The following is a 138,949-nucleotide window of genomic DNA, read 5'->3' on the forward strand; positions in this document are numbered from 1 at the left end:
CCTCAAACAAAAGGTTTTGCAAGTCAAAAATGTTTTTTTGTATTGTATTTGATACTTCAGGCAATAGTAAACATCCTACATGATGTTGTCCAGTCAGGTCCTGTTTGTCCTGTTCATTGTACAGAAACGTTCTACTTTTCTCATATAGACATAGCCTGTACAGTATTTAAGATTTAGTTTTAGTTAGTTTAGTTTAGTGTGTACATACATATGTTTTCTTTTATTATTGCACTATGGTGGGGTCTGTATGAAACATTATTTCAATACACGGTTTACTGTGTAAACTGTTGTACTGACAACAAATCATGCTCTGCATTGGGAGTCCAATTCCTATCTCCTACCAAGACCCTGTCACTACACCATCAAGCAAGTGAACTTCACTTTAGGTATCCATAAATGAGCCATTGCATAGAGATTTATGAATTCTGAGTGTAATCATCACACTACAATCTGTAAATTGTGTACTTCATTCTGTATTGTGGACTATGAGAGACAAATGTATATCACATCCAGAAAAAAATCTCCCTTTATTCGGGCTGTACGTGAGAATTAGAAGACAAGCATCAGATAGTATACAAAAGGGTTTTATGCAAAGTTCATATGTCATGGTGATTCAGTGGGTCTCAGAAATGATTCCAGTGTTAAACCGCCCTGTATTTTTTTATGAGACATTTTGTTAGACACGATCCATCCCACAGAAAACTCCCTGGCCGCGCGTCCGTTACGGGTCCCGGAAGTCGCTTCCCCGCAGATCCTGCTCGGCCGGGAGCGCGCATGAGGGAGCGCGCATGAGGGTGCGCGCATGAGGGAGCGCGCATGAGGGAGCGCGCTTCTTCCCGGCGGATGAGCGTCGGCGGCGGTCAGTATGGGCAACACGGACTCCAAGCTGCGCTTCAGGAAGGCGGTGATCCAGCTGACCACCAGCACCCAGGTGGGACTCGGCGCGGGCGGAATATTTTACTTGTTCCTTTTTTTTATATTACTTTCCGTGACCAAACTGGAGCGGAAAAGTCGTCACGGTAATAACAGATGGAGTCGAAAAACTGCCGCTTTAAAGATTGCGACTGATTGCAAACGTGGAAAAAAAACATCCAAGTGTAAAGAATAAAACTTTTTTTAAAAATTTTAAATTTTGATTTTTTCCCCCCCTGGATTCCAATTTTCAATTTTTTGCCTATATAAAAACCTCCGAGTAAATAATAGTTAACGTTAAAACATGCGGATCAGTATGAGGAAATTAAAGTTATTCCGACCCGCGGCTCGTTTAACAGTAACAGGTGAATATAGTTTTTTTTTAAGGTGGACCCGCCCGGATTTGCGTTAAAACGTGATTCACTCGTCTTTACTTCCTAACAACTAACGCGATTTTTCTCATCGGTTCGTGCTGGAAAAGTCGCTGTCGTTTTTAATATGCAGTGTTTGTGACACTTGTTTTAACTTATTTTTTAATGTATCGTTTTTTTAACTTAACCTGTGAGGGCGTTTAAGGTGGACCGGAGAGTTCAGTCAAAGTGGCCTCCTTTAGTAGTAATTAGTAGTAGAATAATTAAATTCAGATATGTTCACACTGAGTACCTGTTTTTTTTTAATGGCATTATATATAATTGTCCATGACTATTCTTTTTAAAATCATAAAAAATGTGATGAATATAGTTATTATGAATAGAAATTTCTGTAGCAGTGGATGTCCAGTTGTATAAGCGACAATCTAAAAAATATCATAATGCAAGGACAGTTGAGCATGGTCCTCTGGAGTGATGCAGCGCCATGGCCCTCGAGTGTTTCTAGGGTGGTCAGACCTACAGACCGGCTCTGACTGTGGGTAACGTGACCAATGCCTGTGTCCAGCCGGTGGAGGCCACCGACGACGCGTTCTGGGACCAGTTCTGGGCTGACACCGCCACCAGCATCCAGGACGTGTTCACTCTGGTGCCAGCGGCCGAGATCAGAGCCGTCCGAGAGGAGTCACCGTCAAATCTGGCAACACTCTGTTACAAGGTGCTCTTTACTAAATCTATAAGTGTTCATTATAATATAAATAAAAAATATCAGTCTTTGACCTAGCTTGAATTGTGTGAATACAGAGGACTGGTCTGCTGGTCTGTTGTCTCTGCGTTTTAATGTTTGTTAAAGCAGCCGGAATGTAATTAGTTGTAACGTACGTGTGTGTGTGTGTGTGTGTGTTGCCTGAAGGCTGTAATAACAGAGATCGTATTTTTCTGCAGTTCCTTTATCGCTGTGCAAGTCGCCTGCAGTGACCATTAACGTCAGTTTCACTTTGTACGGTGATGGTGTCCATATGGGCGCCCGGTTAAATATACAGTGTTGCGGTGGCTTGAGGTGCAAAATTCTGCTTCACCACTTCGTCTTTCATCTCACCTAAACCACCAAAATCCAGCACCTGCTGATCTTACAATCATTGAAATGTACTGACATCTGATATGGGCAGGTTCGACATTACCAAAGATCATATCATATATATATATATATATATATATATATATCATAAGGTGTTGCATTGATGATCCAGATCTGTAGTTAGAACCTAAATGTTCTGAGTGTGTGTTTGCAGGCGGTAGAGAAATTGGTTCAGGGCGCAGAATCCGGTTGCCCCTCGGAGAAGGAGAAGCAGATTGCGCTGAACTGCTGTCGGCTCCTCTCGCGCATCCTGCCCTACATTTTCGAGGACCCCGACTGGCGGGGGTTCTTCTGGTCCACGGTGCCCGGGGCCGGACGACATGAAGTGAGTGATTTAGACGCTGCTCGGCCTTGGTTCCTAGGCGGCCGAATGAGCTTTCTCTGTTCGAACAGCTGAGTCGGTTAAAATCTTCAAAAACAAGATAAAAACTTTCCTTTTTAAAAAGCCTCATATATATATATACATATATATATGTGTGTGTGTGTGTGTGAGTGATATTTATATAAAAACAATGATTGATTTATTAGGCTAGGAGTATTTACAGCTCACTCACCAGTGAACCAAATGTGGGATTACAATTGACTTTTTAATGCACTTATGTAAGTCTGTCAAATACTATACATGTAAATATGCAAATGATCCTTTTTTTCCCCATATATAGTCTGCCTTAAAAGATTGGAACGCTGTGAATCGGGCGTCACATTTTTTTAATTAAGACTGAACTAGCGTTTTTTTTTCTCCCCATATGCTTTGTACCGGAACTCTATATTGGATTAAACCGCAGGTCGTTTACTATGCCAGGCAGTTCACTTGTGTGTACAAATGAGGATTATTCCATGTTTCTCTCTCGCTGCTGGCTCATTAGAGGCCATTCCCTGTTCACCGTGATTAAAATATTGTATTTAGCGTACAGAGATGGGTTGGAGCGAAGATGCATGGCCGGCTGGGAGTTATGTAATCCTGACAGTAGGCGAGGGCTCATCCCGCCCTCTGGAGATAAGTGGTTGGATGGCAGCCACACTCCACTTTCTTCAACCGCCGCTTAATATTAATTTCTTTTAGCAGTGTGGGTAACAGGGCTGGACTGGGTTCATAAAAAAAAAAAAAAACGCTGCCAAATTCCCATCCGAGTGGAATTTCCACCATTCCGGCCCGGTCCGTAAGCTCCGAGCCAGGTGGTCACCGGGGACTTGATTTAGTTCTGAATCCAGGCAGCTGATTCACTGATTCGAGTGGCTCTGCTGCCCTTTTCCACCAACCCTCCAGTTATCAGACCTCCAGTGGAACTCCGGGGTTGAAACACTGCGGATATTGTGTGGAAGTATCGAATGTCCGGTAATTGAAGTGGCCCAGCCTGGTGAGTGCTGGTCTAGTGGGAATCTGGGAATTTTACTCTCCTTGGGCCTGTATGTCATCGGCTCCCACACAGACATCTGAAGTGAAACTGAATACAAATTGACTGAATGTAGTTTATATATACACACACACACACACACACACACACACACACACAGAGAGAGAGTTAATACATGAGCTCTTGAACAGTAATTAATAATAAATTGAATTGACACTGAAAATTATGTTAACTCTGGAAAAATATGATGCAAAAAATAAAACAAATTGACTATGGCTAGAAATAGAATTTTTGCATGTTTCTCTTCCACAGAGAGCGTTAGAAGTCACGTTTTTGGGACTTATCCTGAGTCTGAGCTTGTCAACAACACCTCAATTATGCTCATTAAATTGCAGTTAAATTGAAATAGAATAAAACTGCAACCTTCCACGACTAGTTATAATTTCCCCATTTTATTTAATTTTTTTGGTGCAGAATGAAGAAGGGGGTGGTGGTGGTGGTGGTGATGATGATGATGATGATTCTCGGCCCCTCGCGGAGTCACTCCTGCTGGCCATCGCCGACCTGCTGTTCTGCCCAGACTTCACCGTCCAGAGCCACAAGAAGTCCGGCCCGGTGAGAACTTTTATTTCGTTTAAAGTTCTGAAAACTTGGGGGGAAAAAAAAAAAAAAAAAAAGAACTATCAGTGGTTAATGAGTGACTTACGCCTGTAAGGGTGGGGCGTGGCCCCCTGTCCTGTTTGTGAAGGGGAGGGTGTGCACCACTTATCCACTCTGCAAACACGCACACTGCCCTGCAACACACTATGTCCAATACAGAGCAGTTGTGTGTTATTTGGATGGTGGAGCTGGTTTTGCTCCAGCCGGCCATACGTGTGTTTGTGTTTGGCAGGCTGTTGAGCTGAAAATGGCCGACCCCTGGCGTTGCTAAGATACTCGTCGGGAATCTAATATGTACAGGCACTCCTCCCTCGTCACCTCTCCTGCTTATTCTTCCTCTCTGGTTCTCCGCTGTGTGATTTTACTGCAGAATGTTGCCAGATACTCTGACATTCATAGCCTATTGTTATTGCAGTACGATCTACAGCTTGGAAATTGTCATACTGTCCTAAAGGCTAATCTTAGTGCATTAATAGTTTTGATATTTTCATTGTTCATTTTTTTTCAAATTGCTTTGTTTAAATGTGAATAAAGCAGAAATTGTGGTAAATATGAGATTATGATATTCAAAGCAGAATGTCTAAGAGTTATGGGCTTAAATGTGTAACCACAGGGCCCTTAGTGCTTAAGTGAGTGTAACAAGTATGGCTTTTATTCCTGTCCTCCTTCCTGTGGTACTTCTCATTCCACGTGCTGAAAAATGTTTACTGGGCTCATTGTTCCATACAATTTTACAGGCAAATCATGTGTTTTGGGAAATATTTAGAAAATCTAGAAAAATTAAGTGTTTATTTCTCCATTCTGTCTAGAAACCTGTCCTAATGAAGTATATAATAATATTAATTTGACCTTTCCATTTGAAAGTGAGATGGAAAGGTCAACGCTTGGTAATGACATTTCATTTTGATTTCTATGCAATATGAAATATATATTGTTCTCACAGACTATGAGATATAGGCTGTGTAGTACTGTATTGTAAAGTAAAAAAGATTGAAAGGTTTATTTATAGTACGTTCCTAGTAGTTTTGGGTCAGCTTGAGCTCCACATGTGCCGTCTGCAGCCGGGTTCATCCGTTACTGAGTAACTGAACGTGGGACTCAGCTTCTAAGTACAAGTGTTTAGTGATATGATGGGAATGGTGCTTAGAGAAGAGCTATTTTAAGATGAGTGCATGTCTGGTGAAAATATAGAACAGTCGTCCTCTAACCAGGCTCTACAGTCTATGTCAAGTTAAAATCAAAGTAAATCTGAGCTTTATACAGTCCAGTATACAGAAAGACGAGACTCCAGATACAGCAATAAATGAACCATATAGGACACGGTCACGAGAGCGAACAGCAGTGGGCTGAGAACGTAGCCCTGAGGAACTCCTGTGCTCAGTCGGATGGTGCTGGAGGTGTTGTCGCAGATTTGGATGGACTGAGGCCTGTCTGCCTGGAATCCAGAAACAGACAGAGGTGCTCAGTTGAGGGTGCCAAACCTCAGCCACCATGAGCCTGGCTGAGACCGAACCAGAGCCAGAAGACTTGGCTGATGTACTAATACTCCATCTAATGTATGTAATGTATTAAATGGAAAAAAATATATATTACACAATACCAGTCAAAAGTTTGGACGCACCTACTCTGTGGTGTTTGTGGAGACTAAGATGGCGCCTTTGTTTGCTATCGTAGTCATCAAAAGCCGCTTGATTAGATGCTCATTAACATGAGTGAAGGATAAAGTGTTCAGCATAATAAACCTTCAGGACTGTTGGAGACTGTCCCCGTTGTCCAACTTAAGGGGGTGGAGAGACGCAAATCTTCAACTTTTTTTTTTTTTCCCCATGTGTGTTATTTCATAGTCTGCATCTTCAGTTTTATTCTATAATATAAAAAGCGAGTAGGTGTGTCCAACCTTTTGACTGGTAGTGTATATAATGATTGTTTTCAGGTTTGATTTCTGCCCTTCATCCCCAACCAAGTGAAGAAATGAAGATACCTTTGAGAAGTTAGACATTTTATGTATGGTGACTAATCATAGGAAATATAAATTTTAGATCATGGTTAATTACATGATATTCTCTTACAGGACAGCGCAGAGGACATGCAGTCGCTGGACAGCTGTGAATACATCTGGGAGGCCGGTGTGGGTTTCGCCCAGTCCCCACCTCTCAACTACGTGCACGATATCAACCGGTGGGTTATCGTGAAGCAGAGACATCAGCCTGTCCTGTCCAAGAAAGCCTTTTGTCTCGAACAACTGTGTTTCCTCGATGCAGGAATGAGGAACGGGTTCTTGCACCTCCGCGCTTGACACCTGATAGACCTGGGAGGGAAGGGGGGGGGGCTTTTCAACATTTACTTTTAATTCTACCTGCTGCATATTTCCTCATTTGCCCTCTCCGTTTACCCCTGGCAGCATGGAGCTGCTGAAATTGCTTCTCACGTGCTTCTCCGAGGCCATGTACCTCGCCCCATCCTCAGACAAAAACATCCTCAACCCCTGGGTGACCTTTTTCTGTTCCACAGACAACCGGTAAGGTTCAAACACACACACACACACACACACACACAAAGCCTCTTCCATTGCTTGGGCATATCTTGACTGTAGGTAATATTCTAATATTCTGTCTAGTCATCATGATGATCAACATACAACCTTGAATAAAGCTCTCGAAAACTATTTAGACGTGTATAATTTAGTATATTATTACTGAACATTGTGCATGATTAGTTTAGTTGGATATTGTGGAAACCTCCTTGTGTGGAACAGGCACGCGTTACCTCTGTTCACCTCGCTGCTGAACGTGGTGTGTGCTTACGACCCGGTGGGCTACGGGATTCCCTACAACCACCTGCTCTTCTCGGACCACCGGGAGCAGCTGGTGGAGCAGGCGGCGCAGGTGCTCATAGTCACCCTGGACCACGATGGTGGCGTCGCCACGGCAACCGCAGAGCTGGACTCCACCGTGGAGGAGCAGGAGGTGCGACGGAACTATACATGCATCTCAGCGTGTGTGTGTGTGTGTGTGTGTGTGTGTGTGTGTGTAATTATTATTTTTTTTATTTGATGCAGACATCAGGTCCTGACAACCTGTTTGTGAATTACCTGTCTAGGATCCACAGAGAAGAGGTGAGAACTGGGAATGCACAATTCCACACACAGAAATACTGCAAGATACCTTCAGATATCGTTCATTAAGAACTTTTGCTTGAAATGTTTCGTTTAGAAGAAACGTGTAATTATTACTCTACTTAAGAATTTCTGACTGTAGTAGTAATGGTTGTGCTTTAACAACATTTTAAAACCCTTGGCAAGTCTTTGAATGTTGAAAAAGTTGAGAGATGGATGGGGGGAAAAAATCCCTGGAAGCAGGGAGCTCCGGTTTATTTTCCCACCCTCTTATTTCTGTGCCCTGATGTCACCGTCGTAGGATTTCCACTTCGTCCTGAAGGGTCTGGCCAGGCTTCTGTCCAACCCGCTGGTTCAGACCTACCTGCCCAACTCCTCCAAGAGGATCCAGTTCCACCAGGAGCTGCTAGTGCTCTTCTGGAAGCTTTGTGACTTCAACAAGGTACTGAACGCGGCCTAGATGTTGGCTCAAGATGAACAAACTGATTTGTGTGATGATCTGACATTTGGGTATTGTGATGAGATTAGAAACATTAGTGGCTTTAATTTTACTAAGCGGGCCCTCTGTACCACGATGATCCACAAGATCTTCATTTCTCCTTGTCCCACGTTCTTTGTAATTGTGTTTGCATCATCTGGCGAGGGGTGGTGTTGATGCTGCCTGAGATGTTGCGAGCTGGGTTGAGGCACCATCACCATCATTACCATTAACCTGGAAGACAGGATGGGTTGGTCTTGTGAACGGTTTAGAGACAGGATGTTGTTCTGACACCACTCCACCAGGTGCACCACAAGTTATAGTACAAGGTGTAGTTTTTGGGTGGCCTTGCATAGAATGAGCAGGTAATGGTCCAAACTGTTCCAAACTGTCCTCTGGACCACATGTCAACTGAGGTGGATAGTCATTCCAAGCCCCACCTCGCGGTTTCCGAGGAAAATGAACCCCACGGTGAAACTGTAGACACGATCCAGATGTTCCTCAGCAACACCATTCAGGCGTCTGATCATCGGGGCAGTGGTGGACTAACGGTTAAGCATACGGCCCCGTAATCAGAAGGTTGTCTGTTCGAATCCCGATCCGCCGAGGCGCCACTGAGCCGGTCATGGCTGCCCACTGCTCACTCAGGGTGATGGGTTAAATGCAGAGGACAAATTTCACTGTGTGCACTGTGTGATGTGCTGCTGTGTATCACAAGTGACAATCACTTTTCAGAAATTCCTCTTCTACGTGCTGAAGAGCAGTGATGTTCTGGACATTCTGGTGCCCATCCTGTACTACCTGAACGATGCTCGTGCTGACCAGTGTGAGTAGGGTGTGTGTGTATGAGGTGAATTTTATGAATTATTCTTTGCCATGTGAATGTGCGTTTATTTTGTGTGTGCGTGTGTGTGGTGGTTCACAGCCCGCGTGGGTCTCATGCACATCGGGGTCTTCATTCTTCTGCTGCTGAGCGGAGAGAGAAACTTTGGGGTGCGCCTGAACAAGCCCTACGCCCTGCGGGTGCCCATGGACGTTCCGGTGTTCACCGGCACCCACGCCGACCTGCTCATCGTGGTGAGTACAGCATCCATGGCGATGGGGGCGTTCACCGACAATACGGAGTTTCCAGGTTATGCCTCTGTGACCTACAGATTTTCCACAAGATCATCACAGGTGGACACCAGCGCCTGCAGCCGCTGTTCGACTGCCTGCTGACCGTCATAGTGAACGGTGAGCGTCGTCGCCCCCTGCTGGATCTGGCCGCATCCCGCACTGCATCCTGCTCCTCTGCGGTGTAAATGCGGGGCCTCGTGCCACCACAAGGAGTCTGTAACTGTCCCTCTGACCCTGGCATGTTCTGATGAATGAATGAATGGTTCTGAAGGAGTATTTTACCTTTTCGGAGATGTGACGGTGAGCTTTTCGCGTACACAGTTTCCCCCTACCTGAAGAGTCTTTCCATGGTGGCAGCCAGCAAACTGCTCCACCTGCTGGAGGCCTTCTCCACCACCTGGTTCCTCTTCTCTGCTGTCCAGAACCACCACCTGGTCTTCTTTTTGCTGGAGGTCTTCAACAACATCATCCAGTATCAGTTTGATGGTGAGATGGATCACTTGATAATGATCATTTAATCACTGAGTCATCTGCTTGGTACTTTTAAGGGAACTTTGGCAACTACAGACCTAAGAAATAAATTTTTTTAGTATAGTAAAAAATTAGGCATTAGGCATATGATGATTTTGTTCATTTTTGTTAATTTCTACCTGGTACATAATAAAAAAAATATTTTTTTAAATCCCTGGACTCACAAATGTTTACTTAAAACATGCGTTTTAAATGAATTTAAGATATTATTTAAGATGCCTGCTGATCAAGCGCTCCGGTTTCTCTGAGCAGGGAACTTCAACCTGGTCTACTCCATCATCCGCAAGCGCAACGTCTTCCACCAGCTGGCCAACCTGCCCTCCGACCCCTTCTCCATACAGAAGGCCCTGCAGAGGAAGAAAAAATCTCCCAGTGCCGTTTCCCGCACCAGCTCCCAGGAAGGCGTGTCAATGGAGGGCTCGCGACCGGCCATCCCCGCCGAGCCTGGCACGCTGAAGACCAGTCTGGCCGCCACTCCAGGTAACCGGGGCTTCATCCCCTGGGAGATCAGAGTGAACGGTTTTTCTAAAGCAGCACTCGTTGACTTGGCTGTACCTTAAGAAAATCCTAATTTAGAATTGTCTGTGCTTTGGATTAAAAATCCTTGCCATGCTGTTGGTCAGGTATTGAGAATTTGACTGAGAAGTCCCAGGTGTCTGAAGACGGTACCATGGTTGCCCTGCAGGAGGCGCACCCTTCCCAGCCACCGCCAGACCACAGCGCTATAGCCGGAGCCAGCGACACAGAGTCCAACAGCGGCCGGGACAACGACGTTAGTCCCAAATGAACCATGAGACTGAAGTGAATTCATTCCGATGTGTTCATGTTGTGGTTTTTTCGTCAATAGGACGTGTTCTACACCGAGACTCGCAGGACGCGTCTGTCCAGTGCATCGTCTGCTGCATGCTGGAGCCCCACGTCAGAATGGGTAAGCGCATTTTATAAATTACATGAATAAAATATGTGGGTTTTTTTTTGTTTTTTTTTAATTAAATCCTCAGTTGGCCTTTTAATGAGTACTGTCTGGAATAATCATTTTTGAAGACCGCAAGGGGGCGCTATAAAACCCGAAGCCCTTCAATAGCACAATGCCACTATATCATCTGGACAATTCTTTTATATTTTGTTCCGATTGCTGATGCGGGATCGATTGATCCCAAGCCTGCATTTTAACACATGGCATAAATAGAAATGAATGGAACTGTCCTGTGTTCTCTCAGGTCCTCTCCTGGAAGAGTAAACTCCCCCTTCAGACCATAATGAGGCTCCTGCAGGTACTGGTGCCGCAGGTGGAGAAGATCTGCATAGACAAGTGAGTCGCACATCAGATATCTGTTCTGCAGCCACAGAATTAAAATTTCTTAGTGAGATTGTTTTTTTTTTTTTAATTATTGGGATGACAAGAAACAGTATTAATCAAATAAAATTCTGTATTGTAATCTGAATAAACCTTTTTCCTACACTTAACCAGCTGATTTGTGTGTTCCAGCTGAATGGTTATCGTTGCACTGACCTATGGACTTTTATTTTTATTTTTTTCTGACCCAGAGGCCTGACTGATGAATCAGAGATTCTGAAATTCCTTCAGCATGGCACCCTGGTGGGTCTGCTGCCCGTTCCCCACCCCATCCTCATCCGCAAGTACCAGGCCAGCGCCGGAACCGGCATGTGGTTCCGCACGTACATGTGGGGTGTCGTTTACCTTCGGTACGTGGGTTCTTTTTTCCGGTTTATTCTAAATGGAAGTGCGGTCATTGCGAATTGGTACCATCTGGATCCAGAGGGAACCAACATTCCCATTTCTATGAATTTTCTGTAAACTTGCTTACTTAGTTCTATCCTATTTCTCTCGTTTTGACAGTAACGTGGATCCTCCTATCTGGTACGACACAGACGTTAAACTTTTTGAGATCCAGAGGATCTAGGAGGACCGGCTGAAGTGGAAAGAAATGGGACATTTAGCTGGTAGCTCCCAAATCTGCTGCTTGGACCGTCCATCATTGGAGGAACTGCTCTGGGGCATTATAAGGGCGTGTTAATAATCAGTCCCTCCATAGTTTCTTACTGTGTTGCACTGTAGCTTCTGTTATTTCGTCACTGATGAAATTAGCCATTGACTTCACCTGCAGTTTGCTATTTTTTTTTTTTTATTAATATTTTAATTTCTGTGGGTGGATGTCAACTTTAACAAACTCAATGAAAGAAATTGTACAAAAAAAGTCATCAAAAATGTATCTGTTTCAAACAAATATATATTTCTCCTTAAACTGGTGTGGTTTTTATTAAATCATTTAGATTCCATGAGTCTCAGTAAGATTCAAAGATGCTTTATTTTGAAACATTTCTTTTTGCTGTAGATTTCTAAAATGACCCATCTGAGTGGTAGAAAGGTATAAAACGTCTTTGTTGACCATCTCGGAACCACCGGTCTGGTCGAGTGGCCCGGTTCAGGTACTAATGAGCAGCTCCATCAAAGCGCTCACCGAGTGCATCCTGTAGAAGACCCCCAGCGGCTGGCCAAGGTTCACCAGCACAAACCATGCCGTGAAGCCGAAAAACTGCTTCCCAATTCCGTTTTCAAACTGGGGGTGGACTCCGAAAGCCGGGATGACCCAGAGCTGGAGAACACAAAGTATGTTAGAAGATAGATGTACATTTCAAAATACTTTCCTGCCATTATATTACCATTCATCTCATTTTTTTGTTCCAGACCAGAGTGTGGCTACTTAACATGGTCTGCTAGTCTAAATGAGGCCTTGGCTAATTAAAATGGGCCGTATTTCATCCAGATAAACTGTATTTGCACTAAAGAATGGATCTGCTAAGTGATCTGGGCCAAACGTGGCCAGTCTGAACCGCTCAACAGGTTCAGCGAATCTAGATAGGCTTGTTCCATATCCCGTCCACCTGTACGTACCATGACATTGGACAAAATGAGAATGCAGCAGATTTCTTTGATTGCCTTCTGTATCCACTGCTGTTTGTCTTGTGCCTTCGGTCCACCAGTGGGCGATGGAGTTGGTGGGATTTTGTCCAGCAAAGAGTGGCCTCCTGCCCTTTCCATCACTTTAGTGTCTTCTGTTTCTACGGTGTCCTCCTTTATCTTCTTCTTCTGCATTTAAATTTTATTTTTTGAGATAATTAACCTCATAGCAGTTCAACATGTCTCCCCAGAATAGATAATCTGGTCAACCAAATAGCAACTGTGTGTGTGTATACATATAAGCTATTGGAAAGACATACCTTGAAGATGACGTTCCAGTCTCTCCTCTTGCCCCGGGCGAGGCTGGGATGTCGGTGGAGGCCCTCGATGATGAAGATGTTCTGAAAGACGAGCTCCACCAGGCTCAGCAGGGAGTAGGACAGGTCCAGGCTCGCCAGCTTGTCGCTGGTTCCCACAGCCAGTGCGGCCACCAGCGAGAAGTAGGAGAGGGAGAGCTGGCCCAGGGCCGCGCCCACCAGGAGGAGCACGTCCAGGCTCCGAGTGGGGTTGTTGCCGCCCTTAAGGGCCCTCCTCTCCAGTTTGTATAACAGCACACCGGCCAGCGAGCAGAGGGTCATGATGGGAACCACTGCCAGGTGGTACCCATAGAACAGGTTGAAAGCGATCTCCCGATTTTCCCACTGACTCACCCAAACCTGGTAGAGAATGAAGATGGTGATGCCCACACCCAGGATCAGGAAGCCAAACAGGGGCCCGAAATAGATCCTGGTGTTGCAGATGTATCTCAGGATCATCTTGGTGGGGTGGGACTCAGACTGGTGGGACCCAGGCTCTATGTGCCTGCCCACGTTCTTCCACATTATGTAGAGCATGCATCCAGCCATGAGGTAGTACTCGATGTTGAAGGGGTAGAGAACCTCGTAGCCCTTGCGGAACAGGAGGCAGGCAGTGTACTCGCCACACTGGCACAGCGTTGAATTTGTGGGTTCTGCAATTCAGTTTAAAGATGAACTGCTGTTAGACACTGGAGTTATTATCATAGAGCACATGGGTCAAACTCGCGGGGTCACTTGTGTGACCCACTGGCGGTGCGTGGGCTGCGGATCCCATAATGCAGTGCACACTTTGCGGACAAACTGAGCGCACTACGCAGGAGTTAGCACGGTGCTTTGGTGACATTAAAAAAAAATTTAATTAAATTGAGCAGCTTCACAACCCATTTGCCGTGGGAGCTGCTCCTGTACAGATTTAGCTGCGGTTTAAAAATCACATTCTGCAAGGCCACTGAAGCGCTGCATTATGGGATCTGTAGATAGAGACCCAGGGGCCCCAGAACGGTTATTTTCTGAAGCGGGTTCCAGAATGAATTTCTTTTTCTCTGCGTATCCATGAGGACGGCAGTGTTTTTTTTTTCTTTTTTTGGTGAAAACGCGGAGCCCAACCTCTAACCTGCCCTATAACCCCAAATGCCTCCTACATACAACAGAACCTCACAAAGCTGGAGAAAAGCAGCATTTAAAAACGACGTGTGGACGACAGCAGTGGGGACAATGAGGACTAAGTCAAAGTCTGAGCCAGAAGCCAGTTGCAGACGGAATGTGACGTCCGGTGCTCAGAGGCAAAAGTAGGTGTGGTTAACACAATGATATGATGAAATGAATAAGCTCTGGATAATCGACCTCTCCTGACTTTGTCCACGGCGTGCCGCTTGCATTGTTTTGCCGTGTGATAACGCACCCTGATTATCTAAACTAATTCTAAATGACTGGCCACGGGGATTTTGGTTAGCTGCTGCTTGCGCCACACTAGAAAAGTTACTTCATAACTTTCAGAACTTTCTGCCGCACGCAATGCGCAGTGGCAGACCCGGAATTCAGGTTGACAGCACGTGAAATCACGCATTACGAGTGAAAATATCATTACTGACAATTCAAAAAGTGAAGTGAAAGTGTGACACAGCACAGCGTCCAGAGCACACGGTGAAATGTTGTCTCTGCATTAAACCCGTCCCCTGAGGGAGCAGTGGGCAGCGTATGAAAAATGTCTTTTTAAGTCTTTCGTGATCACACAGGCTTTGTAACCATTGGTTACCGCAAGAGATTTAGCAAACATTTGCATTAGCGCATTAGTTCCAACAATTTTGGGCGTCCGTCGTAAATCGACGTTGCCTCAACTATACATTTGCTGCATGCAAGTTCTCACGAGTTCTGATACCTTTGTAAGAGGTAAAGCTCTGTGTTCCATACCTGCCTCAGGGCTCTCTGTGTCCTCAGGCTGCGTATCGTTGTCCTGGGTCCCTACGACGCCCTTCTCGATCTCTATCTGCATGTGGATGGTGTCCTCGGTGACCGTGTTCAGCCACAGCAGCAGGTTTGCGCTGAGAATGACCATCAGGCCTGCCCTAAGAACAGGAAATAACAAGGAACATGCTCGGAACTGCGTGATTGGTTTGGTCGTTATATATTATTAAGAAAGTATAGCTTGATGTATTTGTGGTTCATGGTGGATTTATGTTCTTACAGCACAAATGTCTGCTAGGATTGTCTCAAACATAGTGATGGCGACAACCAGGATTCGAACATCCAACAGCGTACAGTAGTGGATTAGTGGGTTATACACTGAAAGTCCCAGGTTCGAACCCCACTTACTACCATCGTGTCCCTGAGCAAGACACTTAACCCCAAGTGTCCCCAGAGGGGCCGTCCCTGTAACGACTGCGTGTAATTTGCTCTAGATAAGGAGCGTAAATGTAATAAAGACGCGCAGGCACCTGGTGAGGATCTTGTGCTTGTGGATACAGTCCTTGGAATGGGCCCACAGTAAATACGTCTGGAGGAAAAACGCAGAAGGGCAAGTGAGTGGGAAGGGGGGTCCCCTCGAAACGCGGCAATCCCAGGACCCAACTAGATGCAACCAGCACTTACTTGAAGAGCCAGAAAAGGAGCTTCGAAGAGGGGAAAGAGGACTTTGGCCACGGGGTAACACTCCCTCATGATCATGTAGTAGGCGATTTTAAACGCGTGCAGAAGGAGGCTGAACCCGGCGAAGATGATCAGAACCACTGAAACAGCATGGAAATATTTTCAATCTGTTTTCTATCCGGATTTGCACTTTTTATATCAATTTGTTAAATATTTACAAGAATGATATCTGATATCTACTACAAAAGACTGTCGCAGATTTGTTTAAATATGATTATTGACCAAAAAAAAAAACCAAATCGTTTTGCATTTCGATCATATAGTTTGTTGAAATAACCATTTTAAACAGGAGCTCCATGGCAGCTTCTGAGTCTTCTGATGGGCCGGTCGGCTCTGGTTTCTGCTTGGACCTACATTTAAGGTCACTGGCCTTGGACCAGATTGGCAAACAGAAGCACTGCTCGCCACGTTTCACTCTTTTCAGAATGAGCAAGTCTCGCCCTAGCGCTGCCTGAGGTCAAAGAGGATTCATCGTGGACCATCTAACAGAGCCCAGTGACTGAAGGTGTCATGGTTCCCTCCGTAGAACATCGACACGGAACTGTGGAACGATTTCCCATGGGTTTTCGATTCATTACCGGTGACCGTGATTCCTCCTGCGTGGTGGTCAGTGTGAGGCGAGAGCCCAGGAAGTTTCCTGGCCCAGAACAGGTACCAGACCATCCAGGCCACCCCGAGGGCCATCAGCGTCAGCACGTAGACCAGCGGCTCCTGGTGCCTCAGGCCGTCGGGGTGAAAGGCGTCTCCGGCCACCAGGGCGGCGCCCAGCAGCACCGCGTTCAGCCCCAGCAGGCCAGAGAGAAGCCGCCGGCCGCCGGGGACCCAGGCGAGAGCAGGTTCCGGATCCGTGTGCTCCGTGGCAAAGCCTCCGCCGGTTTCTACATCAGCATCAGGCGACGTGTGCATTCTTCTGCTTTTTCGGTTCGAAGCGTCCTGCTCACTCGCCTGGCTCCTCTCTCATCTCCGTCGCTCTGACCCTGCAACCAGAACGTTAAGAATCCGGAGAGGACAAAAGGGGCGTGTGACCGTCGAGGCATGGCTGCAGGTTAAAACACAGCCAGTGTGTGTGACGTGTCGGGAGGGCGGGTGAGATATGAGACCAGAACTTCACAAAAAGACCCAAACGTGGAGCAGATGGCCCAGCGTAGTTTCATACATCCTACGCTCTCATGTGGTTAAAACCAGTTTTGATTTGATTTTTTTTAAGGGGGGGGGGGGGGGTGTTTGTGAAGGTTCTCATTGTCTGGCGAAGCGACAACTTTGTCGGCTGTGTGTTTGTTCAGTGTCTGGTTGCGGCACCAGTCACGAACACTGATAACCGTATTCCGACTGCTCCCAGTGAAGAAAGAAGGCAGCCTCTTCTCTTTCGTAACCCGAGCAAACTACACCTGACAAATGGAGGACAAGCACAAGCGAGCTTTCAGCGCCATTCATCAGGCCGAATACCCTGTCGCCACACAAAGCGTGCATTAAATAAGCAACGGTCACAGCGGAGGCGTTGGCACCGGCGACGTCTTGTGCAAATTTCATATTGTGTCATAAAGAGCGAATTACTCAGCATTCATGGTCAGTTGCTATTACGCCGTTTCAGTTCCACATCAAAAGGTCAAGTCGCTTCAGGTTTATTTAAGAAAAAAAACAAATACTCACTGTACTCTGATAACTTATTGTGTCAAAACCATGAATGAACACATGTGGAGTTATGGATTTAACAAAAAAAGGTGAAATAACTGAGAACATGTTTTATATTCTAGTTTCTTTGCTCTGATTACTGCTTTGCACACTCTTGGCATTCTCTCGATGAGCTTCAGGAGGTCGTCACCTGAAATGGTTTTCCAAAAGTCTTGAAGGAGTTCCCAGAGGTGTTTAGCACTTGTTGGGGTCCAGCTCACCCCAAACCATCTGGATTGGGTTCAGGTCCGGTGACTGTGGAGGCCAGGTCTCCACTTTTTGTTAAGTACATAACTCCACATGTGTTCATTCATAGTTTTGATGCCTTCAGTGAGAATCTACCAACGTAAATGGTCATGAAAATAAAGAAAACACATTGAATGAGAAGGTGTGTCCAAACTTTTGGCCTGTACTGTATATCAAATTAAGCAACAATTGTGTAAAATGAAGTACATATTTAAAAGGAACAGACAAAATAGACTAGCTCTTCTGTATTAAAAAATCTTAGAATACAAGATAGATATAATTCCCTTATAGATAGATTTAAAACGCCTATAGCTTTTATTGCAGAAAATGACAAAACTTGTCAGGAGAACATAAAATTATTGCCACTTTCGGTTTTTAATAGTTATTATTTGTGTGTTTTTATAGAGTTTCACTACTGCCTAAAACTTTTACACAGTACTGTGCATTTGTGGCGAAGTTTAGCCTCCAAAACCCAAAATTTTAACACGAACGAATAGTACACGGGGAGTGGGCGTGGCCACGCGCAGAATCCCCGCCCCCAGGCGGGGGCGCTCCGCCCACGCTCGTCTCCGTAGCAACGCGCCACGGCTCCGTCTGCCCAGCGCGCGCTCCGCACGCTGACCGGCTCGTCGCCGACGCCATGAACGACCGGTGCCACCGCGCGGCCAGGGACGGCCACCTGGAGCTGCTGCGCCGGGCGACGCGCAAGGAGCTGAACGCGCCGGACGAGGACGGCATGACGCCGACGCTGTGGGCCGCCTACCACGGCAACCTGGAGGCGCTGCGCCTGGTCGTGGGACGCGGGTGAGTGGGTGTCTCTCCTTCTCGGAGCCCGAGTTCCCAATCGAGCGTGGTGGAAAGTCGCGACATGGCAAAGAAAAGAGGGAAGAATTTCGTAATTTTCGTAAAGTTTGCACGGGTTGTTTTGTTGTAATTATTACAGTCAGACGGCCAACTAGACAAAGATTTAAAAAAAAATGTCTTGTGCGTTATGTTTCTACGTCATAACGTGGCGTGTATGACGTCAGAGTATTCCGTGTTTTTACTACGTGTTGGATCCTGTCCTTGTAGGCCAGTTGTTATTTTTTTACTACAAATTTTTCCACAACCCATTAGCAACATAAAAAAAAATGTAGTTAAAAATGCTACTTCCTTATTGCTGCAAATAAGCCATAAGTGTACCTGATGCCAGGCTTGTTGGGATATAAGCAGATATAATCTTGTTCTCCAGTTATGAAAGCCCTGCCCTCCCCACGGCCACTGTGCACAAGCATGGCTGCTGCCTTGTACGCTTAGCAATTGCTTTTTCTAATGTGTGTGTGTGTGTGTGTGTGTGTGTGTGTGTGTGTGCGCGAATAGGTCCATTTGATATGCGTAAGAGGCCGGTGTGTATACACTGATTGCATTTATTCCAGAAAGCTGGAACAGAACCAAAACATTGTTATCGAAACCTAGATCCGTGAATGGCCCCGTTCGTTGCATTAGGCTTAGACTAAATGAAACCGTATATTATGGAGTAATTGCTCCCTTCGATGGGGTGTTGTCTACGATCCTAATTAGTAGCCGGCTTTTGATGGTCCGGCGGCGGTATTACATTAGCGCAGACCCTGATACACAATAGCCCCTTTTTTCATGAAGAGATTGAATAAGGAACAGGAACAATGCCACAGAAACCGGTTTTAACGTAAGGTTAGAGCCTGCTGTGAGTTTGTGCATGTACACAGCATGCACGTGTGTGTGTGTGTGTGTTCAATTAACCTGCAGTTCAACCGCAGCAGAATGGATATTAAACAGCACCCTAGGGACTCCGGGAGGGAATATGGGGGTGACAGCTTTATTAAGCCACTCAATCTGGTCAATCGAGCCCATCAGCTTTCAGCATGAGAGGAGACGCACCGTAACTGTTGTCAAGGGAAAAGGTCACAGTAATGTATCCAGACACGGTGACATCCCCCTACCGCGCCGCCTGTGCGGATGTAGTTCGTTTTTCAAAATCTACTGCAACGGGGTCAAAGGTTGCGCTGAATATGAGCATCGTGCACCGTCAGTTAGCATGTTTTACACGAACACCGTCAACACAACATGGCAGTGGTGCCATATTAAGTGAAACACTGCAGCACAGCACACGGTGACACAACAAATTGTGTCCTCTGCTTTTAACCATCACCCGGGGTGGTAGTTGCCTGGTGGATAACATACTCGCCTATGAACCAGAAGACCCAGGTTCAAATCCCACTTACTACCATTGTGTCCCTGAGCAAGACACTTAGCCCTAAGTTGCTCCAGGGAGACTGTCCCTGTAAATACTGATTGTAAGTCGCTCTGGATAAGGGCGTCTGATAAATGCTGTAAATGTAAATAACCCTTGGTGAGCAGTGGCAGCCATGACAGGCGCCCGGGGAGAAGTGTGTGGGGACGGTGCCTATCCGTGACGGAGCCACGGCAACCTTCTGATTACGGGGCCGCTTCCTTATCCGTATTACAATATTGAACCATGAACCAGGGTGCTTGTACTGGCTGAAGTGATCCCGATCGTCCACTCTAGTCTTCTCACCATTCTTTTCCTTCCCTTCGCTGTCAGCCTCGTGCTCGGTGGGAGACGGAGGGAGAAGGTGTTAAGCCGTGCAGCGGTGGCCACACGTCTGTGAATGTGGCCCCGGGTGGGTTAGTTGAATTATGCATAAACACTGCTGTAATGTTTCGCATCAATTATTGATGCCATCAAAGCTGGACCCTTGAGGGGCTTGTCCCAATCAAACAAATCTCATTTTCAAGCCTAAAACAATTTTTTTTTTCCCAATTCCACTCCATTTTTTGTGTTCTTCATGTGCAATACGTGGAAACGCCGCACTTTACTTGCTAAGTGTGTACTAATAAGTAGATAATATGAGGTATGTTCCCATGCATACTTAATGACCACGAAGACCTGTGAGCAGCGATCCAGCACAGGCTTTCGCTGCCGCTCTTTGTTGGTCCTCGCTCGCAGAAAGCCCATTGGACGGCGTTGCGATGACCTCACGCGGAGCGCGCGCGAAACGTAAAACGAGAACGCGAGTCGGCGCTGCGTTGGGTTACATGCCACAGTTCAACACCTCCCACGGGGGACCCCAGTACTGATCTGGGTGGGCAAGCTTTGTGCAGAAGCGTTGCAGATGTTTAGACCCACCACACCTGACCTAGTTTGAGAATCAAGACCTAGTTTGAGAAACTGATGTTTGAAGTGAAGTGATTGTCACAGCAGCACAGCACACGGCTCACACAGTGAAATTTGTCCTCTGCATTTAACCCATCACCCTGAGTGACAGGTGCCCGGGGAGCAGTGTGTGGAGACGGTGCTTTGCTCACTGGCACCTCAGTGGCACCTTGGCGGATCGGGATTCGAACCAGCAACCTTCTGAATATGGGACCACTTCCTTAACCGCTAGGCCACCACTGCCCCCGCTAGGCCACCACTAATTTTACGGCATTTATCAGACGCCCTTATCCAGAGCGCCTTATAATCAGTAGTGACAGGGACAGTCCCCCCTTGGAGACACTCAGGTTTAAGTGTCTTGCTCAGGGACACAATGGTAGCAAGTGGGGTTTGAACCTGGGTCTTCTGTGTTACCCACTAGGCTACTACCACCCTCCGTAGGAACCTGCTGGTGTGTTGACTCTGACTCTGCCAGTGTGGAGACTCTATGGTCAGTGAGGAACACAAATCCAGGACTAAGGTTTCATCCATCCTTCTTTTCCCTCTAACCTCTTCAGGGGCGACCCAGACAGATGTGACATCTGGGGGAACACGCCGCTGCACTTGGCTGCTGCCAATGGCCACCTCAACTGCCTCTCCTTCCTGGTGTCCTTTGGTGCCAACGTGTGGTGCCTGGACAACGACTACCACACCCCTCTGGACATGGCTGCCACCCGGAGCCACATGGACTGCGTCCGCTATCTGGACTCCACAGCTGCCAAGCAGATCATGCTCAACCCCAAGGTGGTGAGCAAGCTGAAGGACCGGGCGTTCCGCGCCGCCGAGTGTCGCATCAAAGACTGCGCCAAGCTGCAAAAGAAACACCACCAGCGCATGGAGAGGAAGTTCCTCAGAGACTCGGCTGCCGCCTCGGCCATCGACACCTCTGACACCGTCAGCTTCTCCAGCTACACCAGCAGCACGCTCAGCCGAAAGATTCCCCAGTTTAACACGATCAACTCCAGCATCACTTACTCACAGGTATGTCGAGTGTAGAGAACGTCGAACCATGTCACATGACTTGCCGTATTTGACCCTGTGCCACATCTCTCAAAAGGTTACAGGCCACGAAACTGTACCACGTCAAAGTCACTGAGCATCGTCACATGACCCTAAAGTGAAAAAGTGAAAGTGCACTGATTGTCATTGTGACAATCACAGCAGCACAGCACACAGTGCCGCAAACGAAATGTGTCCTCTGCTTTTAACCATCACCCTTGGTGAGCAGTGGGCGGCCATGACAGGCGCCTGGGGAGCAGTGTGTGGGGACGGTGCCTTGCTCAGTGGCACCTCGGCGGATCGGGATTTGAACCAGCAACCTTCTGATTGCTTTTTTTTTTTTTTTTCATTAGTGAAATGATTGTCATTGTGATACACAGCACAGCACATGGTGACACGGTGAAATGTGTCCTCTGCTTTTAACCATCACCCTTAGTGAGCAGTGGGCAGCCATGACAGGCGCCCAGGGAGCAGTGTGTGGGGACTGTGCTTTGCTCAGTGGCACCTTGGGCCACAAAGTTAAAATGACAATCACTTCACTAATGGAAAAAAATAAATCAGAAGGTGATCAGAAGGTTGCCGGTTCAAATCCCGATCCGCCAAGGTGCCACTTCCTTAACCGCTAGGCCACCAGTGCCCTAAAGACCTACTGCTTTCAGTCCAACTAAGTTTGCAGACCCAGGGTGAGGGCTAACTGATGTCTTCTTTCTTTGTAGGCCACTATCCACTCCACGGCGAAGGGGAAGACCAAGATCCAGAAGAAGCTGGAGAAGAAAAAGCAGGGTGACGGCACCTTCAAGATCTACGAGGACGGTCGCAAGAGCGTGCGCTCCTTGTCAGGCCTGCAACTGGGCAACGACATCATGTTCATGAAGCAAGGCACCTACGTTAACCCCCGAGAGCGCTCCTCGCGCCTCAACATCCGCAACGTGTTCCGCGGTGTCGACGAACCAGATGATGACGCGACCGACACCATCTCGCGAGCCCTCAGCGACCCCGGCCTCCACGAGGCCGCCTATTCGGAGAGCAGCGCTGACTCGGGAAGAGACTCGTTGTTCATGCGACCGGGACTGGGAACGATGGTGTTCCGTCGCAACTACGCAAGCGGCGGACATTTTGGGCCCGGAGGCCGGGATGAGGGCAGTGTAGTGGGTAGTGAGCCGGTCGGACGCGCCCCCAACGTCCGTCTGCGTGGTCGCTTGCCCCGAAGGTCACCGAGCCTGGATGAGGACAGTATTGGGAGCGCGTTATCCCTCCAGGAGCTACCATGGGAGGAGGGAGACCTGGGCTTGGACGAGGAAGATGAGGAGGAACCCGAAACGGTGTCTCTGGAGGTGTTCCTGGCCTCCCTGGACCTCACTGAGTTCATCGCCATCTTCAGGATGGAGAAAATCGACCTGGAGGCTCTGCTCCTCTGTTCTGAGCAGGACTTGACCAGCATACACATACCGCTTGGGCCCCGCAAGAAGCTCTTAGAGGCCTGCAAGAGACGATTGGACACCCTGGATGAGCCGGAAGCTTTAAGGGACACGGAGCTGTGAGAGCCTGTTCACAACGGAGCCCCTTTTTTAACGCGTGAAGAGGGACATCTAGTGGGCAAACGTTGAACTGCTTTAGATCATTCACCATCTGGGACGGTGACCTGAAAAACAAAAACTTTTTAGCGATCAATCGGTGACAAATGTATGTAGTTGATTGTGCCCAGAGGAGGGAGAATTTTGATTAGCTTCAGATTATATTGCACGCCCTGCCGTAACCCTTGACCCCCTGATCCAGATTGCGTCAACGAAAATAAAGAACACGCTGCACTGGGTTACGGTTCCTGGATCTGTTATACAAACACAAACACACACACACACACAGTCCCTCGGAGCCCCCCTCATGAAAGCCCGCGTTGAATGAACAGATGGACAAGGGTTAGTGGCCTCGACCCCCGTGACCCCTTCCGCACATCCAAACACACAGATACGCACATAAACGCACCAAACACCGCCACCTCCAGTGTACAAGTGCCTCGCGGGCCTTTTCTTACGCCGCCTTATCTGCCCATCTGCAGGGGAACCTGTGATGCGAGGGCTTTATTTGCACTGCACTGCTTTTCCTGCCGCTAAGAACCGTCTTGTCTGTTTCTGTCGTTATTTCTGTACGTGTTTATTCGTTTTTGCCAGTGTTCAGTGTACGACTTCCTTCAGTAAGTACTGTGTATTTGTATTTTTTCAGGGGAAGACTTCAAATGCCAACGTTTTATTTATTTAAAACATTTTTGCTCAAGCGAATAAAGTTGTTTGAAATATTCCAGTGCTTCTGGTCAATTTCATGCACATTCTGCTCAGTGTGTTGAGTTTTGAATCTATACACCACATTTAATCAGGTTTAACTAGAGTGTACCTGCTAGGAGCACGAATTCCCCCAGTAAACTGATGCAAAGCGCGAGAGCGAAGGGAGGGAATGTGTGTGTGTGTGTGTGTGTGTGTGTGGGAGTGGGTGAATAATTGATTCTCTAGCTACTGTGAGTACGTTGTGTGGATGTTGCAGGGTGTGTGTGTATTTGTAGAAATGGTGATGGTATAGCAGTGTGTGTGTATGTATGTGTGTGTGTGTGTGGGAGTGGGTGAATAATTGATTCTCTAGCTACTGTGAGTACGTGTGTGGATTTTGCAGGGTGTGTGTGTATTTGTAGAAATGGTGATGGTATAGCAGTGTGTGTGTGTGTGTGTGTGTGTGTGTGTGGGAGTGGGTGAATAATTGATTCTCTAGCTACTGTGAGTACGTGTGTGGATGTTGCAGGGTGTGTGTGTATTTGTAGAAATGGTGATGGTATAGCAGTGTGTGTGTGTAAGTTGGTGAATAATTGATTCTCTAGCTACTGTGAGTACGTTGTGTGGATGTTGCAGGGTGTGTGTGTATTTGTAGAAATGGTGATGGTATAGCAGTGTGTGTGTGTGTGTGGGAGTGGGTGAATAATTGATTCTCTAGCTACTGTGAGTACGTGTGTGGATGTTGCAGGGTGTGTGTGTATTTGTAGAAATGGTGATGGTATAGCAGTGTGTGTGTGTGTGTGTGTGTGTTTTACTACTGGAGATGCTGTGCAGAGGTCGTCTGTGCCCCATGTATTACCGTGGGAATGGTGGAGAAGATGAGTGAGGGAGGCGGGACAGCAGAGGAGTGAGAGAAGGAACAAGAGAGACGGGAGGAGGGAGGGGGGATGGGAGTGAAAAGGGGCAGGCCTTTCTCCGGAGTGCAGCCAGCAGCCAATCGGCTCGCTGCGTGTCTGCCATGCAGAGTTAAGCTCCTGCTCTTTGTGTGTAAAGTACAATGCCGCACCGGCCCTGACTCTCCTGCTCCCAACATGCAGAACGTTCCGGACGAGTGGAGGTCCTCCCGGGACGGTCCGGGATCGGACAACGGTCCTCAGGCCTGGGACGGACGGCCCAGGGGTTCCTCAGTGGATGCCAGCCCAGGGGAGGGACGGGGGAAGGGGGCCGAGGCGGACCGGGAGTCCCTGATGATGGAGCTGACCCGGCTGGTGCAGAAGACGGTGAAGGAGAGCAGCTGGTGGGACAGGAGGGGCGTGGACTGCAGCATCCTGGCTGCAGCGTTCCTTTCTCTCCCCGCAGGTTAGACCATTAAACCTCCCACAAAAACAAAAATTTGTGATGGATGTGCACAGCAGATAAGAAATTCGTCTTCTTATACCTCAAAACGTGCATCTTGCGCATCTGGCAATTTCGAAGGGTCTAGAGCTGAGAATCCGTAAAGCCTAGCTCTGTGTTCGGTTTTCATGACCCCCCTAACCCCGTGGAGGTCAGTGCTTTGTGACAGAAGTGCTGCGTTAATGCTTCCCACGCGGGTGTGCGGAGTTCGTGGTCGGTTCGTTACAGTTGGACCTTCGTCTCCGTCCGCATCATTAAGGCCCTGGCTCTGCGGAGCGTTGGTTTTACGTCCTTCCGGACGCCGCGTCCCCCGTAACTTTAACGTCCCGAGCCGCAGACCGGGACAGACTCGCATTCACCTTCCTGCCTGGCATCTTGGGTAAATGGAGGAGGAGGAGGAGGTCGGTTCTACCTGGCTGCCACCCCCCACCCTTTTCTCCAGGCCATTACGCATTCTGGACCACACCGCTCTGTTGCGGTGGTTGGCATGATGACCGGCCGGCTTGAAGTGTCCTCCTGTCAGGGCCGTGTGTGTGCGAGCGCTGGATCCAGTTTCCTTCCTCCACCTGAACCCCTCGAGTCACCTTTCAGCCGTGACACCAGACCGGATCGAGGACTGGGCACGTAACTGCGGGCCAAATAAAAACTTAGAAATGTCAGCGGATAAATATTTTACTGTATTGATATTATGGTCAAATGATTATAGAACGGAGACAATGTTATTTTGAAAGGAATCAGGGGCTGTAACCAACCAACCAATCAGAGAGCAGCCCGACTGAAGAAGCCCTCTTGGTCGCGATGTTGCTTCACCGCGCTCTCCCCACCGCTCAGAGCCTGAGGAGAAAAGATAATATTTATTCATAAAAGCGAGGGGGTGGCCTGGACGCTTCCATTTCATGCTGTCAGATGGGCGTGCATCAATACGCATCCCTGGATGGACATGGCGAGAACAAAATCATTTCCGTATTTAGCTGGCGTGTGACTTTCTCCATCGCTTCTCATGAGGAAGACGCACCTGTGGAGGTTCCTGGTGGAACGTACAGTACTGAATGGAACCTTTGCCAAGGACAACACTCGTCTCCTCTGCGAGAATTATATTCCCTGAAAGTTCTTCACCCAAGCTTTCTTACTCTAGTTACAGCGGGAAAGGTACTAACACGGTATATTAAATTATATATAATATTACGTACCACATTTGAGAGAAGCTGAAATGGGGACTTCAGACCTCAATGCACCGTTCGAGGGAGGCAGAACCTAAACTAATAGTACTTTAGATTCATCAGGGTTACTTTTTGTTAGTTGAAGAGCATGCTGTGTTCCATCTATTTGTTTTGGATCTACTCTGCAATTGACTTGATCCAAGATACCGCTGTTTGAGTCTTATAAAAACTGGGTTGGAAGTTCTTGCAGAGTTCCAAAGTAAATGTAATATATTGAAGCTTATGGTGACCGTACCTGTTCACACCATGCTTGGTACAATTAAAGCACAGCCAAATGGACATATTGGACCAGTGAAAGATGGAGTAAAGGCACTCACTCTCTCTCTCTCTCTCTCTCTCTCTCTCTCTCTCTCTCTCTCTCTCTCTCTCTCTCTCTCTCTCCCCAGCCTTCTTGTTGCTCGGCTCATCGCAGATACTGCTCTTTGGCATGGGGATGCTGATCATGGGCGTGGCTCACGCCATCATCACCGTTAAAGGAACCCACCTGGCCAGCCACGGAGCACTGAGCGAGTCGCAGGCTTGGGGGGAGTTCCTGGCCGTCTTCTTCATCGAGGTGAGAAAGAAGCCTCACCAACGTGCAGCATTTACTGGGCCACTGCAACGCATGGTCACAAATGACATGACATTCCCCAGACTTTAAAAGGGTACCCTAGCATGAAAATGTAACATTAATACGAATTGCCCTAGCCTGGATATGGTCCTGGGGCAGGGGTGGGCAAACTACGGCCCGCGGGCCACATCCGCAAATAGGCCCGTTTAATCCGGCCCGCCATAGATTGTCATGAATTGCCCATAATTGTAACTGCATTAGCTTTCCAGTAATGCCTGGCGTAACACAGCAGGTTCATGATGCGCAACAGAACGGCTTTTTAATAATAAATAATAATCTGTTCTGAACACTCCCTCAACTTCGTTTTTAAAAACGCACTTTAATGTATTCTAATGATCTCAGTCCATATGCGTTTTTCAACAAGTCAAGTTGAACTGTCAGGATTCAGTCAGTAACGTAGAAGGTCTGACCACACAGATCTCCTACGCTGCCAATGATGCCCCCGTCTGCTATGATACCCCTGTTTTTAAGTGGCTGCCTGAACAAAGGGACACACTTGTTTTGTCCTCCTTAACGTTTAGTCAATATCAAGAAAAATTATCGGCTTATCGTTTTAGCACTTAAAATCTTTGCCGACGTTGACTAGGTGGCACATATTTATTATGCGATGGAAAGATGCTGTATTTCATACATGCATTTTCATTCCTTTGTACTACTGGATATAAAAAAAACAGATCAAATAATTAAACACGCACACTTCAAACCCACAAAATGCACATATCTCAAACATTTTATTCCTGTGTGATCATGAAGTACAAACAGATGATTACTTGACCTTGACCTTTCTACATTACTGATTGTGTAATAATGAACACTGTAATGCACTTTATGTTTAGGTCTGATATGAATGCATATGTGCTGGCCCGTCTGTCAAATATTAAAGTCAGTGTGGCTCCGGAGCTAAAAAGTTTGCCCACACCTGCACTGGGCCACTACCACCCATACACGACCTAAATAAAAGCATATTCATGTCAGGGGACCTTTAAAAGACTTTGCAGGGTCAGCACTATGTACAAAAACATTCATACGGCCGTAAAGGAACAAACATTTTCAGGCTTTAAATGGCTGTAGTATGAAGCACAAATGTACAAAACTGCTCCTCTGTCCAGAATTGCATTGGGGCCCACACACTCACTGCTCGTGATGGGTTAAAAGCAGAGGACACATTTCAGGGTGTGCGGCACTGCTGTGCTGCAGTGCATCACAATGACAACCCCCCCGTAGCTCTGGACACTGCCAGTGAGACTATGGCTTCAATTTGGGTCTTTTTTGTTTGGCAATAAGTTACTAAATTAGGGATCCTGCCTCCATAGCCTGAACAACACGGTGTAAACGTCCTCACCGACAATGAAGGCAAGTCAAAGACGGATCCTTGAGAACCATTTCATTTACATTACATTTACAGCATTTATCAGACGCCCTTATCCAGAGCGACTTACAATCAGTAGTTAGCAACTTAGGGTCAAGTGTCTTGCTCAGGGACACAATGGTAGTAAGTGGGCTTTGAACCTGGGTCTTCTGGTTCATAGGCGAGTGTGTTACCTACTAGGCTACTACCACCCTATTTCAAGGGTGAAGTGTTAACAAAACCCAAGAACAACAGCTAACAATTTCAGAAGACAATCCTACGCACACAAGGAGGGGACCCCAATATGTTTAATACGTATTTTGACTTTATAATCATACATTATTATGGCCAATTTTGTCCTGCATTTCTTCTTTAAGTTTCAACGTGCTACACAATCGAACTTGCCTCTCGACCCAGCCCACCGTTGACAAAGTGATATATCATACGTACACAATTATAAACACGCCACCCACAAACCCAAATCCATCATCAAAATAAACTCTTCGGTGAAATCACTTTGTTTTTATGACTGTTTGTGAAGACCCATGATAAGCCAGTCTTTCAAGGGAAGTTCGGTTCACTGTCCTTTTATCGCTCTCGAGGCATTGGCTTCTGTTTGCGTCCCTTATCTCCACGCTGTCAAGTGACTGTTCAATAAAAAAAAAAAAAAACTCTGGTGTCCTCGGGCCTGTCAGGACATGTGTATTCATCTTACTTTTAAATGTCTAGATTGACTATTAGCTAAAGATGGTGAATCACGATTCTGTCGTTGTGATGCTACTCAAAAATCAAGTCATCATTTACATTTATTGCATTTATTATTGCAACTTATAATCAGTAGTTACAGGGACAGCCCCCCCTGGAGTCACTCAGGGTAAAGTGTCTTGCTCAGGGACACAATGATAGTAAGTGCCGTTTGAACCTGGGACTTCTGGTTCATAGGCGAGTGTGTTACTTACTACTAGCCCACTACTAAAAGGGACACATTTGCTCATGAGGAAGTACCTGCACTTTCTTTGTATGTTCTCAGGTGTGTGGTTCCTTCACGGCACAAGTTGGTGTCCAGGCCCACGTCAAGATGCATCACGCCCACACTAACGTGATTGGCCTGGGAGACTCCAGCACCTGGAAGATCCCTTTCCTCCCACGGACCATCTACCTGTTCATAGCACCACTGGCCGTGCCAATCATCACACCTTTGGTGGCTTTAGGTAGCTATATACATATTAATCGGGGGTCAGGCCATTAAAATTTGGCCCAAATAGGTAAGAAACTTTACAAATGTACAGTCATCAGTAGAATCTCAGTTGTAATGGCTTATCTGTATTTGGTGTTCTATAAGGAAGCACCACTTGATAGAGCTGCCTGATTACAAAGATGCAAATGAGACAAGTGTCACGTGACCAATGTTACTTTGCATACGATCACCACAGAAAGCATTTGAAAGAGTAATATTTGAACTAATAAAAAAGTATGCATATTTGAATCCAAATTTCAGCTAATTTGAATGAAATAATGCCTCAAAATATACTGTTAATATATCGAACTATTCTCTGTGATGCACAGGGCATTTTGATAACACTTAATAACAAGTTACTTTATCCCCTAGTGGTCAGAACTATGAACAAGTGTGACATGTTGTAGTACTTGTCGTGCCGTACTACTGGGTACTTCAATAGAAAGTTATGACAAAAGCCACAAGCACGGGACACAGAAAAGTAGTCTCACTTGTTAAAACCAACTTCCCCAATAAAGTTCTGGGAACTCTACAAGCATTCAGACAAAACTACTCCACCAAATATTTCAATGCACAACACTTCAATAAAACAATGTGGTTATGCATGGGACAACAATGATTTTACAATTGATTTTTTTTTTTTTTTTCGTTTTCCAGACAATCGCCCGACTATTAATATAAAATTCACTTAAAAACGTGATTTGTTGTTCTGTTCAAAACATAAATTTACATCAAACACAGAAATAATGTTAATAGTAGTGCTGCTGATGTATTTAACATTAATAATAAAGATGCTAATGGATGGGTGCATTTGTGTCCATCAGGGCAGCTGAGGTGTCTGTCGGTGGGACAGGCCTTGCGCACAGTGCTGATGGTGACCCTGGGGCTTTACGCTCAGTACTGGCTGCTTCTGCACGTCTCTGGTTTCCAGTCTCCTCATAGTGCCCTGCTCTGCATGCTGGCATGCAGGGCCATGTTCTCTGTGCCCTACATCCATGTCAACATCTTTCAGGTGAGCCTGGCGTCGCTTAGCACATTTTAAGAACAAAACTATCAAGAAATACAGTGGGTACGGAAAATATTCAGACCCCCTCACTCTTTGTTATATTGTAGCAATTTGCTAAAATCATTTAAGTTCATTTATTCCTTATTAATGTACACATAGCACCACATATTGACAGAAAAACACTGAATTGTTGACATTTTGGCTGATTTATTAACAAAGAAAAACTGAACTATCATTTGCTCATTTGGGTTTAAGTCAGGGCTCTGACTTGTCGTGAATCCACTCCTCCATTTTTTTTTTAGCTGTGTGCTTAGGGTCATTGTCTTGTTGGAAGGTAAAACTTCGGCCCAATCTGAGGTTCTGTGCACTCTGGAGAAGGTTTTCGTCCAGGATATCCCTGTACTTGGCCACATTCATCTCTCCTTCATTCCAACCAGTAGTCCTGTCCCTGCAGCTGCAAAACACCCCCACGGCATGATGCTGCCACCACCGTGCTTTACTGTTGGGACTGTATTGGACAGGTGATAAACAGTGCCTGGTTTCCACTTAGAATGAAGGCCAAAAAGTTCTCTCTTGCTCTCATCAGACCAGAGAATCTTATTTCTCATCATCTTGGAGTCCTTTTTGTTTTTTTTTTAAAGCAAACTCCATGTGGGCTTTCATGTGTCTTGCACTGAGGAAGTGATGGTTGACTTTCTACAACTTTCTTCCATCTCCCAACTGCAACTCTGGAGATCTTTTGGTTCTTCTTTACCTCTCTCACAAAGGCTCTATTACTCAATAGCTCAGTCTGGCTGGATGGCCAGTTTTGGTCGTCCCAAACGCCTTCCATTTAAGGATTATGGAGGCCACTGTGTTCTTAGGAAGCCTAACTGCGGCAGAGCTTGTAACATTGGCCCGATCTGTGCAATTCTGACAATTCTGTCTCTGAGCTCTTCAGCTGGTTCTTTTGACCTCATCATTCTCGTTTGCTCTGACATGCATTGTGAGCTGTAAGGTCTTATATAGACAGGGGTGCTGCTGGTGTGAATACTTAGGACCATGTGACAGTTCACGTGATTTTTTGTTAATAAATTTGCAAAAATGTCAACAAGTGTGTGTTTTTCAATCTGGGGTGCTGTGTGAACATTAATGAGGAAAAAAAGAACTTGATTTTCGCAATATAACAAAGAGTGAAAAATTTAAGGGGGTTTGAATACTTTCTGTAACCACTGTACGTTCTCCAAAAATGGATAATAAAAGTACGTTGCATTCCATTGGCGTTCTAACCATGGATTAAAGTTCTCCGTCGCTACGACTAATTTCTGTCAAGTGAGCGCACTGAAGGCCTTCACATACTGAATGAGTCCAGCAGTTTAATTCAACCATATCATCTTACATTTACATTTACAGCATTTATCAGATGCCCTTATCCTGCTTTTTTTATTTTTTATTTTAACCCATGCATGCAGTACATGCCACCCCTCGTGACTCAGTACAGAGTCTGCTGATTTCTCTTTTTTTTGGCGGGGGGGGGATTACATTTTCAATAAACCATTGTTCCCCCAGACCTTCATACGGTCAGCACAGAGAGTTCAGTTAACACAGAACCACAGAAAAAGAGTTTTCCCACATGGAGACTTCAGACTGTAATCTATTGTACATTGTGCTGATCCTGTGAAGTATGTTGACCCCTTTTGAAGTCCAGGGTATGTGAACGTGGCCGCGTTTTAATCCGAGGCCATAAAAATGTCAGCCATAGGAAATGTGTGCCTTTGATGTAGGTTGAGATGGTGCATTGTTCTTGTGGCCATACGTGTGTGAGTCGGTGCGTGCGTGTCTTCTCTTTGTTGACAGTCCCTGCACCTCACCCCTCCCCAGGCAATCCCAATGCAGAGCTATTTAGTTACCGTGGCAACGGGCCAACTGCCCAGTCATGCTGCAATCTGACCTGGCTGCTCTTTTTCTCACTTTGAACCTGAGGGATTTCGCCGGCAGTCAGAAGTGCGGACGGACTTTCATCTACAAACATATGTTCTTTCGTTTTGAGAAAAACTGTTTTTAATGATCATTCCTCGCTCTGTTCTTCACAGCACATAGGCCTGCCAATGTTCTCGCCAAACTGTCGGCCCAAGCGGATCTACCAGATGACTCATGGCGTCCTGAACCTTCCCCGCAACCTGCTTCTGGACTGGACGTTTGGCCACTCGCTCATCAACTGCCACGTTGAGCACCACCTCTTCCCATTCCTCTCCGATAACATGTGCCTGAAGGTGAAGCGACGATTTGAAACTTGTGTCTGTCACGATGGTCACCATCGTGGATTAGGTGGTAATAGTGATTTCAACCAATCGGTTAGGTGGGCCAGCAATACATATATATTGCACATCGTTTTGGGGTGCCTGCCGGATTTCTTCACACTTCGAACTTTCACCACCAGTCAAAAGTTTGGACACCCCTACTCTGTGGCAGCTATGAAGGCTATTTTGAAGAATATATTACAAGAGATTTGTTATATTTGTTCAGGAGAAAGTGAAGTACAGGGTGAGCCATTTATATGGATACACCTTAATAAAATGGGAATGGTTGGTGACATTAACGTCCTGTTTGTGGCACATTAGTATATGTGAGAGGGCAAACTTTTCAAGATGGGTGGTGACCATAGTGGCCATTTTGAAGTCAGCCAACTTTTGTTTTTTTCAATAGGAAGAGGGTCATGTGACATCAAATTTATTGGTAAATTCACAAGATGTGCTTGGTTTTAACGTAACTTTATTCTTTCATGAGTTATTTACAAGTTTCTGACCACTTATAAAATATGTTCAATAAACAATAAAGCTGACTTTGACTTGACTTTGATGTCACCAACCATTTCCATTTTATTAAGGTGTATCCATATAAATGGCCCACCCTGTAGTTTGTTGAATCAGTTTTTTCAGTCACCTCTTTTTACCTTCATGGCTGCTTTGTTAACTATCGTCTAGGGCTGCAACTAACGATTATTTTAATAATCGATTAATCTGTCGATTCTTTTTTTTATTAATCGTAGAATCGGATAAAAAACAAAAAAACAGAAAAGCATTCATTTCCAACCCTTTATTCAAAAACAGAATCAAAATCTTTAGAAAGTGCACAAACATGTTGCTCCTTGAGCTGTTATAATAATAATAAAATAAAAATGGACTAACACAAAAAACATACACATGCTTTACATCTGCCAAATATAGACTTTTTTTTTAAATTAAGTGCCACCTGAGCTGCCAGAACGATAAATCATTTATAAAAAAATAAAGAACTATACAAAATCAGAAAATTTAACAGGATTTGTTTGAATGTCAGAGCTTGTTCTCTACACTACACTGCAGGTGCATACTCGCAGACGCACATTTACAGCATTTACCAGACGCCCTTATCCAGAGCGACTTACAATCAGTAGTTACAGGGACAGTCCCTCCCTGGAGCAACTCAGGGTTAAGTGTCTTGCTCAGGGACACAATGGTAGTAAGTGGGATTAGAACCCGGGTCTTCTGGTTCATAGGCGAGTGTGTTACCCACTGGGCTACTACCACAGTCACCCTCACAAGTGTGTGTTACCCACTGGGTTACTACCACCCGCACACACTCACAAACTCTCACACATACACACACACACACACTCTATCTCTCTCTCTCTCTCAAGCTCACTTGAAGCTTATTCATTAAATTATTACCATCAATGTAGTAAGTGCAAGGTTCATTTATACACCATATTTAAACACATCTTAAGATGACCAGTGCGTAGTGCTATAAAATAACTTTAAAATTAAATTAAAAAGTACAACACACACAAATATATTTGTCAATAATAACCTATATGGGACTAAGCACAGAATATACACTGCAAAAAATGCTTTTCTAAACTTTTCCTGTTTTCAGTCCAAATATCTAAAAAATCTTAAATCAAGATACATTCACTAGACACATGAAATAGCATAAGAAATGCTGTCTTGTTTTCTGAAAAAACATCTCAAAATTAAGTGATTGCTTAAAACAAGCAAAATTATCTGCCAATGGGGTAAGAAAACTAATCTTAATGAGATATAATCTCAAACAGAAGTTTTAAGCATCACTTAATTTTCTCATGGAATTTTTCTTGTCTAGTAATCTTGATTTAAGATTTTTTAGATATTTGGACTGGAAACGAGACAAAATTACTAGGTAAGAAAAGTTTTTTTTGCAGTGTATCTATACACAACAACAGATTGAAAAATGAATGGTCCAAAAACGGCTAGTGAATAAAAACACGTCTTTAGTCTTTTAATGCAAAGTAACTATAGCACCCCTGCTTTACTACTGTTATTAACGAGCTAACGCTAACTTGTCATGCCTGTCAAGCTGGATAACTAGTAAACACCAGCACCAGGGACATTACGTTCCTCACTTCAAAACGGAACAAAAGTAGGATTCTGTAGAGACTTCCCCTGCTGCTGAACTCCCTTCTTCCTCCTCATCAAACACGCGTTTCAGGTGCTGGATCTTTGCCGTGGTGCTCCCGTGCCGTGCCGCTATTTCACGCAGATTTCTCTGCCTCCGCCATGTACCTGTCCTCTACCTCCGCTCGTTTTTTTTTATTTTTGCTCCGCGCTGTCTATGAGGCGCCAAACTCTGCTTGCATCTGTGCGTGAGAGAGACCGAGTGTGTTCACTCCGCTCCGCGCTCAAATAAAGTTTTTTTTTTTTTTTTTAATAATCAAATGTATCCACGTCACGCGACACAACGAATCGATTAGGAAATTCGTTGCCAACTCTTTTAGTAATCGATTTTTATCGATTCGTTGTTGCAGCCCTAATATCGTCGTCATCAAAATTTCTAGGGGCAGTGGTGGCCTCTAAGGGCAGTGGTGGCCTAGCGGTTAAGGAAGCGGCCCCGTAATCAGAAGGTTGCCGGTTCGAATCCCGAGCCACCAAGGTGCCACTGAGGTGCCACTGAGCAAAGCACCGTCCCCACACACTGCTCCCCGGGCGCTGGTCATGGCTGCCCACTGCTCACTCAGGGTGATGGGTTAAATGCAGAGGACAAATTTCACTGTGTGCACCGTGTGCTGTGCTGCTGTATATCACATGTGACAATCACTTCACTTAAAAAGCCGCTTCACGAGATGCTCATTAACATGAGTGAATGATAAGAAAGTGTTCAGCATAATAAACCTTCAGGACTGTTGGAAACCGTCCCAAATGTGCAACTTAAGGTGGTGGAGACAAGCTGAGAGTGTGAAATGCTGCCTTCACAGCAAAAGCTCCCTGATTTGGAGAGTCGCAAATCTTCACCTTTTTGCCCATTTTTTTGGTTCGTTTATTATATAACCCCATGTCCTCAGTTTTGTTCTATAATGTAAAAAAAAATGCAAGACCCATAAATGAGAAGGTGTCAAAACTTTGGACTGGTATGTGGGTTCAGTACAGTGACCACTAGGTTGCCGCCACCATATCATTACCCATAATCCCAAGATAACCCTAATGCTGAGGCCTAATTAGGCCGAATTTCAGTCCACGGTGCCCTAATGAATGTTTAATAGTTGTTTAAGGACATGGGGTCTTCTGGGTACAGCGTTTGATTCGTGTTTGTGGCATTTAACTGCAGTGTAGTTATTATTTATAACAGTCAATGTAGTAATATTCGCAGTTAATATTCTCACTTGATGAGTGTCTGACTCCATCGTAAGTAATAATGTTTGGAATAAAATGTGTAAAATAGTTACGTTGGCCTACGCTAAGTGGGGCAGTGGTGGCCTAGTGGTGGGGCAGTGGTGGCCTAGTGGTTAAGGAAGCGGCCCCGTAATCAGAAGGTTGCTGGTTCGAATCTCGATCTGCCAAGTTACCACCGTCCCCACACACTGCTCCCCGGGCGCCTGTCATGGCTGCCCACTGCTCACTCAGGGTGATGGGTTAAATGCAGAGGACAAATTTCACTGTGTGCACTGTGTGCTGTTCTGCAGTGTGTGGGGACGGTGCTTTGCTGTGTATCACGTGTGACAATCACTTCACTTTCACTTAATGTTTTTAATGCTGGTTTTCCTGGTGAGACATTAAATTAGTATTACACTCATTAATATGGTTATTGATATCTGAGCTGGAAAACCCATGGCCCTGTGATTCTTGTCTTTATGCAGGTGAAGCCCATTGTCTCCAAATATCTAAAGGAGAAGCAGCTCCCATATCAGGAGGACAGATACTTGTCCCGTCTCAGCCTGTTCTTCCACAAATACCAGGAGCTCATGGTGTTCGCTCCTCCCATCACCGAGCTCGTAGGAGTGCAGTAAACACGTCAGTTCGGGACGGCGTTCCAGCAACGAAGCACAAAGACTTGTCCCGGTTAAGAAGACGGAGACCGGGCCGTGGATGACGGTCACCACCAGAGGGCCTTGGCCCATGCCTAACCCAAGGCTACTCTGGAACAATAAAACCAAACAATAAAATATATATATATATATATTCGATGCATCACAAAACAAGACGTGTTGGTTGCACACGGACCACACTGAGCGGTAGCATCATGCTTTACTAACACACGGGCCGTGATCTATGCAATGGCACCATTTCATGGGATGCTAGCTTTAGCTGATTTAGCTGCTTAATGAGACCTGACTGGACAAAGAGAGTCACGATTGAGACCGATCTATTCTGAGAGCAGATGTCGCTGTGGCGATGATCGGTGATGATTATGAGGGGCTTTTTTTTTGTGCACTAATTTAACGGTTTTGCATGTTACTTGCGTTCAGACTGTTGCTAACGATGATCTTATTTCAGACGTAAATGATTTCTGAATAACTTGAACACGCCGTCCGAAACGTATTTCAAATCTGACCGTGAGTTCATTACAAACAGATTACAGGTACGATGATTGTTTAGCACATGACACTGTGTAATATGATTTTTTTTTTTTTTATATTTAATAAGGCTAAAGGAATCACATTCATGTCATAGCACTGTGAACTGCTGTAACTTTGATTAAACCTAGATATGTCTTTTTGACAACCCTGAAGTGAGCCGCTAAATTATTTTATTTGGCGATGGTAAGTTGGGGGACTGGTTCAAACATGTGGTGGCCTAAGGATGCAGATTAAGTCACTGAGGTGCCACTGAGCAATGTAACACCCCCACACACTGCTCCCCGGGCGCCTTTCGTGGCTGCCCACTGCTCACCAAGGTGATGGGTTAAATGCAGAGGACACATTTCGTCGTGCGCATCTCAATGACTAAAACAATCGCTTTTGCTTTTTCACCTACAATGGATCACGTGATGCCTGCTGTTGTGCAAATCAACCACAGAACTGAAGCTTTTGCTACAGTCACACCAAAATTAGGCATCAAAATTCAATCATTCGTCACACTGAAAGATGTCAGAAGCAGTTGGCCAAAAAAGGCCTTTTGGATTGTCCATGAGACCCAGGGGTTTTGGAAGAACCCTGTGCTCTGAATGTCTGTACTGGACCAAAGTCATAGAGCAGAGAGACATTTATGACTCTCCGAAATTCTCCACAGTAAAGATTTTCTTATATTCTGATTTGATTTTGCCAACTGTCCTTTATGTTGCACATACAGTACAGGCCAAAAGTCTGGACACACCTTCTCATTCATTGTGTTTTCTTTATTTTCATGACCATTTACGTTGGTAGATTCTCACTGAAGGCATCAAAACTATGAATGAACACATGTGGAGTTATGTACTTAACAAAAAGTGGAGACCTGGCCTCCACAGTCACCGGACCTCAACCCAATCGAGATGGTTTGGGGATGGTTTCTCTAAATGGGTCCTAAATCACTTAATTACATGCAATATCTTAGGTGCAACAGTTTTCATGTGCAATATTACTACTATACTACTTCTCATGATTTAATATTGCTTAATTATTGCTGATTGGTGCAATAACTTATTCCAAAAGTACCATTTGTATCACTGGTATTTCACTCAGATGTGTTACTTATAGACAGATATTATACCAAGCATTTCTGTATGTAGCATAGTCTATTTATACTGTGGGTGTTTATTTAGACTTATTACATTTTATATTGTTGTGCTTCGGTTTGAGCCTAGACTCCTTCTGCTGGTAGGTGCACACTTCATTCAAGTTCCAGCGGCTGCTGCAGGAACCCCAACTTGCAGTGCTCGGTTTGGCCTGCGGGTGGCAACATTGTTTGAGTTTCTTTCATTTCTAACGTGGTTTGGAACCCTCGGGTTCTCCTTGCTGATGTTGGCGCAGAAATCCACCAGCTCTCGTGCTGCTCATCTAACAAACGGTCTCTTCTTTTGCACTACGCAACTTCAGAAGCCTGGTTGGAGGTAGAAAAGATCTCGTGCAAGGTCACTTTCCTTCTGGTTTGCATGAAGGGTATTTGAAAGGTAAATCATGAGTAGAGAGTGAGCATACGACACCGCCATGACCTCGGTGTTTATCGGTAGAAGCTGGCTTTATCTTCAAAAGGACTGGCTGTGGTCGGGCCCCGCCCTTTTACCTTTTCCCTTGTTCGGCTTGGGCACAGAACAAGGGAAGGGCGTGTGGGAGGAAGGCCGTCAGTGGCGAATAGGAGGGGTCATATGACAGCATAAATAACTCGTCTTGACTCGTTCCTACTCGAGCTGTGAAGAGAGACGGAGGCAGCGGAGAAACCGGAAGGGAAAAAGACTCGGTAAAAGGCATGGCTGACACCCAGACTGTCCCACTGCGTCCAGGCAGCCTGAAGTCCGACTGTCCTCAGAGGCATGAGAAGATCGATGGCAAGACCAGGACGAAGTCAGAGTCCAGAGTGCGCTTTAATGGGGTGGCAGGTAAAGAGGAGACCCCCATGATGGAGCACAAGGTAGCGTGGGAGAGCACGCCGGTTCCAGAGCAGAAGGCCCAGGACGCCAAGCCAGCAGCGGACCCTAAAGTTCAACCGGGCCTGAAAGAGCCTCAAGAGCCCCAGAAAGCCCAAGAGGACGTTAAAAAGGAGAGTGACCCACAATCTCCTGAGGAGGAGAAAGTAAAGGAGCTCCCAGTGGAGGAACCTCTGGGTCCGGACGACGTGGTGTGCGACTCCTGCATCGAGAGCCCCAGAAGGGCCGCCAAATCCTGCCTCACCTGCATGGTCTCGTACTGCGGGTCCCACCTCAGGCCCCATCGGGAGAACCCCAAATTCCAGAACCACCGGCTGGTGGAGCCGCTCAAGGACCTGGAGAAGCGGACGTGCGAGAGCCACAAGTGGCCCCTGGAGCTGTACTGCGGCGCCGACGCCTGCTGCGTGTGCCAGGACTGCCTGAAGGAGGACCACCGCGGGCACAGCGCGGTCCCCGTCACAGAGGCCCGGAGTAAGATCGAGGTGGGCCACGCCCTCGCAGAGCACGGCACAGGACGTAGAACAAATCTAATCGCCTAGACGGAATTCTGTTTGTAAGACGCATTTAGTGCAGACATGCAATTAACATCACAATTGGAGTGTCATCAAAGTGTAGATTATACTTTTATGACATGTTTAATAGCCTATTGTTGTCAATAGGCTATTAAACAGTGGGGCACCCGGGGGGCAGCGGCGGGGGCAGCGGCGGCCTAGCGGTTAAGGAAGCGGCCCCGTACTCAGAAGGTTGCCGGGTGCCTGTCATGGCTGCCCACTGCTCAGTCAGGGTGATGGGTTAAATGCAGAGGACAAATTTCACTGTGTGCACCGTGTGCTGTGCATCACAATGACAATCACTTCACTTCAACTATACACTTAAGTGTTATATAGCGTAATATAGAATAATATTGTAGTAATTTTCTTCATCAGCACCCTCTTATCATCACTCAAAGCTCTGACTTCTGGGAAGTGCTAATGTGCAACGTACAACGTTCCAAAATTATTTATTCGAACTATTCACGCCAACTATTGGTGGCAGTGGTGGCCTAGCGGTTAAGGGGGCGGGTGTGTTTTATTCTGGAAAGCACAGTCACTCCAAATAAAAGGCACATCAGTCCATAGCTCTGCTTTGGAGACATTAAAATGTCCTTTTTGTGTCCAAATGTCCATATCTGAATGCCCCTGGAGCCAAGAGCACTTGGCTTTAACCAAAAAGGCCCCTTCAGCGCTGGCTTTTCCCAGATTAACCAAGGTTGCTACGTGAGGCCGGAAGAAACATGGAAAGACCGCCACACATGCAGCATAATGTAGTATCTGTTCATTTCTAATATCGGTTCATTTACAGCATTTACCAGACGCCCTTATCCAGAGCGACTTACAATCAGTAGTTACAGGGACTGTTCCCCCCTGGAGACGCTCAGGGTTAAGTGTCTTGCTCAGGGACACGATGGTAGTAAGTGGGATTTGAACCTGGGTCTTCTGGTTTATAGGCGAGTGTGTTGACCACTAGGCTACTAGTATAACATAGTGCTTATAGTCCCAGTCAAAAGTTCAGCCAGACCTATGTAGATCATGAAGAATCAAGACATTTCTACCTTCACAGCGTTTTTTTGTCACCATCAGAAGTAGGATCAAATTCAAATGTTATTTGTCACATACATAGTCATACACGGTATGATATGCAGTGAAACGTTTTTTGCGACTACTTCAGACCACAGTATTGCAAATGTTGCAAGTAAACAATGAACCAATATGCAAATATTGCAAACATGACCAAATATTACACTTTTACGTCTTTAACATAAAATTTGTGTAACAGGTAGGGTGAAGGTGTGCAAATGAGTTAAAGACAATGTTTAAAGAAAAGAGAAGTGAGATGGTGAGTGAGATAGTGAGAAGTGAGATAGTGAGATGCTCATCAACGTGAGGCTTTTCGAGAGGGAAGCCCGGAGTATGAAATGCTGTCATCACAGCATAATATTGCTGCTTTCAGGAGGACAAAATGTGGAACGTTTCACATTTGTTTAACACTTAACCACACGTGCGTGAGTCAGTGTAGAAATAGTCCAAAAAATAAATGGGTAGATGCATCCAAATCTTTGACAGGTTATATGTAGAATCCAGTGAAAGTCATAAATGAAATAATATCCCTTTAAGGTTGTCGGGATATTTTTTGACGGCAGGTTGAAACACCTGAAACGCGGTTAAAAATTGTCCCGCTATCACACTAAAGCCCAGACAGCAGGTTACCTGCAAAGGAGCCGCAGCCTGAAACCGGTACGACAGGCCCGCCCACCCGGATAGCGTTTCACAGTGCGCTTATAGGAACGTGTTCAAACTAGAAGAATGGGACGATTCTCTACGTGACGCACGGGACATTTTGAAAACACAGGTTACTTTATCCCCATAACTAGAGGTCAGAAATATGAACAAGTGTGACATGTATAGTACAGGCCAAAAGTTTGGACACACCTTCTCATTCAGTGTGTTTTCTTTATTTTCATGACCATTTACGTTGGAAGATTCTCACTGAAGGCTGCATCATAATGTGATCATTCATAGTTTTGGTGCCTTCAGTGAGAATCTACCAACGTAAATGGTCATGAAAGTAAAGAAAACACATTGAATGAGAAGGTGTGTCCAAACTTTTGGCCTGTTCTGTATATAGCACTCATCATGCCTTCAATATAAAGTTATGACAAAAGTCATACAAGCAGTCTCGATGCATGCCAAAACTTGCCACGCGATGCACGGGACACATAAAATTAGTCTCACTTGTTAAAACCAACTTCCACAATAAAATGCTGTGAACTCTACAAGCATTCAGACAAAACAATTGGACCAAATATTTCAATGTACAATGGGCGTCAAAACCGTGCAACACTTCAATAAACCAATGCAAAACTAATACATGACCAAGATGGTGTGATGCGCGGGACAAACAGTGTCACTGGTCTAAAAGTTTAACATATGATGGCCGGGACTAACAGTTACACTGTGGTCCATTGTATGAATATCTTAATTAAGCTTGATGCACTCTTAAATAGAACATATAAAAACTGAACTTTGAATGTCTGGCATAAGATAAGAATTTGCCTTAAACTTCATTGAAATTAGTAAAAATATTACGTTCAGTTTTTTTTTTTTAAATACATTAAAATTATCGATGCTCCACATTATCTGAGCACCCGTCTTAAATTCTAGAGCAAGAAAAGGGGAAATATTACAGGAGTTTTGGTTTCATTTCCCAGAGAATGGTCCTCTGGCGCGTGCTGTGTGGCTGTCGTGTGGATTTTGGGTCGCGTTACTCATGCAAGTCCTGGGTAAACATCCCTCGGGGGAACAAACTCGAAAACAGGGGATTTTGGCTTCGGGTGCGCCGCCCAGACTTGCCTTCGGAATGCACAGACCTACATTTTGGTGCCATGTCTGCACCGGGAGAAAAGAACTCCTAATATGGCAAATCAGAAAGCACCGACCGACCGCAGGTTCCGTTTTAAGGGCTTACCGCTCAACAGGTGCCGAGATTTCAGGTTTCTACAGACAAGACTGAACAGCTGCTGTGGTTTTTTTTTTTTTTTTTTTACAGAAGGAGCTGCGGGAGAAGCAGGCGGAGATGGCCAGGACCACGTCGGCGGCAGAAAACGCCATCGGCAAACTTCAGGCCAACACGGTCACCATCGAGGTACGATGGGGCAATGGTCCAAGAAGCAGTCCAAAAAAAGGACATTAAAATGAGACCAATGTCCAACACACAAACGGCAGAATGTTGCAGCACACCAAGCAGCGAGTTCTAAGTGACTTTCAGGCCGTAACTTTAATGAATAAGGGTGGAGGTTTTTTGTGGGCCTACACGTTCTTAGCTCCCATATCGGCAACATATCTAAATCCAAGATCTCTTCTTCAAATACTGAGGTCAGTAATGGCCAAACAGCAGAGTTTATGCACAGATAATGAACTTTTCACGAATGAATGAACGAATTGAAAGAACGTGACCTCAGTGGTAGCTACAGACATGCATTTGAATATAATGCCATTTCTTTCCCTCACCAAAGCCATTCTCCCTGTTAACATTTTATATACATACACGACTCACCAGGGTGGACCAGAGATGGGCAGTAACGCGTTACATTTACTCCGTTACATGTACCATTTTTTTGTTGTTTGAGAGTAGTTATTTAAAAGAAACGTCTTACTCCGTCTCGCTGGTGTTTATTTGCGCTGAAAAGCTGTACTTCTGCTACGTTACGAAGTAACTCACTCACTCACTACGCAGGGGTCACTTCGGAGTGCACATGGGAAACACTCTTGGTGACGTCACCGGTCACGTGAACGCGTGGAATAGGGGGAGGAGCCTCTACGAATGCCGCCTACCCGCAAGGAACCGGCTTGAACGCCGTGTCGCATTTGTCATTATACTTAACGATTTAACAGATTTAGAACTTTATTAATACATAAAAATAGCAACAATAAAAGGGTAAAAGTAATAGTTAAATAATTTTTGCCCAATTAAAGTTTAATTGTCCAGTTGTGAGTAATTGTCTTTGCTCCTCTGTCCTTCTGTTCTCCCTCTCGCACACCCCATGTGAAAGTTGATCAGGTTGATGAGGTGCATTTTTTAAGTGTGTTGCTTCTGGACCAGCGTCCTGCCACTGAACAGGCTCCTCTGGTTGTTTATGACAGCGTGCAGTAGGGGCCTGAAATTGCCCATAATGTCCAGCAGCTTGTTCAGAGTCCCCGTCTCTTCCAGCTTCATGCCGAACACAGAGCCGGTCCTCCTGATCAGCTTTTCTAGCCTGGACGAGTCCTTTTTTGCTCTGCTGCTTTTATCATTTGGATAAAAGGAAGATGCGTCGACGTCCAGGCTTCCAGGAGTTGAATTTCCAGGGCCTTGAATTTCACAAGTTGAATTTGAGCACTCTGAACAGAATTACTTTTTTGGCATTGAAAAATTAACACTGACATTATTTACTGAGAAATTGTAGAATAAAAATATTCAGAGACATTGTATCAAATACCATTTCAATTAAAAAAAAACATTCTATATCAAGATGCATGATGGTCTATATGACAGGCTACAACAGGCTTTGGCCTGTTGACTTTAGTAATGGTTATTAATGTGCGCTCTACTCTAATTCAGGTATCAAATTTTATCTGTATTTTTTATGCCAGTTGTTACAATTAATTATAAAGTCTTTATAATTATATTTATAGCATTAATTTCCTCAGCACTGCCTACTACTGGTCTTGACACACCTTGTAAATAATGTTCAGCACTTAAGTGCTTTAAGTGCCTGTGGCAAAGTAGGTAAATGGGCAACTATTTGGCAATTCCCTTGCTCAAAATAACCCATTGAATGAAACTGGCTGTAAACGTGAAATATTAAAAGAAAATGTCCATAACTCCACGGTCCTGCTTTCAGCGCCTTACAAATGAAATATGAAGGTTATATATTCAGTTAAGGACATTTAGAAATGTCCTTACGTCCCAGAATAACAGCAACGCCCTTTATTTGTTTGTAACGTTGTAATGCGAGGTTGTGTAATACATTGTTGTTCCTCCTCTGATCCAACGCCTTATAATCGTCTGCCACATGCAGGTGAGTAGTGTGGAATTCAACTTGCATGAATTTTTCACATTTTCCGCAGCGGCGTCTCAAGGGTGGTATGTAATCGTTGCGGACGTGCCGTTGTCGCCACTTCGTCGGTGATTTATCACTTGACTAGCGTTTCTTTCCGTGACAAAATTCTCTGAGTCGTCCTCGTGAACCAGTTGTGGGACGGCAGGTTGCTTCATCAACCCAAGCCATTAGGAGGGTTTAACGGCCCTACCCTGTCACCTCCGGTCAAGCCCCCGCCTGGTATTTCCGAATCATCACAGCCCATCCCCTCAGACGAGGCTTGTCTGCGATGTCACGGCCCATTGTGTTACCTAAATGTCATCAGTGTGGAACTGGAAGTGCCAAACTGGGAAGAGGTCATTGAGTCACTGTATCAGGACAGGAAGAAACATTGTTCTAGAAGCTCTTACTAGGAGGTCAGATGGTGAAATGCGATGAAAACAAAACTTCATTCCCATCAACAGACCGATTAGTTTACTTCCTGAGAGTCCTTGTCACCCCTCTTTCTCATTGTATCCTTCCTTGCCCACCATTAGACTTCCGTAAAGGATGTCCAGGCTGTGATAGAGGAGCAGTTTACTAAGCTGCGGTCGGCGGTGGAGAAAACGAAGAAGGAGGTCACCGAGATCCTGGAGGGGGAGCAGAAACAGGCCTTGAAGCAGGCAGAGGGCATCCAGGTGCACCTGAAGCAGCGGTGTACCGACCTGAAGAAGATGCAGACACAGGTGGAGAAGCTATCCAAGATGCAGAACGATGTGGACTTCCTACAGGTAACCTCTCCATATTTGCATAACAATTGATCTCCTCTCTTGACAAGCACTTACTCTGCACTTCCTTACTTGTTCTCCATTCTCAACTTTGAACACTGTTTTGAACCCCTTGTGGCCGCCATCTGATGATCTAACTTTGTGGTGTCCAGAATTATTCTGAATGGAAGAAGGAGAAGCCAGACGTTTCCCTGCCTGGGGTCTACATAGGCTTGATGGACCGCCTGAACAAGTTCAGCCGTGTCATTACCGAGTCCACCCAGGAGATGTGTGACCACCTGCTCTCCACCAACTACAAGCTCAAGGAGACGTGCAGGAGTGGTAAGCTGCAGCCATTGAAGGCCTTCTTCTGCCATTCTCAATTCAAGACTCCTTCGTTATTATTGCATGGCTGCTTCCGGATGAATTTGTCAAATCTTTTCTGTAGGACGGGTGAATGTTTTCAGCTAGGACGGGTCCAAGATCTCACATCAGCAAATCATGGGTGGCCATGCCAGATGGATTTTCCTGTTTCCTATGCGGATAGAGACATGTGCTGATGCCTTTTGTTCTACGAACAGCTTAAAAAAGTCCTGAAAAAAAAGAGATTACAGTGAAGTGAAGTGTGAAGTGCTGCTCTATTAACATTGCAAGCCATGCTAATGCGGGGCGAACACCGTACACGCGCAGAGTTTATTGGCTCTTTTTGGAAATCATTGGTTCTTCATCAAGGCAGAAACACAATTGGGCTTGCAGCATAATAGCAAGTTACTGACAGTAGTTGAAGGGCAATAAAATGGTAAACGGGATAGAACGTGTGTGTTTGAACTTGCCATTCAAAGCTCATATTGTACAGGGCCGGGTTCCAGAATAACTCATTTCGTGAAATCACAGCCTCGAAGCCTGGCGGCATTCATTGGGATCCCAAGCGTTTACAATGAGCTCAAGATACATCACTCATAAATGGTATATAAAAAAAAAACGTCTTTGCTGCCAGGATTAATTAAACATTTTGGCCAAGTTGCCCAGACAGATTTAGAGTAATCCTGGATGAAAAAGCTTGTGGAATGTAGTCCAGAACATGTTTTAATTGCAGAGTTTTTTTTTTTTTTTTTTTTTACAGATAAAGTTGGCATAAAAACCACAGTCCATGCTATTGCTTCAGCCAAACACATTGCATCCATGCCAGACCCAAAGACCAGAGAAGACTTCCTGAAATGTGAGTAAGGAGCTTTTAGGAGCAACTGCACCTCTGTAAGAGAAATGGCTCCATTGCCATCCCTTCTATGGAAATTGGAGCCAACGTGTGTGCAGAAGACTTAGCATTTTAATATGAATTTTTGAGGGGAAGCAAAAACGCTTTGCTCATACTATACGGTTTTCAGTCTGAATTTGAGGTCGCCAAAGGTTGCCAACCAACGTCCTTGACCAAAGTCATATTGGCAACTGCAAACAGGTATCTAGCAGGCTTAATATCACCGGTGAGCCTCGCCCAATGAGAGCTCAGGACGCAGGAGGATGGACAGATGCAGACGCACTGTCCACGTGCACCAATCCGTTTCTTGACCAATATGTTGGATGGTAGTAGCCTAGTGGGTAACACACTCGCCTATGAACCACAAACCCCACTTACTACCATTGTGTCCCTGAGCAAGACACTTAACCCTATGTTTCTCCAGGGGGTAAGACTGTCCCTGTAAATGCTGATTTTAAGTTGCTCTGGATAAGGGCGTCTGATAAATGCTGTAAATGTAAAAGTAAATCTTTCTTTTTGCACGGTTTTCAGAACAATCTTTGAGCATCACCGCATCCAGCCACTAGGAGCACTAGACCTGCGGCGGTTTCGTGTATCATAGACATTTACATTTACAGCATTTATCAGACGCCCTTATCCAGAGTGACTTACAATCAGTATTTACAGGGACAGTCCCCCCCTGGAGCAACTCAGGGTTAAGTGTCTTGTTCAGGGACACAATGGTAGTAAGTGGGATTTGAACCCGGGTTCATAGGCGAGTGTGTTACCCACTAGGCTACTAGCGCCCACAACGTGCTGTCCGTGCTTGTAGAATTCCTGAACTGAGCCCTTGCATGTGCCTTGCAGACGCCACGTCCCTGAGCTTAGACGGAAACACCGCCCATAAGTTCCTGCGTCTGACGGAGGACAACCGGAAGGCGACCAACACCACGCCCTGGCAGCACAGTTACCCGGACGTGCCTGAGCGTTTTGAGCACTGGCGGCAAGTGCTGGCGATGGAGAGCTTCTACCTGGGCCGCCACTATTTTGAGGTGGACCTGAGCGGAGATGGAACCCACGTGGGAGTGACGTACAAGAGCATCGACCGGAAAGGCTCAGAGAGCAACAGCTGCATCACCGGCAACAACTTCTCCTGGTGCCTGCAGTGGAACGGGCGCCACTTCTCCACCTGGCACAGCGACGTGGAGACGCCGCTGAAGGTCGACAAGGCCACGCGGGTGGGCGTGTACGTAGACTTCGACTGCGGGCGGCTGGCGTTCTACGCCGCCGGCGAAAGCATGCCGCTGATTCACGAGTACAAGGCAGACTTCCTGGAGCCGGTCTACCCTGCCTTCTGGCTGTCCAAGAAGGAGAATGTGGCCGTGCTGGTGGCCCCGGGGGACGCCCTGCCGCTCAAAAGCCCCTCTCCACCACTGTCACCGCCAACCAAGCCTGCTGCTCCACCCTCTCTGCCATAATAACCATTTCATGTTCTCATTTTACACAGAAAGGTCAAATATATGGCAAAAAAAAATAAACCAGCACGCTTAAATAATAGTAATATATTTTTGTGCTATTTATTTTTTTTCTTTTATTAATCACTGTTGTGCATCACGGACTGCCTGTGGTGTAAGGTGGTTTTGCTCAAGTTTCCTAAAGACCAAAACTCTTTCATACTTTTACTTTCAAATGCACATGCATGTACTGTGACCAGTAAACTTAAAAAAAAAAAACCTCTACTTCTTTATTTGCTTGTCTTTGGTTTTGACGGACTAATTCTAAATGAGTGGCGCCCTCTTGTGCACATGACGCGCAAAGACGGTGTGTTGCAATCTAGGCCAGAAACTTTAATTTGCGAATAAGAAGCGTCTGTCCCTGATTAAACACAGACACAGAAACATTCTTTATATGAAGGTAAGAGCCAGACTATTAAACTTTGCGTAGGGAGCTGAAATTGAAAAGACACACAAAAAAAACAGAAATTTTGTCTGGTTTAAAAAGTTCTGCGTGCTTAAACAAAATTAATAAACCACAATGAAAAATGGTCCGAGCTGGAAACGACCACCGCCTTCCGTTGCCGAACGTGACCAGGAAACGTGCGCGTCGCGTCATCGCGTCACGTCAGTGACGTCAGTCAGCTGCGCCGAACGCGGAAGTTCGCCTCCGAGATGATGCGAGTGGTAAGAGTTCATGTCCGTGCTCCTCGCGTTCAAAACACAATGTTTACAACATTCCACGACACGTGTTGTCACGGATTGACCTCGGAAACCGAGAGAAATATATAAAAAAATAGTTTTTACCGTTTTAGATCGGCCGCTGAGCCGATCTGGCTGTGTTGTTTACGTTGTTTTGTGTCGTTTTTTCAGTCCCCAGCGCTGTGTCAGTTCGATAAAAAGCGTGAACTCGTCCCGCACATTTAAAATAATTTTAATCCCCCCCCAGGACTCGAACGACGACGACGTGTCCTTGTTCGACGCCGAGGAAGATGCGTCCGCAAGGAAGTCGAGGATTAAGTAAGGTCGCATGTGGACGCAGTCTGCAGTCTTACTGTCACTGTGGGATGAAATGTAATCGCGCGGCGTGAATGACCCTCCAGGCACCCGGTCGCGTCCTTCTTCCACCTCTTCTTCCGTGTGAGCGCCGTCCTGGTCTACCTGCTGTGCGAGTGGCTGAGCAGCAGCTTCATCGCCGGCATGGTCGCGATCATCCTCCTGCTCTCGTGCGACTTCTGGACCGTCAAGGTTGGTGGCGGTTTTGACATCTGCCATTCTCGTGGAGTTTGAAACGGTCATTTTCCAGGCCTTGAAAAGTTTTGGAACACGAAATAAATGTGAAAAGTTCTGTCAAGGTGCCGCTGAGCAAAGCACCGTCCCCATACGCTGCTCCCCGGACGCCTGTCATATTTTTTACAGCATTTATCAGACGCCCTTATCTAGAGCGACTTACAACCAGTAGTTACAAGGACAGTCTCCCTGGAGCAACTTAGGGTTAAGTGTCTTGCTCAGGGACACAATGGTAGTAAGGGGGATTCAAACCCGGGTCTTCTGGTTCATAGGCGAGTGTGTTACCCACTAGGCTACTTCCACCCTTTTGCCTACTGCTCATGGATTAAAAGCAGAGGACACATTTCGTTCTGTCACCTTGTCCTCTGCTGCAGTGTTTCAAAATCACTTCACTTTCACTTACTGGTTTCTGAACTGAGAAAGCCTTTGTTTTCTGTTCTATATCTTTGTCTATTTGGTCACATCTCAGAAGAAGAGCTTTGGTGTGTTGTATGTGTGATGCCGTTTCTTTTTTTCTGGCACTCAGAATATAACTGGACGTTTGATGGTGGGTCTGCGATGGTGGAACCAGGTGGATGATGATGGAAAGAGCCAATGGGTGTTTGAGTCCAGAAAGGTGTGAGAACCAAATTCAGTTCAGAATTTTACAGTATGCCTCTTTATTTGAACCAAAGTACAAATGTTTAAAGTTCAAAATATGTTTTTTTACTGTCTGTAATTTGTAGGTATCTATCTGTGTGTGAGTGTGTGTGTATATACATCACACGCATACATATAAATGTATTTTTTGGGTGTTGATTTTCATATCAGGGTAGAGGGAGAAACCCTCCTTCTAACTCTGAGTCACGGATCTTCTGGCTGGGCCTGATTATATGTCCCATCATCTGGGTCATCCTTGCTTTCAGTACACTCATCAGCTTCAAGATCAAATGGCTTGTAAGTTTACAGAGAGGCCACTAAAGTAGAAAACGTTATAATTATGTTATACATCATACATCGCAGTAATATTGTGTTTGTAGTTACTTTGAGTGGTGTTATGATCATGTTATATGTGATTTACATACATTTTATAATGCTTAATTTGAACCAATGTTTTGCACAGCTTTGAGGCCAAACTGTGGATGACCATGTTATTCCCCTCCAGGCTGTGGTGCTGATGGGAGTGGTGCTACAGGGCGCTAACCTGTACGGTTACGTACGATGCAAAGTGGGGAGTCGGACCAGCCTCAAGAACATGGCCACCAGCTACTTAGGCCAACAGTTCCTCAAGCAGGTGTGGATCGCAACAGGTTTTATTTCTAACAGGGGAATGTTGAACAACCGCAGGGCTGCTTTGTATTTAACTGATGCCGTCTGAATTTTATGTGTTTACTTGCAGACTTTGTCAAACCAAGGAGACTCCTAGAGAAGATTGGTCACGTTTTTGAGAGCCTGCATTTTTTTTTAATGCTCACAGATGGGTTTCTTCTGTGTGATAGTGTTATGTGTAATTATCTTTTGGCATTGTGGTAGGGGATTTTGCTGAGAATATCATGTATGTAACTGGTCATGGCACGTTTTCAGTGTTAAATAGACTTTCCACCTGATAATCCCAGTTAATATATCAATTGAAAATTATGATATAAAGTGTTTTTCTATTTAAAACCCAAGTCATACCAAATAACATTTTGTATTTGTCCCTGAGTGTGTGGGGTGTTAGTGTTGAACTATTATTAACTTTTTTTTAATAAAGAGCAACATTGTAAAACTATGTAGGCATGTTTTTTTTTAATCAAGGACTTTATTACTTTTTTAATAAAGCCACACCGTTTAGCAGGTCAGACAAACGCATTCGAGGCGGCTTTAGAATGAATGAAGCCTTTGATTGGCTTGCAGTTGTTCACGTGATGTAAGCCGAATAGGAGTCCCCTCTGAGCGAAAAAAAGGCATTTTAATATTTGTCGCGTTTCTCAAGTGCTAAAATAATCTAAATATACTGACAAGAAATAAAAAAAGAACGAATCGTTTGTTTCAGTTCATTCCAAAACGCAAGCATTTATAATTAAAATGCATATTCGACGTTGTGTTAATTCGTATATTTTATTTGTCGCTATTTTTAATTGCAAGAGGAGGGATTTATCTCTTGTGCAGATGGTATTGCAGGTCGGAATGCTATGTTTTTCTGCCTCTTTTAAGGCACTGGCTGAAATAAATATTCAAACTTTTACGCCACCCGCCGTCACCGGAAGCGGAAGTGCCCTCGGATCAGCTGACGGATGGCTTCTTGCTGTTCGCTGAAGGCAGAGTTGATTCCCACCGATGATTCTCATTCCCGGGATGATTCCCACCGAGGACGCGTCGGCGAGGAAGAGGGAGATCGAGGAGAAGTTGAAGCAGGTCGGTATAATAAAACATGATGGGTGTGAGGGACGCTGCATTTTACGGCCCACGATCGCTTCGACCTCTCCGTATATATATATTTATATATACACAACAGGCCATATTTAAAATGCTTTATATGTACATACATATATCTATATATAAAACGCATGCATAATATGACATGTTTGTTATTTGCTTCATTGAACCGATTTATTGCATTTTGCGTGTGCAATATACAACGCGGCCACGCCTATAATGATCGTGCTTCTGAATTATGCTGATGATTTCATCAGAATTTTTCGTCACGATGTCTGTGCTGTGGTTTTAGAGACGGGCACGCTAACCTTTTTCAATGTCTTCGATGACACACAAAAAAAGCGATTAAATGCCGAATGCGCTGCTATAAACCCTTCGGTGTTTCCTGCACAAGGATTTTGATTTTCTTTTCGATGCAGGAGCAGGAAACGCTGTCCTTCATACGGGAGAACTTGGAGAAGAGTGACCAGCTCACAAAGGGAATGGTGTGTAGTTGAACATAATAAATTGAGATTGGGTTTGAGCCGTCGCTCAGGCCGCCGCTCGTCCCGCAGGTCTCCATCCTGTCCTCGTTCGAGAGACGGCTGATGCAGCTGGAGAACTCCATCATCCCCGTGCACAAGCAGACGGAGAACCTGCAGCGGCTGCAGGAGAACGTAGACAAGACCCTGTTCAACCTGGACCACGTCATCAGCTACTACCACGTTGCCAAGGACACGGACAAGATCATCAGGGAGGGGTAAAGGAGCGAGCTCATTATTGTTGCACCGTTATTCATGCAACCGGTAGGTTGATTGGACAAGCAGCTAAAAGTCCCCTATTATGAAGATATCACTTTAACATTAATACGAGTTCCCCTGGCCTGTCTGTAGTCCTGCAGTGGCCAGAAATGGCGATAGGTGTATAGAGTGCTTTGGCCATTCTGCTCCACCGTTCAGAGTCTGGAATTTGTCGCCTTGTGTCTTCATATGGGGAAATTTTACTCTACTTCCTGTCTGCGCATTTAGCTGGTAAATGGTGTTGATGACGTCATTTCTGCAAATGCTTGCTGAACTTATAGGCCGCTTTCCTCTGCGTCCCGCCTCTCTCCTCCTCGTCCCACCATTTATAGCTACTGACATCGAAACGGGAAATCTCGTTGTGGGACTGGATCAAAGTGGCTGTAATTCTGCACCAAGGCTGAATTTCGGAAAGAGAACGATATAAAAGCAAAAATAATAGGGGACCCTTGATGACTTGTTCATTGGTTACTTTGTATCACAGCATGATTTTATATAATCCTACATCTTGGTTGGCTTGCATGGTGGTAAATGGAGATTTTTGTGTGTTTCCCTGTGATACGTCTCCTGATGATTATTGTGGGTTTCAGGCCAGCGGGAAGACTGGACGAATACCTCGCCTGCATTGCAAAGATCCAGAAGGCCGTGGAGTACTTCCAGGACAACAACCCTGACAGTCCCGAGCTCAACACTGTGGTAATTCTTCCACTCTGGCCTCTTCCTTTTAATTCTTCTGGCATGTTCCTCTGATCTGAGACCTCTGTTTGCTCTGCTCTGTTCAGAAAGCTCGTTTCGAGAAGGGGAAGGAGCTGCTGGAGGGGGAGTTCCGCAACCTGCTCACCCGCTACAGTAAGCCCGTGCCCCCCATCCTCATCCTGGACGCCATCGGGGTGGACGAGGAGCTGGAGGTCCAGGAGGAGGTGACCCTGGAGCACCTACCCGAGGCCGTGCTGCAGGACATCATCGTCATCTCTGGCTGGCTGGTGGAGTACGGACGCAATCAGGGTAAAACTGATTCTCTCTTACGTTTGAGTGAGTGAAAGTGAAGTGATTGTCAGTTGTTATACAAAGCAGCACATCACATGGTGCACACAGTGAAATTTGTACTCTGTATTTAACCCATCACCCTGAATGAGGGATCGGGATTCGAACCGGGACTCAGCGGATCGGGATTCGAACCGGCAACCTTCTGATTACGGGGCCGCTTCGTTAACCGCCAGGCCACCACTGCCCCCGATGGATGATCAGATGACATTTAATGGCACCTTTAATGGTCTCAGTGGAGTTTTTTTTCATCCTCCAGACTTCATGAACGTCTACTACCAGATTCGTTCCAGCCAGCTGGATCGCTCCATAAAGGGTTTGAAGGAGCACTTTCGCAAGAACAGCGCCAACTCCGGCATCCTCTACTCCCCGGCGGTTCAGAGCAAACGCAAGGACACGCCTACCAAGAAGGTCCCCAAAAGACCAGGTCAGTGCTGAAGTGTGCATCGCTGTCCTTGCTGTGGTCTTCCCTGCCGTTCTCTGTGTGGTACAGCCAAATTGATTTGATGTGACCTGATCTGTGAGTGTAAGTGTGTGTGTGTGTGTGTGTGTGTGTGTGTGTGTGTGTGTTTTCAGTTTGGCTATGAATTGAAAGGAAAAAATCCAGTCATTTCTGGGACCTTTACAGTGCAGTTTAGACATCAATTCTGGAAGTAATTAATTCTAAGTAATTGCCAATATGTTGTCCATGGAGTCCATCTCTAAAAAACAAAAAAAAAAGAAATGGAATTCTAAAATCAGCGGAAGTTTCTGAATCATTTTCAGTCATTTTGACTGTACGTTTTACAAAGTTATTTGTTTTTAATCACAAAATTGCAGCACTTTTGCAGCACAGATACTATTTTCCAACGTGCACTTAAGATCCGGACTACCAAGACACGTCACGTCCCCCTCGCTCTTGGTCTGAATTCCCACGATTCAACTCTTCTCTGACCCTGAACTAACGTTCCTCTCCCCTGTTGCTCGATTCCCGTGTGCGGTAACTGTGAGCGTGGCCGTCTACGTCCCAGGTAAACCCCCCCACGGCATCATTCCTTCAGACAAAATAATAAATCACTTGCTAAAAACTGTAATGCTACTATATATTTTTTCAGAAGGCCGATGAAACGTGCATAAATAATGATGACCGTTTCATTCTGCGTTCAACATGGCAGAATTTGCAATGTTTTTTTTTTTTTTTTGCAAAACCATGAGTCCGCATTATAAAACATGAGCATTATTAAGGTCGTTCTTTGAAGGCTGGCATTCGCTTGGAGCTCATTTCATGAGGCTGGCTCTGAGCCGGCCTCAGGGCAAGAGTGGTGTCAGGAGCTCATTAAGTAGGGCAGGAAATTCTCCTTATTGGTAAAACAGCTTGGGTGCCCTTTGCCTCAGGGTGATGTCTCGCGCTAAACCTTTTTTTTTTTTTTTTTAAATTCTGTACTAAATGTATTTTTTAGCTACGTTTCTTAAGCTGCGAGGTTGTTCTCACTTGCTTAATAAATGTGTCACACATGCTTACTCACTAACCAGACTGAACCAGCCATGTCCTGCTTGATGTGTCTTAGTGAATTTTGTAGTCGCAGGATGAAAATGTATCATGTTCCAGCGTAATACACTGATGGAATAGATTGGCCATTTTCAGCGTCTAACTGATTTATTATTATTATTATTATTATTTATTTGTGTCAGTTTTATTTGGATTGAGTTCAGTGGGCATAGAGAATATCTGTCTATATATTCATGTCAGTTTATTAAAAGTGTAAAAGTACCTGTACAAATGGCCAAACGACTCCTTTAGTGGATGTGCTGATTAAACAGTCACCGTGGATGTTGGAATGTTTGGCTGTGTTTCCGTATTGAATTAACCCGTGTATTATTCTCTCTTTGTTCTGAGTGCGCTGAAGTGCATGGCGTTCTGCCTCTTTCTTAGTATGTTGTAATGTGTTGGTCACGTCAGCTGCGGTGCTGGACTACGGCAGCGTGTTGCTGCCACGTCACGGTATTTTGAGAACATGCAATGCGCAACCGGGGTCATTTATAAAATCAAATGATTTTGCATAGAAAGTGAATTTGAATCTGAGGGATTCGATCCCGCGTTTGCTGGTGCACCAGATACTAGTGAATATTTGACCATTGATCACAATAACCAATGATGCTTCTAAAGCATGAGCATAATTTCATTATGCAAAAATCGACAGGATTTATGAACAGTTTGATGAATAAATAATAAAAAAAACCACCTGGTTACCAATCACACAGTGATATAACGTGATCTAACGTTATTATAACGTAATACTGGTTCATGGCAGCAATCCGTTTCTGTAGTAGACTGGTGTTCCTTCACCTGCATGTTCTCCACATTCTCCTCAGAACGGGTGGTGGAGGTATAGAGATTGTCCTGTTTCTTCGGCATTCACTCCCAAGCTTTTTCTCCCTCTCCACTTCTCTCTCTCTTTTTTTTTTTTTTTTTTTTTGTCTGCCCATCTTTTGCACCCCCCCACTCCCCTCCTTCTGCTTCCCCTGATCTCGGTGGGCATGCTGGGAGCAGGGACGATTCGCAAGGCTCAGAACCTGTTGAAACAGTACTCTCAGCATGGGCTGGATGGCAAAAAAGGGGGCTCTAACCTCACGCCTCTGGAAGGTAACGCACTCTTCTTCTTCTTCTTCTCCTCCTCCAGCACTCCCCCTCTCTCTGTTATTTTCCGTCTGGTGACGTTTCTCTCCGCTACGGTAGCCAGTATAGGGTCTCCGCGCGGTCACAGCTGCTACGCTAACACGCAGTGTACAAATTGGCTGCAATATATACATATAATTTGCCATTTTGGCTAATGGCCACACCCAGGAAATTCAAAGCTGCTGTGATCTGGTGTAGACGTTGCCGTGGGTTACGCTAATGCCATAATGTTCACCCGCTAACACTCAGCACAAGTAGATTAAACACATATGGGGTCTAGCTGCCCAAAGCCTTGGCGGGTTCCTTGGCGGGTTCCTTGGCGGGTTCCTCTGCTTCCGTGGCTCGGTGCTTGGTGGTTGGTGCTCCCAGGTCCTCAGCTCGACTCGGCCCGGACGCTGGCCGCAGGATGTAACCTGCTCGTGTGACTGTACCCCCACCCCCCTCACCCCTGTCCCCCCTCACCCCCACCGCCCCAATCCAACCACCCAGCAGGTCACGATCATGTCAGGCATCTCCCTGAGGGCGTGGTCGACAAGCATGGTTCGGGATCGGGTGAGTACGGGGACGGCGGAGGGCCAGAGGGCGGCACACGTGGGGCTTAGATTACCTGCGTCGCGCAGCCTTCTGTCGAGAAACGAAACGTCTTCAGTACACCCCCCCTTCACATTTACACACTTTCATGTTCGAACCCACAATGAGTCCATTTAATTACTGGAGGTCAGACCATGTTGTATTTTTCAAAAATTATGTCACATTGTCCCAAGTCGTCTCAACATTTATACTTCCTTGCAATTTTAGAAATGTGGGCATCCACAATGAAATAATCACAATGTTATTTATACTATTATTAATAATAATATTATCCATATGTTGCTGGGTGTTGTGAGAACTTACTGACTTACTGTCTTTTCATTCATCCATTTCATTGTTTTATTATGATGAGTGCATTTATTTGCCACACCTATGAAGGCTATTTGGTATAATGGTGTAGATACATCGCATCTTCTATACCAGTTGGCCAGGATTTTATTATATTTTACATGCAGATTTTTTTTTTTTTCCAAAATATTGTGAATGAATCTATACATTAAGTTTAAGCAGAATTCATATTTTGATATTAGCACCACAGTGCATCTATTTTATTTAAGTTTTTTGTAAGAATCGTATGGTTTGCATTAGAACGTCATGAAACCAGTTCATCTGTGAAGCAGCTCAGATGTCGGACATTCTGAAGTATTCCCAGAATCCTCGCCTCTAACACCGCTGTGCTCGCCGTGCCTCTCAGGGAAGGACGACGTGCTGGACATCGAAATCGACTCCTACATCCACTGCATCAGCACCTTTGTGAAGCTGGCGCAGAGCGAGTACGCGCTTCTGACCGAGATCATACCGGAGCACCACCAGAAGAAGACCTTCGACTCCCTCATACAGGTGGGCGGGCAGCGCTAAGCAGCATCAGGGGGGGCGAGCAGCATTAAACACGGCCTGCCTGGTCTGTGCAGGAAGCCCTCGATAACCTGATGCTGGAAGGGGACAACATTGTCTCGGCTGCGCGCAGGGCCATCATGCGCCACGACTACTCCGCCGTTCTCACCATCTTCCCCATCCTGCGCCACCTTAAGCAGACCAAGCCTGATTTCGACTCTACGCTGCAGGTGCGCCACTCATTTTTAGCCCAGCCGTGGGATTACGTATGAAGTACGTATCGAAGAATCAAGATTATTATTTTTTTTTTTTATTATTATTATGTCTGCTTAAGGTAGAGTTACAGGGTCTGAGGATCCTTTAAACGTGCTTTGCTGCTTTTTCTTTTTTCGGGTTCTCAGAACCCAATCAGTGCATTTTATTATAATATAATAATATATTTTTCAAAATTCAGGGCACGGCCGCCAGCACTAAGAACAAGCTGCCCAGCCTCATCACCTCCATGGAGACCATCGGGGCTAAAGCCCTGGAGGAGTTTGCTGACAGCATCAAGGTATGAGAGCCTGGACAGTCATTTAAACGTGAAATATCTCAAAATATTTCTAAATTAACAGGTAAAAAAAATGATATAAAAACAAATACCATTGCTCCCGTTTGATTGGCTATCATTGTGTTTTTTCTTTAAATATTAAATGCTAGCTTTCAACTGTGTTTTCGAAAGATTAATTTTTTTTGGTTATTCGAAAAGAATAGAAAGTTAAGACAAGCGTAATTTTGGTTTCAGAATGACCCCGATAAGGAGTACAACATGCCTAAGGATGGTACGGTCCATGAGCTCACTAGCAACGTAAGATTTTCCTTTTTTTTTTTGCTTTAGTTCAATGCCGCTGAGCTCATAAACATCACTTCCCTTTCAGATTCAAATTCAAACACAACTCCTATTAATGCCAGGATATGAGTTTATTCTTAAGTAAAAAGAAATTTGACATACACAGCGAAGAAATGCAACCCTCAGTAATTCTACATTGTGCAATAAAAACCTCGCACTACTTCACTTCACTTGGCATGTAGAGTCCGGGAAACTGGTTTGTTGTGTCATATAGTGCTAAGATTCGAATATTTTTTTACTTTGCAAAAAAGGGAGTGTCCTTTACACAAGATTCCCAACGTGCCTTCACTGTCTGTTCATACATAAATGCCAGATAAAGAGCCTTGACCCTTGCCACACCCACAGGTCCACTCCACTCGCTTAACCGCTGCCCCCACCCCATCCTGTTTCTCTCAGGCCATCCTGTTTCTGCAGCAGCTGCTGGACTTCCAGGAGACCGCCGGTGCCATGCTGGCATCTCAAGGTAACAGGAGACGGCAGGTTCTGGGCTGCCAACATGTCTGCCGCCTTCACCCCTGGCCATTCATGAATCAGCGTATTTCAGCACCAAGGTCGTGAATTGAGGAAAATTTGACGTCAATGAAAAGGGCTCGGCTGAATTGATTATTTGGTACATCTCAACATATGGTGCCAAGATGCTAAAAAAAAAAAAACTATAAAAAATTACATGGCCATGTTTAGTATAAACAAGGGCTGAAATATTCATATCAGCTTGTCTTAACTGTAACATATTTAGAAATATCATTTAGTAATGTGCAAAATGTAATTTTCTTGATTTTATGTTCATTTTGTTATTACGGATTAATGTTGGAAATGCAAGGTGGTAGGGTGGGCTTGTCTCTCTTCCTCTGAATGTCTCATCCCCATGCTTTTAAGGACAGAGTCCCATCAGAATAGGAGGAAACTATATGTTTAGCTCAGCTCTTCTCATCTTGCCTCATTGTTCCACCGTCTGTGTCAGGGCACTGGAGCATCCTCCTCTCTTCTGCACATTTTAGATCGATGGTGGCTCAGCGCAGTCAGCTAAATTAAGTTCTCAACTCAGTCCTCATGGCTGGTCTCACATGTGCCTGTACAGTGGAGGAAATAATTATTAGACCCCTCGCTGATTTTGTAAGTTTGTCCAATGACAAAGAAATAAAAAGTCTCAGAACAGTATAATTTTAATGGTAGGTTTATTTTAACAGTGACAGATAGCACATCTAAAGGAAAATTGAAAAAATAACTTTATCAAATGCAAATCAGTCTCTAAATAAAAGATAGAGGGTTCAAATACTTATTTCACTCAAACAAAAAAGACTTAATACTTAGTGGCAAAACCCTTGTTTGCAAGCACAGAGGTCAAACGTTTCTTGTACTTGATGACCAAGTTTGCACACATTTTAGGAGGAATTTTGGTCCACTCCTCTTTGCAGATCATCTCTAAATCACTAAGGTTTCGAGGCTGTCTCTGTGAAACTTTGAGCTTCAGCTCCCTCCGTAGGTTTTCTATTGGTTTAAGGTCAGGAGACTGACTAGGCCACTCCATGACCTTAATGTGCTTCTTCTTGAGCCACTCCTTTTTTGCCTTTGCTGTATGTTTTGGCTCATTTTCGTGCTGGAACACCCATCCACGACCCCTTTTCAATTTCCTGGCAGAGGGAAGGAGGTTGTCGCTCAGGATTTTACGATACATGGCTCAGTCCATTTTCCCGTTAATGTGGTGAAGTTGTCCTGTGCCCTTAGCAGAAAAAACACCCCCAAAGCAAAATGTTTCCACCTCCATGCTTGACAGTGGGGACGGTGTTTTGGGGGTCATAGGCAGCATTTTCTTCCTCCAAACACGGCGAGTTGAGTTAATGCCAAAGTGCTCAATTTTGACCGAGGTCGATTGATGGTCATTTTGTGCTCCTTCCATTTTGGAACAATTGCAGCAACAGTTGTCACCTTCTCTCCCAGCTTCTTGCCAATGGTTTTGTATCCCATTCCAGCCTTACGCAGGTCTACTTCTGTCTCTGACATCCTTGGACAGCTCTTTGGTCTTTCCCTTGTTGGAGAGTTTTGGAGTCTGCATGATTGATTGATTCTGTGGACAGGTGTCTTTTATACAGGTGACTAGTTAAGACAGGTGTCATTAATGAGGGTGACTAATTGAGTAGGCGTGTCTAACCACTCTGTAGGAGCCAGAACTCTTAATGGTTGGTAGGGGTTCAAATACTTATTTCACTCAATCAAATGCAAATCAGTTTCTATCTTTTATTTAAAGTTATTTTTTCAATTTTCCTTTAGATGTGCTATCTGTCACTGTTAAAATAAACCTACCCTTAATGATACTGTTCTGAGACTTTTCATTTCTTTGTCATTGGACAAACTTACGAAATCAGCGAGGGGTCAAATAATTATTTCCTCCACTGTAACTACAGATAAGGGCGTGTGATAAATGCATTAAATGTATAAATGTGTTTTTTTGGGGGCTTAACAACTCAGTAATTGAGTCCCAATTCAGCCTTGAAGACTTCTTCAGAAATGGCAGAGAAAACACTCATTGCATTCTTTGTAGGCCAGCCTAGCGTACTATTGCTATCTGATGAAAATTGGAAATATCTGGGATAAAATCAGTATTTATGGAGCCCCAGAATTGAGGTGTAGTTTTGTAAAACTTCCCCTTCAAGTTCTGTATACCAGAATAATTACATCTGGAGACCACAAGGGGGCAATATTATATTTAGGTATTTTATTCGTACCACTAGTTTGCTTGTTACATTATGCTTAATGCAATTATGCTAATGATAATTATTCTAGTCATTGTACTGTTACTTACTGATTGTGGGTTAATACGGTTCGAGTGCTGGACTGAGAAGCACAGGGCTTAGATCCATTTAAAATACCAGAAGGTCTGAAATGTGCATCGTTTCTTTCTCTCTTCCATTTCCTTCCTTTCTTTCCTACAGTCACTTCCTCGCCTTTTCCCCCCTCCCCTCAGCCACGTTCCATCCACTGCATAGTCCCTCCCATAGAGCTCTCGTTTCTCTTGCTTGTTGTTCTCTCCTCCTTCCTCGCTCTGCATCTTACTGCTCCTCACCTGGCTGTGACATGTGAGCTTATTCTGCACTAACCAGACTTTTCTAACCTTTTGGACTTTGCTTTTTTCTCTCTCTCTCTCTCTCTCTCTCTCTCTCTCTCTCTCTTCTCTGCTTTGCCTCTGTCCTGTAGTACTCGGGGACACTTACAATATACCTTTAGACCCCCGAGGTAAGCGAAAGACGAAGCACAGCATGATGTAGATGGGCTCTGAGGAGGTGGATGAGCATTGCTGTCCCGGTTCTGAGTGTGTGTGATTTCAAGTTAAGATACACAGCCAGAGGAATAGTGATCATGTTAACGGGTGTACATACTTTTTACTTTTACCCCCAGAGAGCAGTTCGTCTGCCAGCAGCTACAGCTCTGACTTCAGCAGACGACTTCTCAGCACCTACATATGTAAGGCCAAAATAAGTTATAAAACTTTATTGAATTAAAAAATCTAGTATTTTTGCATATATATTCTGGTATTTTTTGCATATATATTCTGCTGGTATTTTTGCATGTTGATCATTAATGTGAACTTCTAGGCAAGGTTCTCGGGAACCTACAGCTGAATCTGCTCAGCAAATCCAAAGTGTATGAGGACTCCGCCTTGAGTGCCATCTTCCTCCATAACAACTACAATTACATCCTCAAGTCCCTGGAGAAGTGAGTCCTCTTGCTTGGTTGTGCATTTTTGCCACTCATTTCAGTTAGGATAAAAACCAGATTTGTTTTCCTCTGTAAAGATTTGTATGTTTACTGTTGCTGGGCAACCACAAAATTATTACTTTGAGAGTAAAAGTGATTGTTTTTTGTCATTGTGACACTGATGCACAGCACACGGTGACACAACTAAATGTGTCCTCTGCATTTAACCATCATCCTTGGTGGGCAGCCATTAAAGGCGACCGGGGAGCAGTGTGTGGGGACAGTACCTTGATCAAGGGGACCTCAGGGACACCTTGTTGTTTGGGGCCTTCGTTTTCTTAGCCATTAGACCAACACTACCCCAACTTTGTAACACGGATGAGTTACAGAAGCCCTTGTGCCTGTTTGTGTCCCACAGGTCCGAGTTGATCCAGCTGGTTGCTGTCACTCATAAGAAAGCTGAGAGCTCTTACAGGGAGCTGATAGAGCAGCAGATACAGATGTACCAACGCAGGTAAGGTGGAACCTTTCTTTAGATCACCAACTGCCTGGACGCATAAGCTGCTTGGCCCTTGACCTGGTGTGCTTGTGTGTTCCTCCTGCTGTTGCAGTTGGGTAAAGGTCACAGAACATTTGACTGATCGGAACATGCCAGCTTTCCAACCTGGCACCAAGGTAAGACTACAGCAGGTGCTCAGTCAAATGGACATCAACCATTACAATGAAATACCTATGTTTTTTTTTTTCCCCAGTTGAAAGATAAGGAACGTCAGGTGATTAAAGACAAGTTCAAGGCAAGCAAAATAATGATTACATCTGAAAACCAGACCTTTTTTCTTAATTGCATGTAACATGTGCTTTTTGGACCTGCAGGGTTTTAATGATGGTCTGGAGGAGCTGTGTAAGACGCAGAAGGGCTGGGCCATCCCAGACAAGGAGCAACGCGACTCCATCCGCCAGGCTCAGAAGAAGGTGGTTTCTGAGGCCTACAAGACATTTCTGCAGAGGTGGTTTTGCTCTCATATGTTTACTATAGATTATCATGGCATCACAAATAATGTCTAATGAGTGACTGTTCCACAGGTATGCCAACATCTCATTCACCAAAAACCCAGAGAAGTATCACAAATACAGGCCGCAGGAGGTGGAGGAGATGATCGAGAGACTCTTTGACACGTCCGCCTGAAGTGTCAAGGCCTGACCTCTTTACCTCGATGCTCTCATCCTGATTTCCAATTTTGCCTTTATTCCTGTTTGTTTGCTTCATTTGTACCATATTTATGTATATATCAATCTTCTATGTTTGATCCATGACTCTTGTGAAATAAAATCTTTTCAACCCTTTTTTGTCTTTTTTTATTAAACCGTTTTTTGCATGCATTTAAATAAATCTGAATGTGTGGAATTTGAAACAGCACACCTTAATTTTCAATGATTGTTAACTGTGTTAATATAAATCATTGGACAACTTTGGATAATTTCTGCATATGCTCATACTAGAAACTGATTAATTTTGATGAGGTGTCGTTGCGGCTGCATCAGAAACCGGGTTAACCTGAGACACGCTTCGTGACACTTCCGGGATTTGTGCGGTTGTTATTCGCCGCCTACGATTGGCTGGCATTTGCGGTGGGCGGGCGCTCACGACGCTACGGAACATATGATTGGCCCACCGGTGGCATTCGCACAGTGGATGAGGCGTGGCGTGGGCGGAGCTGCCGAGGCCGGTCTCTTCTGAGTTGCGCGGCTCGCCATTTTGACGTGACTACGGAACTAGCGGTGAGAAAGAAGAGGTGAAAAGTCGCGTTCGCAAGGTAAATGAGCGTAGTTCGCATTTTTACAACAGTCGCTTATGATTAAAAGGCGAACACTCGTTCTTTTAAAACGGCGGAAACACTCGCCGCTTCGGACTCGGAACTCTGCAGCACAGGCGCTAAGTTTGTCAGCTAGCGGGCTAGCCGGCTAACGCTGGGTGACGCTCAGGTGCGGCTCGGCGGCGCTTTATATGTATGTACATAATTCATTTTTTTATTACGAAAGCTTCACTCCCAGCTTGAGATGTGTAATTATCTTTCACAACCGCGCGTATGCCTAGTGCTCGGTCCGTCTTCTAAATCGCCGTCGTGGCTTCCGAAGCCGCTTGGCCTTAAGCAAGGCGGCTAAACAGCTTCCTAGTTGCAGGAACTTGGCTAACAATGAAGCGGTGAGGACGGGTTGGGTAGCCGCACGTAACGTTCTGAAGTATTCTTTTCGCATTATTACTACACTCGATCTTTTGGGGCTTGCGTTTTTTTGAGGAGGTTTAATGCATGCATTACATACAGATTGTGATAAAACACCTTGTGTGTTAATACAGAGTTCAAGCTGTCAGACCGTTCTTTTTTGCACCTAACCAAGTTATTTATTTTTGCTTTTAGGGTTTACGTCCTCCTCCTAATCTCACGTCTGCATCTCCATTCTCAGGGCCAGGATGGGGAATGTGTTTGCAAACCTTTTCAAAGGCCTGTTTGGCAAAAAAGAGATGAGAATCCTGATGGTTGGGTTGGACGCTGCTGGAAAGACCACCATCCTGTACAAACTGAAACTCGGAGAGATTGTCACCACGATTCCCACCATCGGTCGGTATGATCCCCTGAACTCGAGCCGCATGGGCGTGGAACGCTAATCATAATGGTGACTGTAACTGGTATGTTCTCTCTCTCCTCCAGGGTTTAATGTAGAAACAGTGGAATACAAGAACATCAGCTTCACTGTGTGGGACGTCGGTGGTCAGGACAAGATCCGGCCGCTGTGGCGCCACTACTTCCAGAACACTCAAGGTGCGTGTAGGACATTAATAGGCCATCAAAAACCTGAAAAAGTTTTGTAATACGAAATAAGCGTATAAAGGTCTGGAAAAGTCTTTGAAATCTGATTGACACTTAAAGCGCATAGTTCCTGTACGACTGCGCGAGAAACGTTTTTTTCTATGTTCCCAACTAATGTTTAAATCCATCTTTGCTGGCTTTACGTACTGAAACTGCTTTTATATTTACGGTATTTATCAGACGCCCTTATCCAGAGTGACTTATGATTGGTAGTGACAGGGACAGTCCCCCTGGAGACACTCAGGGTTAAGACTCTTGCTCAGAGACACAATAGTAGTAAGTGGGGTTTGAACCCGGGCGTTCTGTTACACACTAGGCTACGATCACGTGGTGCACCGCCACAGCCACATGTCTCCTTTAAAAAAAAAAAAAAAAAAAAAAAAAAAAAAGTCATGTAAATTACAGCCAATGGCCTGATTGGTCCATTTCATTCAGGCCGTGACAACTTGAAGTTGAGCTTTTCAGGGTTGTCATAAGTTTAACAATTTTCAGTTACATTTTTTTTTTGTTCGTTTCCACAATTTGCACAGAAATTTCACGGAATGTGTGGTCACGAAAATGTGCCTGGTAATTCTCCTGTGAGATGAATGAAATTTCTGACCGTACTCTCCAGGCCTCATCTTTGTGGTGGACAGCAACGACAGAGAGCGAGTGAACGAGGCGAGGGAAGAATTGACCAGAATGCTGGCGGAAGATGAGCTGCGTGATGCTGTGCTGCTGGTTTTCGCCAACAAACAGGCAAGTTTTCCACCATTATCAGAACAGGGCTTGTTCTAGATTGGACTGTGCCTGTCCTGACGTCCTTTTGTGTGTGTGAATCGCTCAGGACCTGCCCAATGCCATGAATGCCGCCGAGATCACCGACAAGTTGGGCCTGCACGCGCTGCGCCACCGCAACTGGTACATCCAGGCCACCTGCGCCACCAGCGGGGACGGGCTGTACGAGGGCCTGGACTGGCTCTCCAATCAGCTCAAGAACCAGAAATGAGCCATTCCATGATGTGTGTGTTTACGTGTGTGTGTGTGTGTGTGTGTGTGTGCGCGCGCGCGTTGTGCAGCACTTGCTCGAACACTGACTGACTCTTGACTCTTCACACATTCTCACACATGCCCATAAACCTGCTTTCTTGTTCTCCATTGTACAGTGGTCCAGGCTGATGCTGCACATTGCTGTTGGTGTGAATGGGTGTGTACGTGGGTGCTTAGGACCTGAGGATGCGTGTGTTCGTTCGTGTGCAAAGGCTATGACTATGTCTGTTAGTCGGGATTGGTAGTGACCCCGGCGTGCCTTTTTAAAACACCCCGGCCTGTCCCCTTGTCGAGGCTCCGCCCACTTCCTCCTCTTGTCATGTACGCATATTCCCTCCCCACCTGCCTGTTCCTGTAAGCATGGTTTTCAAATGACAAAGAAAATAAAAAAACAATGATTCTAGATTCGGAGGTGGGTGACGGCAAGTTATAAGCCTTGTTCCGAACCAATCCTGGTCATTTCCCAACTCCAGTCTTCGGTTTTGTAGGTTTTTTTTTTTGGTGTGTTTTTGTTCAGGTGACCGCTCTGCCCCGGCATGTAACAGTGGAAACACTTTGTAACCTGTATCAGGTTGAAAGGCAATTTGGAGGTGAAAATGTCCGTTCCCATTACCCGCTGATCCTCTGCGTCTTGTGATGTATTAAAGCATCTCTCACGCCTACACTACTATTTTTTTTCTCGCCTGAGACGCGCCATACGGCACACAACGAAAAGAGAAAGAACACACCACTGTTTGATTGGGTTATTAAAATGTCCAAACGTCGCGTTGTTTACTTCATGCTCATGTCCGTGCTCACCGGTTGTGCAGATTTTTTCTTGTTTTCTTCCCTGTCTTTGTCGGTTAATCCAAAGGAATTTGCAGAATGCCGCCTCTCGGGGTGCTTCCTATAAAGCGGATTAAAGCTAGTCTTGGCCTAAACCACCTCCCGTGCATGTTTAGATCTTCTTTGTGAGGTTTGACTGGCAGTGCGCCCCATTTTCTCAGGTTGAGGGTTAGTTTGCCGTTTAGGAACCGCCCCAAGCGTTGCTGTATTGTAGATCTGTAGTTTCCAATGTTAATATGCAGGAGGCTGTTGGTGGAAATTCCTCTTCCTCACTGGCAAAAAAGCAAAAAAAAAAAACTAAGCAAGGGAGTTGTCCAAAATGGCAGAAGTACCTCAGCAGGGTCTGTAAGGGCTACAATCGGTCGAGCCACGTCTGCGGCCCTCGACGATTACCCTCGATCTCCTGATTTGAGTGAAGACTGGTGTCTGACAAAGGGACTTTCAGAACGTGCCGTTTCCCCCCAGCATCGCTTGGTGTTGGCATTCAATGATCCGTGTTCGTTCTCAAAGACTGCTCATGCTGGAAGTATAGATATTTTTTATTTTCCTGTTTTCCTCGAAAAAAGATCAGACGAGGAGCCAGTCCAGCTGACAAAGAACATCAGTTCTCCATATCTGGACGGGTGCAAAGCCACCAATGACATTCCTTCAAAGGGAGCTCCACACAAGTGTCTCCGCTGTCACCTGGAGACGATGCGCTCTTCACTACTGGGCTTTTCAACTATGATGAAATTTGCAATTTTTCTCAAATGTCGATACATATTTGGTGGTAACGTAAAGTAGTTTTAGGCAGAAGTGAAGCTGTTATTATGATTCTGGGTGAGGGGCTGAAATAAACCTGCATACAAAGTGGAACCTGAATGATTGTGAAACATATTTCCCTGCACAGCTTATTTTTTTGTGGAGAAAAAAAAAATACAGCTAATTACATTAAAGTGTCTTTAAAGTGGACCCTGTCTTTTTCTGTCGTCTGTTGTCGCCTCTGTGTCGTGACCGGTTCCGCGGAGCGCGACGGGTCGATTATTATTCCGCAGAACTTCCGGCGCGGCCAGCCGGCGGAAGTGGGCGTCTGCCAGGTGTGGGCCGTACCTGTCGCGGGGGCGTGGCGGCTCCGCCCACGGGCGTGGCCGCCGGCTTGCGACACCTTGTCGGCGGGTCGCGGAGAAGACGAGAAGTGACCCGCCGGAGAACCTCGTGGTTCGTGGTCCGCCTCGCCGGCCGGAACTGGGCATGCGGAGGCGGTTCGGCGGTCCAGGTAGGACGGCGGAGGTGAAAATCCGTTCTTAAAAAGTATTTTTAATTCGCTCGCGCTAAACGAACTTTTCTATGGAAGCCGAACTGGCGAGCGCTCCGATGGTGATCTTATTAATGATAATATCACTAGTATGTTCATGGCAGTGTTTACGCGTGTGTTCTTTTTTTTATATATATTTATAACCCGATAAATACCTGCGACCCATCACGTGACCGGGGGACCAGTCCTTTTTTTTTTTTTTTTTTTTTTAAATTCAAGCGTCAAAACAACAATCGACCTCCGTTTTAAACCCGATCGACACGACAAGAACACGGATTCTCTTCAGCTGGGAGAGAATAAAACGCGCGTCCGTTTTCGGTGCGATAATTGATTCGGATAATTATTGCAATTAAAGATTGTTCCCGGTACTGTGCGTGTAGGGTCGTTTAGAAATCGCATTGTTTTTTTCTCCCCATTAAATTCCAGGTTTCAAACAGTCGCCGGCAAACTTTGAAATAATGTTCTTTGTTTTTGCTTACTTAAATAATGAATTAAGCTTTTAAAGTGTCAGACTTCAGGTACTCAAGTATAAATTTCAGACATTCCATCATTCACAGACATTTCCAGCCATTTATCTGATGCCCTCGTCCAGTAGTGACGGGGACAGTACCCCTGGACACTCTCTGGATTCAGTGTCCTGCTCGGGGACACGATGGTAGTAAGCGGGGTTCGAACCCTGGAGTCTGTGGTCTTCTGTTTCCACCAGAACAACATTCTGGCCCGTTTCTGAACGGGCCTGAACTTTTGAGCAGTGTGCATGAATCCGGCCTAATTTGAACGTCAAGGAAGAGAAAAGCATGGAATGGATGCCTTTATCTCGCTTGACGAGCACAGCTCATTATTTCATTCTTCTATAGCCCAAGATCACGTACAGTATGTCTCCACGGGCTTCGCCAGGCCCCGTCTTTGACAGCACGTCACCGGATTTCTCAATATCGCCCCTTTCCGCCGAAGATGTCTCCATTCGTCGCAATGATTCACTGTGCCGGTGCTGAACAGGACCTGGTTCCCAGCACTTAACTCCTGGTGATGATTCTGTATTCGAACCGCACGGCTGTGAATGAAAATTCAACTCCTTCCTGTTGCCGATATTGTGAAAATGTGTTAATGTGGTTAAATGTCACGTTAAATAATGTTTTTATTTTTTTGCCTGACTCTCGCTGAGAATAAAGGGCCTTTATGTGGCGGCCAGATAAAGTCTCACAGTGCTGCCATTCGCACCCGCACCCTTTGCCGTGCACAAACAAAAGTAGTTACCTCATCTCGTTCACCTAATCCCGGCTATCCGTTTCTTTCAGGTCCGTGCCAACCCTACGTCATCGTGCTTTTTTTTATTTTTTTCTTCCCCTCTTTCACTACGTTTGAAATAAAACTGTAATCCGAGCCCGTGTGTCATGTGTTTGCTCCGGTGGTGATGGTCCGTTAACAGGTTCCTGGTTCACGGCGTTTCCACGGGTAACTAAATACCCGGTTAACAACAAACAAGGCGTGGCCCGTTCGGGAGGCCAGAGAACACGTCCAGGTCCCTGTTGCAGGTGCCGCGGTGACCCCGGCTCGGTCAGGGATTTGCACTCGCGTGGCGGCGTCTACGCTCCTTATGCCGTACTCGAGCAGCGATGACCCTGTTACGGTGTCACCTGGCAGTGGGCGGCACGGGAACACCTTGTCCTCGAAGTTGAGAGCGACCTGACCAACGCGGACCTCACATTTACAGTTACGCCCTTATCCAGAGCGACTTCCAATCAGTAGTTACAGGGACATGTCCCCCCCTGGAGCAACTTAGGGTTAAGTGTCTTGCTCAGGGACACGATGGTAGTAAGTGGGATTTGAACCTGGGTCTTCTGGTTCATAGGCGAGTGTGTTATCCACTAGGCTACTACCACCTCACCAACTGTGATGGCCCGGGCAGCCGGGCTCCAGAATCTCCCGAAAGTGCAGGACGTCCTGTGGGACGTTCCCTGTCGGCAGAGTGCTGGGTCAACATGGGTCAGGGTGGGTCCCATAATTATACCCCAGGCTGCACGACGGGACGGCGATGAGCCAGCAGAGGCAGCCTGATGCTTTGAGCGATGTTCTAGTGAACCTTGAGGGAACCGTCCCGCAACATCAGCAGCGCCGTGACATCGTTCTCTAACCAACCAACCAAAAGCTCTGTCCCCCTCTGCAGCATAATGGAGGTCGGCGGGCCCTGGCCGGAGCGCTTTGATGCGGCTTCTGCGGAGGACCTGTCCAGGGGCTCCACGCTGTCTCTCGCCCCACTGATACGCCACTCTCTACCACAGAGCATCCCAGCCAGCAAGTGAGCACTCTTACATTTACAGCATTTATCAGACACCCTCATCCAGAGCGACTTACAGTCAGTAGTTACAGGGACAGTCCCCCCCTGGAGCAACTTAGGGTTAAGTGTCTTGCTCAGGGACACAATGGTAGTAAGTGGGGTTTGAACGTACAAAAAAAGGTTGCCCTTGTGCATTGTTTAGGACATTAAAATATTATAACCTGGGGGGGGGGGTTCTGTATTACATATCGAAGCGACGTTTTATAGTGCTGACCACATTTTCTTAGCACATTATGTTTCGGGCTATGGCATGCATTTACACTTATTTACATATGCAGCATTTATCACACGGCCTTCTCCAGAGCCACTTACAAGCGACTTAGTAAAGGGACAGTCCCCCCCCGGACAGTGTCTGGGTCTATATGTGATGATTGATGTGATCGATGCTGTTCATTTATTTCAACATTTTGTCATTTTAGTTCCAAAAGGGAGGAGTCAAAGGCTTCATCGGTCCCATACATACCCAATCCATTTCCAGAGCTCTGTAGCCCCGCCCACTCCCCTGTTCCGATTGGTTCCCTGGTGGGGAAAGGCGTCGCGTCTGAAAACGCTAAACAAGTAAGCACTTTTTTTTTTTTTCTTTCTGTTTTTGTTTAGTGCACCTGAGCCATTGTCCTGTGATTGACAGTTGCCAGCGGCGGTGCTGTCATGGGAAGATTTGATTAGCGGCAATGTGTAATTATGTTGTACAGCTAACAAGACCCAACGACGAAAAACACTTTTATTACGTTACCTTTAGCCCTTTTCACCCATCGTGAAGCGCGATGATTGGCGTGGCCTCGCCGTGAACTCGTGAGCACATGGCTGCGCCGTCAGGGCGACAGTTTCCAGGGAACAAAGGACTCGGCTGGGCATGTTCATATCAGAAGAAACTTGCCGCATTTTTTTTTTTTTTTTTTTTTTTTGCTGCTATATTTAGCCAAAAATACGTAATGGGGAAATTTATTCGTTGCCTGATCACTTGTCTTTATACAAGTAAACCGCAAAAAGGCTGCAAATAAAATAGTCTGCGGTTCCACTAAAAGCGTTGAAATGCTGTTCTTTTTTGGACTTGAATGCCAGATTGAAGTTTCAGAGAGAGAAAAGGACAAAGCGTGTGAGGATGTGAGTTAACCTATTCGCCAAGTGTACCCTCTAATTAAAGTGTAACTTCACCTCTAAGACGGGGGCGTGGCGGTGTGAGGCGGGCGGCGTTCGTCTCAAGAAATTCTTAACCCAGCCTTCATTTTTAACAACAGACGCTTGGCATCAAAGTGAAGTTCCTGTTTGATGAATCTTGATTGTTCGGAGTACCTCCGTGTCTGCTCTTCACGCTGGTGTCATCGTGAAGGATTGACATTGAAGGATTGTCATCATGAGTGAAGGAAGAGCAGTGCTCAACGTAGCAACGAAAACCAACTTAAAGTGGTTTAGAGAAGCCAATTGGTGAATGCTATCATCATAGGATGTCACGTTCCAAAGTCTAGGGGTTAAGAAACGTGACAAGGGCGTGGAGAGGAGGACGTCCACTGTTGCATACACAACCAAACAAAGCAGTGAGCTAAGATGGACAATAAAACAGCTAACCAGCATCAGAACAGCCTAAAGCATGGGGTGGTCCAGCGGGGACAACTCAAACATGCACAAATGTTAACAAAAAGGGCGCATAAACTCACAGAAAGCTAACAGGCTAACAACAAAGGGCTCTATCACACAAAGCAACAACACACACAAATGAAATCCCCAACGGAGCTCCTTGCAGATCTCCGTGGACCCTGGGGACCTCCCGAAGGAGTAAGGGCCTAGCGGACCCTGGGGACCTCCCAAAAGAGTAAGGGCCTAGCGGACCCTGGGGACCTCCCGAAGGAGTAAGGGCCTAGCGGACCCTGGGGACCTCCCGAAGGAGTAAGGGCCTAGCGGACCCTGGGGACCTCCCGAAGGAGTAAGGGCCTAGCGGACCCTGGGGACCTCCCGAAAGAGTAAGGGCCTAGCGGACCCTGGGGACCTCCCGAAAGAGTAAGGGCCTAGCGGACCCTGGGGACCTCCCGAAAGAGTAAGGGCCTAGCGGACCCTGGGGACCTCCCGAAAGAGTAAGGGCCTAGCGGAAGTCACTTTATATAGGTGGAGCTGACCAATGGGCAGATGGTAGATGGAGCTGGTAGGCTTCAACTCCCCCCATAAAGTCAACCTAAAAGAGACAGGGACACAAAACATGTCGGAGCGTATGTCCAGGGACGTAACACAGAAAGCGCTAATTGCTTTGACGACTGCCTTTATTTTCGATGCTTTGTGTGTCCCCATCACATCATTAGTCCTATCTGCTAGTTTTGAGACTTAAGTTTTGTTCCGTAAAATATTCAGACAATGAAAGACACTTTTTTTGTTTTTTTTGCTTACTGGTGCTAAGCACAGCGCTACATGCTAAGTGGCGCGCGGCGAAATTGCTAAAAGAAGTTAAGGTTATGAGTGATTAATGATTGTCGGGCATGTGACGCATTGTCAGGCGCAGGCTTAAATCATCCAGAATGAGGAAGAAGATTGTGGTTCTTTCTAGGTTTTCACGTTTACGATGCGTTGGCCTGTACACGCGCGGACGAGCCCCACGCTTCGTGCGTAGCGTCGCGCTTTATAAACCAGTTTGGAGATCGTGCCCTGGGCGTGTTGAAACTTTTGAACGTCCAAAAAGGCGTCGTGCTCTTTTGTTTCATTTCACAGCTTATTATCATACCGCACAGCACAATAACCAAGGCTGAAGGGTCTGGGACACCCGTCCTGGACACCGTCTAATGCGAACCAGCAGCCCTCTCCGCAACCTGTCGTCGGTATTCTTCCCCCGGGGCATTTTCTTTAAAGTCGAACAGTGACTTGTAGAAAGCAATAACCCCGGTCCTCCTCCACTAACTGCTCGGAGATAAAGGGAGGAAATTGGAGTCTTCGTCGGAAGAGACGGGATTTCCTCCTCGGACGCGCGGACGCCAAGGCGAAGACGTCCCAGCAGTTCAAGGCTTCGTTTCTCCGGCAGGGGCAGAACACGTCTGGGCTGTTTAATTGACGGGTCGTGCGTTCTGGTCCTACTGGTTTGGGTGGCAAGGAGCAGACGGTGCGTCAGCACGCCGAGACGTGAACTCGGGTCGCCTCCCATCTTTTTTTTTTTTTGGGTTCCTGACTCTGCTGACATTCATTGTTCTTTGTTTGTAACATGGAATTCGTAAATAGAATTGTACAACCAATCCCTTTACATTTCACACACACACACACACACACACACACACACACACACACACACACTGTGTGACATTGTATGAGACTTGTTTTCACGCATTGCTTGCGGTTTTGCTTTCAGTTTGCTCTGGACAGAAACACGTTTTCATCTTTCTTTTTCTGTCTTCCACCCACACTAATGACTGGGAATGAAATAGGGGGACATTTTAGAATAAATTAAACAGATCCCGATACTACAGATACCAAAGAGAAACTTTACTGGGGACATGCCTGACTTTACTGGCCAGAAACCCCCTGATGTGGGGCAGTGGCGGCCTAGCGGTTAATCAGAAGGTTGCCGGTTTGAATCCCGATCCGCCAAGGTGCCCACACACTGCTCCCCGGGCGCCTGTCTTGGCTGCCCACTGCTCACTCAGGGTGATGGGTTAAATGCAGAGGACAAAGTTTGCTGTGTGCACCGTGTGACAATCACTTCACTTTATACTCACTTTATATTATACTTAAAACTGGCTGACAAGCCGTATGCACGACATAGATCACTGGTGTTATACATTTTTATTGTAAGCCGCTCTGGTCGGGGCCAGTGGTGGCCTAGGGGTTAAGGAAGCGGCCCCGTAATCAGAATCCCCGAACTGCTTCGAATCCCCGAACTGCCAAGGTGCCGCTGAGCAGAGCACCGGAGGACACCACAGGGTGATTGGCTAAAAGCGGAGGACACATTTTGTTGTGTCACCGTGTGCTGCGCTGCATCACGATATAAAGCGATCTTGCGGCCACATTGCCGCGAACGGCCCCGCGCTGAATGCACAGGTGAGAGGAAGGAGCCGGAACATACCGCCCCCCCCCCCCCCCCCCCCCCCCCCCCCCCCCCCCCGTCCCCCCCCTGCCCAAAAGGCATTTGGCTGTGGCATGCCAAATGATGTAACGCGACAGCACGTGGGTTACGCAAGCCCCCGTGCACGCCGACCGCTTTACAGCGCGCTGCGATGTGCGAAGAGGGCCGCCAGGCCAGATTAACGCTTCGTTCACCGCATTCCTCCCGCCCGCGGCCCCCCCGGCCTTCCGCAGACCCGGGAGCAGTCGGCAGGCAGGTGGTGACGGGGGAGGCCGCCGCAAGGCCGGCCGGGATTTATCGCTCCTCTCCGCCTGGCCCAGCCGGCAGCGTTCGTGCGCCTGCGTCCGTGCGCTATAAAAGTGTCATTTATTTATCTGTGCGGCGCGATGGTGGACAGGTTTATTGCATAATTGTTACTGTGCTCTCTGAAAGGAATGAAAACCGAAGTGGGGTTTACGTTGTAGTATAATTGCAGTATTGGGGTCCAAACAGCAGGTGAGCCAATGCGTGGCGTCAGTGTTGTGTGTATGTTTGTCAAAACGTCACAACTTGTCATTCTTTATGATGAGTTTGATGTGTGTTGCTTGCGCCCCTCCCAATGTGTTTAAGACAGTGAGGGTGTTTGGAGAGGACACACAGGGCCGGTCCTTGTCTGTGTCACCGGGGGCGACGGCGCGGGACGTGTGTCACATGCTCGTTGAGACGGCGCACTGCAGCGATCAGGAGAACTGGGCCCTCATTGAATTTCACGCCCACCTGGGCTTGGGTAATGCTTGCTACACACCACACACACACACACACAAACACACACCTTTGTACATAGCTCTATCAGTAACAGGCATGCACAAATGTGGATTTAATGAAATTCCTCAGTGTTTTCATTTGTGTCTTGCTAACCTGCTGAGTTGTTGTAGTGTGATTATGTTCGGCTTATGAAATAAGTGCTAAAAAAGCTGAATTATTTTTTCCAAAAGGAGCACATTTTCTAGTGCTGCTTTGTTCTCTGTATGTGAAACATAGACATTACTGTATATGAACTTTCATTGTTAATGGCAGAATGAATACACTGTGGCGTTACACTTTTTTTTTTTTTTGAAGAGCGATGCCTGGAGGACCATGAGATAGTGGCGGATGTTCAGTCCTCCTGGCCACCAGAGGGTGACACAAAACTCCTGTTCCGGAAGAACTATGCCAAATACGAGTTCTTCAAAAAACCAATGGTATGAGCTTTTTTTTAAATTTTTGTTTAGATTATGAACTGGTCTGTGGGATTTTGTTAATGTTCCCCTCCCCTTTTAGAAATTCTTCCCGGAACACATGATTTCTGACAGCGCTGATGGTACGAAAGGAATGACTTCTTCAGAACTCATCCAGGTGAGATGGATTGTTCTGGAATTCATCAGTCCTGAACAGTAAGCCAATGTCTAAAAGTCCAGTGTGACGATACAAGGGGGGCGTTCTTTCTGTAAACCTTAAGGGTCGGCGGAGGCCAAAACACGTTGCATGACATGACAACCTTGCTTTGCGGGATACCCCCCAGGATAGCGGCGCGCCACCGGAATGTTTTTATTCTGGAAAAATGTGCTGAGGATGGCAGGCGGGTGGGAAACCCTGCCTTAGACTCGAACCAAGATGTTTTCACCCAGGGCACAAGCAAAAATAACGAAATAAAAGGGAACTTCTCCATGTATACAACAATCAGTCAAGCAGCTTTATTGCTTATAACTGCACGGCCTCACTGTATGTTAAAGTGTAATAAATGTAACAGTTTAATAGCTTTCATGGAAAATATTCCAACGTGGGTAAATATTCCTGCAATAAAAGAGGTTCATGGATTAAGATTGGAGGTAAATGGAAGTGCAAATAATGTTTAATGGTAATCAGAACGACTGGGAAGACATGAGCAAAACAGGTTCATATGTACTGACAATACACAGGAAAAATCACTGAAATCGTCTCCATTCTTACAAACACGTACAACAACACCTCACCCAAAAACAACCAGGGAGAAAGGATCGAAACCTAACGAAAAGGATTACCTTAGTTCACAGCATTTTTGTTTCACGTCACTCTCTTTCGCATCACAAACCAGTCCCGGTGGAACTGGTACTGAGCTGCCTGCGAAGACCTGTATTTGCACCTTTACCAGGATGTTCATGCCACTTGACACTACTCACTGTAAGTTGCTCATTAATGTACATCAGTTCAATTGTACAGAACTTGTCATGCATTACAATACACAGCTTGTGAGAACAAATTGTGACTTTTTTTTCTTATTTGTAATGTACGACAGGCATAAACGACATCCATTCCATACTTGGGACAAGCAGCTACCAACAGTGCACCATAATCAGAATGGATAACATTGGAGATCGATTCCTACAGTCTCCAACGTGGATGGAGTGAAATTTCCAATGGAATTTCACAACATAAATGTGTATAGTGCATTCATAAATAAATGCTACTGATAAATAAAGAAATTCGCAAAACCCTGTGTTCAGGTGCATTACTATAACGTTACAATTTGCGCTACAGTAACAAGCCAGGTTCTAATTCCATGAGCTCCATTGTAGTTATAACAACCAAGTTACAAACAAGAAGTATAGCTAAAAAAAAAAGCCACATTGGTAAATATCATTCATTTTTGCAAATCCTTTTTTGTGAAAGAAGCAACAAATACAGTGAGATACAGTTGAGTACAATAATATTTTTAGGAAATTATGAAAGTATATGGTCAACGGCAATGGCTATATTAATGCACTGTAATGCAATGGTCTTTATGCAAAAGTTGAACCTGAAATAAACCTTGTTTCATAGGTGAACATAATTTTTAATTTATAATTGCTTTAGCACACCTTTTGTTGTGTGCAGGTGGTGTGGCAATACAACAGAACAATCGGTCGTAACAGTTAATTACTATTCATGGAAAATATTGAAAAGTGGGTGAATATTCCTGCAATCACAATAAAAGTGGCAGAGAAAATATATGATTGTAATTAGAATAATGATTCTTCAGCGGAAATATATACACCGGAATCTGTTTAAAATGAATCTGTTTTGTGGTGTCATGACCTAATTTAGGCGTTGTGGCTTTTGTTTTTTTTTTTTCTTTCCAGTTCATTTCTGCATTTTTTTTTTCCTCCCATCTTCTCTTCCTCTCTGTTGCAGAACCTGCTGCAGTCTGGGACCTGTCCCGAAATCCAGGGCTTCTTGCATGTGAGGGATCCAGGTCGGAAAACCTGGAAGCGGGTGTATTTCTTCCTCAGACGCTCTGGACTCTACTGCTCAAACAAGGGCTCCTCCAAGGTCTGAACTCTGACCCAGCAGTGATTTGGTTTATAACGTTCATTTTTTTTTTCCAAAAATGTGTTAAATGAGTTCGTTGCAAATAAATGATTGAAATATGGCAACTTTTAGGTAGCATGATAACCAGCGAGCAGTGATTTTGTCTCGTAATGCCACTTTTAAAGCTTTAATGTAGCTTTTTTTGTAGCACCAAGCTTTCTGGAGCAATTCTGCCGCCTACTTGATGGAATTGGCATTCCATCAAGTGGTGACAAAAATCTTACATATTGCATATTGCATATTCATAAATGTGGCACCACAGGAGCCTCGACACCTGAATTATGTAGCAGACCTGGCGGATCTGAATATTTACACCGTCACCAATGGCCGAAAACTGTATAATGCACCGGGAGAACATACCTTCTGTGTGAAGGTAACCACCTCCACCGAACACCACCAACATGAAGACCCTAGCAATAATGGAGAAGGTTTAAGTAGTGTGTGTGTGTGTGTGTGTGTGTGTGTGTGCAGCCCAGCAGAGGTAATGCTCGGGAATTAAAGCTGCTCTGTGCAGAGGGTGATGAAAGCAGAACCTGTTGGATTTCAGCATTTAGACTCTTCAAGGTAAGAAATTACATCAGAACTCTCCACCATCTTCCTCCATTCTCTCTCTCTCTGTCTGGATGTCAGTTTCTCTGTAAGAATTTCGCTGTGCTTAGTGTATCATTTTGGCTTGATCGCTGTTTAATGGCTCGGTAGTGATTAAATATGTCTATTTCCCATGGCTGTGTGTGTGTGTGTGTGTGTTCAGTATGGAAAACAGCTGCAGTGTAATTATCAGCTGTCCCAGTCAACCTTGCGGCAGCAGGCCCCATCGCGGCGTGATGCTAAGGTACATTATCCTCATTCTGCCCTGATAAAACCTCGGATCCTATATTTAAATGCAAAAGAGGTGCATCAAAAAAAAACCCTCCCGTGTCTTTGGGGTGATTTTCCACAGTTTGTTGCCTGAGCCATGAACCGTAGTGAGGAGTTTAATTAATTTGATTAATGATTGATTAGTTATGATTTGCTCTGGTCTGTTAGGCTAATTTGCATAGAACGCGGCTCGTATTAATGCTCACATTGGCGTGGCAGCTGCGGGGGGGCGACGATTCTCTGGTCGCCATGGATTTCACCGGGAAGAGCGGCGGGCGTGTCATCCAGAACCCGAAAGAAGCAGAGAACGCCGAAGAGGAGGAGGGACAGGCCTGGAGGGTGAGAGAGAGAGAATATGTGTTAATGTCTGTTATTAATGTCTAAAAATTTGGAAATTTTTGGAAAATTGCAGTTAATTACCAGCAAACATCTTCATCGTGATTATGAACATGCAAATAGGATTTAGTATGCAAAGCCCATAGATTTTATTTTGCCCCCTTGTGGAGTCTAAATCTGTCTAAATTTCCTGTACTGAACAGATAAAACAGCCATTAAAATGTTTCATCGCTTTAATACACCAATGTCATATTATTGTTATCTGTATAAGTAATCGGTTATCAATATATATTGATACAAAGTGTGATAAGACAAGGTTTCCCCTCGGCCCCGGTGCAACATTGAGTAACACTGAACATTACATTTATACAAAAGGTGCAAACAAGCAGCACAGTAAGTTCAGTGACAAAAGTGACACACATTCCTTTTTATTTAAATTAGCTGTGGTTGCGGCACATTTCCCATATTGGAATGTTTTGGCTGTTTAGAATGCACATGATTCAGCCGAAACCTCGTTTGACACCGCGCATTTACCCTACATTTACATTTACAGCATTTACCAGACGCCCTTATCCAGAGCGACTTACAATCAGTAGGGACAGTCCCCCCCTGGAGACACTTAGGGTTAAGTGTCTTGCTCAGGGACACAATGGTAGTAAGCGGGGTTTGAACCTGGGTCTTCTGGTTCATATACGAGTGTGTTACCCACTAGGCCACTCCCACCTGTACACATGTACACATGAGCAGATAACGGATATGTAGCTTGTGTTTGTTGTGTCTTTTGTGGCAGAAGAGAGAAGCACTGCGCTATAGCTTGGTGAGCGGCCCCCAGGCTTCGAGGCCGTCCTGTGAGTCTCTTTTTTTCTTACAAGTACACACACACACACGCACACACGCACACGCATAGGCGTGCATATTCCCAGAGCTAATGCGCGCAGAAGGCGGCAGCGAGTCTTATTTGCTGATCGCTACAGGCCGACTCGAGTTCCCTCTTGTTTGGAGCGGCTTCAATTGAGCCTGTAATTAATTCATTCTCCAGTAAACACACGGCCGTGTAACGCCTGACAATAACACGGCTCACCAAGGCAGGGTCGTTGTGCAGATAATCGAATCTCATTCTTTACATGCATGCAGAAAATTGCAGCATGACAGCCTTGCCCATGTCTTAATATTTTATTTATTTCCCATGCAGGTTTCCTGCAATATTTCATCCAATAACGTGTATCTGCCTGAGGTCTCTATTACAAAGCACTGAATTAATGTAACTGTGAATGCTGATAAATGTAGATCAGCTCTGGTCACGTGACGTCTGTTTTATAGCAGCTCCCACGGGGAATGACATTTCTTTTAGGAACCGAAAGCTCGTGAATAAAATATATAACGGCGGGAAAGACACTGCGGCTGCATTAAGGCCTCAGCGCCTGTCTTTCTGCGCAAAAGTGTGAACTACAAGTGTGAGAGTAGAGTTCAGTCAAGACATTAAAACCATTCAGACCGGACACTCAGGCGAGGGGTGGCTGTATTGATCAGGACTCCGTAACGCGGTGGTCTTGGTTACCAGCCGACATGGGACCCTTTTTTCTGGTGCACATGCATAGATGCAATAAAGGTGGTTTTAATGTTGGTTTTAATGTTTAAGGCTGTGACGCAGACAGTGTGTGTGTGTGTGTGTGTGTTTGGGTCTCCTTTCGGCTTCTCCCGTTAGGGGTCACCATAACGCCGGGCGCCCTTTCTGATGGGACCCTCCCCATTTTCCTGGGCTTGGGACTGTCACCACGAACTGCACGATCACACACGTCCCCAGTGGCCGGTTTAAACTGTGACAAAGACAGTAATCTTTGTAAATTGTTTTTGTCTGTGTGTGTGTGTCCTCAGCTGTGCACCAGACTCAGCCGTGGTTCCATGGCAGGGTGTCCCGCTGCGAAGCCCAGAGGCTCATCGAGGAACAGGGACAGGTGGACGGGTGGGTCGGCCAACTGTTCGTCCTTCAGCCATGTCTTTTGTCTCAGAAGACACGTTAATACGCATTTTTCAAAAATGTACACTTACGACAATTAGAACAACGCCTACGAACCTGTAATGAACCAAATGAATCTGTTGGCAGTTGAATGAAAGGAAATGGCTGCATGGAGTGGACACAGACACGAGGGCATTACAGGAACATAATGAGACGGCGTTACGTGGCGTTATGCATCACGCCTCTTTAAAAGATTAAATTCAAGCAAAAACACAATGTCTGTGATTTCAGTCATTTATTATTTATGAGTCAACATGCGAACCGACACCCTTCTGATTACAGGCCCACTTCCTTAACCGCAAGCCAACCGCTGTCACTCAATTGTAAGTTTGTGGGTCAAAATCCTGACCCGCCAAGGTGCCGCTGATCAAGGTCCCCTTGATCAAAGCACCGTCCCCCCACTCTGCTCCCCGGGCGCCTGTCATGGGCGATGGGTTGAAAGCAGAGGACACGTTTCGCTGTGTCACCGTGTGCAGTGCTGTAGTGTAACACAATGACAATCCGTTCAATTTCCATCTTGAATGCCCTCTTTACCGCTTCTCCTCTGCAGGATGTTCCTGATCCGCGAGAGTCAGCAGCATGCCCAGTGCTTCGTCCTCTCGCTGTGCTACAAACTCAAGACCAAGCACTACCTTCTCATTCCTGTGAGTGAGTTCTGCTGCATTAGTGTTGTTCTACAGGCCATTCTTGTGTAAAATGTCTAAAATATGTCTCTGTATGCAGTGAGAGTGTGTGTGTGTCTCTGTTATACTCTGTTTTTAGAGTATAGTTGTTATATATTTGATTACTGTGTGTGTGTGTGTGTGTGTGTGTGTGTGTGTCAGTGTGAAGAAGCAGGCAGGAAGTACTACACCATGGACGACGGCGAGACGCTGTTCATCGACTTGCTGCAGCTGGTCGAGTTCCATCAGATCAACCGCGGCATCCTGCCGGTGCGTCTCAAACACCCGTGCGTCCGCGTTGCACTCTGACCTCTGACCCCCAGCCGGAATCCAGCCAATTCTCTCCACCTATGCCCCTTTTCCTTATAGAGGTCCCTTCTAGACCCCACCCATCCGTTTCAGTCGGGCAGGGTGTGATGCCAAAGGTGTGGTTGCTGGTCCAGGACCAGTTGAAATTACAACGTTGGCTTTAAAACAAAAATGGCCCCTTCTTCAAAAGGCCTGTGTTATTAAATACAAAAAACGGAATCTAATTTATTTTGTCGTTTGCCACTCGCAGACAGGTGGCTGTTCGTGCTGTTCACTGCCTGTTTCATTCTCTGAGGAGGTTGTTTTGTGCCACAAGGGGTCGCTGTTGTTGTTTTTGTTCTTTGCACAGAGCTTTGAATTTTTGTCATGTGAGAGAAATGATTATGAGGCGAAATATGTTTACTGTTCTTGACTCCATGTTGTTGTCTTATTTATGTTTGCATTTTCTTGTTTTGATTTAAAAGGATGACACAATAATGGTGAACTATTAAAAAAAAAAAATCTAAATGGCCAGTTCATGTTTAATGTAGCATTATATTTTTTTATAACTCTCCTGTATGCTGACTTTGATGTTTTAGAAGACGGATAAATAAAAATCTCATTGTTTTGATTGTTTGGTCTTCTTTTTTTTGTGATTTAAATATTTGAAATATATATATATATATATATATATATATATATATATACACACACACACACACACACACACACACACACACACACACACACAAGATTTCTCTTTTTCACAAAAAATATTGATGACGTAACAGATTCTTAGCAGGCGGTCACATGACCATAAACCATGCAAAATTATATTTAAAGAAATGCATTCTCACACCCAGGAAAGGAGGTGCACTGTAGTTACGCTGTATTTCATAGTTGTTCAAGTTCCAAAGTTGGGTCAGGTGCTTTATTTCTCCAAGACTTATGCTTTAATGACACTTTGATCCTTGGACATCTTGAACACAACGTGCCTATTGTGCTCCACTCCGTCTAGCAGAAAAGATGTCAGGATTTTTTTTTTTTTTTTTTTTTTTTTTGAGCAACACTTCAAGCACGGAAAGCATCCGAAGTCACCTGAAAGCCCCGGTTCGTCGCGGCGACTCCGGCTTTCTGGAGAACTCTCGAGGTCTTCAGCATGCCTGACTAATCTTACATAACCCGTGCTTCAGTCTGTCAGGTCTCTGTGGAGACGTTGCTATGGAAACTGCTAAGCCCCCCTCGCCGCCGCCCCACCCCTTTCATGTACTGACGGGCGTCGGCTCCACAGGTAAGGCTGAGGAGAGGTTCCTCTTGGTGAAAGGTGGGCCTGGATGCAGCTGACCGTGGGGGCTTCTCTCTGTCTGTGTGTGTGTGTGTGTGTGTGTGTGTGTGTGTGTGTGTGTGTGCGCGTTAAGAATGTGGCTGCAAGAGCCTTGAATGGCAGGCCAGCATCCTGTATTAATCCAGTGACATGTTGTGTAATGTGTGTGTGCGCGGCGCGGTCCTGAAGTGGCTCTTTATCTGATTTATTATTCAGAGCAGAGGAGCGACCTGACTGTCAGAAGAGCAGCGATGAATCGGCTCACTCAGGACTGATCTCTGGAACACACAACTCTAGAATACACACTTTGCCTACACACTCGTCCTTCGGCCTCTGTTCTTTTTTCCCCTTTTTTGTTTGACTGCATGCACGGCTGTTGTCTTTTGTTCTTCAGACAGCTGCTTCATCGTGGAATATTTCAATTATGGATCAGTCTTCACACATTTCCCCTCAAGCCCTAATAAAAAATCTGGCTCGAGATTCACTACAGACCGCTATCCACATAGATTTACAAATGTATAGATCTTCTTCCCAGATCTTCCTCTAGTTCTGCCATTTAAAAGATTTAGTAGTTGTTTTGCACGATGAAGAACGGAAGGATACTGAACAGGGCTTTGGTCCACTGGGAGGATATACATTTTCTGTAAAGCTGCATCGTTTTTATCAGGTAAACTATTCCAGTTATGGCTAATTCTGATGGATTCATTCTAATGGATTATTGCAAATCCATTAGCTCAGAAAAAAAACATTTTAAAACATCAAAACTCAAAAAATCCACTAATTAATATGTAGAAACTGAAACCCAAATCCCAAAATAGATACTTTCCTTTCATAACAGCCGTGAAGTGATATTCATTGAACATGTTAATAATGATGCTCACAGGCTAGCTTATCTTAGCTCTAAAATGGCCATTAAATTGCCATATTAATGTCCAGCTCCCCAAAATGACAACGTTTGTCACCGAGTAATGAAAAAAAAAAGAAAAATTGTTCATAACTACAGGATGAGTATGAAAGTGAAGTGACACAACTAAATTTATCTCTGCTTTTAACCATCACCCTTGGTGAGCAGTGGGAGGCCATGACAGGCACCCGGGGAGCAGTGTGTGGGGACGGTGCTTTGCTCAGTGGCACCTTAGATTCGAACCGGCAACCTTCTGATTACGGGGCCGCTTCCTTAACCGATTCGAACCGGCAACCTTCTGATTACGGGGCCGCTTCCTTAACCGCTAGGCCACCACTGCCCATCTTTTAATATTTATTATTTTAGCACACCAGCTAACTTTTGGAAGAAATTCTTATTTTCGTATAACCCATGAATTAGAATATGCTTAGAAGTACTGGATGAAGCAATTACTTTCTAGATGTGTGTGTCAAAATATTATTGTGATTGTTCACATTTTTATAAAGTTGAATATCATGAATATCATGCATATGGGCTGGTAGTAGCCTAGTGGGTAACACACTCGCCTATGAGCCAGAAGACCCAGGTTCAAATCCCACTTACTACCATTGTGTCCCTGAGCAAGACACTTAACCCTGAGTTGTTCCAGGGGGGGACTGTCCCTGTAACTACTGATTGTAAGTTGCTCTGGATAAATGCTGTAAATGTATCATGACTTAACACTTGGAATTTAGAATTAATTATGGCTATTCACTATTTTGGTACAAATCCCATTAAACTGCATGTTACTGGCTATACCTGTCACATGATCCATAACTATTATTAAAACTTTGATCAACGTAATTCATTATTCTGAACTGTATATATAGAAATTTTCAGCTGGCCTTTTCCTATTTTTTTTATTTTGTAGAACTGTAGAACTTTGTCATGAATATGCATATGATTCTAACCCAGTGATAAATGAAAGAATAAGAATAGACCCGCGCTCTGGAGTAAACAGACTGTGTTTCTCCAGGATTGTGTCACTTCGAGGAATCTACAAGTCGTGACAGTCTTTAATCTGCCCCCTCCCGCTGCCGGTCCACCGTCATTACTCATTTATGGTCCATATATTATCTTTTTTTTTTTTTTTGCAGGTTTATGGCCCCGATAGCGCAGAATGATTCGGTGGCGCATTTCATTAGTGAGCACATCCACGTGTGTAGTAATTCAGGTAAATGACACTCCCCAGCAGCACGAATAAGTGGGTGGCCGAGAGACATTCCGAATTGTATTTTCTACGTATTTACTTTTGCACCAATGAATAAAACATTGCACACAATAAGCGTTTTTGGAGCAGAACGCTGTAGCCTTCAGGGACGCTTTTTCTGTGTGTGTTTCTGTTCCTCGCTTCTGTCTCAGCCAGCAGACGGCCCTACCTTAGGACGGCAGATTGCTTGTCATTTATTCATGACCGCGCGTAGCAGATGGAGTTACAGCCGACTTCGGCCCAAGGTGTGCGCGCGACCTGTGACCTTGTTTCTCTCCTCATATTACACAATATGGTCACATCTTGGCCTTCGCGTTTATGCTTGACCCATATATTCCACACGCTTGGTTTAATTCGAAACGCCCTGCAGTGGATCTGCACTTCTGTTAATGAGCCAGAGACTTAGTGCTGCCCCGCACCGTAAAAAAACGTGGCTGAAATCGTACTGGACCCAAGCTGGATCTATGCACTCTGCATCTCGTCTGCGCACGGCATGCACCGAGCTGCCTCTGGGGTCAGCTGTCGTGCTCTCTTGACGTCCTCCGTCCATCCAGGGATTAAAATAGTTTATTAAAATATGAAAAAAAAAACACTTCTGCCATAGCAGCAAAATACCTTGAGTTTGGTAAGAAGGGCTGCTGGCCCTTTAAGAAGGACGGGGGTGTGGCCCGGCGCCTCATTAATAAAAGACGAGCCTATTTAGCGGCGCGAGCCATGCGGAGAGGCAGTCGGTAGCCTCACGACCCCGAGCGACGCCGCAGCCGGCCGACGCTCCGAGAGGCGGAGAGGTAGAGGAGATGGAAAAAGGAAGAGGGAAGAGGAGCAGCGTGAGGGGAGGAAACTGAGTGGGAGGATAAAAGGAAAGGAGGGAGAGGAGAAGAATAATCCACAGCACAAGGCAGGTGTGTCGCGTTGCACAATGGGAAATGCTTCATTCCAAGGCATGTTTACTCTCTCGGCCCGGTCGCCTTCACTCCGCAGTGGCTGGTGCTTCATGCTGTGTCCTTCCCTCTCTTCCCTCTCCATCCCTCCCTCCCTCCCTTCCCTCTGTCTCCCTGAATAGTCCCCCATCACCGCTCTGTCGCTCTCTGGTCTTCCACCACTTCTTGGTTTTAATAATCATGTATAAGTGACTTGTTATACGTGCCTTCAGATGCCAAGTCTGAAACAAACTGTGCCCTTCTAATGGCTTTGGAGAGTGAAGGACGGATGGATGGGTGAGACAGGAGAGACACTGCAGTATAATGTGTTAAACTTAAGCTACTTTGGAGTTCTAAGGAGTCATGGCTTCATCTGAATTCTTAATACGGAGAGGGAAGCTGAAGTCAGAGTGAAGGGTGGGTGATTTCTCGCGTCCATTTCTTCAGAGGGACAGGTCGTGATGTTGTACGACTGCAAAATGTTCACCTCAACGTGCCAAAACGATTAAAGTAGATACCTTCATAGAATAAAAATCGAACGTAGAAAATATATACATCTGCTCATATGTGAGGTCTCACACGGCACTGATGCATTGTGGGTATTGTAAAAACTTGAAAGTACTTCACCGCATACACAGCTACCCGCGACATGGAGAGAGGTAGGGGGAGATAGATGGCGCCGCAGTAACCGTCGTCATGGGGATTCCTCTCAGGCCCCCTCCTCATCTCTTAACACCCTCGCATTGGCCGAGAACGAGAACATCTTTCACGCTGTGTAGAGGAGAGGGTCGGATTAGATGAGGGACAGAAAGGAATGTGTCAAAATGGACGGACGAAGGAAAGTGTGTTTCCGATTGGCTCGTGGCAGCTGGGTCTGTCGCCATGGCATTATTCTCAGAGGCTCCGGGATAAACTTTCGTATTACCGCTTTGTTTCAAACCTCAAACAAACAAACAGGGCTTCTGATGGAGCAAACGTTCTCCACGATTACAGATAGCACAGGCTGGACGGAGTTTCCCAAAGGGGGGGGGGGGAGGCCGAACATCTGTCTGCCAGCCTGTCCTCCTTTAGATCGTTTAAAACGCTTCCAGAGATGCCCAGATCTGGGCGGAGGGTCGGCAGCGTCCCTGCGTCTTTGGAATATAGAATGACCCGGGGCGACCGATTATCTTCAGCTGCGGCGGAAAATGTATTAAAATCGGTCAAAACTGGTATGGAAAATGCAAATGAAAGCGTGCCTCTCCATAAGATGCACATTGAAGGGCAAAGCAGTAAATCACATTGTACCTGTAGGCCTGTTCAACACCCTTATCGCACAATCACACGTAAACGTAGCATTAACTCAACTACCCTAGCAACACTCACGCTAACCAATCACATTGCTGAAATGTCCGGTTTTGGCACCGATTTTCATTTTCTAATACTTGTCCTCCTTATGTTCCCTAACACATTTCTGTTGGAAAAAATGCCTTAAGAAAAGGCTAAATATAACCTGACTGAAATCATATTAAAATCAAACTCCTCTGACTGACACACACACAAATTGCAATTGATGGTCTGGCTGCGCCTACACATTTGACTGGACCAAAAATGAACTTTGCCCATGCACCGTAATTCACTCTCTTGGTTTAGACCCGGTCAAACCGTCTGTCTCCAGATGATGTGGGAACCACAAGGTAAAAATGTGGGGTCTCGTTTTTTAAAGCGAGAAAAAAAAAGTGTACGGCACGAACTGAATGTGCAGATCTGTACAGCTGGACAATTCACATCGATGTGATGCTTAAAATGCTTCCATTTGTAGCGGAGTCACACATGCATCGGTCCATACGCCATTTCCCCTCCTGTGCATGTATACTGAGACGAGGACAGTAGTCTGGTGGAACAGCCAAGTCGAGCTATAACCATAATCTCGACTAAACTGTGCATGGAAACATACCGAATGCGGAGATTAGACTGGCACAAAGCAATGGGAGGGACGAGTCAAAGACCTTAGAGGGTTCCACTTAAAACAGCTAGAAAAACGGCTGCGGTTTTCCGCAGTCGTAATTGAACGGAATCTGCGATCGACTGAAGCTAGGAAAAGGCGGACGTTTGGATAAGATCCTCTCCCTCTTTCAGGCTCTTTGTAACAGCCACACACATACAAACTCGTACAGACACATTTATACATCCACCGCAGAGGGCAGGCACATTTTTGCCGCTGCCAGGCGTCGGGGCGCCTTCTTTTTTTATTTATTGATTTGACAGGTCTTCACGATGCTCTGCGCTTCCGCTTCGCCGGCTCTAGCCCAGATCCACGCGTGTCTTCTGGAAAAGGATAAACAAGAGCCCGTCGCTGCACCAAATGACAAAAGTGCTTTTGCACGGTACGAGACGTTTCAGATGTTTTCTGATGGTTACCAGTGCCAGTAAAGTCTCGGCCCAGGTCTGGCGACGAATTAAGCTAATGCAGCAGGTCACTGATGGTGCAGCAGTGTTCCACTCACACACGCCCATTGCACTAGTGCATATTCAGATGTGCAAGGCCCGTTAAACTACAAGTCTCTGGTTGTCTCTGGTTGTGAGGGATTCCCAGGGTTCCACACAGAAATGGGGGTATATGTCTGAGACCATATTAATTATCTGATTTTGGAATTAATCACAAGGGACTATTATAAAAGCCAGGGAGCCTTGATGGTGTACAGAGACAATCCAAGGGGGATTGCACACACGGGGCCAGAATCTACCAAATGTGTGTGTAGAAGGGTGCCAACTGACTCAATCTGAAGGAGGGGGGCATTCAACAAAAACGATGCAATCATCAGTATCATCATACTGAGTTTCAAAAAATGGAAGAACCTCCCAATGGTTGTTGTCCTTGGAAGCTTGCTATTTAATACCAATTTTTGACGTAATTAGTCCATGTTGTCGGGGGGGGGTTGAGTCAAGCCCTCCAGCTTCAGCGCAAATGCGGCCGGTTCCAGAGCAGTCAGAGTGCAGTACATTGAGTTTGCTTTTTGGTGAGCGTCAGTAGGCCCAGTGGCCTATCTAGGTCAGCCTAGGTGAGATATTAATCACATTATGTCTGCAGAACATCTGACAGGAGGAGGAAAGGAACTTTTAACAGTGCGCTGGACTGACCCCGTGCGTGACACAGAGCGTCCGTTTATCACCTCGTACTAACAATACTGAAGTAAAACGGCCAAAACATTTTGTGCTGCAAGCCCTAAATGCACTATGAGGATATGGCGGGACAATCCATTAAAACGTAAGTGTTCATACTTAAATCACAGATCAAAATGACTTTTAGGTAGGATGGCAGTTGTCCTCTTTAGCGCAAAAACATGTTTTTTTCAGACCTGGAAATTGCACTCGGCCGAGACTTTAGAATTGCCTGTGCTTGCTCTGCCCTTCAATACCACCACACTCCAGGGGTGGGGGGGTGGGGGTGGGTTGGAGGCGTTATATAAGACGTAGTGTATTGGCTGTGTTAGTCCTACTTTTTAATGAACTGAAAGTGAAGTGATTGTCATTGTGATTGTCATTTAACCGTTGCCCTTGGTCAACCGGCAACCTTTTGATTATGGGTCCATTTCCTTACCTGCTAGGCCACCACTGCGCCACCAGTTTCTGAGCTTTAATTGACTTTACTTTACTTTACTTTGCAGACGCTTTTATCCAAAGTGACTTACAAGAGGATGACACCAGCAATTCTCATTCAGTTTCTATAGATTTGGAGTTACAAAAATAAGAGCCCTGATAAGGCCTAACTTGTCAGGAAAAGAACATGCTCGGGGAAATAGTTTACATTTACAGCATTTATCAGACGCCCTCATCCAGAGCGACTTACAATAAGTAATTACAGGGACAGTCCCCCCCTGGAGCAACTCAGGGTTAAGTGTCTTGCTCAGGGACACAATGGTAGTAAGTGGGATTTGAACCTGGGTCTTCTGGTTCATAGGCGAGTGTCTTACCCACTTACCCACTGTATAGCTGCTCAACCATTCGTCACATCATGGCCATCCTACACGCCTGTTCGCCTCCACTCACGCTAGTGGATCATTTCACTGCTCGCTTGCGCTAGTTGAAGCATCACTAGTATCAAGAGAGTGTTGTTGTGACCACCCAAACGTCCAGTCAGTATGAATACGTTACGACCCGATCACGAGTCGACCCGGAGACATTCAACTTAAACTTAGCATTACTGAACACGTACGACTAACTCTAGTACAGTTCAGCACACACACACGCACAGATACACATGCCGAACAGTGGCAGATGAGGGAAGCGGTCATTAGGCAGAGTCCCACGGCGGAGACGAGCGAGAGGGAGAAGGGCGGGAGCGAGTGCCAGGAGAGATCGCCTGGAAAACCGAGATAGCGGAGGGGGAGAGAGAGAGAGAGAGAGTCGGGCTTGTGTAAAACTCGTCCCTTCAGACTGCGAGGATTAGACCGAAACCCAGCCCCAGCTTCCGAGGGATTACAGCAGAGCGGCGGCGGCGGCCCCGGTTTCCTCTAAACAGTCCTATGCATGCGTACGTGAAATGCAGACGCGGCCGGGGGGACGAGACCCACTGCAGCACCGCAGGCAGGTATTGGGCATGCTTTTATTCGCTGATCCCATCATGCATTAGCGAGCTCACGATGCCTCACGAAGCCTCTCTCCCTGCGTGCCGGTATTGATGGGGGGGCGGCCGGCACTCTGCGAGGGGGTCTCGGCTCAGACCCGAGGCGGGGAATTAGTGCTTGGCAGGAGCGGCGCCAGGCCCCCCCTCCCCGCAGGCTAACCCGCGTTGACCTTGGGTCGATGTAATAGAGCCCGTCTGGTCATAAACGGCGACGGGCCGCGAGGGGAACACGTGCGCCGTGGCTTAGCTAATCGGCCGGCAAAGTGTGGCTAATTCACTTATCGAGAAAAAAAACAAACAAATATCCACCACCTCGCTGGCATCTGCCCCCGCCCCGCGTCCTCAGTTGGTTCCGGGACATTTCTTCCGATGGGCATTTAGTGCACTTCGTCTCCGGGCTACTTCCTGCCCTCCTCGCGTCCAGCAGCGTCCACGTGCTGTGGCACGGACATCCGGTATCGTCAACGGCAACTATATTAAAACGTTAAATTACCGGCACGCCAGTCAGCCACAAGATTAAAATCCCTGGCAGGGTGAAAAGAGAACTACTGTCTGGTTGCGTTAAGTGGCAAGTTGATGCATTGGAAACAGGAACAGGGGTCAAGCGTAAGGGTCCGAGGATACTTTGAGGAGGCCGAGGTTGACAACTCTCGGCCTTGGACGTCAAATACAATCGAGCATCGTCGGGAATTTCAGGAAGAGCAGGACCACCTTACAGGACCTTGTCACGTCCATGCGGGCATGACGCGGCGGGTGAACGGAGAGGATGACGAGGAGTGACGAGGAACAAAAAATGAAGGACGCTTTCACCTGACATCACAAAACAGGGGTTTAATTAGTGAATCACAGGACAGGGGAGACATCCAAGACGTAGACACTGGTGAACATGGAACATAACTTCAAAGACCTGACAGCGGACAGAAACGAACAGGGCAGCTTTATACAATTAACACAGGTGAAAACGATTAGGGAACATTACACAGGACAACAATGAAACTCCGGTCCGGATCCTGATCCTGATCTGGACCGGAGTAACCCCCATTTCGGACCGGATCCTGACAGACCTGAAGCTAACGTCTTGGTCACCAGATACCACAGCGTACCTTCCGAGGCCTTCTGAGGCCTGAGCGTAAAAACTTAAAAACGGCTAATTACCCATTAAGGGACAGGATCTCTCGGTATACATGCATGATAACAAAAACATGTAGTATTAATATTCACGAGAGAGCGTGCACAAGTGCATATTATTTTATATTCGGAAGCGATATACAGAATATAATATAGATATTACCTTATATAATGGGTATATTACTTTGCAATGCATTCGTCTATGCTGATTCATGTTATATTAATGCCGACCTCTGTGTATGTGTGTGTGTGTGCGTGTGCGCGTGTGCGTGCCGTATAAATGCCGCTGTTGTGCTCCGCTGATTCCCTGTCTCCTCCACGCCTGTGGAGTTAATTTATTTTTAAGCAGCCTCCATTGAGATCTTCTCGCAGTCCGTTTGATGTCAGTTTGATGTCAGATTGGGAATCCTGAGAGAGGCAGCAGGAATTTCTCCCCCCCCCTTCACTTTCTGCAGTGGGGTGCTGCGTGTGTGTGTGTGGATATAGCTGTGGAAATCCTGCCAGTGTGTGTGTGTGTGTGTGTGTGTTGATTCGGTTTCGCTTTCTTTGATCCCTGGTTAGTTTATACAAACAGTTGCGTGGGTAACGTAGCATGGTGTATGCCGGGCTGGTAATTGGCGGTGTGTGTGTGTGTGTGTGTGAATGATGACAGCGTGGGGATTTGTTACTGGAGCATCACTGCGGGTACACAAGGTCCCTTTGGCGATCAATCCGCGTGTGCGTGTGGGATTGTGTGTGCACTCCTCTAGAACTGATGTGTCCTAACCTGCACAGGTCAGTTCCCTCCCTGCTGAGCTTGGTGTGCAAGAGACTTATATTTAGATTGTAAATGAATGACTGTTCGATTAGATTTCAATCAATAATTCATCTGTTTTAGTACAGATGATGACTGTGCAAAACCCATGGAGTTAATTCAAGGAAATTTTATTATAATTCAAGAGTGTTGCGCCGCCTGCGCTGTGCTGATAGTATCTGAATGGCTGTATTTAAATGGGATTCAGCAGTTTCTGCGGTGCAGGCTGACTGAGGGGAAGTGAGACGTACGGCTCTGTGTGTGTGTCAGCTAGATATGAGGGGTACTAAAGCCTGGCGATGCTCACTCACTTCACTCATTCATTCACCCACTTTCCTACCTCACCCACTCATTCATTCAGCCATTCACTTCCCTCATTCATCATTTACCTCATTAACCCATTCCTTCATTCACATTACTGACTTACCTCACTCACTCATCTTTTCCACTCATTCAAATCACTCACTCACTCACTCACTCACTCACTCACTCACTCACTCACTCACTCACTCACTCACTCTTACTTCTCTTTCCTCATTCACTCACCTTTTCCACTCATTCAAATCACTCACTTACTCTTAACCTCATTCCATCACTCACTCGCTTACCTCACTCACTTGCCTCATTCATTCGCCCACTTTCCTACCTCACCCACTCATTCATTCAGCCATTCACTTCCCTCACCTCCCTGATTAACCCATTCACTTTGAATCCATTTTCTTAATTCACATTACTGACTTACCTCACTCACTCACTCTTACTTCTCTTTCCTCATTCACTCACCCTTTCCACTCATTCAAATCACTTACTCACTCACTCACTCTTAACCTCATTCCATCACTCACTCGCTTAGCTCACTCACTTGCCTCACCCATTCATCCACTTTCCTTCCTCACCCACTCATTCATTCACCTATTCACATCACTCACTGTTTTAATTCATTTACCTCATTAACCCATTCACCGTCCATCCACTTTTTTCATTCACATTACTGACTTACCTCACTCACTCACTCACTCACTCTTGCTTCGCTTACCTCATTCACTCACCTTGTCCACTCACTCACTCACTCACTCACTCACTCACTCACTCACTCACTCACTCACTCACTCACTCACTCACTTCCCTCACTCACTCTTAACCTCATTCCATCACGTACCCACTTACCTCACTCACCCCCCTCATTCTTTCCTCCACTTTCCTACCTCACCCACTCATTCATTCACTCCTTCACTCATTCATTCATTCATTCATTCATTCATTCATTCACATCACTCTTTTCATTAATTACCTCATTAACCCATTCACCATCCATCCGCTTTCTTCATGCACATTACTGACGTACATCACTCACTCACTCTTACTTCTCACTCACTGGCTGTTACATGATTCAATCCATGTAATCGGATAAATTGGAAAGATTGCCACTGCCAGACGCTCAGTCATTGATTGGCATCCGTCAACCCGACTCGGCTCCTTCTTCACCTCCAACCAGGAAGAGTTATCCTGATCATCTCCTCACCTCGCTACTCTTCCCTCTCATCCTGCCCCAATTCAACCAAAAACCTGTTGTCTTTTTACTGCACATTTACTGATCAAACTAAACAAACTGGGGCAGTGGTGGCCTAGCAGTAAGGAAGCGGACCCCGTAATCAGAAGGTTGTGGGTTCGAATCCTGAGCCAACAAGGTACCACGAGGTGCCTCTGAGCGAAGCAGTGTCCCCACACACTGCTCCCTGGGCGCCTGTCATGGCTGCCCATTGCTCACCAAGGGTGATGGTTAAATACAGGGGACACATTTGAAGTGTGCACTGTGTGCTGTGCTGCAGTGTTTCACAATGACAATCACTTCACCTTCATAGTTGACAGCAAAGTCCAGCATTTATAAACACATCCTCTCATTCATCAAGTGCTATATGCAGGGGCCAGCCCTACATGCCCTGGTCTTCAGAAGGCCTCCCAGCGTGGGACACAGAGGGCAGAGGTTAAAGGCTTTTGAGTCAGCGATGCCGCTGGCATATCGTCTGATGTGTGAGTCCGCATGAAGTCTGCAGGAAGATCTGCACGGCATAGAAACAATGGAACATGAAATAAAAAAATGCAGCGTCTTTTCCTCCTTTTCTCTCTCCCTTCCCAATTATCCTCAGTTAATGCCTCAGTGCGGGTCCTCCCCCTTGTTACTCTGCGAGCTCAATACCCCTGGCTGATGTGTGTGTGTATGTGTGTGTGTGTGTGTGTGTGTTCCAGTCCCCAGCTAATCCATCCTGTCTGTTCTGCTATAGATGCCAGTTAAACCCAGTTTAATCAGTGGTGCTACCAGGTGCATCTGAAGCCTGTGACATCAACATGCTGTGATGTCATTCGTGGAGTTCGGAGTTGGTGTCACATTGATCCCACCCAGGTGTGATCCTTGTGGTAAAGTTTCTGTCAGAAGCGCTAACAATCCTATCTGCTTACAATATTGATAACTGTGTTGATAAATAAATATACAATAATCCATGACTGAGATCTCTCTCCTAATGTACTGGCCAGGAATGTCTGAGATTATCAGCCTGTTGACTGCCGCAGTATTCATATTAGGAACAAATTTGTCCCTATGTAGACTAGTTTAATTTGCCTGCGCTATGCTTTTTAAATGATGGTACCTGGAGGTGATTTCTCATCATGATTACGTATTAACCTTTTATAATCAATTACATATTGTTTTGAAATTGATTAAAATTTACAGGATGTTCCAACATCAATGCGGTAGAATAGTAATACATATGTTGATCTTGCCTAATAATGATGATAATTGTAATCTAATAATTGTAAAACAATTATAATTAAAATATTGATCATCAACTGTTCAGTGGCTGATATTGTTGCTGATATTCTTTGCTATAATTGTAATTCCTCCTAATTAGATTGAGGTATATATTTTACGAGATAATAATCAATATTGACAAATCAAATTCCTGACAAGAAGGCGGCACGTCCACAGCCACGCCCGACCCTGGACTGCTCTCAAACAGAAGAAGTAAAGTAAACCCATCCAGTGCCTGGCCTGCCGCTGGAGTACGCACCACTAGGGGCTGAGGAGTGGAGCCTGAGTAATCACCATGGCAACAGCCATCGCTCTGCCTCTCAGAGAGCTCAGAGCCGTCGTCTCCGCTGCCCACCAGCCTTAAGTCTCCCCCAGAGACCCTTCATTTCCTCCCCGACAGTTTTCCAATGTGGCCGACAGTGATTAAGCACCATCCATCGCTGTCCGATGGACGCAGGGGGAGACGCTCTTCCCAATTTAGGTGTGTCGCCCGTGCATGTAGAGGAGGGAGTGCTGCAGATACAGACGCATAACGCAGACGGGGCGTGTCCGGCCTCCACGCTTTTCGGCGGTTTAACAGCACGCGGGCGGGGACTCCGGCCGTGTCAGGATCGAAACGGGGGCGGGGTGGTGGCCTTGAGGAGAGATGGATGGGGAGGTTTTTACAGCACTGCCGGTTGGGAGACGCTGATTGAAAATGTTTTGAGTTGTAAAAACGGAGGGGAGGGAGGGAGGGAGGGAGGGGAAACCTGGATTAGTTTGTGAAGTCTGCAGTGTACATTCTGATACGATCAATCAGAATTCGATGCAAATTGCATCTCTTGATGCAAATTGCTGTCTTGGCATGATATTTTAAAATATGATATTTTATAATGACTGCTTGTCTTATTGTTGACAATATTAATTATATTTATACGATTATATGATACTTGCAAATGTATTGCAAGCTGCCGGATCAGTAAACAATAATGATCAAAAAAAGAGTAGATAAACGCGTATCTGTTTATCCACTCTTTTTTTGATCATTATTGTTAAATGATCCGGCAGCTTGCAATACATTTGCAAGTATCATAATAGGATATTTATTGAGAAACAGCCGTTAAATGCCCATGCAGCATGCTCTTTCAGCATCACAATGCATTGCACAAACGCAAAAACTCACCTATGATACACAAACCACACAACATCTGAGCAGCCCGAGATCCTGTTGGGGAGACAACCCCAACAACCCCAAATGAATTCATTTAACGAGCAGACTTATAACCGACTCCGTAAGCAGCAGCGGAGGCGGTGGGCCGTCCATCTGGCTGGGGGTTTGAGCTGCGTGGGGGGAATGCCAAATTAAGCGAAATTACTGATGTCGATTTGAGGCATCTTTTTCCTAACGAGCATCGTGAATAGATGATTTTTTTTTTTTTAAGTCATGTGATGTTTCACATTGGACTAATATCACACGTTTTGTCCACACTCCTTCATCTTACTGACAGCTCTCTGTAGAGCTTCTGGCAGTTACACTGTCGCATCGTTGCTGTGTTTTTGCCTGCCTTGGAAATAAGCTACTGGATGCCATCCGTCCATCCATCTACGAATTTCTGAGGGTGTGTGTGTTCTGCGTCTTCCAGCTTTTGACTCCTTAGCACGTTCACCCCTCACGTCCCTAACTGTCTGGCAACTTAGCGCGACTCCACTCGCACACATCGTAACACGTTCCCCTCAGAATGTGACACATAACGCGTGCGGCTCGCTGCGCTTATCCAGCCTGGCTGCAGTTAACCACAAAACGGCACAATGTGGCAGTCAAGGTCAGAGGTCGAGGCTGTTCTAACAGTGTTCTAAAAATAGCACCAAATTCTGCAGATATGTATATGAAATATGGGTTCCTCAATACCTGTTTTTGACTAAATATCAAGTACAAATCCATGTCCTCTACCAAAGCGTAATCACAAGTTTGCCGGTTCAGATGCTGAACCACCAAAGCGCCGTCCCCACATGCTGCTCCCTGGGCACCTGTCATGGCTGCCCACTGCTCACCAAGGGTGATGGTTAAATCCAGAGGACACATTTCACTGCGTGCACCGTGTGCCATGCTGCAGTGTTTCTCAATGACAATCGCTTAAGTTCATTTCAAAGAGGACTTTTAAAATGAATTCTGTTTGGGGAACACAGCCAATATCCTACGTCTTAAATAACGCCTCCAAAATCCCCCCCAGAGTGCGGTAATGAGGGGCAGAATGGTAGCATTAAATGCAATAAAATGCAGCAACAAGAAAGAACTTCAAATAAAACGAGCAATTACATCATATCTTCTTTAGTGATATCTTCTTCATCCATTTATGATTCATGTTCTGTTTTGGTGGAAGCGAAAGGTACGTTTTACCCTTATCAAGAGCGCCTTACAGTCAGCAGTGACAGGGACAATCCCCTGGAGACACTCAGGGTTAAGTGTCTTGCTCAGGGACACCATGGTACTAGGTGGGGTTTGAAGACTACGTGGTCTTCTGGTTCATAGGCGAGTTTGTTACCCACTAGGCTACTAATACCAAATACATTTACATTTACAGCATTTATCAGACGCTCTTATCCAGAGCGACTTACAATCAGTAGTTACAGGGACAGTCCCCCCTGGAGCAACTTAGGGTTAAGTGTCTTGCTCGGGGACACAGTGGTAGTAAGTGGGGTTTGAACCTGGGTCTTCTGGTTCATGGGCGAGTGTGTTACCCACTAGGCTACTACCACCCCACTACCCCAATAGCTTTAGGTAGACTGCCTGTAGTTTATCAGTATTCTGTTGAAAGTCCCCTCCTGTTTTGGACAGGCGCGGTCGGAGAGGGGCCCAGCGCGAGAATAATCTTGTCGAAATGGCCGCAGCCCCGTCACCCCACAGTCGCGGTGGGTACTGCAGCTCGCTCGCCCCGGGAGCCTGAAGCGCCGGCCTGGCGACTTCAGCAGACAACCACCCCGCTAGCGCATCAGATAAGCCACCCTCTCCGGGAGATTTATGGCGGCTCGGTCCAGTCCAAGTGTGTTTCCTTCGGGCATTTTGGCCCTGCATATCACAACGCCGATTTTTTCCCCCCAAGCGTGCTCAAGTAACTGAGATGACTTCCGAGATGAATTGCCAAAAACAAAATTTCCTCAAAATACAGCGCTTGAAGCTCCTTTTCAAACACTGAATGCACACATAAAGGCCCGATTAGGACATTTTTAACGGCTACATTTTAATTGTAGTTTGTAAGTAGTAGTTTTACACAGTTGTAAAATACAAATAAAATATGAATACAAAAAAGGAACTCTTTTTAATATTTGATGAGTGATTATTCTCTGTTGACCACTAAGGGGCGCTTTGCAGGTTAGGTGGTGCACAGGGCTTTTTGTATTTGCCAAGTGGATTTGAGAAGAGAGAGAGAGAAGAGAAGAGAGAGAGTGTGTGTGTGTAGCAGTTGGTTATTCTGACATTTGCCGCTTTGTAAGATTCAGTCGGTGACAGAAGTGTCCCCCTTGGCAGACGGCTTCAGTGGAGGACGGGAAAGGGTGGTGCGATGTGGCAGGAGACCCATCTGTCGGGGGGTTTGAACAGAGAGGGGGAGAGGGGAGCGAGACGGAGTTCTCGGGTCAGCCTCCCCGGGGCGTCAGGATTTGGACAGGATTCATGGGTCCCCTGTCGATTGCTGAGGCTGGGCCGTCTCGGCACGTCCCTCTGCAGATCCCTCGCTCACACCTCTCCACCCAGTGGTCGGATATATTTATCAGCGAGAGCCATTCTCGAAATGATATCACATGTGTCAGAAGCGCGGTGACCTCTAACCAGAACATGGTGACAGGGCGCCTGGATTACCGTCAAATTTGAACAGTAATTGAACCCTCTGATGGCGTCCTACTTTTCCTGTCCTAAAAAAAGTACCCTTATTCAGTCGTCTCATTTCGCCACATGATGTTGGGAGGGTGTAGAAATGACACAAGACACCCAGGATGTTGATGTGTGTTTTTATATGTGTGTGATCGTTGATTCCATATTCCATATTTTTTAATGAATATTTCTATTTTCCGAGCGTACCATATACATATCGGACTGGCAGTACGTGCAGAGCCACACACCAAGGTCAAGGTCAATCTTCATGTTTTCAGTTTAAAGTGGGCGGAGCCCAATGATTGGCAGCTTTCATCTCCACCACCCACATTCATCAGTACATCACATATGCAAACGTAGTGAAAGATTGTGGCGCTGTCTGATGATAATATTATATAGCTGTACAACCTGCCAATAAATGCCATACTCACAGTATAAAAATGGTGAACATTGCTATGCCACGCTACCCATGTTGGGTTTCTTACTGTGGAAACTACAAACTGGTTTTAGCCAATTTAGCCAGCTCTAGGCCACAGACATAATCGGAAATAGTTTTTCCTTCTATATTTTATTTTTATTTATTAATGCAGGACGTTTGACCTCACCCTAGTAGACGAGTCCCACACTTAGTGCCACTTTGAAAATGGTGCCCATTCTGTCATTTGTTCTTTAAATGGTATGTCTAGCTTCAATTCCTTTTGAATAAACATGAATTGACTTGACATCATGTTCCCTATTTTCAGACTCGGTCTGCAGCTTTACAACAACAACAACATTTATTTCTTGTATAGCCAAACATCACATACAGTATGTCTCAATGGGCTTTGACAGGCCCAACAGTTGACCCTTCTGCACACAAGGAAAAACTACACACAAAAAGGGTAGAGTGAACCTGCAGTGTAGAGTGAACCTGCAAGTGGTGTCAGTGCAGGGCTGGTGATTGTCCAATAAGAGAAAAATACGTGTCCATTATGATGCTACTGGTCCATTTGAAAATCCCTGAAGCTGTAGTTGTTAATTGCATTCAGTCAGGTGGTAGCATTTGTAAAAGTGACGCTTCCAAACGAGTCGCTTGACCTTTTGGCAGTTACCCAAATCGAGACTGACTGTTTTAATATAAACATTGGCCGTTGAATATGCCACGACCTGACCCTAACCTTTGCCTTCCCACCCCCAGGTCCCTTCAGGAAGAAGAGTAGCATGATTTCGGCGGGTGATGCGGAGTTCCCGCGGGACTACCACACGCTGGGCAGCGCCAACCGCCGCTTCTCCAGCTCCGGGCTGATCCACACCTCTGCCCGGAGCCTGGAGGCCCTCACCAACCTGCAGAAGGCCGAGATGGACGCGCTGAACAAGCTGCACAAGGTGGACGGCGAGCGCCAGCGCGACGCCCAGTTCAAGAACAAGTACCCGCCGCAGCACGCCGCCACGCTGGTCAACACCAACTGCTCGCGACAGCAGGTAGTGTCACACACTGCACTGTGTGTGTGTGTGTGTGTGTGTGTGTGTTAATTATATGAGTCTCTGCACTACGTATTTGTCCACTTCCTTGAGGCCCTTTGATAAGACATTCAAAGTCAGGGGTCCCAGCTAATTAGCCATTGAAACGCGTTTTTAATCATCTTGACTCTCTGAGGTTCCGATAGCGAAGCTGCAAAGGGAAGGCGGGAGAGGGCGGAGAGTCGAACGCACAGCCGCCGGCTGCTCTCTCCTCACTCCAACCAGTCCGCAGGTGCAGCTCCGGTTAAAGAGGGTCTCGGGAGCGCCCCACTTGAAGTCTGCGAAATCGCTGACGTCCCCACAGGGGTGTTTGATGCGTGCTACGTAAACCCCCGGAGCTTCTTAATCGCGAAACGTTCAGTACGTTGAGATTAGGCGGGAGCGTGGGTCCGCATGCCTCGCTCGGGCCTTGTGATGTGCCAGGCGTATGAACGTTCGCGTTTAGTCCGCATGTGGGCAGACACAAGGTTAAAATAATAGCACATTGTCCCTCTCCAAATATAACCACATCCTGTCCATGTATATGCGTTGTGTCTGTGTATAAATATAAAAAAACAGTGGGTAAATAAAGTATTTGATACGTTTTTGCTGATTTTTCACGTTTTAACAAAAAATGGAAAGATCTGTAATTTTCATCATAGGTACAACTCAACTGTGAGAGACAGAATAAAACAAACTATTAATAATAATAAAAAAAATTTCCAAAAAATAATATTATATGACTTAAAAATAATAATTGAGCATTTTTTTGCACAATATAAATATTTGGTACATTTGAAGAATATAACTTGGTTCCGAAATGTCAGGCGTTTCCTGTAGTTCTCGACCAGGTTTGCACATGCTACAGCAGGGATTTTGGCCCACTCCTCCATACAGATCTTCTCCAGTTTCAGCTCCTATATAGATTTTCTATTGGGTTCGGGTCTGGAGACTGGCTGGGCCACACCAGGACCTTGAAATACTTTTTACGGAGCCACTCCTGAGTTGCCATGGTTGTGTGTTTTAGCTTGCTGTTATGCTGGAAGGTCCAGCCACGTTTCATCTTCAATGCCCTTACTGAGGGGAATTGCAAAATCTTGCAAAATATGTTGCTGTTCATCCAGGTCGTCCTGTCCCTTTGGCAGAAAAGCCGCCCAGAACATGATGTTTCCACCCCCATGCTTCACGGTTGGAATGGTATGGAGTTCATACCAAAAAATTCTTTTTTACTCTGATCTGACCACATGACCTTCTTCCATACCTCCTCTGGATCATCCAGATGGTCTCTGGCTGCAGGATTTTAGTCCATCATTATGTTGCGTGACCTTTGTTACTTTGGTCCTAGCTTTCTTCAGGTCATTCACTAGGTCCTCCCGTGTAGTTCTGGGTTGATCCCTCACTGTTCTTATGATCAATGAGTCTCCATGAGGTTCAAACTGGTATAGTATACCAGTATAAGAGGGCATCTTAGGCCCCTGTCCACATGAGAATGCTTTTCTAAAATACTTGTGTCCACACTGGACCTCCCTCCACACCTGTAGGAGGTGCTGTAACACCTCGGTCTCGTGTCTTATTTTGCCTCTAGTTTCCTCTGCGGCATGTTAAACTACCATAACATGTCGTGTTCTCCATCCATGTCTTTTCATTAGAAATGTGCACCGTATAGAAGATTTCTTGTAGTTGCTTTATGAGGTTCTGCAGCACATCCATTGTTGTATGCATGACACGTTCGGGGTTATAGGTCAGGTTGGGCTAATAAGTCAGGAATGCACTGCAGAGCCGTCGTGGAATGAGGGAGCATGCGGAATGAAGGAGCATCGCGGCATGTGCTTTACTTTGAGACTCGTTTTCTACGGCACGGCACAAGAGCCACTTGGCAGTCTTGTGCGCGCACCAAAGTTGAAATGCATGCCACGTTAGGCCTGAAAGCGCCTTCATATTGCTGGGTTCAGTCGGTGTTGATGTGAACTCCACGACTGAGTGCCGACTATTCGGCGGTGTTGGTTTTATGTTTTGGGAATCACTGCTTCTGCCTTCCCAGGGCATCCCCGGCGAGTTACGTGACTCAAATACGTCAGCGTTTTCCCCCAAAAAGCCGCTTTGCCGTCCACGTGGAGACGGGGAAAAGAGAGTTCTGGGGTCCCTAAAACACCGTCTCCATGTGGACGCAATGCCGGAAAATGATAAATTACTTAAAATACAAATTTTCTCCTGATAAAAAAACCATCCAAAACCAATCAGAAAAATTAGGCCATAATTGGATTGTATTTGTTACTTTTAACAAAACTCTTCTCTCCACCACCTTAAGTTGGACAACGGGGACAGTTTCCAACAGTCCTGAAGATTTATTCTGCTGAATACTTTCTGATAATTCACTCATGTTAATAAGCATCACATCAAGCGACTTTGGACGATGAAAATAGTTGTGACGCCCGGGTGCCATGGGGCCCGTCACAGCAGGTACATTTGCACCTGATTATGGAGTCCTGATCCATTCCACATGGCACCATTTAGGCTTAATGGATCGGGCCTCAATAAAACCAGAGTGCAGCATGCAGACAGGGCTGCTGCATTAATGTGGACGTTTCCCTAACCGTTTTTGTTTGGTTTATTGTCCCTGGTAATCGCCACATGCCTGCGGGTCCCTTTTTTGTTTGTTTCCTCTGTTTTGGCCCTTGTGCCTCGTGCTTTGTTGTTAATTAATAAATCCCATTTGCCAAGATGTCCCGTCTCTGCGCTTCCTTCCCCCGTCAGCCCGTTGGTTGTGACAATAGTGAACAAAACAGCCAAGAATGTAAAAAGAGGCAACTCTGAAAAAACAGATTCATCAAACGTACTGTGTGTGATATGGGTGGTATATGGGTGTGTAGTAGCCTAGTGGGTAACACACTCGCCTATGAACCAGAAGACCCAGGTTCAAATCCCACTTACCACCATCGTGTCCCTGAACAAGACACTTAGCCCTAGGTCTGTCCCTGTAACTACTGATTGTAAGTCTCTGGATAAGGGCGTCTGATAAATGGAATAAATGTAAGTGTGTGTGTGTGTGTGTGTGTCTGCCACTTACATTGTACATTATTTACTCTGTCGATGTAACAGTAAGTAAAAACGGGAAGGGGTCCGTAACCATGAATATTTAAAAAAAAAAAAAAAAGCAACAGCACAGTCGTCATAAATAAAGCTGCCAAGTCGGTAGATAAGTGGCCGGTGGCGTTTGTGGGGGAGTTCATGCTTCTTCCACAACTGAGTGGGTAGAGAAGGGGGCTTTGTGGAGCTCACAGCCTGAGGGAAAATGTGTGTGTGTATCACTTTTGCTGAGTTGAGAGCTACCAGAGAGAGCTTTGAGACTGGATCTAGTCCATCCTATAATGGTTGGAGTTGTTTCTGCTGGCGGAGCAGGAGGGCTCGTGCCGTTGGACGGAAGCCCCAGGCGCAGTGTCAGGTCTTCTGGCGTCGCCACGCCGACAGCACACCGGGATTATTACTGGCACCTTTCAAGCGTTCTGGTGCTAGGGAGTGGAGCAGGTTGTGGGCGCTTCTCAAGGCGATGACGGGCTGCCCTGGGACTGGTGCATGATGGGAAAATGTGTCCGTTCCTCCATCCTTCTCCACCCCCCTGTTCTCTGCTTGCCACCACAACATTGATGGAATGACAGAGAGAGAGAGAGAGAGAGAGAGAGGGGTGGGGGGTGGGGGGCAGGTTGAGTCTGCGGTTTCCATGGCGACCCAGCCCCATATAAGGAAATCAATGATATCACATAGCAAACTGGCATACGGCTCAAAGCGATACAGGGGCACCGGGAGGAGCGGGAAAACCGTGAGACGGAGAGGGCGAGGCAGGGAGAAGAAGGCACGCAGAGAGACAGAGGGACGGGCGGCCAGCCTCGACCACCACCATCACGTGAAGGGGGGGGGATCTTCTCCCAGTCTGCGGCGCATTAAAATGGAGAGGGGGAGAGGGAGGAGGTGAGCGGCGGGCCGGTGATGAGTGTAGGCGGCTACGTCGCCACCGACGGACGGGGAGCCTGAGGAGCTGAAGGTGCAGGTGAGGCGTGTCGGCGTGTCTGGAGACCGCCACCCCGTAGTAGCCGCTGCACGACGCTGTAAACGGGAATGTGTGTGTTGTGTGTACCCAGGCAGGTGTAAACCAGGTGTGGCTGCCGCAGAGTGTGTGTGTGTGTGTGTGTGTGTGTGTTGGGGTAGAACGGGATTTGAGGGAGCGGTACAGGCACCAGGAATAATACTGTTTGGCATGCAGGTCAGGCATGCACCCCCCACATACACACACTGACATACACACACACCCACACACTCACAGACAGAACGGGCAAGGCAGGAGCCTGATTAGCGTGGTGAAACGAAGGACGGTGTTTAGTAGTGTCTACTGCAAGTTTGCCTCTCTGTCCGTCCCTCTGTATTTTTTACGTGTGTTCTGTCAACAGAACAGGCGGTGCTCCATGTCCAAACCGCTCTCCACTCAGACTCACTGCACACACGTCTCCGTTTTACCCCCCAATTTGTACTGTTTTATTAGGGATTTATTAGGTGAACTAAAGCAGCGCTTCTGGTGGCTGAAGACCTGGGAGTGTCCAGGGCTCCGGGGAGGTTTGTTCCGGTTTCGCCCCGTCTCGTTCCAATCTGGGCCTGTCTGTGTCTCGGGGGTCACACTGATGCGTTATACTGTACAGGGCATAGACATGGCAAATCAGGTTAACTTCATGTAGTTTAAATTTGTAAGTGCAGTGATTGTAATTGTGATACACAGTTGTACACGTTGCACACAGTGAAATTTGTCCTCTGCATCTAACCCATCACCCTGAGTGGTTAAATGCAGAGGAGAGAGAGAGAGTTTATTAAGAATAAAGAAAGTGAAGTGATTGTCATTGTGATACACTGCAGCACAGCACACGGTGACACAACAAAACATGTCCTCTGCCTCTAACTCAACATGAAAGGCAGTGGGGTGCAGTGTGTGGGTACGGTACCTTGGCGCTTTGGGACTCGATACGGCAGCCTTTCGATTACGGGTCCATTTCTTTACCCGCTTGGCCACCTCTGCCTAATGATTAGTCACCCATTTTGCTTTTTGCACCCTGGGACACTGGTGACAGGGTGGGGACTCTTTCAGGACATGGCACCAGTGCAGGCCCATTCACACGCACACACCACTTATTCACACACTCACTCCTACGGACAATCGCAAATTCGGCAATTCACAAAGGCGTGAGGAAACCAGAGAACCGCGAGGAAACCCGCGCGACAAACGAGGAGGGCTTCTCACCCAGCATTGTTGCAATGCAAGCTCTGTTTCTAGCAGTCATTTTTTGTGCCTGGGCGCTGTGTGCATACCAATAGGCCATGCATAAAACCCTGCATAGGGTGCATAGGGTGGTAGTAATCTAGTGGGTAACACACTCGCCCATGATCCAGAAGACCCAGGTTCAAACCCCACTTACTACCATTGTGTCCCTGAGCAAGACACTTAACCCAGGGGGGGACTGCTCCAGGGGGGGACTGTCCCTGTAACTACTGATTGTAAGTCGCTCTGGATAAGGGCGTCTGATAAATGCTCTAATGCACTCACATAAAATTTAAACAAATGGTTTTTACATATATGTTCCTCCAACAGCAGCAATACGAAAGGCCATTTAATGAACACTTTTAACTTGACTTTTTTCATAAATTGTTGGTACTGTTGGAAGGTTGTCGGTACTGTGTGTGTGTATTTGTCGGCTGTAGAGTGCTGAAATGGGACAAAGCTGCTATGACGCGAGGTGGGACTGCTGTGAGGTCCACGGACAATTAGCCTGAGCCTGGCTGCACCAACAACATAAAGGACTAAATGAAGATAATTGCATCCTACTGTGCTTTGCTGGTTATGTCATTAGAGCAATAGTGTCCATTTCTATGCTTGTGCTGGATGAATTGGTCTATGAACTGCGGCCGTTGTCCCTGAATGGTCTCTGGCACCTGCGACCCAGATTTGAATTAAAAATTCTTCTTCTGTCGAATGCAGCATATGTGTGCGATGAAAGTGTGTGCTAACAACAAGTAACTCGTCCCTGGAAAGAGAGAGAGCTGGCAAGGCCGTCTCCGGCAAGATGTCTGCCAGACTCTACCTGGAAGAGGCTCCACTCAAGGAGGAAACGAATTGAATCAAAGATTCTTTATATCGCACGCGCCGTGGCTGTAAGTGGGGTCATTCGGTCGCGATTGAGTGTGCGTAATTGTGCGTAAACACGAGGGCGTCCTCGTTCCAGTCACTCATGGCAGCAGAGCGGCTCGTGGCATGCTGAAAAAGGAGCAGTTCTCTGGCTGGCCGGGTCTGAAGGGAGCGATTCATCATCGGAGAGATTCTCGCCGCGGACTAGCCACGAGAAGAGGGCGGGGGGTCTCGGCTGGTGTGATAACAGAGGGGACGCCCCGTGGTCCCGGGGTGCACCAATACCCCGTTTCCGCTGCTGGTGCTCGGACGGTGCTGAACTGGGAACCGAAACAGTAACCACTAAGCAGTAACAGAAAACTTTCTCATTTTAGTTGATTTTCTGTGGACGTCCCTGTAGCTAGAAGACCTTTCATTTCTTTACCGCGCCACATTAAGTGCCTCTCCGCCATTTTCTGTTCTAAAGCTGCCCACAATTTGGGTTCTCGTTATTAGACCTGCAAAGTTTAGGACCAAGCTCGTTGGTTGTTTTAGGGCTCCGGAAGAGCGTGGCACTGATGTGGCACAGTTAAAAAGGGTACAAGAGATCCTGGAGGATTTAACTGTATATTTAGCATCAAAAGAGACGTTTGGGAGTTTTTTCCGATTGTATTAGTTCACGTCAAATTCACATGTTTAATGTCTAATAAACAGATAAAGGACCCATTAAGGTCCTTTCTAGCATCAAGATGTTTATGGCAAAAATGCACAGACCAAGTGAGATATGGAAAAATTGCTCTTTATCATGCTCCTCTGAAGAAGGCAGCTGCAAGCAGGGAATGTGGCTGTATTCGTAGACATTGGAACACTGGCTCTTTCGTACACTGGACTGTCTTGAGTGACTTAAAAACCCAGTGAAATCCAGGTAAACCTAAAGCTAACCCTAACCCCAGTAGGTGAAAGTGAAGTGACTTCAATCTAAAACACGGTGCATCGCCTTTGTAAAAGGCACCCGGGGAGCAGTGTGTGGGGATGGTCCTTTGCTTAGTGGCACCTCAGTGGGTGTGGCATCGTGGTAGTTCGGGATTCACACCGGCACCTCTGCCCCGGTATAGGTCGTCTCATCCAAAGCGTTCAAATGACTTGGCTCTTGAGATTTGTGTGTGACAAAAGAGCAGCCTGGCTGGATTCACAGATGTAGGCTAATCTTTGCCCTCCTGTGGTGGGGATCATTGATAGCAATCAGCAGGAACAGTGGTGGCCTAGCGGGTAAGGAAGCGACCCCGGAATCAAAAGGTTGCCGAATCTTGGCCCGTCGAGGTGCCACTGAGCAAAGCATCGTCCCAACACACTGCCCAACACACGCCCACTGTTCACAAAGGGTGATGGTTAAAAGCAGAGGACACATTTTGTGGTGTCACCGTGTGCTGTGCTGCAGTGCATCACTTCACGTTCACCTTTTGCAAAGAAAAAAATGATCTCCTATCACAGACACGTTGAATGTGTTGTAATCTATGACTGACAGGCTCTGGACGATTTAAATCCCCTCTTTTCAAGCTCCTCCCTTTCTCCTTAATTTGCCAACGTCCTCTACACCGCTAATACCCCTTGTACACAGGGTATGTCACTGGCCACGCCCACTACCAATACCAACATGCAGATTATCAGCGCTTTAATTCAAGCGTTCTAGGTCTTATTAAATGTACAAGTTCATGCTTAGAAAATTGTATGTTGCCCTGATTTGAGACACACTTTGTGTGTCAGTGATTGACTGGAAGGAACTTGTATGGAGGCCAGTTGTTATTAAATTGCGAGAGATGTCCTCAGGAGGTTTTGTCCTGGCGCTGCGTTGGCAGCTCAGCAAGGTGGACGCGCAGCACAAAGTGGGCCACTCCGACCTGATGGCCATTCGCGTCTCACCGGCTCCTAATGATCCGTGGCCGACCTGCTCCCTTGTCCATCTGGGGTGTTTTTTCGGCCGTGCTCTCAACATGGCTTCCAAACGGAGTCTAGACCAGAGCTCCCCGGCACACAGCCGACAGATCTTTACTGATGTCCATGACCTTTGCCTTTAGCTACGGGAAGGAAGCCAAATGGTTGTCTGAAACAGAAGCTTCTGCGCTGCATCCTCTGTGTGCGTGTTTTTGTGTCTTTAGTCCCGACGTAAGGCTCAATGCGCAGTAATTCGGTAAATGGCCACGATGGGTTGGGTGTGTGTATCCTTATTGGGAGGCTGAGGTAATTACGGGCAAAACAATAACGTCCAATCACAACACAATTACCGCTGCGGTGAAGGACAAAGCAAGTCGCCAGTCCATCGTCGCCGCCGTAATTAGCGAGCGGCCTTCGCATCTCCCCGCGATGGGTTGGAGCTCGATGTGTGCGTCGCGAAGCAAGTTTCTTTACAAGAACTTTTAATCTCCTTGGTTCCGGGCTCTGGGAGGCGATGAATCCAGTTAATGTTCCTGTCCGGCCCAATCTCCCCTCGCCAGCTCCGTAATGGGAGCCTTAACGCCACTTCCCAGCCGTAGCTGTGAAAAGCAAACAGGCCCGATATAGGATTCTGGTTCCCACTCTCCCGGTTGTCACGGCGAGGGGGGGCTGTTTGTCCTAATAAGTGGTGAAAACGTGGTAACCCGTTTCTCTCTTCTCTCCCCCCTCCCTCTCTCTCCATAGCAACAGCCCAACTACTGGAGTTTTAAGGTTAGTACATGTGTACATATGTGTGTTTTCATCCACCCGACACCGTCTTGATGATTCATGGTGTGTGAGTGTGTGTGTGAGCCCGTCCGTCTATTTGACTTTCCTGAAAAGAGAGTCTGGAAATCACTGCTCGTAAGTGATGTCCTCTTTAATTACGTAGCTGTCTGTCTTTTTGCACTCATTACCATATAGGGCAGTGGTGGCCTAGCGGTTAAGGAAGCGGCCCCGTAATCAGAAGGTTGCCGGTTCGAATCCCGATCCGCCAAGCTACCACTGAGGTGCCACTGAGCAAAGCACCGTCCCCACACACTGCTCCCCGGGCGCTGGTCATGGCTGCCCACTGCTCACTCAGGGTGATGGGTTAAATGCAGAGGACAAATTTCACTGTGTGCACCGTGTGCTGTGCTGCTGTGTATCACATGTGACAATCACTTCACACACATAAAAAATATATATGCCCATATTTTGTCACCTTTGTTGTATGTACTAGTGTATTTAAAGGTTTCAACTCTTCGGTCCCAACCTAGCATTCAACCTAGCAAGTATTTGGACGATAGCTTGTATGTAATATTCAAATTTATTTTTTACACATAGGGAAATATTCTGTAACCGGAACTTGTTTGCTAGTGTAAGGTCAAGGGTGTCCTCTGGACTTACATAAGAAAATAAAAAAAGAGGTTTGTGCATGTGGTGTATTGACAGACATGGGAATGGCAATATATTTTTAGATAAATTAGGCAGACGAAACTCCTTTTATATCCATTTCCTACTATTTTGAGATGCTTTGGTATATCTACGTGTACATTTTAATGCTTATTCTGATGACAAAGCATGTTCCAGAGTTTGTAGATGCTGCAGATTGAGTGGAGCTGATTAGACGGTGAATGCCTTCCAGACGATACCCAGCTCCACTTTGGGAAAAGAACGTCCCTGTTATCTAATCTGATCACACACACAAACACACACGCGCACACACACACACACACTCACTCAAGGTCATCATTGTGCTGTTACTTTACACACACAGTCGAATTAAAACCGATAACCCTGCTTCTCGGGATATTGTGTGTTCAATATTTAATGGCATCTTCCAACCACAGCTAATTAAGAGGCCTAATTAACCATTACTCATTAGCTAATTCAATATTAGCAGCCAGAGCCACATTGAAAACATGACGCTGCAACAGGGCCAGCTGTTTCCCTCATGTGATTGGCTGCCATTTAGGTGACTGATTGCCTTGCAGTCCAATAAAAAACAATGAAACAGATTAGTTGAAAAAATCTATTTGTTACTCACTGCAATTAATTTTTTAGTTTTTAATGTGAACACTATAAGTAACTACCTTAACAAAGCTGCGTTTTGTTTACTGTCAAAATTTGAGGGTGGGTGTGTCCGCCATGCAGGGAGCACAGGAGCAGCAACCAGCCGTTGATTGGCCAATGTATTCAGGAAAATTAATTGATTCGACTGGCTGGCACTTGAAAAGCTGCAAGTGATGCAAGTGAGAGACATTTGGCAGTACATGATGCCATTGTGACTCATCAGGAGTCATTCCAATTTATTGTAACCGTGATTGATTATTTGCAAAACATGCTATTTATTACTGAAAATGAACCTTTAATTAATTGGAAAGTTAACAGAGAAGTTAAAATATAAGACAAAAATGTGCACAGGCTTTTTTTTTTATTGCTGCACAGCTCCGATTACTCTCCTTTTACTTCCCTGCTGAATGACGATGGGCCCGTTAACATGATACCTGTGATCAGCTCTGCATGGGTTATTCCGGAATGTTCTCTTTTTTTTTATCCCCTTCTCCACAGACTCTTTTTAACGCTGCATCACATGGGATTGCACGAGCTGACAGCTGGCACTGCGAAATATGCTGAATTTAAGTGTTTGGATGCATAATTCATCTCATTCTAATATGGCATCTCTCAAAATATGTGAATAAAGGGCTGAGAGCGGCTCCCAGAATTCATTGAGAGCACTTTTTTTTTTCTGCTGTGAGGATGGTTGGGTAACCAGGGGCTCTTTTGTCTCGTTTCCTTTCATGTTGAGTTTCACACATGTTCACTTTATTCAGTCCTCATTGCTTCTTTTCTCCTATCTCTCCCTCCCTTCCTCCTTCCTCCAGCTATAAGCTGATTGGTCTCTCCCCTCCCTCTCTCACATCTCTATTTCTCTTATCTTTTTTTTTTTTTTTTTTGCACATGACTCAAGCATTAGCATAAATTCATTTAGCACCTTCCACTGCCTCCCCGCATCTCACACACACACACACACACACACATACTCGCACTCTCCCACTGCACTACGTACGGATTTATCGCACTCTCACATTCATTTCTCTTTAAGAGACATCTGCCACGCCCACTTATAATGTAATGCACCTCTAAGTCCTCCCCTCTCTCTCGTTCTCTCTCTCTCTCAACAACAGAAACAGAGAATAAGACTGACCTTGATATGATAAAGATGTGCAAGAAATATCTAAAAATGAATTTATGGTGTGCTCGTAAAGGAACTACAAAAGGAACGATGCCGGTAGTTAGCAATGGCTAACAAGCTTCACTGGAAATCTTACATACGTCCCAATGCAGATAATACACAGGCTGTACGCTGTACGATATGCCTGCATGCTCATAAGGCTAATTTGCATAACACACACACACACACGCATGCATGCACTTGGTTCTGCATTTAGCATCTGAATGTTCACTGGTATCTCACAGCACGGGGACGTCTAGGCCACAGCCTCAGGCTCTTCATGCAGGATCTGTGTATTAAGTTCTGCTTATCTGACCAGGTTTAAAGGAGCATTCGCCATAGCGTTTGTCCACTTCATGGTCTTTGGCAACACTTTCATGAAAAAATATGATTATTAGTAATGTCGAAGCGATGTGACGCCATAAACGTTCTCACACAGGCTAATGAGGCAGAATAATGTCAGAGCTGAAGTAATCTGGGCTACAGTTCATATTGCAGATCAGCAGAAGAGAGTTTATTCACCGAGAGCATAGGGAGGATTTACTGAACACTATCATTGCCACCAGTGGGTGTGTGTCGGGGAGACTTGATGTGTGTAGACGTATTTTGTATTTGCTCACATTTACATGTTTGCGTTCATTGTGCTCTTGTGTACATGAGGCAGAGACGGACTGCTGACGTGTGCAGTCTCCTCCTTCTTACCGAATGGCCAAGGGCCAGACCAGATTGTGATGGGATCAGAGCTGAATTACACATGCATACACACTCCCAAAGAGACACATGCACTCAGACGCACACATGCACGCACAGTGGATTCAGCATGAATCCCAAAAATCACCTTCAGGAAGCTTCTCTAGGAATACATGGCATCACGATGCATCGGCCACAGTCATGCTGATGCTCAATATTTTACAGGACATGTCCAAAGGATCATGATACTTGCACAATTTTTCATTTTTATGCTATTTGTGGCATTTGGCAGGCGCCCTTATCTAGAGCGACTTACAAAAAGCTTTCATGTTGCCTTCAATTAATCAGTTCTGGTTCACTAGGACGCCAACTCATTTTATTCACTCTCTTGTATATTTCTTTACATACGGTATAGGCCAAAAGTTTGGACACACCCCTTTTCATTCAACGTGTTTTATTTATTTTCATGACCATTTACGTTGGTAGATTCTCACTGAAGGCATCAAAACTATGAATGAACACATGTGGAGTTATGTACTTAACAAAAAGTGGAGACCTGACCTCCACAGTCACCAGACCTGAACTCAATTGAGATGGTTTGGGGTGAGCTGGACCAACAAGTGCTAAACACCTTTGGGAACTCCTTCAAGACTGTTGGAAAACCATTTCAGGTGACAACCTCTTGAAGCTCATTGAGAGAATGCCAAGAGTGTGAAAAGCAGTAAATGGTCATGAAAATAAAGAAAACACATTGAATGAGAAGGTGTGTCCAAACTTTTTGGCCTGTACTGTAAGTCAGACTATAAGAAAGTTTCTCTTTTTCAATTTCTCACCACATTTTGCCCAGTGTCCTTCTGCAGTAGAAACCCCTTTAAACCATGCTGTAGAAACATGTGTTGCCATTGATTGATTTGTCCACTCTGGATCAAATGATGCCTTTGTAGGTTCAATTTGGTCAAAAATACTTCGGTCTGTGGCTCAAGGTTACTGCATCGATGAAAAAGACAGCAATATAAAAAAAAAAGATTTGGAAAAATTGGTAATATAAATCATACTTTTCATACTCTCTCCCCCCGCCTGCATCTTTTCATCTCCCACACACATCATATGCATGCAGGACAAGTGCTCTCTGCTTGATGGCTCTTCTGCCTCTCATTACATTTCCAGGGCAAAGAGAACGGTTCAGTAATTAGTTTTTTTTTTTTTTTCAAGCTATATTACATGTGGTGAATTATTCATTAGTGTTTAGGAGCTTGTAAATCCTGCTGTTAAGTGACTGATGAGCTAATAGCGCTGCAGACAGTTAAAATGCCCTTATAATGCGAGAGCAGTTGGGCTTTAGCTGAAGAAAAATGGTGCGAATTGCCTTTTTCAGTTCATTTCAATTTACGAAATCAGCCTGGCAGCCACCTATGGAGTTTACTTTTTAGAGCGATGGGTAATGCCAGACACCATTGAGATTTTTTAAATGCCCTGGAATAACAAATGATGTGGCAAATGGAGTGTTGCAGAAACCAGCAAGGCTTTAATTTCCCAGTAATGTACAAAAATAATGACACCACTACATTAAAGGCTTCTTTTTTTCCATTTTTAAAAAATTCTAATACAACTTTTGACACTTTGGACTTATTAATTGAATTTTATTTGACACTGTTTGATGAAAAAGAAAAAATCATAGTTCGTAGTTAAAAGGATTGTATTTTTTGATATAATGTATGATACATACATGGGGCAGATCATTTGAATGTATTTAGATGGCACATTGTGTAATATGTCTTTGCAGTTGTTCATTTTCTTGCATGACTTGATTACTGTGCACACCGGAACGGAATGCCGTGGCACCGGACCCCTAATTCCCGTGAAAGTAGGAGCTCTTCTTGGGGGAAGGGAACACCGACCCTCCACGTTTTTTCAGTGTAGAGGGCAGAAGGGTCCGCAGCTGTCCACAACTGTCTCGACTGTCATGCCTGGACCCGTTTCCCTGGGCCGTGATTGGCCAGCGCTGAGTCTGCTGGCCAATCGGAGGCGGAGGGAGGCTTACGCTGTCTTACTCACAGACGCAGGGTCAGATTCAGGGGTTCGCCAAACAGGGACCAGGATGCTGGAAGTGAGTAAAGAAGATGTGCGTCTTACTAATTCCTAGTTGCTCTGACCTACTAATTTATCTTCTTGATTAGTCAGTCTACTTATTGCTGATTCGCAGCTTAGGAGAAGTGGACAAAAGTTTATTCCTTTTTTTTTTTTAATAAACCCATTTTTTAATTCCACCGCCGCTTGTATTGGGCATTACAAGCATTACATTCTGAATCTCTAAAATGAAAGATGTCGTAATATTAGTTTTGTTGGATTCTGGTGCCTCAAGCACCGAGAATCGAGGTTGAGGGCATTGTTTTATGATTATTTTATTGTGTGTGTCTTTGGAGACGATATGGATGGCGTTTGATAATGCTGCAGTCTAGCGTGAATGTGGGATGATCTACTTGTTGTAGCTGAATAAAACAGTGCGTGTGTGTGTGTGTGTGTGTTTTGCTGGAGCAGCGTTAATTGCGTCGTCTCTGTGAACACACCTTTTGGTGAAAGGTTCTGCTCTGCTGCTGAGTGCTGACGAGCTCAGCTAATGCTCAGTAATGGGCTGAAGTGTGTGTGTGTGTGTGTGTGTGTGTGTGGGGGGGGGGGGGGTGTTGTTCTCTAAAGCACGTTAGTTAAAGGGTGGGTGATGCACACCGATCAGCCACAACATTATGACCACGGAGAGGGGGTGTATAGCTGGTGTTCGGTGAACTGTTGGAGTCACAGGGGGTGTATAGCTGATGTGAAAAATCTGAATGGGGAAAATGGTTGGCATGTGAGATATTTCTGTTCTGCAGTGGTACTAGGAACGAAAAGCTGTGAAATGATGGCAGGGTTATGTTAAGGACGGCCAAGGATCATATGCAGCGCAGGTCAGGGTTCTAATGTATAACAGATTAATAATACTGGGAATAAATTATGACTGTTAGTTAATCAGAAAAGATCAAATCCAAGCGTGTCACGTTCATTCTGCTTTCTGCATATAAACATTTCATGATGCAGGTTAGTGACCGGTTACAGACCAGCGCAGCGGAGTTACAGAACGAAACACGCACACGGGCCACACCAGTGATTACAGGTTTACTGATGTGTTGTTGTGGTGTGTTGAGGTTCTTGTGCTGTCTTCTGTGGCTGCTGTGTCATTAGCTCAATTTCGCAGCCACTGAAGGTCCAGGACAACAGTCTACACACACACACACACACACACACACATACACATGCAGATACACCAAATGGCCCTTATTTTGTGAAGTTGAAACAGATCCACACTCACAGGCCCAACTTCTCTGTGATCGCAAAAGCACACACTCACACACACTGCCTTCCCATCATGCATCTGGGTTTGTCTCCGGCCTCTGCACATCTGCTCCAAGTAGAAATAAAGCTAATTAGGTGGTGAAAGAATACCTTCTTCCTCTCCCAATCTCTCTCTCTCTCTCTCTTTCTATTTTCCCCTTATTCCTTCTCTCTCTCTTCTCCCCAGCTCCCTCTCGGTGGCGCTCTATCCGTTTCAGGTGGGATAATTGGGAGAAGCAGGCAACAGCTGAATAATCTCAGAGCTTTTAATGATCTCCACATCCGGCCACAGCAGCTTGGATCTTGTCTTCCTTGCCCCTCTTCTCTCTTTCTCTCTCTCTCTCTATATATATATGTGTATATATATATATATAGATATATATATATATATATATATATATATATATATATATATATATATATATATATATATATATATCTATATATATATATATATATTATATATATATATATATATATGTATGTATGTATGTATATATATATATATATATATATATATATATATATATATATATATATATATTTATTTATTCAAGCTGTTTGTGTTTTCTTCTATCTACTCTGAGCTAGGACTTGTAGGTCTGTTTATTGGAGTATTTATGGAATGGGATGGGAAATTCTTCTCTTTATGGATTGTCGGTAATTTGGTTTCAAAGCCCTTTTAATAGAGTTTTTCAGTGGCTCTCAATTAAACTTTGCAGCCCGTCTGTCAATATCGGCCATATAACTGCATAACCTACAATGCCGCTACAAACCATCCGGTTGCTAATAAGAAACAGCTTATATGTGGCTTATATTGTAATCAGCCAGTTTTTCTTCCTTAAAGATAAATCTTCATGAATGGTTTTGGAAACTTGCTTTGTCTTTGGTAAATGTTCTGTTTAAAAAGCCACATTCAGCAGATAAATAGCACTAACGGGAAGTTTTTTCCTCGCGGCCCCGGTGCTTTGTGTGGAACCGTGTGGGTTCATGTCGAATGGTCAATGTCCTGTCGATGGTCCTCTCATTACTTCCCGCCATTTTATGGGAACGCCTAAGTGGCGCCATTCCACTGGTCTGAATGGCATGGAGGCATTTTGTAGACGCTCAGAGGCCATTTTCGCGGGTGGACACCAGGACACGATTACAGCATGCTGGGCATCTCTCCATGCACTCGTTCTCTTTTCGAGATATATGGAATTTTCAGAGCTGAGGGTGTATTCTGGAATTAGTTTTTTGTGGTAGTAAATTTTGTCTCTGTCTGTCTGCTTCTCCTCCTGCCCCAGGCTCGCACTCCGCGGCAGATCCAGGCGTCTCCGTGCTCCCTGCCCGACCAGACGGGCCGGGTGTCGTTCGCGTCGGCCGAGAGCCTGGAGACCATGTCGGAGTCGGACGTCCCCCTGGGCTTCAACCGCATGAACCGCCTGCGCCAGAGCCTGCCGCTGGCACGCTCCCCCAGCCAGACCAAGCTCCGAGCGCCAGGTCTGCCCTCATGCGGTGGGCGCCGGGTCTCGGGCCGAGAGACGCCCTCAGCCCGTTCCTGGTTCAGTTTGTATCCATGAAAATGAACGGATGGTTGAAAACCCAGAGCAGGTGTCAGCCTGCTGTCTCTCGGGCCGACACCCAGCCAGTGATTGGGTTGGATGTGCGGGGACTGAGTTTAGTTGAATGAATGGAGGGATGGATGAAAAGATGCTGAATGAAAGAATGTAGGAGGTATGAATGGTTAAACAATCCAAGGATGAATGAAAAGAAACAATGATGGGGAAGACAAATGATGGGGAAGGATGAATGCATTCATGAGTGAATGATGTGGATGGAAGGGTGGGATAGTTAAACTCTGCATAGATTAATGAAAATATAAAAAACATGAATGGCTGGATGGATGCATGATTGAATGAGTAGTAATTGGAAAGGAAAAATGATGGATAGATGGGATAAAAGATAAAAAAGTTGGAAAGAGGGATTTTTGCATGAAAGAATGAATGACTACAGTAGAAGGTGGACACATAGATGAAGGAAAAGATAAGAGATGGGTGGACAAATGATGCTAGACACAAATGAAGACTGGAAGGATAGACGGGCGGATGAGGAAAAAACGGGAGGGACGGGTAGAAATAGAGGTGTAAATGTGAAGAGAGTGCAGATGAGTGCATTTGCATTTGACTCATGACTCCACTGGGTGACTCTGTGTCTCCATCTGTTCTCCCCCCTTTCCTTTCTTCTTTTCCTTCTGTCCTCTTGGCATTTTGCCGGGTCGATCCAACTTTCATCTTTCTTTCTTCCCTCCTCCTCATCACCCTTCTCTTACTCTGTCTGGTCCATGTTTTCCTCTGCCGGTGAAGGCGTGCTGATCCTGCAGTTCGGCGACGAGACGCGGCGTGTCCACATCACTCACGAACTGACCAGCATGGAGACGCTGCACGCGCTGATCGTGCACATGTTCCCTCAGAAGCTCACCATGAACGCGCTGCGCTCGCCCAGCACCGCCATCCTCATCAAGGACGAGGCGCGCAACGTCTTCTACGAGCTGGAGGACCCCCGCGACATCCAGGACCGCTGCATCATCAAGATCTACTGCAGGGAGGCGGCGCACCGGGAGGCCCACTACGCCACGCACACCCCCCAGCACACGCCCCAACACGCGCACCACGCGCACATCGCTAACGGGGACCTCCGGGTGAGCGTGTGTGGTCCTCCTGTTTCCCATGATCATGCTTGAGATGTTTCTGCAGATTGATTGAAGTCCACCAGTGGATTGGACATGGTTAGGACAGACACACACCCGTCTATCCTTATGTATATACTAACTTACACTCTCGTTTTTTTTATTTTTAATACGTTGCACAGTAAATTGCTGTGTGTGTGTGTGTGTGTGTGTGTGTCTGGTTAGAGTCGGTTGGCCATAACAGATGCTTTTACGGAATTTATTCAATTAGCGAGAGAGAAGAGAGATTTTAGTTGTCCACGATGCCAAAAGCGCATCCCACATCTTGCAAGAGACAAACGGACGTGAGATTCAGACTCTGGAGAGTTGGAGAGGATGCCAGGAGATTGATCCAACCACCAACAAGGGCTTCATGGCTTCATGGAATAGCGTGTGTCGCGCTGATCAGCTAATGGTGCCTATTTTCTAAAAATCCCACAAAATCACAATATGTGTAGACTGGCACAAGCTCGATATTGGCACAAGTCTTTTAATGTCTTTTAATAAGGCGGGTTATATTTAATTACATTTGAATTACATGGGTGGGTCTGTGCCATTAGTTTTGAAAGGTGAGGAGATGTCTTCTCTGTGGAAGCACTAAGATTTCTTAGAATCTCAAGATAGCGGTGCACCGTTGCCCCATGATGCGATCCTGAGACAACGAAACATTGTTTTCTTCTGATATCTTAAGATCTGGAGACAACAACACAGTTGTTTTTATGATGAGGAATCCGCAGATTTTCCTGGAGATCACATTGTTTTCCTTGCGATGGCTACGCCGTTATCTCTAGATCACGACATAATGTTATCCTACGATGGACATAATTTCTCTTCGTAATGAGACGTTGTTTTTCCGTGATGGCTACACAGGATACCATAATTATTTTCTTAAAAAAAAAAAAAAAAAAGAGATAAAACAGCATTCTTAATTTATTGTCCAACATTGCTGTCCAGAGGTCAATATATTGTTTTATTGGAGCACATTTCCGCGCTGTTTTCTTTCCGAACCTTTCATGTTGTTACGATCAGGCGTTGGCATCGCCATCCGGTGCTTGCACGTGTTCCTTTACGTCAGATGGAGCTTAGATGATGACGATGACAGTAGGAGCGAGTAACGAGAGAGGGACCCCACCACGGATACGGCAAGGACTGCTGCCAGACTCCCCACCAAAGTCGCAGCTTTCTGGAAACAACGACTGGTGGGAGAGAGAGAGAGAGAGACGCCGTATTCCCATTTGTTAGTACGACAGCAATTAGTTCGATTAATATTCATGAATGTTGACTGTCGTCCAGTCAGCCTTTGGGAACGTAGCAGTCGCTTCTCACTTGTGTTACGAGGTAGAAAAAAAACTCGCTGTGGTAGAGAACGTTTTATGCTCTCGTGTCCGTGTCTGATATGTGGTTTGGTATGTTTGTGGATGAGCTGATAGATGGATGGACTTTTGCACGGCCTTGAAGTTGACGTCTGTCAGGCAGGTTTATAGAGTGGAAAGCACACACACACACACAGACGAACACACACAGACAGTGCTCAACTGTCACAGTACAAGGACAGTACACAGTAAATACACAACGATGTAGATGGGCATACACTAAGCAGAAGACAGGTACTTTTATCCTAGATACAAAACACTGTAAAATAATTAAAAGTTGGGAAAACTTTTTAAGGCAACCGGCTGTGAAGCATTGAGAGAACATTGAGAGAACATACAAAAAAAAAACTACTTGTTAAAATGCAACATGAACTGAATACTGCGGTGTTACGTGCATTCTGCTAACTTGTAGTAACTGTGTAGTAATCATGTTTTTGTTTATTTGCATATTTATTTCCAGAGGGAGTTGGTGTATTCGTCGCGAGACTCCTCCCCAACGCAGCGCCTGACGCCCCTCCCCTCCGCTTCTCCTCCCTCAGGCTCCCCATCGCGCTCCCACGCCCGCCTGTCCTACGCCGGGGGCCGTCCCTCGTCCTACGCTGGCACACCTCACTCCCAACCGCACCCCTACCCTCACCACCCTGCCCACGGTCTAGGTAACAACCCTCAGCTGCAGCAGCCGCCCCAGGGCCCCGCACACGGCCATGGGGGCTTCTGCCCGTCGCCCAGCGCCATCCTAGAGCGGCGCGATGTCAAGCCTGACGAGGAGATGACGTCGTCCTCCAAGAGCGTGGTGCTGCTGAAGAACGAGAGCATATACGCCGACCCGTATGCACTTGTACATGAAGGCTGCCTGAGCATCGCCTCCCCCCAGGCGCTGGCCGCCATGCGGGACCCCCTGTACCGTCGCGGCTCGGTACGCTCCCTCAGCTCCTACTCGGCCGCCGCACTGCAGTCCGAACTGGACGGCGCCCTCTACAGGCCCGGAGGTCCTCTTTATGCCGACCCGTACGCCACCATCGGCTTCCGGAGCCTCCCTCCAGCCTCGCCACAGAAACTGCCCGATGGCAGGGATTCCTACACGTCCCAGCCGGGGCGGGGCTCTCCCGCCAGGCAGATCTTCAGGAAGGACGGAGTGGTGTTTGTAGAGAACCCCAAATCTGGCTCGGGGTCAGGCTCTGAGCAGCTCTGTGTGCTGGGGGGTTCGGGAGGAGACGGGGCAGGGGGCATCCCAGGATACAGCTCTCCATTGCCTGGCAATGAGTCAGAGACCAGGTCAATTCTTTAACCTCAAACCTCATCTATGACAGGGTTTAAATGGTCCTGACGTGGAAATATTCCACAGATATCAATGGCTATTTTAGAAATGAACAATAGATGCACTGATAGCAATTTACTTCTGGAGTGATTAAGAATCTGAATTTTGTACTTTGGAATATTGTACTTACAATATTGGCCAATATGCAATATTGGAAAAATTGCATATGACTAAATATGCAATTTAGTTATATTGCAAAGCTTTATTTTCACACCAGGCATGTGCTTTTCATATTATCAAACTTAATATGTTTCTCATGCCCATTAGGGTGAATTACAAACATGTTATAATATTTTAGAATGTGTTATAATACAATTATATATGCACTACAGGTCAAAGCAGTAGTACTTGCTGCTTGTTGAAGTGTAAAAGTAATGTAATAACATTTTAGCAATAAACCTCCCATCAACTTGTGAATATAAATATGCATGAGACACACCCAATAGCCTTTGTGGCTTATTAATGTTTTGCGAGCTATCATATATTGAAAACCAGTCAGTTACATTTGTGTTCTTGTGTTTCTAATGTTTTCATCTCATAGAAATTTGAACAAGCCGAAACTTCTGGCCTGTAGTGTATTGCTTTCATATTTGTTCTAATTATGAGTTATTTGGTAATTGTTTCTAGCAGCTGTTTCAGGCTAATTGGCATTTTTGTAAAAATGCTAATTGTTGTGCACACGTTAGACATGTTTGGCGTAACATCCAACTAATTGAATTCTCATTTGATTACTGCATTAGACTAGCCGACTGCGAAATGAGTCAAAGCAGCTCATCCCTGAATGCCGTAGCTGCTTAGCTTTTACGGAGACAAGAGGCGAAACCGATTTCTGTCACATGGTCCGTGGGCGTTCCTGTCTGTCTGTCTCCCCAGGGAGCGGATGGAGGCCATGGAGAAGCAGATTGCCAGTCTGACAGGGCTCGTCCAGAGCGTGTTGTCCAGGGGACCCGATAGCCCGTAAGAGACTACACTACCCACAATGCACAGCCCTTTTATTTCAAAGAAAAAAAGGGATTTTTGTTATTTCATTCAAAAAGGTAAACATTCATATATGTTATATAAAATATAAGTTTAAAATAATATTTTCATATAATATACTATATAGCTTTATTATGATATTGTGATGGTGTCCTAGGACCATTAAAGATTAAAGTTCTGGGGGAGAGTTTAAAATTCTGAATAAAACAAAACAGAAATTTCAATATTTTTGTGCTATATATTTTCTGAGTGTGACACCCAAAGGTTGCTGATTAATGGGTCCTGATCCCTCACAGCTGATGCCACTTGAGCAGGAGGAATCAGGACCTCTTAAGCGCAGAGAGCCGCCACAAGACGTGGCTGTGGCATTAACATGGACATCTTTACTGCGGTGCTTGAGTTGCCCCTGTCGCTTTGACACATGCCTTTTTGCTGTTTTTTTTTTCTTCCTTATTTACCTACTTTTAGCCCTCGTGCCCATTTGGTTTTGTAGTTAATACAATCCTTGTATTCCCGAAGTCCTGTTTTCCCCTGCACCTCATTCCCCCTTCAACCCCAATACATGAAACTTAGATATTCTCTGAGATTGCAAAATTATACATTTGTGACAATTAAGTAATGCATTTACATTTACAGCAATAAAACATCAGTGCTAATATTGTATCTGTTTTCCTGATTATTACTTACAATCATGTTTTTAACAGTTATACACTCAGTACATTTTTGAATGAAATTATCAAAACAAATAACATTTTCCATCATTTTTAAGATACACTAGTATGGTTAGGTTATGTATTTTTTGTTTGCTGAAACCACAATTTTGTCCATATATGAAGATTTTTAAGATCTTATATTTTAGCTTGAATTGTACAGCCTGTGTAAGACACAGACAGCCACCCAGCAGAACCGATAGCAGATGGAAGAATTGCACGCTTTAATAAACGCAGAAGGAGGGTGGAGAGCGGAACGTAAACCCCTCTGTGTGTTTCAGAGAGAAGGCGGAGACCTCCAGCGACTGCTCCGCCACAGAGGGTGAGGAACCGTCACAGTCTTTTAAATCCATCAGCCGCGTCCGCCACACACCTCACATCTCACGCTGATGAAACGCTTTTTTTGTTTTTTTTTTGGTCTGAATGCACTAACGGACAGGGCGAACTGTCATTTTCCGGCTCTTCTGTGGTAACTGCTGTCCCGCTTTGTGTTGCAGCTGGACGGGTTAGGCAGAGGAAAGGTATCTGTCTGTCTGTCCCTTGTGGAGGGGATGCTGTCTGTCTGTTTTGAATCCCTCGTGTGTCTTGAAAGGATTCCTGCCAGTCCTGTTGTGTCTGCTGCTTGAGTTCAGGAATCTTCTTTCAGTTTTCCCTTTTCGATGAAATGTCCCCACTGGACTAGTGGATGGTGTGTGTGTGTGTGCTTGTCTTAGATGTTGGGAATGTTTTCAGTGAATGGTGCTTGTGAAAACCAGCAACTTGTGGCGTCTTCTGTGGCTCAGAGGCATAGAGAACATTGAGGAGGAGTCGTGTGGTGGAGCCAGGAGGGCTGAGAGACCCTTGCATGCGATATCCATCCTCGTGGCGGCATCGTATGCTGCGTGTGGGTGAGATGCTGTGCACCCGTGAAGGAGTATGTGCCCGTTGGGGTTGGATCAGTCCCTGGTTGTGTGATGCACTGCAGTGGTTCTGAAACTGTGAATGTGGAAAGAAACTACAGCTGTATTGTACAACATTCATCCGGGTAGAGATGAATGCAACCTGCATCTGTGTGTGTGTGTGTGTGTGTACATGTGTGTGTGTGTGTGTGTGTGTCTGTTTATCTTGTGTGGGCATGTATTTTAAACTGGAGACAAGACCAAGGACCTAAATTTCACCACGCTGTATAAGACAAAGTGCCCTTTTATTTGGTGTATAATTATTTGTGACACCCAAAAGAGGAATGGTAATGATGTTGTAAACAAAGTTTAAAATGGGAGGAGCCAGGACCACGCCCACTATAGATTATCAGCATTTTAATTGAATGACCCCACATATAAGATATTTTGTAAGAGATGGGTCATAATTTTAGAACTTCTTTTATGACTTTAGACTTTTCTCATGACTTTAGACTTTCTTTTAAACAAACAATTTCCCTCATTTCTAATAGAACAACATGGCTGGTGGTAGTAGGCAAGTGTGTGTATGTGTTTATATGAGAATTTCAGGATCTGGGCCTGGATTCCAAATATCTTCATTTGAGCCCAAGTTTTTCTGACGTTCTGACTGCATTTCTGACTCCTAGTAACAAATAATAAGAATGTAAACTATAATACTACTACAAAAATGACTTATAATAACTTTATGCTGCTTTGCATTATTCACACGGGTAAAGGCTATAAGCATGTGGGTCATGGTTATTCATTCATCTTAATGCTAAAATCTCACCAGGGAGCCCGTGTTCTTCAAGTCAGCTGCTAGACATACTTACAGTACTTTATTCAACACCATTTCAATTTTTGGGAAAGCTGTAGACTACAAGTGTGAACTTCCAGCAACTCATTTATATGGATTTGTAATTTTTTTCATACTTTCTTCGGCCTCTAGACAAATTTCAACATGAAATTGCTTCATCATGCTCCAATCCCATAACATTCAAGTACTTTTGAGACCTGTAGTTCTGAGATCAGCATTTTGAGCAGTGGCCTTGGTAGACAACGAGCAGGGTCTGTTATGAAAAGTGCTGCCATGTGACCGTAAGTCTGTGTTTCGATTGGCAGTTCTGACACCATCTGCTCCACTGGCTCTGATGCCGCCCCCACCCACCGGATCCTCTCAGCCAATCATGGTGTCCCGCTTGCAGATGCAGCTCCATCTGAGTGGCCTGCAGCAAAGTGCAGCCGAGCTGCGTAAACAGCTGAGCCAGCTGCGCCGTCTGCAGGTGTGTGTGTGTGCGTGTGTGTGTGTGTATGTCTGTATGTTCTCTAATTATACCAAGGCCAAGGTATTGCTGATGTCTGGTTTAAAGATTGTGTAGGGTCGGTTTTACAAGGCCTTCAGATGCATTGCAATGTGAGATTCAAGATTTTTATTTGTCTCATGCATAGTAATTGCAGGACAACATGCAGTGAAATGTATTCTGAACCACTCTGTTTTTGCTGTGCATAGATAAAGAATAAAGTTAAATAAAATACAAGGGGAAAAATAGAATAAAAAAGGGAATAAAGCTAGCAAAAAAAGTGAGCAAGCTCTAATGCAATTTTTTTATGTTCAAGGAGAACATAAGACACAGACATCACTAGGTAGTGGCTATGGATACTGCACCTACACAGTAAAGTCAAATAAAGTACCAAAAGTGCAGAGATACCAACTTAAAGTGCATAGTGCATTAATTGTGCAATAACAACAGTGATCATTCAGATGTTTGGGGTGTGAAGCGTGAGGTGTGGCATGTCCTGGTTCAGCATTCTTATGGCCTGAGGATAGTCTTTCAGTCCTGGCCATGATGCTTTGGATGTGAAACGTCTCATTAAAGTTCCATTCCTTAAACTAATAGCTCACATTGATGAATGTTTATTATTAGCTCAGTTGAAAATCAGTTAAAACTACAAGTACAAATCTTTTCTCCTCTGTGTTTTTCTAGATATTTTTAATGCACTAAAACCTTGGTTCTCAATCTGTGGTACACACTCAGACTCACTCTATTGGTGCATTATTGTTTTAATATTTAGAGCCGATGTCTGTTTAAACAGGGAGTAGTTATTAATCTTTATATACTCGCTTGCTGTGTGTTACCGTCAGATTAGGAATACAGTTGCCTTCAGTACAAATTAGTTAAATAGTCCTATGCAAAAGTTTTTTTTTTTTTTTGTGGGGACATAAAGAACCCCCTGTGCAGGACAGCAGAGCACTGATGATGGCAGTGAAGATGGCACCGGAATGGATGCCATTCAGAGGTTTATTAAATTATATTTAACTATAAAACTTCAATAAATACAGTTTTGAAATAAATAAAAAACCTCTCCCATTCGCCAATCAACTCTGCTCCTATCTGAAAACTTGGGCCAGTCTTTATAGTCCTGGACAAAAATATTTATCTGAACAGACAATAATCAATAATCTTAATGTAAACCTTTCCAACAGTTCAAAGTAATCATATTGCCCACTCATCAAGTACTAAACTAATTTGCACTTTAAAACCATTTCCAATACATACTAACACTTATTTATAACACATTTTACACAGTTACCAATCGCTCTGACCAAATCCCATTTGGTAAACTCTTCAGAGTGCTTCACCTCGCTCTGTTACAGCTGCTCATACTTGGACAGAAATAATTTCGGGGTGGTACTCATCGTGAAAAGTGAAAACAATCATTGCACTAAGCCAAAAATCTTCCCCGACGCCCTTTTTCCATTGTGATGCTCTGACTACCAACAAAGATTCTATAACATTTGGGGGGGAAAGGGTTTGTAGAAAAAGTTAAAAAGATCTCGGTCGTGGTGGACCATGAACCAAAGTAAGTCTCGTTCCAGAAACTGGAAGCTTGACAAGATGAAGAAATGTGTGAAGATAAAGGGTTAGTGGCGTCCTAGCTCCCGGTACCATAGACCAGCCTGACGTGTGTGTTCTTCAACCTGCAGGGGCAGAATGGGGATTGTTGTGTGGTGTGTGTTACTGCTGTGTGTGTGTTTTAGCTGCAGAACCAGGACTCGGTGCAGGCCCTACTGAAGCAGACGGAGTCAGATTTGGGTCTGTGTCTGATGGACGCTCAACGCACAAAGGAAGACCCTCTACAGAGACAGCGCCTCCTGGTGGAGGAGGAGCGTCTGCGCTACCTCAATGAGGAGGAACTCATTATTCAGCAGCTGCAGTGAGTGGATACGCACACACACACACACACACACGTCAGATGGCCGTTCAGGAATTTGGAGCCAAGCATATGATTAATCAAACACATTTTTGGGGCCACAGTGATCTAGAACGTTCTGTGGAGGAGATGCGGGCGGGGGCAGGGCTTAATCACAAGCTGGTGACAGAGCAGGAAGTGGAACGGAAGAGCCAGGAACTCAGGAGACTGGGCGAGACTCTCACCGACCTGAAGAGTGAGTACTCGGGATGTGCAATACGCATACAATATGTATATGTATCAAGTTATTATTCGGCTAAAGTCAATTTTCACATTGGCCAGATGCATTTGGTGGCTTCTAAATGATGTTAATATCAGCTTTATGACAATGCGGTGTACTTATGTGCTATACTGTTTAGTGATGTTGTTAATAGGTGTTTTGTATGTGTGTGTGTGTGCGTGTGTAGATCAGTTTCCCAGTCTGCAGAGCAAGATGAGGGTCGTGTTGCGGGTGGAGGTTGAGGCGGTGAAATTTCTGAAGGAGGAGCCACTTAGGCTGGACGCCCTGCTGAAACGTTGCAGAAGCATCACCGACACACTGAGTGCATTGAGGAGGTAACACACACACACACACACACACACACACAAAGAGCAGAACTCAACGACAGTTGACTGAATTATTTATTGTGTGTGTGTGTGTGTATGTGCATCTACAGACAGGTCACAGAGGGTCACTGGAAAACACCGGAAGATTTATCCAGCCAGCCATCCAAAGGCATGGATTCGGACTTCGGTAAAGCCTCGGACTTGGACATCCTGAACAGCCCCGCCCTAGGCCTGGTGGACATTGGGAGCGCTGCCGGCCTCGCGGCCTCTTTGGGGGGAACCAGTCTGGGAGCGAGCCTCGGAGGCGCCGCCGCCTTGGCCAACTGGATGCCAGGCGGCTTAGGTGACGTGCCACAGCCTGAGCAAGACCCCCCCTCGATGGGCACACTGAAGAGGAGTGGCCTGGACGAGCTGTCCAGCTGCCGAGACCTGGACAAAGTGTCGTCTGTAGAAGTGCGCTTGGTAAAATTCTTTATTTAATGTTCACTTTTTCATTTTATTTAGAGAGCTAAATTTAATATCTGCAGATTTGCAGTCTGAACGAATAGTTAAAGTTAAAAGTTAAAGTGAAGTGATTGTCACATGTGATACACAGCAGCACAGCACACGGTGCACACAGTGAAATTTGTCCTCTGCATTTAACCCATCACCCTGAGTGAGCAGTGGGCGGCCATGACAGGCGCCCGGGGAGCAGTATGTGGGGACGGTGCTTTGCTCAGTGGCACCTCAGTGGCACCTTGGCAGATCGGGATTCGAACCGGCAACCTTCTGATTACGAGGCTGCTTCCATAGCCGCTAGGCCCCATAAAAAAAAACTTTTGTTGTATTGTTATATTTTATGACCACAGTCATGTCTGGTAATGCAATGTTATTCAGTCTAAGCTACTGTTTATTGTAACCCATTAAAGAACAATGTTTACTAGTAGATGTGTGTGTGTCTGACACTCGTCTCGAGTCGCACTTAAGTCACACAATGAATTGTGACTTGACTTTAGACTTGCCCTCAACGACTTGAGACGTCACTCGGACTTGGATGCTGTGACTTGCGAGTCATAACTCATAAACAATGTTCATATCTTGGAATTGTTTATGTAACGTTATAAGAAAGAATGCGCCAAACCCTTCTCTCACAAGAGGACATTGCCGGCTACGGCAAGCGCTGAGGGGATAAAAGTACATTCCGTACAACTCCTTCATTCAAATTACATAAAATACTGTTACATTTATTGAACTTATTTCAGTTTCCACCGTGCTGCCCATGTGAGAAATGCACTAAATATATTCAATAACATGAATATTGTACAAAATGTGTACTGCAAAAATACCATATGGTCTAAAAAATATTGCAGCAATGCATAAAATAACAGCACATAATATATATATATGACAAAATTATCTTTATCATCCAAGTAAGTCAACTAATGTTCATGTTTATAGCCCTCTGAAGTGCATGTTCTGATCAATTTTGATACTGTATAATAACAGATGATGTTATTACACAGTATAGATGATATTATTATACAGTATAGATGATATTATTATACAATGCAGTATTATCTGCAGAACGTTCATTTCAGTCATTTGAGACTTATGAACATCTCTGGTGTGTGTGTGTGTGTTGTAGGATTGTAAACATGCTCGTAGGTAGTGAGACATTGCGAAGTAATATTTGCAGTATAAACGACGTGTCTGGCTGTGTGTTTATACGTAGGCCGCTGAGCGGGACTGGGAGGAGAAGCGAGCCAGCCTGACTCAATACAGCGCTCAGGACATCAACCGGCTGCTGGAGGAGACGCAGGCCGAACTCATGAGGGCCATCCCGGACTTGGACTTCGCCGCCAAGCAGATCAGCAAACCGGCCGTGCCCCCAAAACCGCAGCTGAGTTCCCTGCCCGGCACCATTGGGGCCACCTCCAACACCCCGAGTCCGTCCTCCACCCCGGAGCACCAAGCCGGCAAAACGCAGCCTGGCAAACTTCCTGGAAAGGACACGGGCTCCCGCCGAGGCTCCAGTGTGTATATCTTTATTCTAATTCATGCAATGTCACTGTGATGTGGGAGAGCTGCTGATTGTGAAATTAAATTAAGTAAATAGGTGTTATGGCGGTTAGTGATGGTTTGAGAGGTTGTGAGAGGTAGCTCAGACTTTTTGTGGGTGGAGTTTGCATGCTCTCCACATGTTGGTACAGGTTTCCTTCATCCAATGGTACACTAGGTGAATTAGCGACTAGGTGAATTGTCTGTGGATGTAGAGTAAATATGCCTGAATGGTGTCAGTTTGATTCAGGGAATTTGCAGAGTATTGCAAACCTTTATTATAGTTAATATATAGTTAATTAAATTATAAGTTGTGTAGCTAAATCTAAAAACGCCTATAGTCACAAATAAAAACAACATATTAAATAATAACAAGTATATTAAATATTATATTGGGTAATACCTTAATTTACTTTACCCAACTGTTGGTATTCTACCACTGGAATATCCTTAGGGGGTTCGAGTTACACAGCGACTTTTAGCACACACATTCCAGACCACACATTCATCCAGCACAGTCGACTACACTGTTACCACCGCAGCCTGTTAATACAATCAGTTGCACGAGTAACAACTGTGGCTGTGCGTAGTGGCGCTTTACTCAGAGGAGCTGTCTGTGGTGCTGTTTCCTGCACTCTAATGTGCTAACACTGGCTGACAAAAGGTTTTTTTTTTAACAGTTCAGCTTATGATATTTAGCTGACACCCTTATCCAGAGTGCCTTACATTCAGTAGTGACAGGGACAGTCACCCTGGAAACACTCAGGCTTAAGTTGCTTGCTCAGGGACACGATGGTAGTAAGTGGGGTTTGGGGTTCTAGAAGTTCGGAGGCCCACAACCCTCAAAAACATATTATCATCTCCACTGAACTCTCCAACTCCCCCTGACTTTTCTTCCCTAACCCTTCTCAATGAACATTGAGCAAATCTGCCAGACATTCTCCACCCCTACAAACCCTACTCTGCACCCTGAAGACTCTTCAACATTTTCAAAGCTTCCATCAGAAAAAATCATCCAAATCATGTATACAGGCAACCCAACCACCTGTCCACTGTATCCAATCCCCTCCACAGTGCTCCAAACTCTCTCCTGAGCTTAGTACCTTCATTTCTCATGCCATGAATGGTTCAGTTTCATCTGCTCATGTGTCTACCTCCTTTAAAACAGTCCGGGTTCTTCCAATCCTAAAGAAACCCACTGCCGATCCTGCAGACATCAACATCTGCAGACCAGTGTCTCTTCTCTCAGTTCCTTTTAAAGTCCTTGAGCGCTGTGTCTACAATCTTCCATCATTTCATCTGTCTCAGAACAACCTCCTGAATCCCAACTGGACCCCTGGATCTGACTTCAGAGCAGGTCATTCTACTCTCTCATCTGTTCTTATTCTCTTCTACCTCTCTGCAGTATTTGATACAGTTTACCACAAGACACTCCTGTCTGTCTTGAAGAAGCTCAGCAATTGAGTGGTTTACTTCCTATCTTGCTGGAAGACAGTCTTACCAAGTGACTTGGGAATGATCCATGTCTGCTTCATGCAGATTCTCCACACAGTGTCCCTGAGGGCTTGGTACTTGATCTTGCTATTTACCAGGACAACTCACAGATTTCTCCTTATGCCACTGCACGCAACCTTGGAGTAGCTATAGACAACCAACTCTCCTTCTCAACTCACATCACCAATCTAGATTCCTTCTGTACAATATCAGATGGATCCTCCCTTATCTATCAACACAGTCCACCCAGATACTTGATCAGCGTATAGTAATCTCACGACTGAAGTCCCTTCTAGCTGGTCTACCTCTATGTTTTTAAACTTCTCAAATTCTCCCACACCGCCCCTCTGCTACGTTCCCTCCACTGGCCCCAGTTGCTGCACACATCAGATTCAAAACACTGATACTGGCCAACAAAGCCAAACATGGAGTAGCACCATTCTACTTCACAGCCCTTATTACACCTCACACTCTCAGTCCCTCCAGTACTGCTCGCCTGGTCCCTCCATCTCTGAAGGTACGAGGAAGACATTTATCTAGACTCTTCTCTGTCTTGGTTGCTCGGTGGTGGAATGAACTTCCCCTCGAGGTCAGAACAGCACAGTTTCTGAGCACCTTCAAACCGCAGCTCAAGACCTTCCTCTTTAGAGAATATTTAGATTAACTTTTTAGATTAACTTAATTAGATTAACTTAATTTCTTATAGTCTGACTAATGTAAGAAAAACTACAACAGAGTGAAATATAAAGATTATATTCATAGTTGGGGGTCCTAGTGAAACAGAACCAATAACTTGAATAGATGGTAACCAGTACGGACGTTGTAAGTTGCTCTGGATAGAGGCATCTGCCAAATGCCACAACTGTAAATGTTGTGGTCTTCTGGTTCATAGGCGAGTGTGTTACACACTAGGCTACCACATTCACGTTTACGCCATTTGGCAGAAGCTGTGTTCCTCAGCAACTTACAAGAGGGCTTTAAAAAGTTCAAATTTTAAAGAAATCACCCACTGCTGGTGTCCTCCAGTTATTGTGTAAGATGTAAGATGTATGACACAAGACCCCCTGGAGCCCCTGTAGAATCCTCCTTCGGCGCAGTCGGCGGCTGCAGTTAATGTGATTTCTGCGGCTCGCAGTGGTGCTGATATCACTGTTTGTGTTCAGTGCGCATGGAATGTAGGTCAGATGACAGTAAAGGAGAGTTGGGTTGCATATTTATTAGTTGAGGGTGTTAATTCTCTTTTCCCTCTCTGTGTGTGTGTGTGTGTGTGTGTGTGTGTGTGTGTGTAGCTGAGCTGACGGTGCCGCGCTACCGCACTGAGAAGCTTTCCAAATCTCCTCCGCCCCCACCGCCCCGCCGGAGTTTCCCCTCGGCACATGGCCTCACCACCACCCGCACTGGGGAGGTCGTAGTCACGACCAAGAGTGTAAAGGTATTACACACATAAACTATAGACTAGTCCTCGTCGTTTTAAAATGAACCTTCCACCCTTTTAGTTAATGACATATTATTAGTGCACGTTAATCTTAATAAAATGAAGCTAATATTGTTACTAATATTGCGCAAATAGTTCAGACACACCTACTCATTCAATTTTTATAGAACAAAACTGAAGACGCAGGATTATGAAATATCATGTGATGTTATGTAATAAACCAAGAAAAAATTGACATTTGCGTCTCTCCAAATCAGGGGGACTTTTGCTATGATGGCAGCATTTTACTCACTTGGCTTCTCTCCACCAGACGTAGACTTAAGTTAAACTTAAGGTTTCAGTCCTGAAGGTTTATGCTGAACACTTATACTGACTGGTACACCTCTGACTGTCTCTGTGTGTTGTGTGTATATAAATTTTTTCTTGTTCATATAGTAGCCCATCCACAATTTCATAATTCACTCCATAAACATAACGCTGTGTCATAACAGCCACAAATACATATGAACAAAATGAATGCACCCTAATCCACACACACACACGCATTCATGCTGTCACTAGTTTGCATGAATATGGGTGTATACCTTTTTATCCCTTTATCATCAGAAAGAATTGTTCATTTTAGATTTTTAATACATTTCTTAAATGTTTGAAATTATGTGAAAATTCTTATCGTGGACAAAAGTTTTTCTGATCCAGGGCAAGTTTAGAAGTTAAAAAATAAAAAGGAGACAAATTCCTTTAGAAATAGTTCTTATATAAATGTTCAATGACTTTATTGATAGGTTATGATGTTTTTGGCTTGTCCCAAATCTCAAGATTCCTGACAGCTGTCTCTTAATGTGTTTAATACTATATTATTATTTATCAATAATGGCTTAATTATAAGCCTCCTCAGTAATACTGATCCGTTTGTTTAGCTGGACAAAGGAGAAAACTCAGAGGACATGGACGCCCCGCCTCACACTCAGACGCAGCCGGTCAAACTGAGACGTCCGTCCGTCACCGATGCCCCCCGCCCTGCGTCCACTCCCCCCGTCATCGCCGCCTCGGGGGTGAAGGACGACGAGGATGAGGAAGACAAGATCATGGCTGAGCTGGAGGTAAGGGCCAGGCTGACCGATTGCATTAAAAAGCAGAGCCAGACATTTTTCTTTTTCATTTTATTTTTTTGGGAGACCGGGTGACCTCAAACCAATTAATTTTATCTGACTGCAAACCTGATTGGTTGTTAGGCAGCTGTAGTCTGTAAATGGACTTCCAACACTCATTTCATGAAATATCCATGTAATTAATACACCATAAGTCATTGCCTTAGTCTTCTGTTTGAAATGCAGTGTAAAGAAGTGCCCAGCATTTAGAGGCTTTGCTTTGCTGTCTAGGTGCATTACTATGTGTTCACTGTCCCCCTTCATGTCTCACACACACGCACCGTCAAACAACCACCCCACTGGCAGGCGTTTCAGAGAACCCCAATCAGGGTGAGTGTTCCCACAGCCGAGCCGCGGTCCCGCACGCTGCCGAGATCCCCACTGGGAGCGGCGCAGCACAGGCTCGCTGGGAAGACAGGTAACCGTCCCGGAGCACGTTCCCCTGGGGAGGAGCGTCTCAGCTCTGTCCGTCCTCTAGTCTGTTCCTCCAGTTCATTTTCCCGCCTTTTACCCACGCTGTCCTGCACTGGAACCACTAACGCAACAGCACTGACTGACTGGACTAGAACCGCAGATGTCGCAGAGCCTTGAGGTGCAACCACGGATTTCCTTATTTTGTCTCCCGCGCCGCATTCGTCTCACCAAATAAAAAAAGAAAAAAGGCGAACAAAAGAACGTTTTCCTGAACATTGTGTCCCCGCGGTGTTCTGCCTCTCTCCGGCTCTGGCTTCCCGCTGTACACCGGCGCAGGATCGATTAATCATTGCACAATCCCCCCTTCATTCGGAAACTCTTCCGAAGGATCGCCGCCATCGTGGAGGCCCGCCCTCGTCACCATCCTCACTAATCCTACTTCCCGGCTAGTCCTTCAAGCCCCTAAAACAGGGTGAAGCGTCTTCTTTTTTTGCCTGATGTCTTTTGAGAGACATGACTGTGGAGGTCGACCTTTAATTAATTGCGATTAATCCTCTAAACTGGATCTCAACAGAAAATTTAACCACAAGCTCGTATAGTTACAGTTACAATGGATCTAATCTAATCTAAAAAACGGAGCTGTCAAATGCTGCGACTAATCAATTATTAAATCATTTTCATTTGTTACATTTTTAAGCCCTTTTAATAAATATTAGTTGATGTTATATTTATAGTCGGGCCATTATTGGAAACGTGCTCATTGTTAGATAGTTTAGGGTGTGTATTTTCTTCATATCCCCTCCCCCCTTTTCTCCTCTCATGACCTTAGTTCCTTCATTTCTTACTAATCTTCACCCTACTCCATACTCGATGACCTTTATCTCATTACTTTTTTTTTTTACGTGTACATATGTGTTATGTGTATTTATTCCATTCTCTGTCTTCGTGGCAGAACTCCAGCAGCCCGTCCGGTTCCAGTAAGCCCCTACAGTCATCAGCAGCAGCGGCGCGCCTGAAGCACCTGCAGCAGAGCAGCCTGGAGCGCCGCAGCCGGAAGCAGAGGGAGGATTTTCCCAAACTGCAGCAGGGCCAGCAGGGGGCGCCGCCGGGGCAGCAGCAGGTCTTCCACTTCTGAGGCCCGGCCGCCGCACCGCATAACACCTGTAATACACACCGTCACACACCCGTCACCATCCAGGGCCTACGACCGCCCTGGCGCCATAGCAACAGGTCACCAGCCTGCAGCGTGTGCTGGGGCCATTCTGACGCTTGGGGGGGGCGCCCGGGTTCGAATTCTGTCATACCCCGTCCTCCCGCCCGTCCATCCTCTGTTTCTCGCTCTTCCAAGACTGCCGACAGCACAAGGTCACAGCCAAGGTAGTGGGTCATAAACTCTTCTAATCTGTGTTCATTGGTGCTCTGCCAGTCATCCATCATGACCAGGGTGGCTGTGTATATTTGTGTGTGTGTGTGTGTGCGTGTGTGAGAGAAGACGGTTTTGTTGGGGTCCGCAGGGGTCCGAATATATACGTACAGCCAGAGTCAGGATCATCATTTTGCTCCCGACTCATTGCCAAGTGTGTCAATAGCTGCCAAACGTATGGGGAGAGGACGAAAGGAGAAGAAGCCCATGGCTGCAACGCCTCGATATCACAGCACAGCATAAGGAGCTTTGATTGCTCCTTCTCTGACCTCTCCTCCCTCGTGTCTTCTGCATTCCCGGAAATGAAAGAAGAGGAGAGAGAGAGACCGGGCACTGACAATCCTCGGTTCAGTCCAGAGAATAAAATGTGAGGGAAAATAGAGACAAATACAACTGAAATCATGGAAAATAAGGGGGATGAGAAACGAACGAGTCAAAGCACAAAAGAAGCAATGAAAGCAAAAGATCATCTCATCATTTCAGGCAGCGCTGCCTTCCTCGACCATCTCGAAAAAACCAAGAACAGAAAGGGCTGGGCGAGCCCCCGTTTCTGCACCTCACGTGTGCCAGGCAATCTGCGGCGCCGGGTTCCCCCCGTAGGGCTGATCTGCGGGCTGCTAGCGAACGCTCGCTCGCTCGCTGCCACTATCGGACCTCCGGGGGGCGCCGGGGTTGGAGCTCATCTCTCACATTTGTTCAAGGACAAAATGGGGCATTTGTCGCAAACCGCAAATGAGCTCTTGATTCTTCAGTTAGCAGAAGCACGGGCCAAGGAAGCAAATCAGAAGTTCCTTTTTGAGGTCTTCATGGACAAAGGCCTGTTGAATGTACTGACATCTATCAGTCTAAAGTCTATTCTTACAGATAGTTCAATTGCAAGAAAATATTAGAAATAGTTATTTCTAACTGCTTCTAATATGTATACCAGTAATATTCCCCCTCACAACTATGATGATTTGATACAATGTGAATATTGTGAAAAAGTGTGTTTTATTCTTATTTAATTATTCACGTTAACCTTCATATATGCTATTTATAGTACATATATGCTATTACAAATATGCTACCACACATAAAGTGAAATATGTTATATATTTATATACATATATATTTTATGTACTGTATATGGTCTCAGATTAGAATGTTATACGATATTCACAAATTCTGAAAAGTATCTTGATTGTGTGTTTAATTGTGAAGGATTAAAAAAAAAAAAAAAAAACTTTTTCACAATATTCACATTGGATCTAAATGAAAAGACAAAATGACCTCAATGCCTTTGTTAAACTTCGGAAGTTGAATTGTGCGATCACACTAACAAGAGCTGCATCAAGCCTCTACTTGCAAACTGCTGAGCCTCCTTTTTTGGTCCGATCTGGTCTCGCTGTTGTGCAGAAGAGCGTGGAGCTCATCAGGCCTGCGTTCGGCGTCGTCCATCACGCGGCAGGCCAGGCTTTGTCCCGAGCACGCAGACACGTGACGGCCTTTCCCGGGTTTGTCTCGATGGGAGACGCTGCTGTCAGCCATTTTGCCTCAGATGAACGACCGGGACGTGGGCAGGCCCGGCCTGGCGTTCGGGGGTCAGAGCGTTTTCACAGCTTCTGCACCGGGGAGAGGCTTGGATTAGCGTCTTAAAGCATCAGCGTGGCGAATTTCGCATTATTTTTTTTTTGTTCAGTGCACGTGTGTCTCTGGGGCTTTGCACCGGGGGGCACGCCTGCACTCGTGAAATCAGCGTGGAGTAATTCGGATGCCTCTCCACGGCGGTGCAACTGCCACTTTCATGCATCAGCCAAAAAGACAAGGGAGGCTATGCAGTGGCTTTTCGGAGCCTTTCGGGGGCTAAATGCAAAAAAAGAGTGCCGTGGCGGAAAAGACTGGGGGGGGCCTCATGTCAGCAGCAAAGGCAAAACGGGTTAGACAGGCCAAATACGTACGAGTA

General features: G+C 45.7%; 10 protein-coding genes across 30 annotated transcripts in view; 9 read left to right on the forward strand and 1 right to left on the reverse strand.

Moving 5' to 3' along the window:
* Nucleotides 1-799: 799 nt before the first annotated feature.
* On the forward strand, nucleotides 800-11,765 carry hid1b (HID1 domain containing b). The gene is made up of 19 exons (XM_028969628.1): nucleotides 800-931; nucleotides 1,849-1,998; nucleotides 2,573-2,743; nucleotides 4,248-4,388; nucleotides 6,505-6,611; nucleotides 6,835-6,951; nucleotides 7,189-7,399; nucleotides 7,492-7,548; nucleotides 7,850-7,990; nucleotides 8,762-8,852; nucleotides 8,952-9,103; nucleotides 9,181-9,259; nucleotides 9,464-9,628; nucleotides 9,926-10,153; nucleotides 10,297-10,445; nucleotides 10,521-10,601; nucleotides 10,894-10,985; nucleotides 11,222-11,380; nucleotides 11,535-11,765. Exons 1-19 carry the CDS (start codon nucleotides 866-868, stop codon nucleotides 11,596-11,598), a joined length of 2,421 nt encoding a protein of 806 aa, XP_028825461.1. The 5' UTR covers nucleotides 800-865; the 3' UTR covers nucleotides 11,599-11,765.
* Nucleotides 11,766-12,120: 355 nt separating this feature from the next.
* Nucleotides 12,121-16,583, reverse strand: LOC114767879 (proton channel OTOP2-like). Its single transcript, XM_028959741.1, has 7 exons — nucleotides 16,177-16,583; nucleotides 15,542-15,678; nucleotides 15,388-15,446; nucleotides 14,864-15,018; nucleotides 12,917-13,605; nucleotides 12,591-12,785; nucleotides 12,121-12,291 (listed from the first exon to the last, which is right to left on the reverse strand). The coding sequence occupies exons 1-7, from the start codon at nucleotides 16,502-16,504 to the stop codon at nucleotides 12,121-12,123; spliced, it is 1,734 nt and encodes a 577-aa protein (XP_028815574.1). The 5' UTR covers nucleotides 16,505-16,583.
* A 1,512-nt stretch (nucleotides 16,584-18,095) lies between these two features.
* Nucleotides 18,096-23,975, forward strand: ush1gb (Usher syndrome 1Gb (autosomal recessive)). The gene is made up of 3 exons (XM_028969876.1): nucleotides 18,096-18,319; nucleotides 21,266-21,728; nucleotides 22,463-23,975. The coding sequence occupies exons 1-3, from the start codon at nucleotides 18,156-18,158 to the stop codon at nucleotides 23,285-23,287; spliced, it is 1,452 nt and encodes a 483-aa protein (XP_028825709.1). The 5' UTR covers nucleotides 18,096-18,155; the 3' UTR covers nucleotides 23,288-23,975.
* A 1,110-nt stretch (nucleotides 23,976-25,085) lies between these two features.
* On the forward strand, nucleotides 25,086-37,819 carry fads6 (fatty acid desaturase 6). 2 transcript variants are annotated; one of them, XM_028969961.1, is made up of 6 exons: nucleotides 25,086-25,363; nucleotides 27,006-27,172; nucleotides 29,608-29,788; nucleotides 30,639-30,826; nucleotides 32,893-33,072; nucleotides 36,948-37,819. In XM_028969961.1, exons 1-6 carry the CDS (start codon nucleotides 25,096-25,098, stop codon nucleotides 37,095-37,097), a joined length of 1,134 nt encoding a protein of 377 aa, XP_028825794.1. In that variant the 5' UTR covers nucleotides 25,086-25,095; the 3' UTR covers nucleotides 37,098-37,819. The 2 variants fall into 2 exon arrangements, with proteins under 2 accessions (XP_028825794.1, XP_028825795.1); XM_028969962.1 differs by lacking the exon at nucleotides 25,086-25,363 and adding an exon at nucleotides 26,401-26,548.
* Nucleotides 37,820-39,382: 1,563 nt separating this feature from the next.
* Nucleotides 39,383-48,806, forward strand: trim16 (tripartite motif containing 16). The gene is made up of 6 exons (XM_028970747.1): nucleotides 39,383-40,134; nucleotides 43,238-43,333; nucleotides 45,806-46,039; nucleotides 46,189-46,357; nucleotides 47,139-47,234; nucleotides 48,117-48,806. The coding sequence occupies exons 1-6, from the start codon at nucleotides 39,475-39,477 to the stop codon at nucleotides 48,725-48,727; spliced, it is 1,866 nt and encodes a 621-aa protein (XP_028826580.1). The 5' UTR covers nucleotides 39,383-39,474; the 3' UTR covers nucleotides 48,728-48,806.
* Nucleotides 48,807-49,380: 574 nt separating this feature from the next.
* Nucleotides 49,381-51,782, forward strand: tvp23b (trans-golgi network vesicle protein 23 homolog B (S. cerevisiae)). Its single transcript, XM_028969719.1, has 7 exons — nucleotides 49,381-49,429; nucleotides 49,692-49,762; nucleotides 49,846-49,990; nucleotides 50,559-50,648; nucleotides 50,843-50,968; nucleotides 51,177-51,305; nucleotides 51,411-51,782. The coding sequence occupies exons 1-7, from the start codon at nucleotides 49,418-49,420 to the stop codon at nucleotides 51,435-51,437; spliced, it is 600 nt and encodes a 199-aa protein (XP_028825552.1). The 5' UTR covers nucleotides 49,381-49,417; the 3' UTR covers nucleotides 51,438-51,782.
* A 487-nt stretch (nucleotides 51,783-52,269) lies between these two features.
* On the forward strand, nucleotides 52,270-64,259 carry exoc7 (exocyst complex component 7). Of its 9 annotated transcripts, none has more exons than XM_028962645.1 (20): nucleotides 52,270-52,408; nucleotides 52,849-52,914; nucleotides 52,984-53,168; nucleotides 53,799-53,904; nucleotides 53,991-54,213; nucleotides 54,512-54,679; nucleotides 56,783-56,875; nucleotides 57,401-57,460; nucleotides 58,194-58,339; nucleotides 58,411-58,563; nucleotides 58,788-58,886; nucleotides 59,118-59,180; nucleotides 59,619-59,685; nucleotides 62,616-62,681; nucleotides 62,813-62,933; nucleotides 63,334-63,429; nucleotides 63,527-63,590; nucleotides 63,668-63,709; nucleotides 63,789-63,922; nucleotides 63,999-64,259. In XM_028962645.1, the coding sequence occupies exons 1-20, from the start codon at nucleotides 52,331-52,333 to the stop codon at nucleotides 64,099-64,101; spliced, it is 2,133 nt and encodes a 710-aa protein (XP_028818478.1). In that variant the 5' UTR covers nucleotides 52,270-52,330; the 3' UTR covers nucleotides 64,102-64,259. The 9 variants fall into 9 exon arrangements, with proteins under 9 accessions (XP_028818478.1, XP_028818415.1, XP_028818423.1 ...); XM_028962582.1 differs by lacking the exon at nucleotides 57,401-57,460 and adding an exon at nucleotides 62,415-62,453; XM_028962590.1 differs by lacking the exon at nucleotides 56,783-56,875 and adding an exon at nucleotides 62,415-62,453 and having other exon boundaries at nucleotides 57,398-57,460.
* A 360-nt stretch (nucleotides 64,260-64,619) lies between these two features.
* arf2b (ARF GTPase 2b) lies at nucleotides 64,620-68,587 on the forward strand. 2 transcript variants are annotated; one of them, XM_028962667.1, is made up of 5 exons: nucleotides 64,620-64,729; nucleotides 65,379-65,533; nucleotides 65,624-65,734; nucleotides 66,396-66,520; nucleotides 66,609-68,587. In XM_028962667.1, exons 2-5 carry the CDS (start codon nucleotides 65,386-65,388, stop codon nucleotides 66,768-66,770), a joined length of 546 nt encoding a protein of 181 aa, XP_028818500.1. In that variant the 5' UTR covers nucleotides 64,620-64,729; nucleotides 65,379-65,385; the 3' UTR covers nucleotides 66,771-68,587. The 2 variants fall into 2 exon arrangements, with proteins under 2 accessions (XP_028818500.1, XP_028818491.1); XM_028962658.1 differs by having other exon boundaries at nucleotides 64,630-64,729; nucleotides 65,333-65,533.
* Nucleotides 68,588-68,779: 192 nt separating this feature from the next.
* Nucleotides 68,780-83,441, forward strand: grb7 (growth factor receptor bound protein 7). Its single transcript, XM_028969666.1, has 15 exons — nucleotides 68,780-68,905; nucleotides 71,098-71,229; nucleotides 71,688-71,826; nucleotides 75,914-76,070; nucleotides 76,403-76,524; nucleotides 76,604-76,678; nucleotides 78,473-78,610; nucleotides 78,912-79,022; nucleotides 79,121-79,213; nucleotides 79,401-79,481; nucleotides 79,727-79,846; nucleotides 80,634-80,691; nucleotides 81,719-81,806; nucleotides 82,411-82,504; nucleotides 82,685-83,441. The coding sequence occupies exons 2-15, from the start codon at nucleotides 71,102-71,104 to the stop codon at nucleotides 82,829-82,831; spliced, it is 1,551 nt and encodes a 516-aa protein (XP_028825499.1). The 5' UTR covers nucleotides 68,780-68,905; nucleotides 71,098-71,101; the 3' UTR covers nucleotides 82,832-83,441.
* A 3,560-nt stretch (nucleotides 83,442-87,001) lies between these two features.
* srcin1b (SRC kinase signaling inhibitor 1b) overlaps nucleotides 87,002-138,949 on the forward strand; it is a 54,612-nt gene continuing 2,664 nt past the window's right edge. The window contains exons 1-18 of one of the 11 annotated variants that reach the window (XM_028970885.1): nucleotides 87,002-87,228; nucleotides 101,565-101,848; nucleotides 110,685-110,711; nucleotides 118,539-118,734; nucleotides 119,598-119,932; nucleotides 121,793-122,607; nucleotides 123,524-123,607; nucleotides 124,620-124,660; nucleotides 124,836-124,859; nucleotides 126,378-126,538; nucleotides 128,296-128,471; nucleotides 128,573-128,703; nucleotides 128,915-129,062; nucleotides 129,164-129,515; nucleotides 130,765-131,065; nucleotides 133,874-134,016; nucleotides 134,940-135,122; nucleotides 136,537-138,949. The exon at nucleotides 136,537-138,949 is cut by the window's right edge and continues 2,664 nt beyond it. In XM_028970885.1, coding sequence (XP_028826718.1) covers nucleotides 87,207-87,228; nucleotides 101,565-101,848; nucleotides 110,685-110,711; nucleotides 118,539-118,734; nucleotides 119,598-119,932; nucleotides 121,793-122,607; nucleotides 123,524-123,607; nucleotides 124,620-124,660; nucleotides 124,836-124,859; nucleotides 126,378-126,538; nucleotides 128,296-128,471; nucleotides 128,573-128,703; nucleotides 128,915-129,062; nucleotides 129,164-129,515; nucleotides 130,765-131,065; nucleotides 133,874-134,016; nucleotides 134,940-135,122; nucleotides 136,537-136,719 — 3,606 coding nt within the window. In that variant the 5' untranslated portion in view covers nucleotides 87,002-87,206 and the 3' untranslated portion in view covers nucleotides 136,720-138,949. Of the gene's footprint in view, nucleotides 87,229-87,605; nucleotides 87,625-89,480; nucleotides 89,574-91,507; nucleotides 91,778-101,564; nucleotides 101,849-105,718; nucleotides 105,912-110,684; nucleotides 110,712-118,538; nucleotides 118,735-119,597; nucleotides 119,933-121,792; nucleotides 122,608-123,523; nucleotides 123,608-124,619; nucleotides 124,661-124,835; nucleotides 124,860-126,377; nucleotides 126,539-128,295; nucleotides 128,472-128,572; nucleotides 128,704-128,914; nucleotides 129,063-129,163; nucleotides 129,516-130,764; nucleotides 131,066-133,873; nucleotides 134,017-134,939; nucleotides 135,123-136,536 lie in introns of those variants that run through there. The other 10 variants (XM_028970887.1, XM_028970889.1, XM_028970890.1 and 7 more) reach the window with 10 other exon arrangements.

The sequence above is a fragment of the Denticeps clupeoides genome, chromosome 2 (assembly GCF_900700375.1).
Source record: "Denticeps clupeoides chromosome 2, fDenClu1.1, whole genome shotgun sequence".
Taxonomy (NCBI): Eukaryota; Metazoa; Chordata; class Actinopteri; order Clupeiformes; family Denticipitidae; genus Denticeps; species Denticeps clupeoides.

What these genes read in the sequence shown, in the direction of transcription:
- exoc7 (XM_028962645.1), top strand. Translation starts at nt 52,331, where the DNA reads ATGATTCTCATTCCCGGGATGATTCCCACCGAGGACGCGTCGGCGAGG. An exon ending in ACTTCTCAGCACCTACATAT is followed by an intron (nt 62,682 to 62,812) that starts GTAAGGCCAAAA and finishes GTGAACTTCTAG; the next exon opens with GCAAGGTTCTCGGGAACCTA. An exon ending in CTTTCCAACCTGGCACCAAG is followed by an intron (nt 63,591 to 63,667) that starts GTAAGACTACAG and finishes TTTTTTCCCCAG; the next exon opens with TTGAAAGATAAGGAACGTCA.
- LOC114767879 (XM_028959741.1), bottom strand. Translation starts at nt 16,504, where the DNA reads ATGCACACGTCGCCTGATGCTGATGTAGAAACCGGCGGAGGCTTTGCC. An exon ending in AGGAGGAATCACGGTCACCG is followed by an intron (nt 15,679 to 16,176) that starts GTAATGAATCGA and finishes ATGCTGTTTCAG; the next exon opens with TGGTTCTGATCATCTTCGCC. An exon ending in TCATTTTGTCCAATGTCATG is followed by an intron (nt 12,292 to 12,590) that starts GTACGTACAGGT and finishes TGTGTTCTCCAG; the next exon opens with CTCTGGGTCATCCCGGCTTT.
- grb7 (XM_028969666.1), top strand. Translation starts at nt 71,102, where the DNA reads ATGGAGGTCGGCGGGCCCTGGCCGGAGCGCTTTGATGCGGCTTCTGCG. An exon ending in TCACGCCCACCTGGGCTTGG is followed by an intron (nt 76,071 to 76,402) that starts GTAATGCTTGCT and finishes TTTTTTTTGAAG; the next exon opens with AGCGATGCCTGGAGGACCAT. An exon ending in CAGCATTTAGACTCTTCAAG is followed by an intron (nt 79,214 to 79,400) that starts GTAAGAAATTAC and finishes GTGTGTGTTCAG; the next exon opens with TATGGAAAACAGCTGCAGTG.
- hid1b (XM_028969628.1), top strand. Translation starts at nt 866, where the DNA reads ATGGGCAACACGGACTCCAAGCTGCGCTTCAGGAAGGCGGTGATCCAG. An exon ending in TACGTGCACGATATCAACCG is followed by an intron (nt 6,612 to 6,834) that starts GTGGGTTATCGT and finishes TACCCCTGGCAG; the next exon opens with CATGGAGCTGCTGAAATTGC. An exon ending in GCTGACCGTCATAGTGAACG is followed by an intron (nt 9,260 to 9,463) that starts GTGAGCGTCGTC and finishes TCGCGTACACAG; the next exon opens with TTTCCCCCTACCTGAAGAGT.
- arf2b (XM_028962667.1), top strand. Translation starts at nt 65,386, where the DNA reads ATGGGGAATGTGTTTGCAAACCTTTTCAAAGGCCTGTTTGGCAAAAAA. An exon ending in CACCACGATTCCCACCATCG is followed by an intron (nt 65,534 to 65,623) that starts GTCGGTATGATC and finishes TCTCTCCTCCAG; the next exon opens with GGTTTAATGTAGAAACAGTG. An exon ending in TGGTTTTCGCCAACAAACAG is followed by an intron (nt 66,521 to 66,608) that starts GCAAGTTTTCCA and finishes TGAATCGCTCAG; the next exon opens with GACCTGCCCAATGCCATGAA.
- tvp23b (XM_028969719.1), top strand. An exon ending in GCAAGGAAGTCGAGGATTAA is followed by an intron (nt 49,763 to 49,845) that starts GTAAGGTCGCAT and finishes ATGACCCTCCAG; the next exon opens with GCACCCGGTCGCGTCCTTCT. An exon ending in GGGTGTTTGAGTCCAGAAAG is followed by an intron (nt 50,649 to 50,842) that starts GTGTGAGAACCA and finishes TTTTCATATCAG; the next exon opens with GGTAGAGGGAGAAACCCTCC.
- trim16 (XM_028970747.1), top strand. Translation starts at nt 39,475, where the DNA reads ATGGCTGACACCCAGACTGTCCCACTGCGTCCAGGCAGCCTGAAGTCC. An exon ending in CCAACACGGTCACCATCGAG is followed by an intron (nt 43,334 to 45,805) that starts GTACGATGGGGC and finishes GCCCACCATTAG; the next exon opens with ACTTCCGTAAAGGATGTCCA. An exon ending in ACGATGTGGACTTCCTACAG is followed by an intron (nt 46,040 to 46,188) that starts GTAACCTCTCCA and finishes TGTGGTGTCCAG; the next exon opens with AATTATTCTGAATGGAAGAA.
- ush1gb (XM_028969876.1), top strand. Translation starts at nt 18,156, where the DNA reads ATGAACGACCGGTGCCACCGCGCGGCCAGGGACGGCCACCTGGAGCTG. An exon ending in CGCCTGGTCGTGGGACGCGG is followed by an intron (nt 18,320 to 21,265) that starts GTGAGTGGGTGT and finishes TAACCTCTTCAG; the next exon opens with GGGCGACCCAGACAGATGTG. An exon ending in CCAGCATCACTTACTCACAG is followed by an intron (nt 21,729 to 22,462) that starts GTATGTCGAGTG and finishes CTTTCTTTGTAG; the next exon opens with GCCACTATCCACTCCACGGC.
- fads6 (XM_028969961.1), top strand. Translation starts at nt 25,096, where the DNA reads ATGCAGAACGTTCCGGACGAGTGGAGGTCCTCCCGGGACGGTCCGGGA. An exon ending in CACACCTTTGGTGGCTTTAG is followed by an intron (nt 29,789 to 30,638) that starts GTAGCTATATAC and finishes TGTGTCCATCAG; the next exon opens with GGCAGCTGAGGTGTCTGTCG. An exon ending in CCGATAACATGTGCCTGAAG is followed by an intron (nt 33,073 to 36,947) that starts GTGAAGCGACGA and finishes GTCTTTATGCAG; the next exon opens with GTGAAGCCCATTGTCTCCAA.